At 42.8% G+C, this 144,179-nt stretch overlaps 2 protein-coding genes across 2 annotated transcripts; one reads left to right on the forward strand and one right to left on the reverse strand.

The window, feature by feature from the left end:
• The first annotated feature begins 9,974 nt into the window (after positions 1-9,974).
• Positions 9,975-66,899, forward strand: LOC140485741 (annexin A5-like). Its single transcript, XM_072584222.1, has 13 exons — positions 9,975-10,200; positions 10,478-10,503; positions 24,396-24,480; positions 29,269-29,363; positions 31,098-31,211; positions 45,912-46,002; positions 52,543-52,622; positions 56,485-56,541; positions 59,398-59,491; positions 61,791-61,886; positions 62,235-62,293; positions 63,992-64,114; positions 66,279-66,899. The coding sequence occupies exons 1-13, from the start codon at positions 9,990-9,992 to the stop codon at positions 66,339-66,341; spliced, it is 1,194 nt and encodes a 397-aa protein (XP_072440323.1). The 5' UTR covers positions 9,975-9,989; the 3' UTR covers positions 66,342-66,899.
• A 25,922-nt stretch (positions 66,900-92,821) lies between these two features.
• On the reverse strand, positions 92,822-115,331 carry LOC140485744 (immunoglobulin J chain-like). Its single transcript, XM_072584224.1, has 4 exons — positions 115,182-115,331; positions 109,539-109,665; positions 108,179-108,259; positions 92,822-93,183 (listed from the first exon to the last, which is right to left on the reverse strand). Exons 1-4 carry the CDS (start codon positions 115,243-115,245, stop codon positions 92,964-92,966), a joined length of 492 nt encoding a protein of 163 aa, XP_072440325.1. The 5' UTR covers positions 115,246-115,331; the 3' UTR covers positions 92,822-92,963.
• Positions 115,332-144,179: the final 28,848 nt, after the last annotated feature.

The raw sequence follows: 144,179 nt of genomic DNA on the forward strand, positions 1-144,179 counted from the left end.
GTTCCTTACCTGATGCACCTACCTTGGGAAAATGGGCCCAAATCCAATCTGTGCTATGTCTTAAGGCATGCATGGACAGAGCCACAAAGCCTGCTAAATGGGTTGTTTAAATGGCCTTCATTGTTTATGGGAACAACTGCAATAAATTCTTAGGAAACCAATGGGCTCTCTAGTCCTAACTCATACACTGTCAGTTTCCCTGCCATCAACGCTCCTCAAACATACGTGCCATGTTGTGCCAACCCAAGTCTCCCTCACACTTGGAGCAGCCTCATATTCTCATGCTAAACCATGGCCTTCCCTTGTCCCCAATGAGCACCCACATCCCGCATGCCAACCTGTGTCCTCTACACGTACCCATCTTCCGCTCACACCCTCTACACCAACACACCTCCCACTAATCCCTTAGCCTCTTATAGCTCCCTATACCAACTTCATGCCAAGTCAAGCCACTTCACTCCCCTTTCCCTACCCTTATACTTTCCATGCCAGCTCACCTCATCTAGGCAAACCACAGGTGCCAGTTTAAGATGAAGCAAAATTAAGTTTAAACATAATAGTTCCATGGCTCACTGCATTAAATATAGCTCCATTTGTGAAATATCATTAAGTACATGTAAATTTCCTCAAGTATTTAATGTCTTATAAAACATTTGAAACAGACAAGGACTGAGGTCTGTAAGTAAGGGAAAGAAAGACAAAAAGACTCCATTTTGGGAATGTAGCAGTTAGCAGTTCTAATGGGAAGACAGCTGAACTACACAGATCTCTGCACAGGGGAGAATTTAGTGAGAAGTCAAGAGGAGGTGGCTGGCTCTGTTCTGTTAGTACAAACTCAGCGGAAGTTTTCGCAATTAGTAAGCAACTAAGAGTTGGAGTCAAGACTAAAAGTACTGGGAGAGCTACTGAGAGTGGGGAAATTGTTGAGGTTTTGTTTGGGGAAGATATGAGAACACAGAAGAAGCCTGCAAGTATTAATACTTCAGCAAAACTGAGACAATGGGGGTTGAAGAGCTCACAAGCAGTATTTGCTTGATGTAGCTGCACAAGATTAGAGGTGTGTGTGTGTGTGTGTGCGCGTGTGTCTGTGTGTGTGTGCATGCACGCGTGTCTGTGTGTGTGCGCGCGTGTCCGTCTGTCTCTGTGTGTTTGTATGTGTGTCTGTGTGTGTACGTGGATGAGGACAGTGTCTGGAAAAACCCAGAGCAGACATAGCTTGGTGAGTTGCTAAGGCCTGTGCATCAGTAACAAGTTGCAGCTGTGCCGCTACGGCCTGCAGTTTCATATTCCAGGGATTGTGAACCTCGGAAAACATGGCCATGGACCAGATCAGGGCCGGTCATAGTCATACAGCACAAAAAAAGAAACTCTACCACTAATTTGCTAACTCTGGAGGGACAGCATTTTTAGTGCAACAGAATATGCCCAAGGATGATGGTGGTGATGTCTGGGACATCGGCTGTTGCTTGTCTAATCTGTTGACAGTTTACTGAATATAGGAACGTATCCTCAGATTTTATAGAGTCAGACGATCATAGAGATGTACAGCATGGAAACAGGCTCTTCGATCCAACACATCCATACCGACCAGATATCCCAAGCTAACACCCAGCCATATCCCTCCAAACCCTTCCTATTCAGACACCCATCCAGTTGCCTTTTAAATGTTGCAATTGTACCATCCTCCATCACTTCCTCTGGCAGCTCATTCCATACACGTACCACCCTCTGCATGAAAAAGTTGCCCCTTAGGTCTCTTTTATATCTTTCCCCTCTCACCCAAACCCTATGCCCTCTGGTTCTGGACTCCCCCACCCCAAGGAAAAGACTTTGCCTATTTACCCTATCCATGACCCTCATGATTTTGTAAACCTCTATAAGGTCGCCCCTCAGCCTCCGACGCTCCAGGGAAAACAGCCCCTGCCTATTCAGCCTCTCCCTATAGCTCAAATCCTCCAACCCTGGCAACATTCTTGTAAATCTTTTCTGAACAGTTTCAAGTTTCACGACATCCTTTCGATAGGAAGGAGACCAGAATTGCACGCAATATTCCAACAGTGGCATAACCAATGTCCAATACAGCCGAATCAGTTAGAAAAGATGTTTTAGTTAATAGTTACTTTTGCATCTCTTTTCACAGTACAGGAAGAGGTCAGCATGCCAGAAGTACCAAGGAAATTAATAACCAAACAAAGTCTCAGCAAAATTAGTGTAAGCAAAATAATATTAACAAAGACATTAATGGCATTAAAGAATGTCAATCGCCTAGGATCAGACTGTTTCAATCCCACGGCATAGGTGAGAAAGGTACAAACTCCCAAATTTCTTTTGATTCAAGAATTCTACTTCTAGATTTTAAAACTGTGCATAGTATACTCCTATTTAAAAGGAAGGAGATTAGGGACTGGGACACCAATTAGGCTAAATATCTATTACTGAAACATTTCTAGAATTTATAACAAATGATAGAGTGACAGAACATCTTTCAGCTGATCCCAAAAGGTCAGGAAAAGACTGTAACTGGGTACATCATGCCTGATGAACATAGGTACATTATAGGAGCAGGAGGAAGCTGTTTGGAATCTTACACTTGCCCTACCACTCAACAGGATCTGTCCCAGGCCTCAACTCCTCTTTTATGTCACCTCTTTATAAGCCCAACTCTCTCAAATATTTCAAAAATACATCCACCTTCCCCTTATATATTTGTAGTGAACCCACAACTCTCTGTGATAGGGAACTCCGGACATTTGCTACCCTCTATGAGAGAAAAAATCCTCTGCCTCCCAGTTTTGAGTGTCTACTTGTGTCGCAACTATGGTCCCTATGATGAGATTTACCTATAAGTGGAAATCTACCCTCTAAAGCCCCCTCATAATCTTCTTTGTTTTAATCATGTCTCTCCTTATTCTTAAAAGCACTAATGAAGGCCTAGTCATTCTTGAAAAGTTAACTTCTTCATCCCAGGAGCCAGCTGAGTGAATCTCTGTTAGAACTGCCTCCAATGCCAATATATCCTTTCTTAAATGTGAGAACCAAAACACAATACTCCAGGTGTGGCCAACTAAAACACTATGCAATTGTAACAAGACATCCCTGTTTTAAGCTCCAATTTCCAAGCAATAAAGGCCAACATCCATTTGACTTCTTCATTCCTTGCTGTGCCTGCCTTTCTGTGTTACATGCTGTAAGAGCGACCTTCACACAGGCGGTCACAACTCAGAGGCAGAGGAGCTCGTTAAAGCGAATCGAACGGTTTATTATAAGCGGTGATTGGTAAATGCAGGGAGAGGAGTATAAGATAGACATGCAGGAATAATGAGCTCACTGATTCACGAGCACGAGTTACAACGTTTTCGACAGAAATAAACAACTCGTTTAGCAATGGTCAGCAGCTTGTCACCAACCCCGTTCTACGGTGCTGTCATTTTAGTCTGATAATTTAATCAGCTGTCTACTTTGTCAGCTATCCCTGTCCTATCATCCAGTCTAACCTTGGGTGAGGCAGCATCCGAAGAACAGGAGAATCAGCGTTTCAAGCATAAGCTCTTCCTGGTGAAGAGCTTATGCTCAAAACGTCGACTCTCCTGCTTCTCGGATGCTGCCTGATCGGCACCACACTCTTCGACGTTGATCTCCAGCATTTACAGTACTCATTCTCGCCCAGTCTAATCTTGTCAACCAGCTATCTTATGGTCAGGGTGCATGGGTACTGTGGCCTAACTGAAATATCACAGAGTGTCAGCCATTTCAACATAGTCAGTGGACCACATTGCTCTACTTGAATAAGCGTTATGTAAGCATTCTCAGTCAACTAATTCATATCTATTCTACTACATGTGTATGGGAGATACACACTTATGTGTGTGTGTATGGGAGACTCTTTTCTTATACATGTACAAGAACACCCAGATCCCTTTGTACTGCAGTTTCTTTTTGGTGTCTCTCTTCATTTAAAATAAAAGTCTGCTGTTTATCTTAGATTTTGCTACATTGAACTCCATCTGCCAAAGTTTTTGCTAGCTCACTCAATCTATCTATATCCCTTGAAGACTCCTTATACCCTCATTACAACATGTGTTCACACCTAATGTTGTATCATCAACAAATATGGCTACACTTTACTCTAAGCATTAATACAGATAGTAAATAATTGAGGCTCTAGGATTGGTCCTCGTGACACTCCATTAATTATGCTTTTCCAACTTGAAAAAGACGATTAGTGTAGACCGATCTGCAGTCCATGCGAATACATTACTCCCTTTACCAGGAGCTCCTGTCTTGTGCACCTTTTTGAATGCCTTATGGAAATCTGAATACGGTGCATCTACCAATTCCCCATTACCAACTCTGCTTCTTCTATCCTCAAAGAGCTCTAGCAAATTAGTGTCATCGAGTTTTACAGGACAGAAAGAAACTATTTAGCCCATCTTGCCCATGGTGGTCATCAGGTATCTATCTATTTAAGTCCCATTTTCCAGCACTTGGCCTATAGCCTAGCATGCTGTTGTATTTAAAGTGATTGCCTAAATATTTCTTAAATATTGATGATGGCTGCTGCCTCTACCACCCTTTCTGGCAGTAGTTTCTAGATCCTCATCTCCTTCTAGCTGAAAAATATTCTTCGTTAAATCCCATCAAAACCTACTGCCCTTTACCTTAAATCTATGCCTCCTGGTTATTGACCCCTCTATCAAAGAGAAAAGTTTCTTTTCTGTTCTGAGGAAGGCTCACTCAATCCGATACGTTAATCCTGACTTCTCTCCACAGATGCTGCCAGACCTACTAAGCTTTTCCAGCAATTCCTGTCTCTGTCTCTGATTTATAGCATTCACAGTTCTTTCAGTTTTTAAAAATGTTTCTTCATTTCTATGTCATAGAGTCATAGAGATGTACAGCACAGAAACAGACCCTTCGGTCCAACTCGTCCATGCTGACCAGATATCCCAACCCAATCTGGTCCCACTTGCCAGCACCCAGCCCATAACCCTCCAAACCCTTCCTATTCACATACCCATCCAGATGCCTTTTAAATGTTGCAATCTTACTAGCCTTCACCACTTCCTCTGGCAGCTCATTCCATAAACATACCACCCTCTGCGTGAAAATGTTGTCCGATAGGTCTCTTTTATATCTTTCCCCTCTCACCCTAAACCCATGCCCTCTCGTTCTGAACTCCCCCTTCCCAGGGAAAAGACCTTGTTTATTTATCCTATCCATGCCCCTCATGATTTTATAAACCTCTATAAGGTCACCCCTCAGCCTCCAATGCTCCAGGAAAAACAGTGCCAGCCTGTTCATCGTATCCCTGTAGCTCAAATCCTCCAACCATGTCTCTAGTAACTTTTTACACCTCAGTCAGGTCTCCTCTCAGCATTTCCTGCTCCAAGGAAAACAACCACAGCCTATCTAATCTCTCTTCAGAGCTGAAACCTCCTGCCCAGGCAATATCTTGGGGGATTTCCTCTGCACCCTTTCATTTCCTTCCTGTAGTATAGCAACCAGAATGGCACTCAGTACTCTAACCATGTCCTCACATCTTATACAGCTCCATCATAACCATCCTACTCTTGTATTCAATGTTGCACCTAATAAAAAGAAAGTATGGCCACTTATCATCTTAACCACACTATCCACCTGTCCTGTTGACTTCAAGGATCTGAGGACACGTGCACTAAAGTCCCTCTCATTCTCTGCACTTCCTAGGGTCCTGCTATATATTGTATACTTCCTTGCCTTGTTGGCCTCTCAAAATTCAGCTCTTCACATTTTTCAGAATTGAGTTCCAATGACCATTACTCTGCGTATTTGACCAGTCCATCTACATCATCCTTTAGTCTAAGGCTTTTCTTCTCGCTCTTTATCACACCACCAATTTATGTGTAGTTTGTGAACATACAGATCAAAACTCATACATTCATGACTAGACCATTAATGTACACCACAAGCAAACATTCCACTGGACTCAGGCGTCCAGCTACAGAACACATTCCTGTCTACCTCCTGCCATTCAGCCAATTTTGTATCCAAAGTGCCAAAGTGCCCCAGGTGCCATGAGAGATCTTGTCAAAAACCTTAATGAAGTTCAAATAGAGTACATCCTCTTCACTACCCTCACCTAATAACCTCAGAGTCAAAGAATTATAGAGATGTACAGCATGGAAACAGACCCTTCAGTCCAACTCATCCATGCTGACCGGATATCCTAAATTAACCTAGTCCCATTTGCCATCACTTGGTCCATATCCCTCCAAACCCTTCCTATTCATGTACCCATTCAGATGCCTTTTAAATGTTGTAATTGTACCAGCCTCCACCACTTCCTCTGGCAGTTCATTCCACACACACACCACTCTCTGTGTGAAAACGTTGCTCCTTAGGTCCCCTTTTCAATCTTTCCCTTCTCACCCTAAACCTATGCCCTCTAGTTCTGGATTCCCCCATCCCAGGGAAAAGACCTTGTCTATTTACCCTATCCATGTGGCTAGTTCTCCCTGTATTCCATGTTATCTAACATTATTAACCAATCTACCATGTGGAACTTTATTGAACATCTTACTAAAGTCCATATAAACAATGTCCAACACTCTGCCTTCATGAATTCTCTTTGTCACTTCTTCAGAAAACTCAAGCAAGTTAAAAATCATGACACCAGGTTATAATCCAGCAGGTTTATTTGGAAGCACTAGCTTTCGGAGCACTGCTCCTTCATCAGGTGGTTTCAAAGCAGCGCTCAGAAAGCTAGTAATTCCAAATAAACCTGTTGGATTATAACCTGGTGCTGTGTGATTTTTAACTTTGTACACCCCATTCCAACACCAGAACCTCCAAATCATGTCAATCAAGTTCGTGAGATATGACTTCCCACACACAAAGCAATGTTGACTATCCTTAATCAGAGCTGAAAATGTGTTGCTGGAAAAGCGCAGCAGGTCAGGCAGCATCCAAGGAACAGGAGAATCGACGTTTCGGGCATGAGCCATTCTTCAGGATGAGGAAAGTGTGTCCAGCAGGCTAAGATAAAAGGTAGGGACTTGGGGGAGGGGCGTTGGAAATGTGATAGGTGGAAGGAGGTCAAGGTGAGGGTGATAGGCCAGAGTGGGGGTGGGGGCGGATAGGTCAGGAAGAAGATTGCAGGTTAGGAAGGCGGTGCTGAGTTCGAGGGATTTGACTGAGACAAGGTGGGGGGAGGGGAAATGAGGAAACTGTCTCCTCCCTTCTTGATGAGAGACCGAATGTACTTTTAAATTCAAGTAGTAGTCAGGGGATTATTTATAGATATCATTTTTTTATGTATTTCTATAAGGCATTTGATGAAGTCCCTTATCAGAGCCCTGTTAGATAAAGTTGGACTACATGGAATTGAAGGTAAATTATTGACCTGTTCAGAAGTTTGTTTGAATGGTTGGAGACAGTGGTTGTAATAGGCAGGTAGACCAATTAGCATGACAAGATTAAGGCTGTGCTTCCCGAAACAGTTTTGTTAACAGTTTGGATGGTGGATTAGAAAGTCAGATAAACAAATGTTCTGATAATGGAAAGACTAGCAGCATTGTAATTATATAATTAAACAAAAAAAAACTGCAAATGCTGACAATCTGAAACAAAAAGAGAAATTATTAGAGAAACTCAGCAGGTCTAGAAGCATCTCAAGCAGAGTTCGTGTTTTGAGTCCAGTGATTCTTCTTCAGGACTGATAGTAGCTAGGAAAAGGTAATGTTTATGCTAATAACAGTGGGCAGAGGGTGAGGTGGGGTGAAGAAGGAGTGAGCGGATAGGTGGAGACGGACACAAAGAAAATCAGATAAACAAAGGATGGTTGATAGTAAAACAGGGAAGAAGAAAAGTTGATAATGGAGACAATGAGTGGGTGAAAATGGGTTGGCTGTGCTGAAAAGCAACCCATGGCATAACAGGGCCTGGGGCGGGTAAATGATATGGAAGAAGATATTCAGGATCTAAAATTATTTAACTTGATATTTAACTTAAATTTAACTTACAAATTATTTAACTTGAAGGCTGCAGGGTCCCCAGTGGGAAATTAGATGCTGTTCTTCCAAGCCTGCGCTGACCCTTGCTGGAACACTGCAGTAAGCCTGAGACAGAGATGTTGCCAGGGAACATGATGGTGTGTTGAAGGGGCAGGCAATTGGAAGCTTGGGGTTCTTTCCATGGACAGAACATTGGTGTTCCCACGGTGGTCACCCAGTCTGCACTTCATCTCCCCAATGTAGAGGAGACTACATTGTGAGCAGCAATGAGCAGACTAGATTGAGTGAAGTGCAGGTAAATTGTTGCTTCACTTGGAAGATGTGTCTTGGGGCCTTGCATAGTGAGAAGGAAGGAAATAAATGGGAAACTGTTACACCTTCTACAGTTGCTTGGGGAGGTAGTGTGGGGAGGTTTTTGGAGTGGAGGAGGAGTGGGCCAGGGGTCCTGGAGGAAATGGTCCCTGTGGAATGCTGACAAGAGAGGGGAGTTTGCATCCTGCAGAAAGTGGCGGGAAAGGGCAGCCTATGATCCTTTGGATGCAAATGCTGATGGAGTGGAAAATGAAGACCAAGGGAGGCCCTATTGGCATTGTGGGAGGGAAGGGGGGGGTGTGAAGGCAGAAATGTGGAAGAGGGTCGGACATGGCTAAAGGCACTGCCAACCATGGTGTTGGGATTCAGGAGTCTTGTAGTGGACATTGGTGGCCAGTCTATCCTCAGAAATGGAACCAAATATTGAGGAAGGAAGAGTCAGGTGACGGTGATGGAAATTAGAAGCACAATTGATAAATTTTTCTAATTCTGAATGAGAAAGCGAAGCAGAACCAATAATGTCATCAATGTTTGGAGAAAGAGTTCATAGAATCATAGAATGCCTATATGTGGGAACAGTCCATTAGGCCCAACAAGTCCACACCGACCCTCCGAAGAGTAACCAACCCATTCCCCTACCCTATTACTCTACATTTACACCTGGCTAATGCACCTACACATCCCTGAACACTATGGACAATTTAACATGGCTGATTCACCAAACCTGCACATCCTTGTATTGTGGGAGGAAACAGCACCCAGAGGAAACCCACACAACACAGTGAGAATGTGCAAACTCCACATAGACAGTTGTGAGGCTAGTATCAAACTCACATCCCTGGCGCTGTGAGGCAGCAGTGCTAACCACTGAGCCACCAAGCCAAGAGTTGTGGGGAGAGACCAGAGTTGGACTGGAACAAGGAATGCTCTACGTACCCCACAAAGAGACAGGAATAACGTCCCATGCGGGTAGTGAAAGAAGTAGTTGTTCAAAGTGAGGACAAGGATGGGCAGGCAGAGGACAGTGTTGGTAGATGGGGATGATATAGGCCTTTTTCCCAGGAAGAAGCAGAGAGCCCTGAGACCATTTTTTGGAGGGGGGGGGGGTGGATGTGTAAAGGGATTGCATGTCCATGACGATGAGGAGGGCCCAAAGACAAAAACAGAAATTGCTGGAAAAGCTCATGTCTGGCAGCACCAGAGAAATCAGAGTTAACGTTTTGGGTCCGGTGACCTTCCTTTAGAACTGATAATAGCTAAGAAAGGGTTGATATTTATACAGAAGATGGGGGGAGGACGGAGGAGTAAACAATAGATATAGATAGAGTCCAAAGAGAGAGAAAAATTTAGACAGACAAAGGAGTGATTAAAGTTCAGTCGGGGAATGAATGGGGGCGATTAGCAGCTGACAATAGGCTGTGTGTGATAGCAGTTGTTGAGAGTGTGTTGCTGGAAACGCACAGCAGGTCAGGCAGCATCCGAGGAGCAGGCTGCCTGACTTGCTGTGCTTTTCCAGCAGCACACTCTCAACTCTGATCTGCAGACCTCACTGCCTCTTACGTGTGATAGCAGTCCTCGTGATGTGGCTTAGTGTGTGGGTGGGTGAGAATAAGGACATGGTCTCACGCCCTGAAATTGCTGAACTCGATATCAAGTCCAGGAACCTGCAGAGTTCACAAGTGGAAAATGAGGTGCTCCAGGAAAAGGTTGTCAAATCTTTCATCGAATAGAACTACAATTCCCAGCATTCGAAGCTCTTCATCTTACACTGTTTCCTCAGGCAGGGTGGGGTCTGCTGGAGTTGTACGACTTGGAAAGTATGAGCTCACACTTATAGTGGTTTTCGATATTCAGCTGTGCTTCTGCCTCACAAACCCCGAAGAAGCTCGGCTAAACAGTATGCCTTCATTGTTACTATACCTAATATTTTTTAAAAAACCAAACGTCGGTCTGGGGGAGGAATTGGTAATAGGAGGAAAAGTACAGAATGTCTCTGCTCAGTTTCACAGAATAGATGTAAACTTGTCTAGATTAGAATTGGGTTATATATTTGGATTTTAAAAAGTAAATCATGACCAAGATGAAACTTTGAAGTTACATTTTGTCGACGTGTTTTTATTACCGACGTTCTTGTTGTGATCGCTTCACTAATTTTATTTTTTTGTTTTGATTAGACTGGAAAATGGCATCGAAAGGGAAGGTAGGTCCAATATTTACACCAAGTTGAATGAAAAAGCTGCTGTTCGTTTACTGGCCATGTCAAGGCATAACTTTAACTACTTTTTACGTAGGAAACTATAAGTTATGTTGATAATACGAAACTGAATACTTGAGACCCCATTTTCCCCCACAGCTAATATTGAGCTGAAATGGGGAATTTGTTGAACTAGTTCCAAATATCTGAAAAAGTTCAAGAAAACTTGAATCCAGATAGGATGCGCGCCTCTAGAATTTTTATTTGGTGTTCATTTTTGCTTCGCTGTCTTTCCCAAACCAGCTTTACATTTTTCCAACTGTTAACTTACCACGGTCTGACTCTCTAGTGCTGGAAGTGTTTGGTGAGTATCAGAGGAGCGTTTAATGGAAAAAGGAGCACAAAAAAAACCCTGCTGGAATCTGGTTCAACGAAGATGGATTCCTGTCCTATTTCCCACTTTAGTCGGTTGAATTAAAGCTGGTTAAAATATTGCAATTCCAGATCAGCCCTGCCTGGAGACCGAACCTGAAACCACTATGATCAGCTTGGCTCGGATACTGAGTGGATGCAGCCTGAGCTGGGAGGTTGTGGTCCTGTGAGGGTGGGGCTGTTATATTTTGCTTTTTTTTAAAAAAAAACTCTGGAATTCATTTCTTTTGAGGTTTTGTTTTGATGCGATTACTGATTTCACTTAACTGGTGCCACTTTTTTTTTATTCAGCTGAGCGTTGTGCCTGATGTTTTAACCAGAGCAGCTTGCAGACTTAAGTAGGACCAAGTGTCAATTGGTGTGTGGCAGCTGTAAACTGTTTCAATCTAGCAGCTTGGCTATTGGTCCCAAAATCTCCTCTGGTGTTCAGTGTAGTCCCTCCAAAGCAAGGATTTGTGATAATGAGGTGTCATTTTTCTTGCTTTTATTAAGTAGTGAATCAGTAAAATATAGATCATAAACTTAGGTCATCCCTAATATTTGAGCCAGAGCTTTACTTGTCAATATAATAGCAGGTCAAAGAATACTACATTTGCAGAGTCAAGGGATATTTGTGACATTCTAAACAGAAATCCACTTATTTTCTCCAGCGTTTAATCTCCTTTGAAACGGATTGATAAACTGTCAGTTTAACTGGGCTTGCCATATTGGAACTATGCAGCCTTTCTCAATACTAGGGATTTTGGTTTGAGTTCCTGGCTCAGCCAGATACAGACAGGGGGGACTTTTATAATCATTGGCACTTTAGGACTCTAACTTAGTTAGATGCTGACATAAACCAGCAGCTAAAGTGGGTGCAAGAGTGTCCTCGTGCTTTCTCAACTTGTGTATCCCTCCTTCCTGACTAAAAGGATGGTTCCAACTGCTTCCTGATATTTGGCTCCTGTTCTCTCTCACCTGCATCTGACATCCTTGCTGCTGGCTACAGTGGAGTGAAAATAGCTTGAGCCTTTCACTGAAAACATGGTGCGGACCTCCACTCATCCCACGTTCTATCCACTTTACTCCCCTCTAAAGGGGCTATAATTTTTAAAAACTATTCTACTGGCACCTTTTTCTCTCCAAGATGCTAGATGCAAATTGGTCTGGCAACAGTCCAGTAATTCTCCAAAGAGCCTATCCCTCATATATATTTGACTAAAAAGCTTATACAAGATAGTATAGAAGCCAAACTCTATTTCTACATGAGCAGATCCAATCGAGAAGTAGCCACTGGGAAGTGGTCAGGAGCAGATTTGATGTTCTCCCTTCTAGAAGCCTTAAGGGCTGAGAGCAGTTGTATTGCCATCCTTAGTGGAAATGACCAACCGAGAGTAGATCTGGAAGTGAAAGTAGGAACTGATGTTCTGTGGAGCTCAGAGACTGTGGGACGGGTGGCAGTAAGTGGAGGTTGGATGCGAATATTTGTGGTTTTTATCAGTTTGGTAAATCTTCAAGTCACTGTAACAATGATATTCAGGCCAGTCATTCTATTTTCTAGTAACATTTTGTTTAATAATAACTATGCTCCTATTTCAATGAATTTAAATGTGGACTACAGTTCATATTATAATGCACACATCTAATTTTGTAGCTACAATTTTTTAAAAAGAAGCACGCGATGTTGTCTACCATTAGTGAATTTGCCCCAATCATCAATCACCTGTATAAGTGTATATTGTTATGATCCCAATTGATGATAATACTGAACAAGTCAGATTCATGAATAGAAATTGGTGTGAGAGATCGTATGTTTAATTTTTGCAGTTTGTTTAAAGTGATGGTTAATCATGGAGCCATATTTATGAGAGACAATTCTTAACACTGGTGCCCCGCAAAGCTGTGTACTCAGCCCTGTACAATACTACTTATGCGCAAGTTTGCTGATGACACCGCCATTGTAGTTTAGATTTCAACAATGAGATGGAATATAGGAAGGAGATTGAGTGCTTAACAGCATGGTACAAAGATGACAATCTCGCCATCAACACCAGCAAAATGAAGGAGCTGGTCATTGACTTAAGGAAGCGGAGTGGAGGACATGCCCCCAATCTGCATCAAAGGCGCTGAGGTGGAGATTGTCAAGTTCTTGGGAGTCACAGTCACCAACAATCTGCCCTGGTCCCCCACCCACATTGACACTATAGCTAAGGAAACACAGTATGTCCATAAAGACACTTACAAATTTTTATAAATGCACCGTAGAAAGCATCCTAACTGGATGCATCAGCGTGGTACGGCCACTGCTCTTCCCAAGTCTGAAAGAAACTACAGAGAGTCGTGAACACAGCTCAGTCCATCACACAAACCAGTCTCCCATCCATTGACTTCTTCATAACGAAAGACTCCTCCCACGCAAGTTAGACTCTCTTCCATCTGTCAGAAGATAAAAGTTTGAATGCACGTTTGGAAAGATTCAGGGACAGCTTCTACCCTGCTATTTTCAGACTTCTGAATGGACCTCTTAAATGTTACTGTTGATCTCTCTGCACCATCTTGGCAGCTGTAACCTGTATCTTGCACTCTGTTCTGTTACTCTGATGCACTTGTACAGCATGAATCTGCCTGTAAAGCACATAAGACAACACTTTGCACATTACTCTGTACACGTGACAGTAATCAAACTAATGAAATCAAACACCAAATGTTCTTCAACCTATATTCTGTTGTTGATCACAAAAGAGGAATTAAATGAATGGATGGAATTGTCCAATTTATTCTGGTTATAGCCAAGATACCCCAAATTATTAGGCTCCCGAGAGAGAATACCATCTATATCTGGATTTCTTCTGCCCTGTTCTATTTTTCTCTTTTCTTTCCCCTCGGTACCTACACTGAGATTCTGTGTGTAATTACATTTAATTTCACTGCACTTAATTTGCAAAACTCAGTTATTTATAAATAACTGATAAATTTATAAATTAATGCCAGGCTCACCGACAGAGACTTGTCACAACTACAACATGTTACTATGTTGAAAAAGTATTACTGTATTTGTCCAGGAGTCAATGAATTTCACATAATATAGGAAGCTGGACAGAATTGGGATTTCAAAGTAGATTACTGAGCATAAATAAAAGTACATTTAATATTCTTATTGATCTCAGTCAGCTTTTTTACACACTTCCTGAAAGTATCAGATTAGCTTTCTAGCTTTTTCAGAATTTAAAATACATGAAATTAAGTAGAATCGTGTTTGCTTCTTCAAATTGAATTAACTATTCTATTATTTGAATTAAAAGGAGTCAGAGGGTTGGACAACAAAGAATCTAAATCATGTAGAAATGTACTCTACATACCTTGGCTGTATATCAATTAATTTATATCATTTGGTTTGAAGGTAATAGGCAGAGGATGATGATGGAGAGTTGTTTTGCAGACTGGAGGCCTGTGACCAGTGGTGTGCCATAAGGATAGATGCTGGGTCCACTGCTTTTTGTCACTTCTGTAAATAATTTGGATGTGAATACAGGAGGTATAACTAGTATGTTTGCACATCACACCAAAATTGGTGGTGTAGTGGACAGTCAGGAAGGTTACCTCGGAGTAAAATGGAACCTTGATCTGATGGAGTGGCAAATGGAATTTAATGTAGATAAACATGAGTGTTGAATTTAGGTAAGGCAGATCAGGGCAGGACATATACACTTAATGGTCCTGGGAGTGTTGCTGAACTAAGAAACCTTGGAGTGCAGGTTCATAGCTCCTTGAAAATGGTGTTGCAGGTAGATAGGATAGTGAAGAAGTCATTTGGTATGCTTTCCATTATTGGTCAGTGGATTAAATATAGGTGTTGAGAGGTCATGTTGCAGCTATACAGGACATTGATTAGGCCACTTTTGGAATATTGCATGCAATTCTGGTCTCCTTCCTATCGGAAAGATGTTGTTGAACTTGAAAGGATTCAGATAAGATTTACAAGGATGTTGCCAGCGTTGGAGGGTTTGAGCTACAAGGAGAGGCTGAATAGGCTGGAATGTCAGAAGCTGAGGGCTGACTTTATAGAAGTTTATAATATCTTGAGGGGCATGGATGAAGTGAATAGTGAAGGATTTTTTTCCCTGGGGTGGGGGGAGTTCAAAACTAGAGGGCATAGGTTAAAGGTGAGAGCGGAAAGATTTAAAAGGGACCAGAGGAGCAAATGTTTCACACAGAGGATGGTATGTGTATGGAATGAGCTGCCAGAGGAAATAATGGAGGCTGGTACAATTACAACATTTAAAAAAACATCTGGATGGGTTTATGAGTAGGAAGAGCTTAGATGGATATGGAGCAAATGCTGGCCAATAGGTTTAGATTTGTTTGGGATACCTGGTCAGTGTGGACGAGTTGGACGGAAGGGTCTGTTTCTGTGCTGCACATCTCTATGTCTGTAACGGAGCAATATCCTGATTAGTGCTTCTGATGAACAAGGTATGGTGTTTGGACAGGAAACTACAGAAGATACTAGCCATGTACAGTACTTTTCAGTTGAGTTGTTAATTCCACTAATAATAATTAATAATAATTCTACATCCTTGTTCACCTCTGTTATTGTGCTCTTTCTGTCTCTCTGAACAAATGTAAAAGCCCAATGCTCCATTGTTCTTTGAGGTCATGTGTGTATTCATTGGTAGGAGCAAGTGGAATCTGCCCCTCTCGAATCTTTTTGCCCTGAGTTATAATCTCTTTCCCCTTCCCAGCAGCAGATCATAGGCTGCTTACCATGCCAAACGTAGGGTCTGTTTAGACACCAGAATTAAAACCTTGAGTGTTGCTGGGAAAAAATAGACATTTTGTCAAAGCTTTTTTTTCTTGCATTCATCACAACCGTTTGCAAGAATACGAAGTTAAGAGAAAAACCAGCATTTGTATGGCATGAAGGAGTGCTGGTTTTTCAGCAAGTGGATCCTGATTTGTAAAGGTGTTGCAGTGGAGAATGTGCCAATTAATGATTTGGATCGTTAGCAGCTAAGCTTTGTCTAAGTTTATAAACCAGACAGGTTGACTCTGGTCAGAGTATTGCCTGAGGAAACAAATAAAATACACAAAAAGCTGTTTGTCGAACTGAATCAGAGCCAGTGAGTAAGCACATTCTCTTTCTGTCTGAAAAGATGAGTCTAGCAGCTTTCGGTACATTTCCGGGGCACCACTGCTGAGTCTGATTGATGATCCTAAATTGGTTGTCACTGTAAATGTTAGCACACTTAGTATTATCCAGCAGATGATGTTCAACTGCACAATCTTCTCAAAAGTTGCGCACTGCCTTGTGAGTTGCAGATGTTTGAGCTGTTTGGATATGGCCCATACTTTGCTTGTTGCTCACAGCTGAAGGGTGATGTTGTTTGATAAAATGTGCCAGTCTTTGGGACGTACTGTGCACATTTGTGACATCACACTGGCACTGACATTCACTCGTTTGTCTGGTAAGCAGAATATCTTTGAGGCTTGACAGACGCTTCCTGTTTGTGGTAGACCCCACACTTGTTGCTACTGCATAGTAGTATGATGGCACAGCTGCTGAAATCTTTGAGATACCTTACCTTTCCAGTGTAATTTGAGTTGGAGCTGAAAAAGCGCAGCAGGTCAGGCAGCATCCAGGGAGCAGGAGAATCGACGTTTCGGGCATGAGCCCTTCTTCAGGAATGAGGAGAGTGTGCCAAGCAGGCTAAGATAAAAGGTAGGGAGGAGGGACTTGGGGGAGGGGCGTTGGAAATGCGATAGGTGGAATGAGGTCAAGGTGAGGGTGATAGGCTGGAGTGGGGGTGGGGGCGGAGAGGTCAGGAAGAAGATTGCAGGTTAGGAAAGTGGTGCTGAGTTTGAGGGTTGGGACTGAGACAAGGTGGGGGGAGGAGAAATGAGGAAACTGGAGAAATCTGAGTTCATCCCTTGTGGGTGGAGGGTTCCTAGGCGGAAGATGAGGTGCTCTTCCTCCAGCCGTCGTGTTGCCATGGTCTGGCGATGGAGGGGTCCAAGGACCTGCATGTCCTTGGTGGTGTGGGAGGGGGAGTTGATGTGTTGGGCTACGGGGTGGTTGGGTTGGTTGGTCCGGGTGTCCCAGAGGTGTTCTCTGAAACGTTCCGCAAGTAGGCGGCCTGTCTCCCCGATGTAGAGGAGGCCACATCGGGTGCAGTGGATGCAATAAATGATGTGTGTGGAGGTGCAGGTGAATTTGTGGCGGATATGGAAGGCTCCCTTGGGGCCTTGGAGGGAAGTAAGGGGGGAGGTGTGGGCGCAAGTTTTGCATTTCTTGTGGTTGCAGGGGAAGGTGCCGGGAGTGGAGGTTGGGTTAGTGGGGGGTGTGGACCTGACGAGGGAGTCACGGAGGGAGTGGTCTTTTCGGAATGCTGATAGGGGAGGGGAGGGAAATTTATCCCTGGTGGTGGGGTCCGTTTTGGATGTGGCGGAAATGATGTATATGGAGGTTGGTGGGGTGGTAGGTGAGGACCAGTGGGGTTCTGTCCTGGTGGCGATTGGAGGGGCGGGACTCAAGGGTGAAGGAGCGGGAAGTGGAGGAGATGCGGTGGAGGGCATCATTGATCACGTCTGGGGGGATATTGCGGTCTTTGAAGAAGGAGGCCATCTGGGTGGTACGGTATTGGAACTGGTCCTCCTGGGAGCAGATGTGGTGGAGACAAATTCTCCTAATTTGAGTTGGAACCAAGGTTTCATGAACAAGAGTGACCAACTTTAGGACCTTTCAGGAGTTTGTGTGATAGAAAGAAAGAAATGATCAGATCAGGGTGGCCTTGTTAAGTTTTTGAAGTGCATTATTTCAGCATCAAGTTTGCAGGGTGCACAAATGGCTCAGGCCCTAGTTGTAATGTTTCTGATAAGGTCTTTCTGGCATCATGAGGAATAGTAGGAATCCCAATGTGTGTACTGACCAATGAGGGTACACTGTAATAGAAAATCACCTGTCCAACTCGCAATGAGAACATTGAAGAAAGGTAACTCATTTGACTGTTCCAGTTCAAATGTGAATTTAAGCAGGAGGTGAAGTCCAGTAAGATATGTAAGGAAATTCTTATATTCAGCTACGCATTCAACCAAATATACCACCAACATTTTGGAAGTGGCAAGAGATCCAAGGGTGGCTGCAATTCCACTGAAGGTGTGTTTCTCGTGGAATCTAATTGGGGATCCCATGGCAACAACATGAATGTACATGTTTCTATTAAAACCAATCTGTGTCTCATTATCAAAACATTTGGAAATGAAAACCGGCACAGTTCTGTCTTTTTTCACCACTATGTTATAAAAAACTTAGCTGTGCCTTGAACTGTCTTATTGCTACACTGAAATGTACAAGTTCTGTACTACCAAATGACTGCTTAAAACCTTATTCTGTTTGAAATGAGTTGGATTCAGATTACCTTACTTCAAGTGTTCATGCTAGAGCTGGCTACAACCTAAACCTAAACACTGGCCTCTTTTTATAATATTGCTGATATCTGGAATGAATTATGATGTCTTTGTGTACCTAAATATTGAAAGCCACACGCATTCCTCTCTTTGTGTACTCTTGAAGCTTATTGATTTTAAGCAGCATTAAATATGCTTTGATTGCATTAACAGCTTTATCATAAATTACTGACTACTTTGCCAGACTTGCTACAGTCTTACTGGGTGTGTTGGTAAAATGACAGCAACATGAGTAATCTGAGTTATCCGATATAGCATTAGTGAGAGTCATTCTCTGAATTTTGCAGTTGCTAATAAAAAAAGTAAGAAAGAACTAAATACTGAACTGAGTGTGAGCCATGAAGATCCTCCGCATAGAATTGCACTTTTAAGTAGCTTGCTGTTAAACTAGGAAGATCTTGAAAGAGATCCATCTGCGTGGATCCCTGAAAGTTGCCACCCAAGTTGATAGGGTTGTTAAGAAGGCAAACGGTGTGTTAGTTTTTATTGGTAGTGGGATTGAGTTTCGGAGCCACGACGCCATGCTGCAAACTGTACAAAACTCTGATGCAGCCACACTTTTGGAGTATTGCGTGCAGTTACTGTATTATAGGAACGATGTGGAAGCTTTAGAAAGGGTTCAGAGGAGACTTAGCAGAATGTTGCCTGGTATGGAGGGAATGCCTAATGAGGCTATTTTTTGTGAGAGAACCAGGTTGAGAGGTGACTTAATTGAGATGTATAAGATAATCAGAAAGTTAGATAGGGTGGACAGTGAGAGCCTTTATCCTCAAATGGTGATGGCTAGCATAAGGGGACATAGCTTTAAATTGAGGTGTGATTGATATAAGACAGATGTCAGAGGTAGTTTCTTTACTCAGAGCAGTAGGCGTGGAACACACTGCCTGCAATAGTAGTAGACTTGCCAACTTTAAGGGCATTAAATGGTCATTGAATAAACATATGGATGAAAATGAAATAGTGTAGGTTAGATGGGCTTCAGATTGGTTCCACAGGTCGGCGCAACATCAAGGGCCTATACTGCGCTGGAATGTTCTATGTTCTAACTTGCATATTTTGCATTATAGAAGAATGGGAGGTTGATTCAAGTCTGCCTTTGAATGGAATTTTATCCCATAAGGTCATAAAACAAAGGAGTATAATTAGGCTATTCAGCAAATCGATTGCCATTCAGTCATGTCTGATATGTCTTTCATTCTCTTACCTTCTCCCCATGAGCCTTCATTTCTCGATTGATAAGAGAATCATTTAATATATGTCCTAAATACACTTAATGACTTGGCCTCAATGGGTTGCAGAGATTCATCACCCTCTGGCTGAAGAAATTACTCCTCATCTGAGTTCTAAAGGGTTGTCCCTTCACTCTGAGGCTGTGGCCTTGGGCCCTAGTCTGTCCTACCAATGGAAACATCATTTCCATGTTCAGTCTTTGCATGCCTCTCAGTATTCTGTAAGTTTCCAGATTACCCACCCCACCATCTTTTGAAATACCATCAGGACTACAGAGTACAACAAGCCTTTCATCCATGGCATCATTACTGTAAACTTCCTCTGGGAACTCCCCCCCACCCCCCCATCTCCCCAATGCTAGCAAGTTCTTCCTTCAATTTGGGGCCCAAAATAGGTCAATGCTTTCAATATGGTCTGACTAGAGCTTTGTACGGCCTCAGCAGTGCATCCCTCTCTTGTATTCTAGCCCCCTCAAAATGAATGCTAACATTGTATGTGTCTTCCTAACTGCCAACTGAATCTGCATTGTTAACCTTAAGATAATCCTGAACTCGGAGGCTGAAGGCCTTTTTTGTGCTTCAGGTTTCCGAAGCTTTTCTCCATTTAGAAAATGGTCTCTGCCTCTGTTTTTCCGACCAAAGTGCATAACTTTACACTTCCCCACATTTATATTCCAGAAGAAAGTGAGGACTGCAGATGCTGGAGAGTCAGAGTCAGAAGGTGTGGCATTGGAAAAGTACAGCATCCAAGCAGCAGGAGAGGCGATTGTCCTCCTTTGATACTGCCTGATTTTCTGTGCTTTTCCAACGCCTTGCTTTTTGACCCTGACATTATGGTCCAGCTCCAGGATATCTCTGCAGGGGCTTTTTGGGGTAGTGTCCTAGGCTCCAACCATCTTCAGTTGCTTCATAAATGACCTTCCCTCCGTAATGGGTCAGAAGTGGGGATGTTTACTGATCATTGCAGTGTTCAGTACCATTTGCAACAATTCGGATGCTGAAACGGTTCATATTCAGATGCAACAAGATCTGGACAATATCCAGCCTTGGGCTGGTAAGTGGCAAGTAACATGTATGCTACACAAATGCCAGGCGATGACCATCTCCAATAAGAGCCAATCAAACCACCACCCCTTGATATTCAGAACTCCCCATTATCAACATCCTGGGAGGTTACTGTTGTTCAGAAACTCGACTGGACTTGCCATATTAACACAGTGGCTACAAGAGTAAATCAGAGGCTAGAATACTGTGGCAAGTGACTTTCACCTCCTGACTACTAAAGCCTGTCCAACATCTTCAAGGGCCTAAGGCAGGAGTATGATGGCATACTGCCCACTTGCCTGGATGGATGCAGCACCATCTAGGACAAAACAGCCCACTTTTTTAGGGCCACATCCAGAAGCATTCACTCCTTCCACCACCAATACTCAGCAGCAGCAGTGAGCACTATCTACAAAAGTCACCAATGACAGCACATTCCAAACCTTCCATCTAGAAGGACAAGGGCAGTAGATACATGGGACCATCCCCACTTCAAGATCTTCTCCAAAACCCTGACTTGGAAATATATCAGCGTTCCTTCACAGCTGGGCCAAAATTCTGGAATTCCCTCCCTAAGGCATTGTGGGTCAATCTACACCACATGGATTGCAGCAGTTCAGAAGGCAGCTCACCACCACTTTCTGACAGGCAACTAGGGACAGGCAATAAATGCTGACCAGCCAGTGATGTCAATGTTCCACAAATGATTTGATAAAAAAAACTCTGCCACTTCTTTGCATATTCTCTAGCCTGTCCAAGTCTTTCTACAGCCTCCCCACTTCCTCAACAAGACCTGTCCCTCCACCTATCTTTGTGTCACCCGCAAATTTGACAACCATGTCCTCAATTCCTTGGTCCAGATCATTATATATAGCACAAATAATTTGTCCCTGACACTGACCACTGCGGAACTTCACTCATCACCAGCTGCCATCCTGAAAATGACTCCTTCAATCCTTTCTGCCAGTCAGCCAATCCTCTGTCCATGCCCGTTGTTTGCCCTGAACACCATGGGCTTGTTTAAAATCTTATTTCGCAGCCCCCCCCCCCACCTCATGCAGCACCTTGTCAAAGGCCTTCAGGATATCCAAATAGATCCCATCCACTGGCTCTCCATCAATAACTCCTCAAAGAATTCTAACAAATTTGTCAGGCATGACCTCCCCTTGATGAAGGCATGCTGGCTCCATCCTTGTTTTATCATACTTCACAATCTCATCCTTAATAATTGGACTCTCAAATCTTACCAACAGCACTGGCAGACTAACTGGCCTGTAATTTCCTGTCTTCTGCCTCCCTCCCTCCTTTTTAAACAGGGATGTTACGTTAGCTATTTTTCAGTCCTCAGGCACCCTCCCTGACTGCAGTGATTCCTGAAAAGTCGCCAACAATGCCTGCACAATCTCCTCAATTGCCTCCTTCAGAACAATAGGGTGTAGGCCATCTGGTCCAGGTGATGTACTCACCTTCTTCAAACCTTCCCCAGCATCGTTTCCTCAATGATGGCCACTACACTCACCTGTGCCCCTGAGTCTTTTGACATTCTGCTATGCTGCTAGTGTATTCCATCATGAAGACTGACGCCAAGTGCCTATTCAGCTCCTCAGAAATTTCTTCCTTCCCCATTGCAATTTCTCCAGCCTCTTGCTTTACAGTCCAATGCCCACACTTCCCTCTGTCTTACCATTTCGACATCTAAAAACATTCTTGCTATATCCTTTTATATCATTAGCTACCTTACTCTCATATTTTATCTTCTCATCCTTTATTGGTTTTTTTTAGTTATCCTCTGCTGTTTTTTTGAAAGGATTCCCAAAACTCTGGCTTCCCACTTCAACATGTCAAGTTACCAAAATTTCATTTGGTGAAGAACAACAGTAATAACAGCAGTCAGGAGTAATAATAAGTTTACACCTCTTGTCTTTGTCCAGATGGCCTATAATTTTGAACCTCCATCAAACTCTCTCAACCTCTCCTTAATTAACTAGTAACTGAACTCCCTCATTGCAAGAACCATTCTCAAGAATCTTTTCTGCGCCCTCTTTCCACAGTGTGCCCAGAGTTGAACACACTGCTCCAGGCCAAAGTTTATAAAGTTACAGCTACACAAATCAGAACAATTGGTGCGTTAAACACTAAAATAAGGAATTGCGCATGCTGGAAATCTTTCTCCAGTACTTCAATGACATAGATGCATCCCTCTCTTGGAATTGAAAAATGTTTATCAATTTTACCTCCCAGTTTTCCTCTTCACCTGATCCGTCTCTGACTGCTTCCTTCCCCTCCTCGACATCTCTGGGGATGTTTTCATTTCTGGGGATAAGCTAGCCACCAATATTCACTACGAATCCAGGCCCTCTGTTACCTGGACTGTACATTCTCACCCCCTGAATGAAGGAAAGATTCCATTCCGTTCTCCCAGTTTCTCTAACTCTGTCATATCTGTTCTGATGATGCCCCCTTCCATGGTGGGGGGTGGCCTCGATCCTTTCCAACTTTTTCCTCGATTCAAGGATACCCTACCACCGTAGCTGACACAGCCCTTAACCCCTATTGGACCGTTTCCCGCACATCTGCCCTCCCCCCTTAACTGCCCCCCTCCAATACTGATAGGGTCTCTGGTCCTCACTTTCCACCCATCAACATCCACATCCAAAGGTTTATAAGCCACCATTCCTTCCACCACCAGACATCCATTTTTTTTCACCTCCCTCAATGGTAACTCTGCTTTCTCTCCTCAGAAGCTGCCTGATCTACTGAGTTTTTTGCAATTTCTGATTGTTTTCAGATTTCTAGTATCTGCAGTCCTTTGTTTTTATTACAACTGGTGAGGCAGGTTTATTACTCCAGTGAAAAGCAAACAAAACGTTGGGCTGAACCAGTGTTTTATCAGACTCCAAATCCCAGGTTTTTGTGCATTTTATTAACTGCATTCTCAACCTGTCCTGCCACCTTTTAATGGTTTATGTGCATTTATCCTCCAGCTCCTCTGCTTCTGTTAAAATTTTATCTTTTATATTGTATTACTTCTCCTCATTCTTCCTGCCAAAATGGATCACTTCATCTTTTTCCTTTGTATTAAATTTAATTTATAATTTGTCGAATACTTCAGCAATCTGTTTCTCTCCTCTTCAAGCTAATCACTGTTCTTAGTAGCACCACCTTGAGGGAAATTGGAGATGGTCAATAAATGCTGATCTAACCAATGATGGCCACATCCATGAATGAATTTTTAAACATTTATATTTTTGTGCTAATCTGTTGGCAATAAATTTGCAAAATATACGAGGATTGTTCTTTTGTTGTGGCTGGTCAGAATCGCCGAGAGCATTGACATGACGGACAAATTAGCTACAGTGTCTAATTTGTTTGGTGTGTTTAAAAGGTGGTTGTTGGGGGAGCAGGGTTTGGCGTACTGGCACACGCTTTAATGGAACTATGCAAAGTTAGCCAAAATTCACCACCACAAAGATTAAGCCGTTTGCCCTGTACTAAATATGAATGATATTTAGTACAGGTTGTCTTTTCTAGAACTAAGGGAGTGCATTTCAGTTGGGTGAAGTTATGAGTCTGTCCAGTACTGCTAAGGTGTACACTGAAAAATCAATCTGTAAATAACTCAGCTGCAGTCCTAAAATTTGTAGCGTGTATTACTTTAAAGCTGGTTGTTAGAGGCAAAGAACAAAAAGGGGCTTTGTTTGTAGTCTTCTATATATTAAGAGAAAGTAACTAATTCCTTTTGCTGTCCAGACTACAAGGGGAACCATTAAGGACTATCCAAATTTTGATGCAAACCATGATGCTGAGGTGCTTAGAAAAGCAATGAAAGGACTGGGTAAGTATTCTCTTTATTAATACCAATTTTGGATATGTATGAACCCAAACTATATCCATTTATTTTGTCATCGTTTTTGTGTTTAGAGTTTACCAGCCATCAGCCTCTATTGCCAGTTTGTCACTGCCCTGCTATTGGAGACCAGTTCAGTTGACAATATCCCACAAAGCCCAGATTGTGCACTGGCTTCTGGCATCTTGGGAGTTCAAGGTTATTTGGTAAAGGAACTGTGATCCTTTGGGTTTAAGGTCCTATACTTTAATCTGCAGATGACCTCAAACTATATCCCCCTTTTTGTTGTTTCTGATCTTGATGACAATTATAGTGGATAATTTCCATTTGTATGAGACTTACTTCCATCTTGGCAAGGTCTCCAAATACTTTGCTTGTAATTCATTACTTTTATAAAAAGCAAATGCAAGATGGTATTTAGCACACTCCCCAAACTTCATAAGTTAAACTGTTTGGCTGTAGCTGAGGGAGGAATGTGTTGCTGGAAAAGCGCAGCAGGTCAGGCAGCATCCAAGGAACAGGAGCATTGACGTTTTGGGCATAAGCCCTTCTTCAGGAATGAAGAAGCCCTGAAGAAGGGCTTATGCCCGAAACGTCGATTCTCTTGTTCCTTGGATGCTGCCTGACCTGCTGCGCTTTTCCAGCAACATATTCTCAGCTCTGATCTCCAGCATCTGCAGTTCTCACTTTCTGCTCCCTGAGGGAGGAATGTAAACACCAATACAGCAGAATGGTTTGCTTGTGCTAAGTAGTATGAGAAGATCTTTATAAGTGAACTGAGTCTTTATCCAGGATTTACAGGACTTAGCCATCTCGTTCAAATGGTCCAAAAAGATCTAACAATGCAGCTGGTCCTCCGTGTTAGACCAGATTTTAAATCTAAACTATATGCATATATTCCAGATATAGCTTAAACCACATGATTTCTTCTTGTTTCATTAAGTATTTTATAGCTTAACAGTACAGCTCAGAAGGAGGCCATTCAACCCATTATGTCTGCATTGGCTCTCCAAATGAGCCGTCCTTTAGCGCCATTCCCCATTTTTAGTTTATAATCCTATACGCTCTTTTTTTTTTGTCTAACCATCTTTTGAATACTTTGAACCTGCTTCCACAACAGGCCCATTCCAAAGCTTAACCAGTTGCTATGTAAAAAGGTATTTTTCATATTTTGCTTTTTACCATTTTACCAAATATTTGAAGTCAGCGCCGTCTTGTTTTTAATCCTTTCACAAATGGGAACAATTTCTCTCTTTCCTCCATGAGGTACTAGATCCATTATGATTTTGAACACTTCCATATGACTTCCCCTTGGCTTGCTTCTCTCCAAATAAACCAGCTCTAAGTTCTCCAATCTATCTTCCAAACTGGGGTACCTCAGCCCTGGAGCCGTTCTCGTGACTATTTTCTGCACTCTCTCTCCAATGCCTTCACATCCTTCTTAAAATGTGGCTGCCAAATTAGATGCAATACTCCTGCTGAGACCAAACTAGCATTTTGTATAAGTTCAACACAACCTCTTTGTTCATGAATTCTATGCCTCTGTTAATAAACTGTCCTGCCATCTTCAATGACTAAGAGTAAATATACATCCAGTCTCCGCTCCTGCATCTACTTTAAAATTATTTACTTTTATGTTGTCTCTGTATTGAACTTGCCGTCTATTTGTCCATTCCACCAACTGATCTGTGCCTCTTTGAAGTTCAGCACTACCCTCATAACAGTTCACAATGCTTTCAAATTTTGTCTTGTCCACAAGCATTTTAATGGGGCCCTGTACACCAAGGGCATTAATATATATAAAGGAAAACAAGGTCAGTGCTGACTTCTGGAAGCTCTACGACAAATCTTCCTCCAGCCTGAAAAGAATTCCATTAGCCACCACTCTCCATTTCCAGTCACTCGGCTAATTTTCTATCAATGTCATTACTGTCTGTTTTATTCCAGAGGCTATAAAACCTTACTCATTAAAAAAAAGTTGTGTGGCTCATGTCAAATACATTAACAAAGTTCCTGTGCACCACATCGACACTGTTATCCTCATCAATCCTCACTCTCTTACCTCCATCAAAGAAGCTCCAAATTACTTGGAACAGATTTTCCCCATTTAAAAAAAAATCTGTGCTAGATTTTCTTTAATATATTTGGCCAGGTGACTGTTACTTCTGGCTTGATTTATTGTTTCTAGAAACTTCCCTTTCACTGAAAATAAACTGATAGACCTCTAATTGCTGAACCCATCATTAAACTTTTTCAGGCAAGGGTGTACCATTTGCAATTCTCCACTTCTCTCGCATCACCTCTGAATCTAAGGAAGACTGAATAATCACTGTCAGTGCTTCTGCAAATTTCCACTCTCATTTCTGTTAGTGGGCAGTACAGTGGCTCAGTGGTTAGCACTGCTGCCTCACAGCACCAGGGTTCCAGGTTCAATTCCAGCCTTGGGCAGCTGTCTGTGTGGAGTTTGCCCATTCTCCCCGTGTCTGCGTGGGTTTCCTCTGGGCGCTCCGATTTCCTCCCACAGTCCAAAGATGTGTGGGTCAGGTGAATTGGCCATGTTAAATTGCCCATAGTGTTAGACATTGTGTTAGGTGCATTTTCTAACAGTGTTAGGTGCATTAGTCAGAGGGGGGGTGGGTTGGTCTTCGGAGGGTCGGTGTGGACTTGTTGGGCCAATTCTCTGTAGGGAATCTAATCTATATTTGAGTGCATCATCCCTTGACCTGGTGTGTTATCCACTTTTGAGTCCAGGCAAGCCAATCCAATAGCTCCTCCTGATCAATCTTAATCCTTTCAAGTGTTTGACTTCCTATTCCGCCATAGTTTGAACAGCACTTTCTTTCTTGGAACGGCATGTGCAAAGTATTTATTTCGATACTTCAGCCATGTCTCCTTCTGTAAGTCACCTTTTTGGTCTATGCTTGGCCCTGCTTTTACGTTTTCTATCCTTTTGATGTGCCTGATGAAAGCTTTACATTCTGTTTTATATTGCTTACCAGTCTCTCTTTCATATTCTCTTTTCTATTTTTTCACTTCCCCTAATGAAACTTGTATATTGAGCTTCATTTGCAAAAGAGACAATATGTTTCCTGAACATTGCCTGTTGCACTGTGGTTTCTTCCGAATTACATACCTGAGGCTCCATATATTTTCTAGACTTCTGATGTCCAGATAATTTATCTTGTATTGGTATTTTACTTGCACTAGTCAAACTGTGAATTTGTACCATTATTAGGAAAAAAAAGAATGCTGTTCCTAACTTAATTAATGCCTTCTATGTGTTTTACAGAACAGAGAAGTGGCAAAATAAAAAGTTTCCAGATGTGCCCATTGTAACCAATTAACACCATTTATTTAGTTTTGGGCACTGAATCTTGGGAAAGACAGGTTTTTAGGGTTGAGGACAACAGAAAACGCCAAGGTCTAACAAGTTAATTAAGAAAGAGGTTAAAAATGGAAAGAACTGCAGATGCTAGAAATCAGGAACAAAAACAGGTTGATGGATAGTCTCAGCAGGCCAGCCCGTGTCTGCAGAGAGAAATCAGAGTTAACATTTTCAGGATCAGTGACCTTCCCTCAGAACCCTTAAGAGAGAGGTTGCTTGGCAAACCTAGCCTGTAGGCCCTGTAACTTTAGAAGATTTGAGAGGTGATTGAATCATAGTTTTATCACATGACGAAAGGAATTGGATACATTAAATATGTAGAAACCTTTTCATTGGAAGAACCCAGAACCCAGGGCATAATCTCGCAATTAGAACTAAGCCATCTAGGAGTGAAATTGATAGCTGGTTATTTTGGTTTAATGACTTAGATTAACTTTAATGGCATATAGTCTGAGTGTAATCCTGCAAAGTTTTGGTTCATCTTTTAATTTGTTTTCCCTGGCCATTTCAAAATTGCTGTTGTCACTTCCAACCATAAGCACTGTTTTCATTTGCTTTGTCCATGTAACATAGTGCTCTTTCTTCAGGCTTGCTGTCCTCCTGTCCTTGAATGTGACGCTGCCTCCCAAATCCGTACTTGCATTTCCCAAAATTTAATACTTGAATGCAAACTCCCACATGGTACTCTTCACTGCTGTGTCAGGGTGGATATTCCCTTCTTGACACCATTAAACACAAAGGTCTGCATTTGAAATAGCAATCTTTCATCCAAACTCTCAGATAATGTGCAAGTCTCCTGGCACACCTCTGTCTCCTTTAAGTGCAATGATGTGGAGGTGCTGGTGTTGGACTAGATTAGATTACATTACATTACAGTGTGGAAACAGGCCCTTTGGCCCAACAAGTCCACACCGACCCGCCGAAGCGCAACCCACCCATACCCCTACATTTACCCCTTACCTAACACTACAAACAATTTAGCATGACCAATCACCTGACCTGCACATCTTTGGACTGTGGGAGGAAACCGGAGCACCCGGAGGAAACCTACGCAGACACTGGGAGAACGTGCAAACTCCACACAGTCAGTCGCCTAGGGCGGGAATTGAACCCGGGTCTCAGGCACTGTGAGGCAGCAGTGCTAACCACTGTGCCACTGTGCCGCTCTGGGGAGGACAAAGTCAGAAGTCACGTGACACTGGGTTATAGTCCAACAAGTTTATTTGAAATCATATGCTTTTGGAGCGCTGTTCCTTCCTCTGAAAACTTTTGATTTCAAATAAACCTATTGGACTATAACTTGGTGTCTTGTGACTTCTGACCTTTTTCTTTAAGTGCTACTGACTTCCTTAATTCTTTGAAGTTTTAGATTTTGTTTTCTTGTTCTATAGGTACTGATGAAAGTGCCATTCTTCATGTCCTGACAACTAGAAGCAGTACCCAGCGTATGAAAATCAACCTTCAGTACAAAACTCTGTTTGGCAGGGTAAGAAAACATCAATGTGCATGCTTCATTATAGCATTCAATTTGTTTTTAATGCATTTGCTCAAAACACAAACTTTAGTTGAAAGAAGATCAAGCCCCATCTAGTTTTCTCACCATCGTGATAGTCGTGCTGATTGCATGTAACTCTCAGTTATGCATTCTTCATAATGGTTGGAAATGAGAGCTGTGGAAAAGTCCCAGTGGTGGATACCTTTTAATAAACCAGAGGTCCAAAGTCATTTGATCATTGAGTGTGCTACACGCATGCCTTAAAATGATCGTACTTCATTCCAAATATCCAATTGGCATTTGGAGCAACAGTGGAGCTTCAACACCTTTCTAACTCGCCTGTTTGATGTACTATCTGATCACTGAAATATTGAGGAAATTTTAATCCCCAGGAGTGATGGAAGAGGGACTGACTGGAGCTAGACTACATCTGAGAAAGAGTGACTATTTTCATTAAACCCTGCTCAACTACTGCACCACGCCATTACAGAACAGCTTTACCTCATGTCAACTTTTAATGGGCCAAAGGCTGCAAATCCAACTTCCCTCCCTTTCTTGGTGCTAATGCTGAGTGTCACAGGTGGGAATGAACAAGAATAATGAAAATAATAACATGTTACTTACACCTTCAACCAGAGACACGAGGCTCATGGACAGCCCCAACTGGAAATGGATACCAAGCTGTGGCTCTGGCAACTACAGCATTAGGGCATTGAGCTACAGCTGAGATAACGCCTTTGCCGAACACCAAATGGCATTACTGACAGAAGCAGGAGTGCCTTGATTTCACTGAACAAGAAGCCTATAGCCAGATGGTCTGCATTTTATGACACTGGAGATGAGAGAGGCAGAGAGCCATCCTGATATGTAGTTAGGTCAACTAAAGTCTGTAATGTTCACTCTTGTGTGAGTGTAGACCTAACCTTATCACAACACTTCCAGAAAAAACATCTACAAATTAATTCAGGGTCATGAATATTCCAAGGACATGAAAGGTACCGTGTATAAATGAGTTATTTTTCAACTAATGAAACCAACTTTTCATTATTTACTTTCACACTTCAATTTATAACTTGGAAAAAAACCAGAAATTTTTCAGGCTTTAATCACCCTTCAATCCTGATTAAATTTCCAGTAAATCCTTTATCAGGTCTATAATAATGGTTCTGTAAAATCATATGGAAGGGATAGTAAATATTTCAAATTCATCTTTCCTGTCTTGTATTTGGAGTAAGTCTTGTTGGCCTTTTTCTAACCTTACATAATTTTAAAAGTGGGTGTAAGATATTCTCAACCACTCACATGTAATCAGTTAGCTGTTTTTCATTGCTCTCTTATATTCCACATGAAATCTAGTAAATAAATTGTCAGGATCCTTTTAAAATGTTAAGTTAGTTGGCAATTTCAGCCACAGATTTTCTGAAGTTTCTTTATTCTGGGCTGTAGAGAGGAAGAGAAAGGCATTGCAGTCTTTAACAGTCTTGCTTTGATAATCCTGTCCATTTTTTGTCTCTGAGATGCTTCCTCCCACTTGCATTAGTCATTTCTATTAAGATCTGGCTAATGTCCATTTGGAAAAAATTGTCTCCAAATTCTGCAATTTGATTTTGTGGAAGGGATCTCACTAAGTGAAACCATGTGTCAACTGTATTCATTGTAAAAACTTGGCAGAGCCGTTATTGAAGGAATGTGAAATATTACAGTGATCTTATTTAAATGCAACAGGATCTTGTTGAGGATCTAAAATCTGAATTGGGTGGCAAGTTTGAAAAGCTGATTGTTGGGCTGATGAAGACTCCTCTACAATATGATGTTTTCCAATTGCACAATGCACTGAAGGTAAGTTATCGAATTCTCCTGCTTTTTATGGTAATACCTTGTCTGTATGAAGACCTTTTAGATGCCTTTTAAGGTAAAGTTACCACAATCCTCCTGGACCATAGTGTTGTTCTCTCATTAGAAAGAGATGACTGGCAGATAGAACCGTATAGCACAGGAACAGGCCCTTCGGCCCATGATGTTGTGCTAACCATGATGCCACATTAAACTAATCACTTCTGCCTGTCCTCGGTCCATATCCTTCCACTCTTTGATATTCATATGCTTACCTGGGCTTCTCAGCATTGGGGATTGCCTCTATATAGTCCCAGCAGTGGCCACCACTCCCTGCTATGGCTCAGCTCTCTAAAGGTGGGATGTCCTCCTGGCAAGAATTCCATCCCTTTGTTTTAGAGTGATTCATGACTTCTGAGTTGCAGGGTAGAGGCTACAAGACCCCATAAAATCTAGATAGTTCTTTTAACTGTATTATCTGCAAATGTTGTTCCATTCCAAATCCTCTAAACTGCAGATGATTATCAGTCCTTGTCCTCGTGATTTAATGATCACAGTTATCGTAAGATAAGTTCTGGGAAGCAGGAAGGCTGGCTGAAGGAGGGAATCTGAAGCCAGTAAGCCATTTTGCAAACCACGATGAAGTGTTGCTTCCGCCAATAAGTGTCTCACATTGGACCAGCATGGTGGATCACAACACTAGGGACCCAAGTTTGATTCTACCCTCCAGCCACTGTTTGCGTGGAGTTTGCAAATTCTCCGTGTGCCTGCCTGGGTTTGCCCTCGCAGTCCAAAGATTTTGCAAATTTGGTGGATTGGTCGTGCTTAGTTGCCCTGTAATGTGTAGGCTAGGTGGATTAGCCATGTTAAATGTGGGGTTACAGGATGTGGTAGGGGGCTGAGTCTTGGTGGGATGCTATTTGGAGGGATGGTGTGGACTCGATGGACCAAATGGCCTCCTTCCACTCTGCAGGGATTCTATGAAATTGCTCCCATAGCTAATAGTAATACTGATAACACTCAGTTTGTCATTGTAGCCAATGATAGTACAATTGCTTAGTGACTAATTATTCTACCAATAATTAGTAATATCCTATAATCTGTTGATTTTTGTGCTGACCCTAGAGCTGGAATCACCTGCCCTTCACAAGGGCTTGACAGCCATTGCTTTTCTCTTTGAGCTTTTTGAGAAGTTGATGACTTGCATTGCATTGGGAACCATGGGCAGAGCCGATCTCAAGTGGGCCTTAACTTGTTGAAACTAAGTGGCGTTGGCTTGAGTTAAACAGTGGGCGGAGGCCTTGGCATTTGGGGAGCATCGCCTAAACTCAGTTCAGCATCAACATTTCTAATCTGTTCTTTAACTCTGACTTAATAAAGGTGAATTTTCATAGAATCTTAGGAATTCCAGCACAACCGGTAGCTATAAATCCCTTCCCTTCAGATTCTTTTATATTTCTCCTTTTCAAATAATTAATGTTGCCCCTCTTAAATTATATCTAGCTTTTTTTTACTTCTGCAACTTCAGTTCAACTTCTGGTGAAACATCTCCAGGTTTTGATAACTTTCTACGCAAGAACGTTCATTCTCTTTTCCAGTGTGAATCATCAGACTTTATTCCTCTATTCTCCATTTTTCAATCAGTGAAGATAATCTTTCGTTATTAACTTACGGCACTTCCATCTGCATCTTTGACTGGCCCTTCCTCTCCCAGCTTTGACTGGCCCTTCCTCTCCCAGCTTTGACTGGCCCTTCCTCTCCCAGCTTTGACTGGCCCTTCCTCTCCCAGCTTTGACTGGCCCTTCCTCTCCCAGCTTTGACTGGCCCTTCCTCTCCCAGCTTTGACTGGCCCTTCCTCTCCCAGCTATGACTGGCCCTTCCTCTCCCAGCTTTGACTGGCCCTTCCTCTCCCAGCTTTGACTGGCCCTTCCTCTCCCAGCTTTGACTGGCCCTTCCTCTCCCAGCTTTGACTGGCCCTTCCTCTCCCAGCTTTGCACTTACTCCTCCATGATGCTGGAGCTTCCAGCCATTAGCTAGTACCACCTCATTCCCCAGTTTTCCCTATTTATCCCCCTGAACCTTAATCTACTTTATTTTCCCTTCCTCCTTTTGTCTTTCCCCCTACTTTCCAGTTTCCCTTGTCCTTTTGAGCTTGCTGTTTCTGATTTGTAATTATTTAGCGTTGAATTTTCAGCGCAGCTACTCTGAGTCAATAGAACATGTTAACATGGCTTAATTAGAGAAAATGAAAACCAGTGAGCAATTTGTTAGCTGTCAGCATCCCACAATGAATACTCCATTAAACTGGAGATAATTGAGGTTAGCATAGGGAACCAAATCTCTAAATTATTACTACTTGATTGCAGTAGACTTCAGATGCTTCGTTTCAAGGTTAAAGTTTTTGTTGAAATACCAATTTAATGTTCTGAGCTGTCTTTTTTCATTTTCCTTTCTCAACTAATTCTCCTCCTGGCCCCTGATACTGACACTTCAAATACAGTGTGTGGTGTGCCAAATGGCCTTTCCAATGAGTATTTTTTTTGACATGCGTGCCAAGCTAGCAGATGTTAAATTGGGAAGCCGGTGAATGAATGGCAATGTATGATTGACCCATTGTTAGAAGTCCAGGCATCGCACCACCTTTGTGCTGCTGACTAGCATGTGTTTTGCGTGCACCAGACACTCACCCCATTGATCATTGATTGACTGTATCAGTAGGGAGCCCGAAGGTCTTGTTTCTTAATGTTAGTTAAACTAGTTGACTGTTTAGAGGAGTGGTGCATCATGGCTGGGGCAGATGCTAGGCCGATGTCTGGGTCTAATTACGATGCAGCCTTCACTGAAATTCTAGCTTCCAGTGCTTAATAAGCTTTCACCAAAACTGGTAAGCTCTGCAGCACAAGACCAGCCTGCTGTTTGTTTACATACTTATTTTGCCATCGTACAGGCTGAGACTTTCAGGTAGGCTTTCATTAGTTGCATGTTGGCCACATGTGCAAGGGGTTGTGATTTGGGATCACAGACCATGTAATCAGACTATTGCACACAAATGACCCACCAAGTGTGTGGGCATGACCAAATCTGCAAACTGCACACTAATCAATGCCAAGATCTGTCTGTTCTAACGCCTTCATAATGGGAAATCTGTTTGATTCCAACAGCATAATATCCATATTAATTGGCACCTGTAACATATAACCATTGGGCTCGACTGAACCCAGTTTATGATTCAAGATCTTCAGGTTATTTTCCAATAAGAAACAACAAAGGGGGTGGCATGGTGGCTCAGTGCTTAGCGCTGCTGCCTCATAGCGCCAGGGACCCAGGTTTGATTCCAGCCTTGGGCGACTGTCTGTCTGGAGTTTGCACATTCTCTCTGTGTCTGTGTGGGTTTCCTCCCACAATCCAGAGATGTGCAGGTTAGGTGAATTGGCCATCCTAAATTGCCCATAGTGTTCAAGGATGTGTAAGTTGGGTGCATTAGTGAGGGGTAAATGAAGAGTAATAGGGTAAAGGGGATGGCTTGGGTGGGGTATTCTTTGGAGGGTCAGTGTGGACTTGTTGGGCCAAATGGCCTGTTTCCATACTGTGGGTATTCTTGTTCTCAGAATACCCAATGTCCATCTTTGGACACAGCCAGCAGTTGGAAATCTCAGCTAATTTCTTTTTTTCCTTAAAGCCTCCCCTTAACCCGGGGAACAATGGTCACATTGGCACGAGGGATTGCATCCAGGACTGTCCTGATCTGTAATATTCTGCTTCCACTCCTGCAACGTGTTGAGTCCTCATGAGAGCTCTGAGTTTGTTGAGAAATCTTTGTTAGTGGAACTTTGTGAATAGTGTATCTTGACAGCAGCAAAACAAAACCAAGAACTGCAGGTGTTGGAGATCTGAAACAAGTTCAGCAAGGCTTTTGGCAAAGTTTCCACATGGTAGACTAGTTAGCAAGGTTAGATCAGGGAGAGCTAGCTATTTGGGTACAAAATTGGCTTGACGTAGGAGACAGAGGCTGGTGGTGCAGAGTTTTTCGGACTAGAGGCCTATGACCAGTGGTGTGCCACAAGGATCAGTGTTGGGTCCACTGCTTTTTGTCATTTATATGAATGCTTTGATTGTGAATATAGGATGAAACGTTAGTAAGCTTGTAGATGACACCAGAGTTAATGGTGTAGTAGATAGTGCAGGTAATCTCACAGTACAATGGGGCCTTGACCAGATGGTCCAATAGACTGAGGAATGGCAGATGGAGTTTAGATAAATGTTGCATTTTGGAAAGGCATATCAGGGCAGGACTTCTACACCTTAATGATAGGGTCCTGGTTAGTGTTGCCACATAAAGAGACCCTGGGGTGCAAGTTTCTAGCTCCATGAAGATGGAGTTGCAGGTAGATAGGATCACAAAGGTGTTTGGTGTGCTTGCCTTTATTGGTCAGTACATTAAATATAGGAAATGGGATCAGAGTCAAGATTAGAATGGTGCTGGAGAAGCACAGCAGGTCAGGAGCAGGAAAATAGATGTTTCAGGCAAAAGCCCTTCATCGGGTTTCCTTTTTCCCGAAACGTTGATTTTCCTGCTGCTCCGATGCTGCCTGACCTGCTGTGCTTTTCCAGCACCACTCTAATCTTGACTCGAATCTGTAGTACCCACTTCCAAGTAGGAAATGAGATGTCATGTTGTGTCTGTACAGGACATTGGTTAGGCCACTTTTGAATTGCTGCATTCAGTTCTGGTCTCCCCGCTATAAGAAGGAGGTTAACCTTAAAAGTGTTCAAAAACTATTTGCAAGAATGTTACCAGGGTTGGAGGTCTAGGGAGAGGCTGAATAGGCTGGGGCTATTTTCCTAGGAGCTAAGGAGTGACCTTATAGAGGTTTATAAAATCATGAGGGGTGTGGATAGGGTGAATAGCCAAGTTTTTTTTTGTTCCCCAGGATAGGGTCGCGGTGTCCAAAACTAGAGGGCATATGTTTAAGGTGAGAGGAGAGAGATTCAAAAGGGAAATAAGGGACAACATTTTCGTGCAGAGGGTGGTGCATGTCTGAAATGACCTGCCAGAGGAAGTGATGGAAGCTGGTACATTTGCAACATTTAAAATATAAAAATCACACAATACCAGGTTATAGTCCAATACGTTTATTTGGAAGTACACCCTTTCAGAGCACTGCTGCTTTGTCAGGTTACCTGACTAGTTACCTGACAAAGGAGCAGCACTCCGAAAACTTGTCCTTTCAAATAAACCTGTTGGACTATAACCTGGTGTGGTGATTTTTAACCTTGTCCAGCCTAGTCCAACACCATCACGTCCACATCATAACATTTTAAAAAGCATCTGGATGTGGACATGAATCGGAAGGGTTTAGATTAGATTCCCTACAATATAGAAACGGGGCATTTGCCCCAACAAGTCCACACCGACCCTCCGAAGAGTAACCCATCCAGACCCATTCCCTTACCCTATATTTACCCCTGACTAATGTGCCTAACACTCTGGGCAATTTGGCATGACCACTTCACCTAACCTGCACATCTTTGGACTGTAGGAGGAAACCGGAGCACCCAGAGGAAACCCACACAGACTGGGAGAATGTGCAATCTCCACACACAGTCGCCTGAGGTGGGAATTGAACTGGGTCCCTGGCACTGCGAGGCAGCTTGCTAACCACTGAGCCACCGTGCCGCCCAGCGTTTAGAGGGATATGGGCCAGGTGCTGGCAAAGGGGACTAGATTAATTTAGGATAGTTGGTTGGCATGGATGGGTGGGTGGAAGGGTCTCTTTCCATGATGCTCAATCCTAAAACTCTGTAAGTTGCTAGGGGAGCTCAGCAGGTCTGGCTGCATCTATGGAGAGAAATGGTTAATGCTTCAAGTCCAGTGATTCTTCATCTGAACTGAGAGCAGCTAGGAAAATATGGCATTAATGCTGGTAGGGTTGTGGAGGATGGTTTGGAGGGGGTGGGCGGGGGGTGGGGGGGAGGAATGAGGTGGTGGGCAGGGGGAGGAGGGGAGTGGAATAGGTGGAAATAGAGCTCCAAAAAAGCAGACAGAGGAATTGAAGATGATAAGCCAGGGAAGTAGAGAAGCTCGGTAAATGATAATGGGTGTTATGAGTGGGTGAAAATGGGTTGACTGTGCTGAAAGCACCCCATGTCATGACAAGACAGGACTTGCTGGAATTATGGTTGATGACTGAAGTTATGACATCAGTGTTGGACAGAATCCTGAGGGACAGGGTGTACATGTATTTGGAAAGGCAAGGACTGATTCGGGATAGTCAACATGGCTTTGTGCGTGGGAAATCATGTCCAACAAATTTGATTGAGTTTTTTTGAAGTAATAACAAAGAAGATTGATGAGGGCAGAGCAGTAGATGTGATCTATCTGGACTTCACTGATTAGCAAGGTCCAATCTCATGGAATACAGGGAGAACTAGCCATTCGCGTTACTGGCTCAAAGGTAGAAGACAGAGGGTGGTGGTGGAGGGTTGTTTTTCAGACTGGAGGCCTGTGACCAGTGGAGTGCCACAAGGATCGGTGCTGGGTACACTACTTTTTGTCATTTACATAAATGATTTGGATGCGAGCATAAGAGGTACAGTTAGTAATTTTGCAGATGACACCAAAATTGGAGGTGTTGTGGACAACGAAGAAGGTTACCTCAGATTACAACAGGATCTGGACCAGATGGGCCAATGGGCTGAGAAGTGGCAGATGGAGTTTAATTCAGATAAATGCGAGGTACTGCATTTTGGGAAAGCAAATCTTAGCCGGACTTATTCACTTAGGTAAGGTCCTAGAGAGTGTTGTTGAGTAAAGAGACCATGGAGTGCAGGTTCATAGCTCCTTGAAAGTGGAGTCGCAGGTAGATGGGATAGTGAAGAAGGCGTTTGGTATGCTTTCTTTTATTGGTCAGAGTATTGAGTACAGGAGTTGGGAGGTCATGTTGCGGCTGTACAGGACATTGGTTAGGCCACTGTTGGAATATTGCGTGCAATTCTAGTCTCCTTCCTATTGCAAAGATGTTGTGAAACTTGAAAGGGTTCAGAAATGATTTACAAGGATGTTGCCAGAGTTGGAGGATCTGAGCTACAGGGAGAGGCTGAACAGACTGGGGCTGTTTTCCCTGGAGCGTCGGAGGCGGAGGGGTGACCTTATAGAGGTTTACAAAATTGAGGGGCATGGATAGAATAAATAGACAAAGTCTTTTCCCTGGGGTCGGAGATTGCAGAACTAGAGTACATAGGTTTAGGGTGAGAGGGAAAAGATATAAAAGAGACCTAAGGGGCAACTTTTTCACGCAGAGGGTGGTACGTGTAAGGAATGAGCTGCCAGAGGATGTGGTGGCGGCTGGTACAATTGCAACATTTAAGAGGCATTTGGATGGGTATATGAATAGGAAGGATTTGGAGGGATATGGGCCGGGTGCTGGCGGGTGGGACTAGATTGGGTTGGGATATCTGGTCGGCATGGAGGGTTGGACCGAAGGGTCTGTTTCCATGCTGTACATCTCTATGACTCTATGCTTTGCCGTTAGTGTCGTAGCAATACTTAAAGTACCTCTTAAAGGCTTATGTGCAAATAAATGTTTTTTCTGTAGATTAAGTGGAAAAATATCGCATTAGATTCTTAATGCCCCTGTTGAACATACACAAATTTCCATTTATCTTCTAGTCATCAAGCTCTTGTCTTAAAAATGGGTTCAATGTTTTAACGATTATGGAAAGAATTCCTGTTACTGCTTTCATTTAGAATTCACATCTGTGCAGTTTATGTGGCAGGAAGGAAGTAACTGAGCCCAGAATACTTGAAATGAATCACCAGAGTCATAACTGTTAACCACTCCCTGCTCATTCTGTTCAGTAGGAGTTGGAATTATCGTACAACGTGTTTTCTAAAAACAAGTTTAAAAACTGATTTTACAAGAACAACATGCATATTAACCAGTGATTTTTATCGTCCGCAGACATTACAGTATGCATCACAGGAGTGCTGTCAAATAAAAACTGAAACAAAGCCAGTGAAGTCCCAGAATGGCTGTCCATGAGCTTGGCCAAAGGGATTTTCAGGAACAACTTGCAGGGGGGGAGAGAGTGGGGGATTTGAAGAACTTTAGAACCAGAGATGGAGAGGGTCAGGGCCAGTTTGGAGGGGTTAGAGGAATTTGAAAATGAAGATGGGAATATTCCGCTTTAGTGATGATGGGCTGTGCACAGTAGTGCTCAGTGTGTAAGACTATACAAAGGAGGATATGGATAACTGATTTTGGGACGAACTGAAGTGAACAGAGGTTCATCGGGAAAGGATCGGAATTATTGATTCTGGACGTTAACAAAACCCTCGTTTGGTCTTTTAGAAATTGCATTGAGTTAATGTTGACGTTTTGGGTAGTAATCTAAATCAAGATTAAGGTTTGTCTAATACGATGGCCTGTTTGAATGCCTTGTTTATTGTAAACACTAAAAAATTTGTTCCTTGCATACACATTGAATTATTGATATTAGATCAATAGAATTAGTGGGTCAGAATCTCTTGGCATTTGGTAAGGTCCTAGGGAGTGTTGCTTTACAAAGAGACCTTGGAGTGCAGGTTCATAGCTCCTTGAAAGTGGAGTCACAGGTAGATAGGATAGTGAAGAAGGCGTTTGGTATGCTTTCCTTTATTGGTCAGAGTACTGAGTACAGGAGTTGGGAGGTCATGTTGCGGCTGTACAGGACATTGGTTAGGCCACTGTTGGAATATTGCATGCAATTCTGGTCTCCTTCCTATTGGAAAGATGTTGTGAAACTTGAAAGGGTTCAGAAAAGATTTACAAGGATGTTGCCAGGATTGGAGGATTTGCACTATAGGGAGAGGCTGAACAGGCTGGGGCTGTTTTCCCTGGAGCATCGGAGGCTGAGGGGGTGACCTGATAGAGGTTTATAAAATCATGAGGGCATGGATAGGATAAATAGACAAAGTCTTTTCCCTGGAGTGGAGGAGTCCAGAACTAGAGGGCATAGGTTTAGGGTGAGAGGGGAAAGATATAAAAGAGACCTAAGGGGCACCGTTTTCATGCAGAGGGTGGTACGTGTGTGGAATGAGCTGCCAGAGGAAGTGGTGGAGGCTAGTAAGATTGCAACATTTAAAAGGCATCTGAATGGGTATACGAATAGGAAGGGTTTGGAGGGATATGGGCCGGGTGCTGGCAGGTGGGACTAGATTGGGTTGGGATATCTGGTCAGCATGGATGGGTTGGACCGAAGGGTCTGTTTCCACCCTGTGCATCTCTATGACTCTCTATGTATATCTGAGTAGGCATAGGCTTCATTTAATGTATCGTCCACAAGATGGCAGTCAGACTTGTAATCATTGGGTGGGAAACCAGCCTAGTGGTACAGCCCTGGCAGTAGGAGGCCCAGTTACTACTAACATTTCAGTCTCAAACATACTATCAGCCAACCTTTCTACCAAGGTATCTGGTGAAGTGGTGAAAAATCAGAGATGGACAACATTAAATTTGGGCTGATAGGTGAATACCATGCAAAACAAGAGAGAAGCGCTGAAAATGTGTTGCTGGAAAAGCGCAGCAGGTCAGGCAGCATCCAAAGAACAGGAGAATTGACATTTCGGGCATAAGCCCTTCTTCAGGAAGAAGGGCTTCTGCCCGAAATGTCGATTCTCCTGCTCCTTGGATGCTGCCTGACCTGCTGCGCTTTTCCAGCAGCACATTTTCAGCTCTGATCTCCAGCATCTGCAGTCCTCACTTTCTCCCCAAAACAAGAGAGAATCCAACCATTGGCGTTTAACATTTTAATAGCATTACCATAACTGAATCTCCCATTTCTAATATCCTCAGGGTTGCCATTTATGAAAAACTGAACTGGACCAACCTTATAAGTATAACTGTAGCTTCAAGAGCAGATCAGATGCTGACAAACCTGCAAGCAACTAATATCCAGTCTTCCCAATGCCTGCCCACCATCTGACAAGGCACCAATTCAGGAGGATGAAGGAATATTCTCTATTTGCCTGGATCAATGCAGCTCCAACACCACTCCAGAACCACCTCCTCATCCATGAGGAAAACAGCATGCTTGATTGGCACCCCATCTTCAACATTCACTCCCTCCACTAGGCAGCAGAGTGTACCATCAATGAGATTCACTGCAGCAATTCTCCCAGGCTCCTTACACAGTATTCTTCAAACCTGTGACCTCTACCATATTGAAGGACAAGGGAGGCAGACACATAGAAACATCACCATGAACAAGCTCCCTGTCATGCCCCTCACATCCTGACAAGGAAACATATCACCGTCCCTTCACTGTTGCTGTCAATATCTTGGAGTTCCCTACCTAACAGCATTGTGGGTATGACTGCAGCAATTCTAGAAGGCCACTCATTACCAGTACCTTGAGGGCAATTAGGGATAGCTGGCACAGACACAGTGGGCCAAATGACCTCATTCTGTCCTGTAATAATTCTGTGATGGTAACATGGACTCTCTACTCTCTCTTGCATTTCCCTGCTGTGTTGTGCCAGTGAGCAATACAGAATTTCTGGACAGAGAGCTCTACTGCAAAGTTTTCACTTGCCATCCTTGTGCTATCTCTAGCGAAGGTGACTGGATAGCCCAGGAGACATTGGAGCAGAATACCACAATGTTGCCTGAATCCTTCCAGAATTCCTCATTTTAATTTCAGATTTCCAACTCCTATTGCTTTTATTTAGATGGAATGTGCTGCACTGACTGAGTAAAATCTCTCCCTTCCCAGTGTAAGGATCATTGTAAACTTGAAGTTTGTTGTGCTTAGCTTTCCAGAGCAAATGATGTTCCTGACTGGAGCGAAGCAGTGGGAGAGCTGCTCTCGAGATGTGCAATTAATTTTCTCAATTGCAATTCGGCTTTTGTTGAATAGGGGATAAACATAAAGAACTGCAGATACTAGAAATCTGAAACAAGGAGTGATAGAGAAACAGCAAACTCTGATGGGTCACTGGACTCCACATTCACTCTGTTTTCTGTCTGCAATTGCTATCAGACTTGCTGTATATATCCAGTATGCTCTCTCTCTGTTAGAGGTTGAACAGAGTTGCTAGTACTTTTAATATCTGAACTTCACTTTTTATAGTGACTTTTGTGACCACGAGACCTCACAAGGTGTTTTACTGTCCGTGACATTTTTGAAGTTGTTGTAGTAAACACAGCAGACATTGTGTGCACTGCAAGGTCCTCCAGGCATAAAGAAATGAATGTCAAGATGATGTTTTTTTAGTGATACTGGGTGTGAGATAATTGTTGGCCAACCCACCAAGCAAACTCTTTATTCTTCAAATTGATCCTTTACATCAGATGGGCAGATGGATTCCACGGCCAGTGGTGGCATTAACGGTAATGTGTTCAAGTATTCTGAGGACAGTGTTCAAATCCCACTATGGCATTTCAAACCAATTAATAAATCCAATTAATTAAAAATTAGCCTAAGTAATGGGGCTATGAAGCTATCATTTTTCGCCATTTAGAAATCCAGCTGGTTCATTACCCCCTTTTAAGGGCAGAAATCAGTTGTCCTCCAAGACTCCAGACCCACAGCAATATGGTTAAAACTATGATACACAGGAGCAGAATTTGGCCATTCAATCCATCGAGTCTGTTCTGCCATTCATCATTTGGTAATGTTTCTCAACCCCATTCTCCTGCCTTCTCCCAGTAGCCCTTAATACTCTAGAACCTATCTATCTCTGTCTTAAATACTCTCAATGACTTGGCCGACCCAGGTCTCTGCAGCAATGAGTTCCACAGATTAACCACCCTCTGGCTGAAGAAATTCCTCCTCATCTCCATGTCAAAAGGTTGTCCCTTCACTCTGAGGCTATGCCCTCAGTTTCTTGTCTCTCCTACTGGTGGAAAACATCTTCTCCATGTCACTGTATTCAGGCCTGTACATTTCAGTGAGTCACCCTCATCCTTTTAAACTTCATTGAGTATAGGCCCAGAGTCCTCACCCATTCCTCATGTGACCATCCTTTCGTCCCCAAGATCATTCTCGTAAACCTCCTCTGGACCCCCTTCTCTGCCAGCACATCGTTCCTTAGAAACGGGGTCCAGAGTCCAAAACTGTTCTCAATATTCTACTTGCAGTTTGGCCACTGCCTTATACTTCTTCAGTCGTACATCCTGTTCTTCTACACTAGCTCTCTTGAAATGAATGCTAACATTGGAGTTGCCTTCCAACTGCTAACTGAGCCTACATCTTAACCTTAAGAGAGTCCTGAAATCAGTCCCTTTGTGCTTCAGATTTCTGAAGCCTTTTCCCATTTCGAAAGTCCATCTGCAGTCTCCCCACCTCCTCAATATTACCTGCCCCTCCCCCGCTCCTGTCTTTGTGTCATTTCCAAATGTAGCAGCAATGTCCTTAGCTCCTTCATCCAGATCATTTAACGTGAATAGTAGTGGTTCCAACACTGTCGTCTGCACAACTCCAGTAGACGTCGTCCTGAAAAGATCCCTTTATCTCTACTATTCACATCAGTACCTTGTTCCTAACACCATGGACTGTTAATTATTTAGCAGCCTTCTGTGTGGCACCTTGTCAAAGGCCTTCTGGAAATGCAAATACATCACGCCCACTGGCTCTCCTTTGTCTGATGTACCATTTCTTTGAGGAGGTATTTGAACAGATTTGTCAAACGTGACTTCCTCTTGACAAAGCTGTACTGACTCAGCCCTATTTTACCATGCAGTTCCAAGTACTCCGCAATCTCATCCTTAATGGATGTTCAAATCTTACCAATGACCAAGGTCATGTCAGGTCTTCTGCCTTCCTCCCCCTTTAAACAGGGGTATTATATTAGCCATTTTCCAGTGCTGTGGAACCCTCCCTGACTCCAGTGATTCCTGAACCAATGCCTCTTCTGCCTCCTTAGCTACCTTCTTTTGAACTCGGGTGTGTAATACATCTGGTCCAGGTGATTTATCAGACCTTTCAGCTTCTCCACACCTCCTTAGTGATGGTCATTTTCCTCACCTCTGCCTCTTGACTCTCTTGAAGTTACGAACTGTAAAATGCCATCTGTTCTGTTTAGGGATGGACATTAAATATCATCTTAATTTCCTACAGAATCTTGTGCATTCTAATAAGAATGCCCCACTTCTAAACACTAGATAAAAACCCCAATGTACTCAACCTGTCTGCTTAAAATAAACCTTTCATCCCAGGAGCTTCACACAAGTGGCTGTTCTCTGTACTGCCTGATTTGCATTGATTTAATGGAGTAGTATTAAAGTTCTGAAAGTGTGACATGGACTAGATAAAAAAAATTACTGTTCCCAGGTAGAGAGGTCTGGACAAAGATGGTATTGGTTTAAAGTAAGCAGTGACCTGGGATAGAGAGCTGAGTAAATCATTTTTATGTGGAGGGTTGAGACTGGGGGAAAGCTTATTGATGTTATTGATTTGCAGCAGTGCCATTGCTATCATTTAAACAAAGATATTTAAAGAAAGGGGAAATAGGGAAATGTGGGAGCCTCACAGTGGGTTAGGCCTCATGTTCTTATGGAGGATAAGCGTCAATATGGATGAATTGAGCTGGAAGTTCTGTTTCTCTTTGGTAATTTCTGTGTATCTTTTGTTTTAACTGTTGTATAAACCATTTATGTTTTGTGCCAAACATTCTGACACACTAAAACCCTGTATGTTATGTCTAACTGGTTCCACTGAGTTGAGGAAACATTTAATTTAAATTGCTCAGTGAGGAGGAAAGTTGGTAGAAATGTCTTTCTGTGGAGGAGGGTATACTTTGCCTCAGGGACTGTTTCATGCAGAGAACATTACACCTTTTTAGGGAAAATTCAATATGTGATGCAGATGATGAGCTGGGGTAAGTTGGAGTGATTAGATTTGGATTGCTGCAGAAAAAAAACAATCGATGTGATGAACTTATTTCTGTACAGGACAGTAAACCTTTACAGTTCTGGAGGCCACAAATTTGAAGCTGCAGTAAAGAAAGCTCGGAGTATGTAGAATGAGATTTCTGAAGACTGTGTTTAATTTCGTGTGTAAGTTAAGCGCATTAAAAGGCCTGTACTGTCTAAATATATTTCTTACATTACAACCATGAGTCCACTTCAAAGATAACTGAGATTGATTTCAAAAGGCATTATATCAATCCAATCCTTTTTCATTCTGGTATAAAGTTGGAAGTAAAGCTCTTCATCCTTTTTATTGCTTTGATCAAATTTCTAATCTTTTAATAGCACCGTGAATCCACTGAAATATCTGAATTAAAATGAGAATGACAATCCCTTAACTTGAGCTGTGTTGTATCCTTAACCATAACTTGTTTTGAATTTAAAATATAGTCTTCTAATACTTATCTCTTTCTGACTAAAAATTTCTCGGAATTCACAGAAGTCAGATTTTTTTTCACAGTTTCAGAAACAGAATGAGTTTTCTGAGAAATGTACAATTAAAAATGCATTTTATTTTATAAATCTGCTGTTCACCAGCTTTGAGCTGATCTGATGTGGAAGTGTCAGCTTGATAGAGAAAACACCCAAGTAGCTTTAAAATGTCATTTGTTGCTGAACAGGTTTTTGTTCAATGTGTCTGGAATAAAATTGCTCAGACGGTCTGGAGCTCCCGTGGAAGTCACTGGACAATATGGCGGCATAGCTCTGCCTACATTTGGTTGATCCAACTTGTTGGTTTCTGTTGTATCTTCTGCAGGGCGCAGGAACTGATGAAAAGTGTTTGATCGAAATTCTTGCCTCAAGAACCAACCAGGAACTTAGAGCAATCATCAAAGCATATAAGGAAGGTAATGATTGTAGTCCATTTTGTACCTAATTTACTGTTTAACAACGATGATTGGTAAAGCAGGTGTGAAAGGCCGACACGTTCATTCTGGGGTTAATGATTTATAATCCTAGGATCATGTTAGCCAAGTTGCAAGCTCTTTTTAAAATTCTGATTGCTTCTGTTTGTACCATCCAGACTAGAGAAACATTTATGTAAGAATAGGAATGGGCTATTTGGACCCTCTGCCCTGCCCCTGCCATTCAACAAAATAATGGCTGATTTTGCCCCTGACCTCAATTCCTCTTTACCGCCAGCTCATCATAGCCCTCAACTGTGATACTCCAAAAATCTATCTCCACAACACTTTAGGCCATTCATTTCAGTCTGGGTGAATAAGTTCATTTGAGTCTCCATTTTAAGAGTGCCCCCTGAACTCTGTAACTCTGTCCCATAGGTTGTGATACACCATTACTGGAAACAGCTTGATGTCTAACCTGTCAAGCCCCATTGGAATATTTAAATAAAAACAGGAATTGCTGGAGAAACTCAGCAGGCCTGGGCAGCATCTGTGGAGAGAGGAAACGCAGTTAATATTTTGAGTCCGACTGTGATTTCCCCTCAGAATATTGTATTCTTCAAAAGACCACCCCTCATTCATCGGCCAGGTGAACTGCTTTTTGAACTGCTTCCAGCATGTCCCTTCTCAAATATAGGGGCCAACGCTGCTCACAGGAGTTCCAGTTTGGCCTTCCCAACAACACCCTGTACAGTTGTAACAAGACTTGCGTATTTTCAAACTCCCAGCATCCAAGCAATAAAAGCCGAGATTCCATTTGTCACCTTTATTACCTGTTAGGCACGCGATGCTAATAGTTTGTGTTTTGTGCACATAACCACTCAGACTCCTCTGTGTTACACACTTTTGGAGTGTCTCTCCATTGAAATCATTTTCTGCTTTTTGATTCATCCTACCACAGTGCTTTTCTTTTTAATCCATTTGAGAGATGTGGGCATCACTAGTTGGCCAGTGTTTATTGCCCGTTGAGATCTGAGTTTGCATTATTTTTATAACTTGTATCTTGTTTCTTTTTTTAAAAACAAAAGGTCAGAAAGCTTCATGTAAAGTTTTGTTAGAAATTGCATACAGTGATGAATCAGTCAAATCTAATTGTAGTAACATCATTTTGAGTTCCTTTTGTATAAATTCCGTTTATTTCACTAAAATAAAAAGGGAACTCTTTTTGGCGGTGGGGGCTCAGTTAGTCTGCATCATCCAGTTGGAAAATGTAATGATCTTGGTAATGGGTAAATGACATGCTCAAATGTCATGTGATTCAGCACCACAGTCTTGTGATCGTGTCTTGCGATCAGATCTCCAGGAGCAAGTCAGACCACGGGCTGCAATAACGATGGCATCACCAACACACTTCCTGGTTCTGCGGTATCAGCAACACAATGGAATTTAATGCCCACGTCTGCGACTGGTTTGGAAATTGGGGCATTTAATTGAGTGGGAGGTGCTGCTGTTTTCCTGCCTCTGACCCAATTAAGTCTGAAGTTTTGGGGCACATGCTGCTTCCCTCCCAGTGCTAGGTTCTCTTTCTTGAGATTCTTACACACTTGATACAACTGCAACTTCTGTGAAGAAGCAAATTTGATTAAGCAAGTACAAGCTGTGGAGGAACCCCTAATACTCCTTGCAATGCTTGTGGAGCTGTGTCAAAGATCTCTCTGAACAAAGGAACAGGCCTTCCTTTATACAAAACGTTTACATCACAGTCAGTGATGCCCACAGTCACCCCCCCCCCCCCGCCCCCCCCCACTGACTGTCACATGCCACTCAAGACACAATGCAGTGACCACATTGTTTCCAGAAACAAATCATCCCTTAATGGTTAAATCTGTTGTGAATCTTTTTTTTTAACTGTAGTAAGTAATTAGAATTTGAATTGCAATATTCTTCTTGATTTCTGAATAGGGGACGATAATGTAATTCCTTTACTCTGAATAACTAGGAAATGGCCATGCAAGTGGCTGAATAGCAAGGGATGGGAATGTAAATTCCTTACTTTCTACTTGTAAGACAGAGACCACGACCCTAGCCTCAGGATATCCAATTTCCTGCAGGTCAGCAGAACAAATTAACCCTCTAATGTCTCACCCAGTCTCCCATGGAGGACCTTAAATGGGCAATTAATGTGGGTGAGGCAATCTGAAAAGCATGGTGGCAGCGCTGAGCCACAGATCCGCCAATTGGTCAGCAGCTCTTCCTGGACAGATACACGTCTTTTGTTGTTGTCACGGCCGTCCTTTTTGTCCAATTAGTTGCTTAATCCAGAGGAAAATGTGGCTGGGGTGATCCCTGAAACTGCCGATGCAGGTTCGCCCCGAGTTTCTGATTATCACTGGGATCTCCCACTTGGTGTGTAAAATGCAGCCCAACATTTCAAGTCTGTGATCTTCCATTAGAACCAGCTAGGAACAGCCTGGTAAAACCATTATTTTGGTGATTCCTTGTAATGTCTATGGCAAAAGCCGAAATGTGGTTTGTGCTTTGAGGGTGAAGGATTATTATTCAGATCTCAACTTTTTTTTAGTGTAAGCATCAAGGTCTATTAACTCAATTGATGAAGCAGAGCAATGGACGTGATCTATATGGACTTCAGTAAGGCATTCATCAAGGTACCTCATGGTAGACTGGTTTGGAAGGTTAGATCACGTGGAATATAGGGAGAACTAGCCATTTGGATACAGAACTGGCTCAAAGATTGAGGGTGGTGATGGAGGGTTGTTTATTGGATTGGAGGCCTGTGCTATTGCTTTCTCTCATTTATGTAAGTGATTTGGATGTGAATATAGGAGGTATGGTTAGTAAGTTTGTAGAGACCAAATTTGGGGGTGTATTGGACAGCCAAGGAGATTATCTCCGAGTATAACAGGACCTTGATCAGATAGGGCAAGGAGTGATAGATGGAGTTTAATTTAGATAAATGTGAGGTGCTGCATTTTGGTAAGGCAAATCAGGCCAGGACTTATACACTTATTGGTGGAGTCCTGGGAGTTTGCCAAATAAAGAGACCTTAGGGTGCATGTTCATAGTTCCTTGACCGTAGAGTCAAGGGTAGTGAAGAAGGCATTTTGTATACTTGCCTTGATTGGTCAGTGCATTGATATAGGAGGTCATGTTGCGGCTGTACAGGAAGTTATTTAGACCACTTTAGTAATACTGCATGCAGTTCTGGTCCCCCTGCTTTCAAAAGGATGTTGTGAAACTTTAAAGTTTTCGGAAAAGATTTACAAGGATGTTGCCAGGGTTGAAGGATTTGAGCTGTAGGGAGAGATTAGATTAGATTAGATTACTTACAGTGTGGAAACAGGCCCTTCGGCCCAACAAGTCCACACCGCCCCGCCGAAGCGTAACCCACCCATACCCCTACATCTATATCTACCCCTTACCTAACACTACGGGCAATTTAGCATGGCCAATTCACCTGACCTGCACATCTTTGGAGTGTGGGAGGAAACCGGAGCACCCGGAGGAAACCCACGCAGACACGGGGAGAAACGTGCAAACTCCACACAGTCAGTCGTCTGAGGCGGGAATTGAACCCGGGTCTCTGGCGCTGTGAGGCAGCAGTGCTAACCACTGTGCCACCATGCCGCCCACCAGGCTGAACAGGCTGGGGCTGTTTTCTCTGGTGGCCAAAGGGGGCCTTTATAGAGGTTTATAAAATCATGAGGGGCATGGATAGGGTGAATAGCCAAGATCTTTTCCCCATAGTAGGAGAGTCCAAAACTAGACGGCATAGGTTTAAGGTGAGAAGGAAAGACTTAAAAAAGGACCTAAGGAGCACCTTTTTCACAAAGAGGGTGGTACATGTGTCGAACAAGCTGCCAGGTAGTGATGCAGGCTGCTACAATGCCAGCATTTAAAAGGCATCAGATGGGTATAAGAATAAAAAGGGTTTAGAGAGAGTTGGACCAAATGCTGGCAAATGGGATTAGATTAATTTAGGATATTGGTTAACATGGACAAGTTGGTCTGTTTCCATACTGTATAGATCTATGACTCTAAAACTTCCATAGCTGGTTTTAAAATCTGCCTCTAATTTGTATTTTTTTTCACTCAATCTTGGAATGTGGGCATCATTGCCCACCTCTGTTTTCGGTTGAGGAGGTGGTGGAGACCTGCCTACTTGAACCCCCTGCATTCTTTGCAGTGTAGGTGCTCCCACTCTGTAGGGTTGGAATTTCAAAGGTTTTGAACCAGTAAAGGTAAAGAAAGGAGGATATAATTCCAGCTTGGGATGTGATGTGTCTTGAAGTGATGGTATTGTCATGTGTGTATTGCCCTTGTCCTTCACAACAGCAGAGGCCAGAAATTTAGAAGATGCCGAAGTTGAAAGAGCTCTGGTGCGTTACTGTATTTCATCTTGTAGACGGTACACAATGCACCATGGTACGATGCAATTGAAGGCCATGATGGGTGAGGTAGCTATGAATTGGGCTGTGTTGACCTTGAGACATAGAGGTTTACAGCATAGAAACAGGTCTTTTGACCCAATGTGTCCATGCATCCCAATTTCCACAGTAAATGTAGTCCCATTTGCCTGCATTTGGTCCATATCCATATCTATCCCATCCATGTACTTGTGCAAATGTTTCTGAAATGATGCAGTTGTAGTTCCCTCCACCGTTTAACTCTGGCAATCTGTTCCAGACACTCACCAGCCTCTGTGACAAAGTTGCCTCTCTGGACCCTTTTGTGTCGCTCCTCTCTCATCTTAAACCTATGCCCTATAGTTTTAGACTCCCTTACCATGGGGAAAAGCAGTTGGCTATTTACCTTCTCTATTTTCGCAAGGTTTGTAGCTCAGGTTGAGGTTTAGGGTGTAGGTTTGCTCACTGAGCTGTAGGTTTAATATCCAGACGTTTCATTACCTGGCTAGGTAACATCATCAGTGGTGACCTCCAAGTGAAGCGAAGTTGTTGTTTTCTGTTTTCTATTTATATGTTTGTTCTGGATGGGGTTCCTGGGATTTGTGGTGATGTCATTTCCTGTTCGTTTTCTGAGGGTGTCTAGATCTGTCTGTGTGTGTTTATGGCGTTGTGGTTGGAGTGCCAGACCTCTGGGAATTCTCTGGTATGTCTTTGCTTAGCCTGTCCCAGGATAGATGTGTTGTCCCAGTCGAATGCAAGGACTGCCACAAACACTACGTAGGACAAACCGGAGGAAAGTTAGCCACCAGGATACACGAACACCAGCTAGCCACAAAAAGACACTACCCTCTCTCCCTCGTAGCCCTACACATGGAGGAAAGAAACCACCAATTTGACTGGGACAACACATCTATCCTGGGACAGGCTAAGCAAAGACATGCCAGAGAATTACTAGAGGCCTAGCACTCCAACCACAACACCATAAACAAACACATAGGTCTAGATGCCATCAATTAACCCCTCAGAAAACGAACAGGAAATGACATCACCACAAACCCCAGGAACCCCATCCAGGACAAACATATAAATAGAAAGCAGGAGACAACAGCTTCGTTTCACTTGGAGGTCGCCACTGATGATGTTACCTGGCCAGGTAATGAAACGTCTGGATATCAAACCTACAGCTCAGCGAACAAACCTACACCTCTTACCTTCTCTCTGCCTGTCATAAGATCAGATGCTATAAGATCAGAGTTTGCACATTCTCCCCATGCTTTTCATGGGTTTCCTCCGGGAGCTCTGGTTTCCTCCCACAATCCAAATGATGTGTAAGTTAGGTGAATTGGCACTGTTAAATTGCCCACAGTGTTCAGGGATTGTGTAGGTTAGGTGCACTAGTCAGGGGTAAATGTAGAGTAATAGGTTCGGGAATGGGCCTGGGTGGGTTACTCTTCGGAGGGTCGGTGTGGACTTGTTGGGCCGAAGGGCCTGTTTCCACACTGTAGGGATTCTTATTATATTGCTCACTGTCCAGGGGAAGAGGGTCCCAGCATATGCAGCCGCGCCTTATAACTCGAACTTTCCATTCCAAAGCATTCGAGTAAATCCTCTTTGTATTCTTTCTAGTTTAATAATACCCTGACTATAGTATGGTGACCAGAACCCTCGCTCCAAATGTGGCCTTACCAATGTCTTGTAGTTGACTATGTTCTTTGGTTTTAGAACTGCTAGCATCTAGTAAATGGAGGGAATGCTATCACATGGAGTTATGCCTTGTAGGCTTTGGGAAATTGGATGATGTGTCACCTGCGGCATTCCCAGTATCCAAAGTGTTCTGGTGACCATAGTATTTGTGATTATTCCAGTTATGTTTACGACTGTGACTGTGGTGTAGTGGCTTTGCTGATGGGCGATGACCTTAAGTCAAAAGGAAGAGTTTCTCTTTCACCAGAAATGGCCATTGAATGGCAAGTAACATTTCTACCATACGTCAGCCTAAGTCAGAGTGTTGCCCAGGTCTGACTGTGTGCGGGCACAGGCAGCTTTGTTATCTGAGGAACTGTAAATAGAACTGAACACTGCAATCATCAGCTGACAAACTCATTTATAACTCTTTCAGAATATGGCAAAGATTTGGAAGAAAGTATTGTTAGTGACACTTCTGGTCATTTCCAAAGGATTTTGGTGATTCTTCTCCAGGTAAAACTAATTTCCTAATTAAAGTGCAAACCACCAAAATTATTGCAAATGTTTTGAGGAATATTTATGTAAGTAGCTTCCCCATTGTTTTAATCTATGAAGCAACTTGCATTTAATAATACTCTAAATGCAGTAAGATAACTTAATATTTCATAGAAGCGTTATCAAACAATAACAACCGGACATATTAAGATGGGTGAAAAAAATCTCGTAAAAGAAGCGGGCATGTCTTGAGGGAAAAAAGAGAGCTAGTTAGATGAGGTTGTTTAAGGAGAGCATTACAAAGATAAGGATCGAGACCGCTACAGGCATGGTGACTACTGTAGGTTTTGGGGAGATCTACTGGCCAGGAAAATGTGGTACTGTCAGCAGTCTAGGGGTAACTCATGACATGAATAAGGGTTTTGATGGGAAGTGAACTGAGGCAGAGTTGGACAAAGTTGGAATTATCTCCTGCAGATCAGCTTTGGGACAAAAGGACATTAAAACTGGGAAGAACCTAACTTAGTGGCCAGAGAGAGGAGAGGTGTTCATAGTTTGGGAACAGACTTTGTGTAGGGATTGGAGACAGTAGATTTGACCTTGTCCTAGTACATAATTGGAGAGACTACCTCATCCCATGTTTGGTTATTGGATAACTTGTGTGATTAATCAGTGTGTGAGAAGAGGGTAATAGAGGTGGCGTTGGGGTAGTGGTGTCATTGGTCATACATTTGGAAGCTGAGGATATGATTTTAGATGTTGTCAAGGGGCAGCATTCAGTTCAGAATTTGGAGAGTTACAGAGAGAGATCCTTAGGATCTACAGAATTAACAACTCGGGAGCTGATAAGTAGCCAGCTGGGTAACAGAGGAGGTGTGTTGGAGAAGGATGCTGTGGGCAGCTGGGTGAAGCTGGCCTTCTGACAGGTCAGAAAGGATGTGGAGGAATAGTTTATCATTACCACTGTCAGATAAGGTTCTACTTGTGAAATTGAGGGCTTTATTAAAGTACTCTGACATTCAGAAATCTGATGTGTAAGATTGTATTGATGAGATGCTTTGGGATAATTTTAGTATAATGAAACTCTTGTTATCAGCTCTGGGCTCCAGCGGCCTGGCGATTTATTGAGATTGAGGATATGGGGAAACTTGGATATTAGTTTTGCTTCAGTACCATTCTCTCTAGTGGATCAGTCGGTTGCGTGGACCAAATCTCATTCAGAAATGTGAACAGGTGATGTTCCAGTGCAGTATGGAGGGAATGCTGCATTGCCAAAGGTGTCACCCTTTGGAAAGGGATGCAGAACTGAAGAATGTCTGGAGCTCTGATATGTTCAAAAGATCACAGTGAGCTGTTTTAAGGATAAATGAATTAAGAAGCTAAGAAATAGCAGCTAGAGGAGGCCATAGAACTCCCTTGTCTCTGCTCTACCACTCAATTAGATCATGACTGATCTTTGATCTTAAAATAACTTTTTTCCCCCTGATCTCCATTTACAATGATGTCCAAATATCAATATATCTATCCTTCTTGGTCTTGAATATACTCAATGACCTCGCCTCTGCACCCTTCAAGGGTTGAAAATTCCAAAGATGCAGCATCTGTTGGTGTTCAGTGTCCAGCAGTAACTACATTCATTCAAAGGCCTATTCCAATGCCACTTATGCCTTCTGTCTGCTTCATATGAGCCAATCAATCTTCTATATATGTTAATATACTTCCCAACCAGTTACATCTCTATTTTTTACAATAACTTTTGATCTGTCACCTTACCAAATGCCTTCTCGAAATCTTCTTTCAGTCCATCCATTGGCTCCTCTTTTTCCACAGAATGTGTTCCCTCAAAGAACACCAATAAATTGGTGATTGATTTTTCCTTTTCTAAAAGCATATTGACTTTGAATCCCTTTGACTTATCTACATGTCTCCAGTTGTAACTTCTTTAGTAATAATATCTATCATGGGGAAAATGTTGGAAGTTAAGCCAACTGGCCTATAGTTTCCTGCTTTCGGCATAAAGGAATAACATTAATTTGGGCATTTTTCAGCCCTTGGCTCCAACAGTTTACTTAGTATCACTTCTGTTGTGATTGTGGTTTTTCTTTTCAAATTCCTCCCTTACTTCCATTTCCTGTTTTATCACTGCTTCTGGAATGTTATTTGAATCGTCTATTGCAAAAGACATGATCAATTCATCTGTGTCTGGATTAGAGTGGTGCTGGAAAAGCACACAGGCAGCATCCGATGAGCAGGAAAATCGATGTTCCAGGCAGGAACCCTTCATTTTCTATATTTTCCACTAATTTTTGAGTTTTCACTTTTTGTAAGACTAACACTCACTTTCTATAAATATGGAAAGAAGATTTAACAAATGCTTACTCTCTCTTCATATTTCTGGCAGGTTTTCTTTTGTAATCTAAATGGCCTTTTTTCATTACATTTTATTGGTCACTCCTTGCTGGTTTTTTTTGTATTCTGTTCAACCTTTTGACGTATTACCTGTCATTGCACAATTAATGCTTTCTTGTTTAGTTTGATGCTATCTTTAACCTTTCTATTTAGCCAGGGATGGTGTGTCGATCCCTTTCTACTTGTTGAAATGCGTCCCTTCTGTGTATTCTGAAACATCATCTTAAATTTGTACATTGATTCTGCACCTCAGTTGACGTATCAGTTAACCTGATGTGTACTTCCACTTTTGCTAAATGCAGAAAGAAAGCAAGTTGACCCATGTGATTTCACTGAAGTAGCTAGCTAATTGTTTGAGAAGGTTTCTAAATGTTCTGCTATCCATTCTCGTGTTAGTATCAGAGACAATTTTTACAGTGTAAATGGTTTTGAATTCAACTTTTGAAGAGCAAATTATAAAGATTTCTTCAAAAGTAAATTTTGACACATGATGTTTAAGGAGGAATATTTGGTCATTTCTCACACTTACTACAGAACAACCTCAATTAACTGAATGAGACGGGCAGGGAATATTTTCTTCGGATAACTGATTGTTTGGATAACATTTTTACAGGACCTTGAGTTCTTGTTCAGATAATCGGACATTCGGATAATTGATGGTCGGATAACTGAGGTTGTTCTGTATGCCATTCACTTCATGTACTGGTTAATGATACGTGAGCAATCCTGGGTTGCAATGCCTTTTTTTTTTCTCCTCATTGTTTTTCTTTTGTTTTCTCTCTCTATCTGCTCTCTCTCTCACATACTGTCCCCTTCTCTTTATTTCTCTTTCAGTCTGTTTCTACCTATATAGATTAGATTACTTAGTGTAGAAACGGGCCCTTCGGCCCAACAAGTCCACACCGACCCGCCAAAGCGCAGCCCACCCAGACCTATTCCCCTACCTTTACCCCTTCACCTAACACTACGGGCAACTTAGCATGGCCAATTCACCTAACCTGCACATTTTTGGACTGTGGGAGGAAACCGGAGCACCCAGAGGAAACCCATGCAGACACCGGGAGAATGGGCAAACTCCACAGACAGTTGCTTGAGGCGGGAATTGAATCCGGGTCTCTGGCGCTGTGAGGCAGCAGTGCTAACCACTGTGCCACCGTTTGGCTATAATTCACTTTTTCCTTTTTGTCATTTGCTGTGTTTCTTTCCTTTGGTAAATGAAACAAATTGTTAGAGAGAGAAACAATGTTAGTGAGATCTCAGATGTGAGATTGAAGATGTTGTGTAATAATCAATTGCCAGCGATTTGTAACTTCACAGCATCTGCTGTGGGATGTGCCATTCTGTGCTACTGTTTCAGTTACCATGAGAGATATTTAAATAATCAGTAACTTGTAGCAACGGATTTCAGTTGATGATCAACTATGAGAGTCTTCATTTATAAAAGTTGAAATTTCTCTCTCTTTTTTTTCAGGCCAACAGAGATGAGAGTACAGTATACGATGATGCATCAGTTAAAAAAGATGCACAGGTCAGTTAAAGCATTTATGTTTACATTTTTTAACAATTACAATTTCTCTTTAAATAACTCCCTTTAAACTCTCTTTAAATAACTAAAAAAGTTCTTCACTCTTCCACATTTTTCAAGTGATTTTGAGGCATTTTTGTTACTGGTACACAATCCTTTATCCAAAACCCTCGGGACCAGCTAGTTTTCGGAATTCGGAATTTTTCAGATTTCGGAATAAGTGACAGTTTAACAGTGAAATAAAAATCTTACTGAATAGCAGACGCGCCTGTGAGTGCTGAGACAAAATTGAGGCTTGCCAATGCTGGGCCATGCCATCATGTCACATCTGATTGGCATGCATCGAGTGGGTATGGAGTTGGGTTAAATGTTTGCAAACCAAACAACCTTGATATGGAGAAAAAATCTACAGATTTTAGAGCTTTTAGGATTTTGGATAAAGGATTGTGTACCTGTACTATATGAACTTTATTTCATGATTGGGTAACACTTGGGCAAGACACTATTGTGTCAAAAGGTTTAACTAAGTAATGGAGGAGAATAAGGAACAATATGAAGGAAAGGTTCAAAATTGGGAGAGACAGAATTTTAATGGGATGAGAAGAGTTTTAATTTGGGTTAATGGAGCAAATATTTGACAGGAAGACGCTATAGTGGAACAATGGGTGGCCTTTAAGAATGCCTTGTTTTGGATACGGGTTGAGTTCATTCCAAAAAAGTAGAATAGTCAGGTGTGTACCAAAGCCAAGCTGTCTTGAACGATGAGGGAGATAGGGAATACGGTGAAGCCAAAAACAGAGGGTGAATGATGCACAGTAAATGAATTCTTTGCATGAGAATTAGGTCAAATGTAATAAACTGAGAAGGAAGTGAAAAGGAAAATAAGGTTGTGAAAATCATTGGTATAAAACAGAAGCTTCTGGCAGTAAGAAGTGGAGTGGGGCCAATAAGAGACTGTATGCTTGTAGGTGCAGAACAGGGCTAGAATGGTTAGTAAGTACCTTGTACTAGTGATTGCTAAGACAGAGGATGTTGACAAGGTGTTGATAGAAATGGTGAGGGTAGATGTAATGGCTAAAGTGAAAATTCAAAAGAAAGATGTATATGAAAGGCTATCTGTGCTTAAAGTGGATAAGTCACCTGATCTGGGTGGATTGCATCCCAGCTTGCTGTTGGAATTAGTGGAGCTCATATAGAAGGACTTGCCATAATTTTCCAATCTGTTCTAAATATGGAGAGGTGGCAGAGGATTTCAGAGTGGCAAATGAAAGAGTCTTTCTGAAGTAAGATCTAAAGGACATTCCTGGATAACTATAGGCTGTGTAGTTTAATATCAGTGTTAGGTAAGATTTTAGAAACCATCAGCAAGCATTTGGAGAGGTTTGAGCTAATTAAAAGAATCAGCATGGATTTATAAAATGTTGATCGTGCAGTTGAGTATTCCAGTTGCGTTTTTGTTTGAAGGTGGAGAAGGTTGATGAAATCAAAATGATAGGTGGTGTTTGAATTTTGCAAAATGTATGGTGCAGAAACAGGCCATTTGGCTCAACTAGTCCATGCTGGTAGTGTTGACGTTCTGATTGAACCTCCTCCCTTGAACTTTCCTCATCGAAATCTCTCATTATAACCCTCTGTTCCCTTCTCCCTTAAATGCTTGTCTAGCCTACCTTGAATGCATCTAAACCAATCCTTTAATTATACCCGTTGGTAATGAGTTCCACATTCTCTTACCATTCCTTGTGTAAAGATTTTTTTTTCTGAATTGCCCCAATTGGATTTCTTCATTAATGTTGTATGTTGATATCTACTAGCAATATCTCTCTGTATCCATGCATCAAATTCTTGCAAAATCTGAAAAAATATCTATCGGATTATCCCTTTGCCATATATCAGGAGAAAGAGACCCAGCCCTCCTTCCTCTCCTGATTTGAAAACTGCCACATTTTTGGATTGATCTTTGTAAATCTTCTCTGAACAGTCTCTAGTGCCTCTGTAGGTTCTTCGGGGCCAGACTGCATGCAGTACTCTGGAGTGTGGTCTAATCAGTATTTAATACTAATTTAGCATAACTTCAACTCTTTTCAATTCTATACTATTGCTTGGTTTTTCTAATTCGAGGCACATCTTTCAGTGATTGAAATATTGTGCTCCAGGATCAATTTGATCCTCTACCCATGTGACCACCTGATTCTTCCTCCAACCATGTACTCACTCACAGTTTATTTGTGTTAAACTTACAAATTCTTTGACAGTTCTGCAAATTTGTCAATATCCTCCTATAATTTGTTGCACTCCTCTTCAGTATTGACTATGCCAGCCTTCGCCACTCCAATTTGGTACTAATGTATCATATAAATATGGAAATATTGGAGGAACTGGGATTGTTCTCCTTACTTATGTTATCCTTCAATCAACATTTACCTTTTTTTAAAAATTCTTTTGTGCCATTGCATGGACACCCCCCGTGACCTCTTCCAAAAGTGGAAGTCTATGTGTCTGCAAACATGCACAGACCCTCTATGCGGCTGCGCATCTTGGTGGGAGCATTGTACCTAGTGGAAGTACTCCAAATGATGATGATTTTGATAAAATAAATCGGGAGAAATTATTTCCTCTGGCAAATAGGTCAGTAACAAGACGTAAAATGATTAGCAAAACAAAATAGGTCTGAATTTCTTTGCACAGTTTATTAACCTGACTAAAGCACAACCTGAGAAAAATATATGGAAGCAAAATCTGTAAGAACTTTGAAAAGTTGGGCATGAAGTGGACTGGAATACAGAGAAAGTCAGTTTGTGGGATTGTATTGCACTGAATTACTTCCTCTAGAGCTGAATGAGTAACATCTTTCTACAACAGGAACTGTTTCAAGCTGGAGAATTGAAATGCGGCACTGATGAGTCAACATTCCTCACGATCATCGGGACCAAGAGTTTTGCACACCTTCGGCAAGGTGTGCTGTGCTGGTTTCACGTTCGTTACTGGCAATAAATTATAATTATGATTTAAATGTTGTAGTATTGGTCAAATACTTTAAACTGTAACCTTTTAAAAGAATATTTTGGGAATAATGTAATTAATTTCAAACTAGTATTCTTCTGCTTTCTTTCTCTGTCATCATTTCCTCTTTTTGACTTTGACCTAAGTCACAATGGGTATGCGTTAAACATCCGATTACTTGGTATACTGTGAATGGAACATGTTTTAAATTGAGCGCCAAGGTCCCAATCACATTTAACTGGGAGGTGTTAAACAGTAGAAAGCTTGCATTTGTAGTTCATCAATTGTCGTAATTTTCCCAGAGTGCTAAATAGCATGGATCTCCATTTCTGTCTGTCCCATGCTGCCCTTACACATTTCACAAAATCATCCGTCATCTGTTTTCTCCTCTGCTTCCTTCTCCAATATTTTCCTTTGATCTTCTCCATTGACTGTCTACTGTGACCAAGGTGTTCTCTCTGATACACTAACGTCCTCTCTTCTCCAGCTATTTTCAACACTTCTTCATAAGCATTTCTCTCTGTGTAAATCAGTAGAACATTCTTGAAGATGTCCACATCTCTAATACAGTCAGCTTATCCATATTTCCTTTATTTGTTATGTTTCTGAAGCATTTAAAATGCGTAATAAAATGTAAATATCTCTGTATCCTTATCCTAAGATTTAAGTTCAGTTTCTTTGATGTTAAGACACCCTTCAATTCAGATAAAGTTGGTCCTAGCTATGTCAATTCTTCTTCAAGTCACAATCGCACCTCATCATCTGTGATATCTGCTCAAAGTGCCTGAACCTTTTCACTTCATCCAGGATTCTTTCACTTTTCACTTCTGGGATTAGGTCTTTGTTTAACATTAGCTCTTAAACTCCTTGTTTTCACATGGTTTGCAATTTTAGTTTTGCCTTTTCTAGTAGGACATCCTAAAATGTTCACTGCCTACAGGCCACTTTTGAAGCCAAGACTCTCTTTATATCGGCACATTTAAAACCAATGTCTTGCCAAATAACTGTCCTAATATTATGCAAAACAGTAATAATCTTCATTTTTAAGGTCTGACTGAAAGTTGGCTGAAACTTCATTTTGTCTGAAGTTCACATGTTCGGTGGGAGGAGAGGAGTGCTGTCCATCGTATTATCGCATCACTCCCCAACTCCTCAGTTGTCAATGAAGTTAGTGAAGTTAGTTAATTTCTTCATCCACTGTAGGTTGGGACCAAGTGGGTGTGCCACCAGGAATATAAAGGAAGTCCTGCAGTTACAAGTTCTCTCAATATGGGGAATTTCGATTGCACAGCGGGCAGTGGCATCACCAACAGGTTCCCTACCCAGAAGTCAGTTTGTTGGACAGGTGTAGAAGAATTGGGCTTGGAGCAATGGGAAAGAGACAAAGAGCTGGTGGCCTGGGTCGTAACTGTGTATGTGTTTCAGACAAATGGAGGTGGGTCAGGTTGGCTAAGCTGTTGCAGGGATCTGTAAGAAGGTACGCTGGGTTGTCCTGTCCAGATATAAATTTCTGTGAGTTTGTTTGCTAAATAGTGGAGACTTCTGAGGACCTGAGGAAGCTGTTGTTGTAGCTGCCTTAAGGCTGTGTAGAAATAGCACTAGGCGATCCTGTGGATCGCTTCGTAACTCTCCTGTCTCTGCAGCAGCAATCGTGGGTTAAAATCCCACTCCAGGAGCTGGATTTCATGCCCCCCCCCAGCTGGCAGGTTTGCAGGTGGGAATGGGGATTGCCTGTAAAAATTTCCCAGGAGGTATCCTGTCAGTCCTCCCTTGTGTTAAGGGGCTGTAGCAGCCTGACCTTTTATGATGAGGATGATGGGAGAGGTTCAGGGGCAAAGGATGGTCACCCAGCTTGGGCCAATAGTCAGGAAGGTGGGGATGGGAGTTCCTTTCCACATCGGATGCCACACACCTTCCTGTCCTACGGAAGGAGCGTTTACAACCCAGCCCATCAGGTTATGATCAGCTTCTACATCCGTCCAGTTCTCCATGTCTGTTCCTCACGTATAAAAGAGTGATCCTTGTGAGGATACTAAAAGCACATGTTAACATTACTTGTTGAGAAATCAGTAACCATATTCTTCACAAGAATCTCTGGTCATGTGAGATGCTGAAGAATGTAGAACTTTTATTTGATTGTATAGAAATACATGACTTGAACTTCAGATTTGAAATATCTATGCCCACTGATAGAAAGGAACACAATATTCAATAATGTTTGGAAATAATTTTTAATATGAGCTCTTTTACAGTTTTTTCTGAGTACATGAAAATCTCAGGCTATCAGATTGAAGAAAGCGTTTCTTCTGAGACATCTGGAAATCTGAGGACTGCATTACTAGCAGTTGGTAAGAAACAAGATAGTATTTTGTGACATGATATTATATAGTATTTACAGTATGGAACGATGCCCTTCAGCCCAACTGGAACATGCTAGTAATTATGCTCCCCTCAAAACTTTTACCTTTCTAACCATCAACCTATTCTATTTCTTTCTCCCTCATTTGTTTATTGACTTTTCCTTAAATGCATCTATGCCAGTCGCCTGAGCTAGTGGTTGATTGACTTGCAAATCATTTTCAAATGTTTTGTAATATTAATTGAAACACGGCCTACTAATTTGTTCTGTGAATGCTGCCCTTGGAGCCATCGATGGGATATATGTATAAAATGATGATATTTGTGTTCTGTTTCAGTGAAGTGTATAAGAAGCGTTCCTGAGTATTTTGCTACGACTTTACACAATGCCATGCGGGTATGTCAAAGGTAGCTGGTAGATTTGGTTTAGGTGGTGAACTTAATAAATTTAATACAATTTAATAATACAATTCAATAATTTAAACAGAAACACCCCCAGCACATGAACAGGCCCTTCAGCCCACCAAGCCTGCGCCGATTTACTAATCCTTATTTTGACATGCTACTTCTTGCCCAAGTGTGGGTTCTACCCCTCTGTTTGCCTCCTGGTCATATGTCTATCAAGACATGCCTTAAACATTGCTAACGTGCTTGCTTCCACCCCGTCCACTGGCAGTGCGTTCCCGCACCCACCACTCTCTGGGTGGAAAATCTTTCCCACACTTCTCTCCCAAACTTTCTACCTCTCACCTTGAACCTGTCCCCTCTTGTAGTTGACCGTTTCCCTGGGGGGAGGGGGGGGGGGGGGGAGGGGGAGGGGGAGCCCCTGACTGCCCACCCTAGCTATGCCTTTCATAATTTTGTAGACTGCTATCCGGTCACCCCTCAGTCTCCATCTTTTCAGTGAAAACAACCCAAGTTTATCCAACCTCTCCTTATAACTGAAACCCTCCAGACCTGGCAACATCCTGGTAAATCTTCTGTGCACACCTTCCAAAGCATCCACGTCCTTCTGGAAGTGTGGTGACCAGAACTGCATGCAGTATTCCAAATGTGGCTTAACTCGAGTTTTATACAATTGTAACAGAGCTTGCCAACTTTTATATTCGTTGCCTCAGCCAGTGAAGGACAGCATACTGTATGCCACCTTAACTAGCTTATCCACCTGTGTTGCTACTCCCCGGGGTTCTGTGAACTTGAACACTCCGATCTCTGTGTGTCAACCCTTTTAAGGGTTCTGCCATTTATTGTATAATTCGCACCTGAATTTGATCTTCTGTTTGTCCAGATTAAACTCCATCTGCCATTTCTCTGGCCAAATCTGCAATTTAATCCCACTGTGTCGTTTGACAATCCTCCTCAGTATCTGCAACTGCGCCAATTTTGGTGTCATTCGCGAACTTACTAATCAGACCGTGGTAACTTCTTAATGCTAAAGTGACCAGCCTTTTACATTTGTGTACTTGAATGGCATGCAGGGGCATCATTACAAAACATCTCCTTTTTTTTTAAGGATATGTTATTTCAGGCCAAAAGATGTGAAGTTAAGGCTGGGACATGCCCAGCAGCTGCTTCTGTTCAAACTGGCACCCAGGAGGGCTGGAAGCCTTTGAGGCAGCACTGTTAAAACCGTTTGATGCCATAGTACTTGGTTGAAGAGCCAATGGCCCCAGCGTGTGTGTGTGTGTGTGTACCTAAGTCCTATGCAGCAGAATTCATCTGCTGTCTTTGCTTCTGGGCACTGGTGCGCAAAACCGTCCTTGTTTCAGTCGAAAGGTGCACTTCAGTTGAATAAATTGTAATTCATCAAGTGTGCAATTCTTAAAATGGCAAGGAAGATTATTTTAACTGGTTCGCACTTGAACATTGACTTTACAACTCACTTTTCTGTCCAGTGTTTAAAGAGCTCAGTAGATCAAGCTAAAATTTGTTCACTATTTACCAGATCCATGTAAAATGTAAAACTAAATTGATAGAGGAAACCTTTTTAATGGATATTGAATAAAAGCAGACAGCTACAGTATTGCATTGTCTTTTGAATTGACAGAGTCTGACAACAGGAGTGAAGTATTTTTGCATTTTCTTTTGCAACTAGGGAGCTGGTACCGATGATGATACACTTATCAGGGTAATGATTTCAAGGAGTGAAGTCGATTTGCTAGACATACGGGAGAAGTTCTACGCCAATTATGGAAAAACTCTCTCCAGTATGATCAAGGTATGGCTATGGAACAGAAAGGGCTTCTTTGTGAGAAAGACAAAATTGCAAGCTACTTCGTGGTTGCTACCCAGATGTAATAGTACTAGATATCACCGATAAATAAACAAGCCCCAAAAAAACCAAACATCTTGATCTGAATATTTAAGTATTTGAAATAAGTTACTGTTACTGTCTTAGAGTTTGTACAGCACAGAAACAGATCCTTCGGTCCAAATCGTCAGTGCCGATCAGACATTCTAAATTAATCTAGTCCCATTTGCCAACATTTAGCCCATATCCCTCTTAAACTCTTCCTAAGCATGTATCCATCCAGATGCCTTTTAAATGCTGTAATTGTACCAGCCTCCACTACTTCCTCTGGCAGCTCATTCCATACACACACCACCCTCTGCGTGAAAATGTTGCCCTTAGGACCCCTTTACATGTTTACTCTCTCAACTTAAACCTATGCCCTCTAGTTTTGCACTGCCCAACCTCAGGGAAAAGCCTTGGTCTCTTCACCCTATTTACAAAACCGCTCTCATGGTTTTATAGACCTCTGTATAAGGCCATCCCTCAGCCTCTGGCACTGCAGGGAAAATAGCTCCAGCCTATTCACCCTCTCCCTATGGCTCAAACCTGGAGGGTATAGCTGATGCCAGCAAAATGACAACTTAAAGATTCCCAATTTCATGTCTCACCCTGGAAGATAAGTGGATTAAAAAGGATGGTTAGTAATGAAATACGTGGCAGGATAATCGGGCAACATCCTGTATACAGATACCTTTGAACTCAAATTAGGTTGCCTGTGTTATTACAATGACTCCTCTTTAAAATATTTAATTAGCTGTGAAGTACTTTAAGACATTTTGAGAATGTAGAGTTTTGTAGAAACATAATTTATTCTTAATGTCTTAGAACACAAAACAATAGGCTTGACTTGACTCACATATAATGATGGGATAACAATAGTTTGGGAAAGGGGGTGGGGTAGATTCTCTGAATAAGATAAAAGTAATAGCTAAGGAAGGGTCAGAAGGGCAGTAATGTGATAGAAAAATAACTTCAATCAACTTAATATAAAAAAAGATGCAGTTAAATAGGAAATGCCTTGGCATTTATTAATGTGGTAGAAGATTACTTTTTTTGACCCAGTACTGGAGAAGTCGCTAGGGGTAATACTTTTATCATGAACACCTCCTTGCACGGAATCAGTGCAGCATTCATATTTTAAATAGTATTACAGCCTCTAAATGTTATGAATCACATGATTCAATTTCAGATAATCTGACAATTGCTACAGCCAAGGCTCAAGGGCAAACTCTGACTTTGAAAAGGCAAACTACAAAGAAATAAGAAGGATTAGGAGAAAGTGATTGGCAGGTATTACTGCATCCAAGTTGAGGAGAAATGGTAGTTTCAAAATATCAGGTTGAATATGCAGGATAAAGTCAAATGAATGGCTGATTAAAACAGAATTTTTTTTAAATAGAAAAGATTGGGAACTTTAGGGTTTTATTTTATTAAGAAGCTGAGATACCAAAATCCAAAAAGTCCAAAGGGCTTTTAACAAAGGAAGCTAAACGCTGCTAAGGAAGCATTTGCCAGTATAATGTGTACTATAGTTGATTAGGTAGGTTCATCAGCATAGACATTGAGGATATTCTGAATCCAGTTTGATGTAGCAATCTTGGCACTAAGCAGGACTTGCACTCCTGACTTTGTGTAAACCCCAACCTCTGAGAGAAAATTATTCGTCTACTCTGCAGTTATGAATGATTAAAAACATAATGTATTTGTGTTTGAATTTATGCTTTATCTGTTTGGCTGAGTGTGAATTCTTTCTCCATTTTCTATCAAAATGTTGTAGAACTAACTATTTTTGAGACCTTGAGATGGATTTTCAGTGTATATAGTTTCAGTGGAAATCTACCTTGTATGGTTCCATTTTACTCACTCTCTTTGTATGTGCTGTCATTTAAGCTTGTTCAAGGAATCATTGCTATATAAAACCTCTCGTGCTTCCATGTTTTAATACATAAGAGCTCTAAAATTGTCAAGAGGAGAACTTGTCCCCTTATTAGGATTTAGTCTTTTGTCTTTTTGAACAATATAGCTTAATTCACACAACCATATGTTTCCTTGTGCGATTTATATTAACAAACCTTTTCTTTCTCTGCAGAACGATACATCGGGCGATTACAGGAATGCCCTTCTCAGCATGTGTGGTGGTGAAGATAAATAGTGCCACTTATGATTTAATCAATTCCACATATAGATTTGAGGCTTTGGCCTGTATGATTAATTAAGCAGATATTATTGTAATGCAATTTTTTTAGGAACTAAAGCTTGTAAAGCATGCAAAAGAAATTATTTTTAGCACTTTTGAGGGAGGTCTCTGATAGTTCCTCTTTCTTCATTTGTGATTTATATAATTAATATTGACTACCATGACACAAACCATTGCCTTACCTGGCAGAAGACTGTCACCGAGATGAATAATTCCTCTCTGATCTCAAAGGTGTTCATTCTATTACATTTATTCACTTTGCAATGTAAGCTTGCTATTCACCATAATCAAGTAGTTAATGCAGCTGCTAATTTAACAATTTATTATTGCCATAGCGGTATGTCATTGAAATATAATGAATAATTTGAAAATAAATGTAAATGTCATAAGGTTGAAGTTGGAGCTTTTTGAGATTAACGAAGTACCAGATATTGTCTTTGCTTTGCTCCTCAGGGAGCCAAATAAATGAAGGAGGCCAATCAGTATTAAACATACTCATTTCTGTCATAGCAATAGACCAAGGCGTTGTGTTTTTCTTTGTCCTGATTAAACTTCAGGGTTACTTTATTGTTTAATATGTCGATCAGGTACACTACTGCAGCCTGCAATTAATTAGCATTGGACATTGTAATGCAGTTGCAAGAAGGGGAGTCAACGAGTGGATATTTTTCTTTCCTGTCTAGAGATATTATTACGCACCTCTAGAGCAAGTGGAACTTGAATCCAGGTCTGTGAGCTCAGTGGGGTAGAGAGAATACCAATATGCATCTTGAGCTTAACTTAAAGCAGTTTGCTTCCCTTTAACTGTTCTGAATCAATGTTAAGTTAAACAGTTTAAAGATCTTGTTATTGAGTCTAACACTGGAATTCAATCAGTTGATTGAACATCAAATACATGGTTGCACTTATTTTACAAATAACTTTGGCACAAACATTTGCTGATTTCATGTTGATGTTTTCCTACATATGTACATACTGTTAAATGAACATGAATACCACTGCTGAATAGACCACAGCTTGTAGTAGCTAGAGATTGTAGCGTGGTATGATAATGGTTAGGAGGTTAGGACTACCACAGAGCTGGCGTGGGCCCATGGAATTGCACCAGTGACCTCAGTGAGTGAAACCACCGACAGTTGGTGGATGTAGTGTGAGCCAAGTGCACACGCCCAACTGTTCCTGGCGGATCAGCATCTGAACTGATGTGTTAATGACCAATGGAGAGTAAAAAGCCATTTGATGACTTAAGCGACTATCATCCCCCTACTAATCCCGGTGCGCCAAAGGGGATTCAACTACTGAGTAAGGCTGTTGGGATCAACTGTCTTGCATGTATGTTGGGGGAAGGGTGTTTACAAGAACAACAAAAAATTTACATTAATGCTGTGCCTTTTCCTGTACCACAGGAAAGAAATCAAACAACAATGGCAGACGAAGCTGATGATGAATGATGGAAATGGTTGGAGGGATGACTAAAAGTTTGGTCAGAGGCAGGTTTTAGAAAACACTTTGAAAAAGGAGAGAGACTGAAGGAAGAGACATGATTTAGAGGGAATTTCAGACTTTGGGGTTTTGCAGGACTGCCAATAGGATGAAGAAAGTGAGAGGAGCACAGGGACAAAGTTCGAATAGCCCTAACCATTCAAATTCCAGAGAGTATTATCCTGATTTGTTTAACCTCACTACTTTACATAACTCTCGAAGAAAAGGGCAAAAGAATATTTTCCTAGGATTCCTGAAAATTTCATCTTGGTAACTCCTTCATTAAATGATGTGGTTTGGTATTTGTCTATGTTTTTGTTATTTTAATCTCAAAATTTATCTCACTGTTTTACTTCCAGATTCTAATTAAATTATGATAAATACATCTTTCATTCTCTCAATCCAAATTGAAAATTCTAACTATTGAGCATAAAGCAAATTTATCAGAATTGAGTGTCACATTTGCAGCCCCTTTTATAAAATACAATTACTTTTTTAATTTTAATTATAAGCAAATAACACTCCAGCATTCTTCAGGTTTTGCTCTGCCCATTTCGTTTCCCTGAATATTTCTGTTTAAAAGAATGTTGACAAACACACCAGGATACGACTTCCAAAAGTCTGACTGTGCAACAAGGGGCGTACACAAATTCACATTGCAGCACCAATCTAAGAAGGCCAATAATAATTGGTTTAATTCAAAAACTTTGTTTTTCAGAGACTTTATTTTCCAAGCTAATGCATCTATGCTTTAATAGGTTTTAGACTGGAATTCGTCAGCACAGAAGCTGATCTTTTCTTGGACTTAGCTCCACTTACCCACCTGCTCACCGTAACCCTCAATTCCTTTACCTTTCAGCAATTCTTTGCCTTAGAGACATTAAACAAGGAAGCAGCAACTGCTTCACTGGGCAGGGAATTCCATGGATTCACAACCCTTTTGGGTGAAGAAGTTCCTCCTCAACTCCGTCCTAAATCTGCTCTGTCTTCTTTTGAGGCTGTGGCTCCTAGTTCTCGTTTCATCCGCCAGTGGGAACCGAGAGGTTATCCACTTCGGTAGCAGAGGCAGGAACACAGCTTATGATCTGAATGGTGAGAGATTTGGGAAAGGGGGAGGTGCAACAAGACCTGGGAGTCATTGTGTACCAGTTCTGAAGTCAGCCATAATCTTATTGAATGGTGGGGTAGACTGATTGGGCTGAAGGGACCATTTCTGCTTTCACATTTCATGGTTTTACTGCCTGGGTTTCACACTACAGAGAGGATCTCAGGTGTGCTGAAAGTTTTGGCCAGTGAAATTGTTGTTTTTGGTTTTGTTTTTGATAGCTCAGATTGTATTGACAACAACATTATTCTCTGTACTTTATACAGGTTGCTTCTTGATACAATTATAGCATGTTACCTGCAGATTAATTTAGCAGACAGTGATGTGAAGTTAACATTTAATTCCTTGCCTACTGTGAATGAGCAGAAAATAATTTATGTAATTGTTAACCTTCACATTTGATGAAGGAATGCTGACTCTGCATTAGACAGCATTTCACACTGGATTTCCAAGGAGGCAATCAAAACATGTGACTCTGATTATGCCTTTGCCAAGAGTCCAATCAGTGTCATATACTTTGATTGACTCCTTGTAGTCACTTCCCTATCAAGAATCACGCACTCCATTCACCCAGAATAATGTGAACACTGATTCACTGTTAGACAGTATTGTTAGGCCAGATTTTGGTGTAAAATTAATGGTGACGCTAGCAATGTTCGCTGTTATTTATGTGGCAATTGATCAACAAATTCCTTGCATGCACAAATCATAGATCAAAATTCTCCTTCAAAGTCTTTGTGATAATGGTCACTCTATGAATAATTCACTATTTCCAGAATTTCTATAGCAGCATCTGCATATTTGCAGAAAACTCACTAAAGGATGGTAAGACTTGCCTGATCTGGTGCTTGGTGTAAAACGCATCATTAAAGATGTTGCAAGCAAGAATGTGTGAGAGAGGAGGAGGTGAGAGTCATCCTGTCATCAAACACGGAAATATACCCTGCTGACCATAATCCCAAACTAAACTAGTCCCATATCCTTGGGCCATATCCTTCCAAACCTTTCCTATTCATGTATCTATATAGGTGACTTGTAAACATTGAAACTGTACCTACATCCAGCACTTCCTGTAGAGGTTCATTCCACACATGAACCACTATCTGTGTAAAAAGGTTGCCCCTCAAGTCCTTTTTCAGTCTTTCTCCTCTCACCTTAAATATATGGCCCCTAAGCTTGAACTCCCCCACCCTAGGGAAAAGAGACCTGCCATTCACCTTATCTATTCCCCTCACAATTTTGAAATCTCTATAATAAGGGCATCCCTCAACCTTCTATGCTCTAATGGAAAAAGTCCCAGTCTATCCAGCCAGTCCTGATAACTGAAACCTTGCATTCCTGGCAACATCCTAATAAAGTCTTTTCAGCACCTTCTCCAGCTTGATAATATAACAGTGTGACCAGAATCCCACACAGTACTCCAGAAGAGGATTCACCAGTGTCCTATGCAACCTCAACGTGACTTCCCACCTCTTATACGCAAAGATCTGAACAAGGAAGGCAAGTGTGTGGTATGCCTTTTTAACAACCCTATCTGCATGTGATGCAAACTTCAAAGAATTATGTATCTGAATCCCTAGGGTCTCTTTGTTTTACAGTGCTTTGTATTTTCCTCTAACACCTGCATTAAGGCCTCATCATTCACTCTTGGGATGTGATAGTCATGTCACCCAAGTACCAATCAATGACCATCTTTGACAAGAGAGAATCTAAACATCTTTCTTTGACTTCTCTTGGTGTTACCATCACTCGGCCCCAAAACAGCTTACCGTCCACCAAACTCTTACCTGGACCGGTCACGTAAACACTTAGTGAATCCGGCAATCCTGCAGAGAGTATCTCACTTGCTGGTTTCCCAAAGCCTCTTGTGTCCACTCTGTGAGGGATGAATAAGGAGTGCAATGAAATTCTCTTCACTTGCCTGGCTGGGTATGACTCAAGCAACACTCAAGAAACCAGGATGGGTGGCATGGTGGCTCAGTGGTTAGCATTGTTACCTCACGCCACCAGGGTCTCAGGTTCGATTCCAGCCTCAGGCAAGTGTGTGGAGTTTGCACATTCTCCCCATGTCTGTGTGGGTTTCCTCCCATAGTCCAAAGATGTGCAGGTCAGGTGAATTGGCCTTGATAAATTGCCCATAGTGTTAGTTGCGTTAGTAGAGCCGGGGGGGGGGTGTTACTCTTCGGAGGGTCAGTGTGGACTTGGGCCGAAGGACCTGTAGGGAATCTAATCTAATCTAAAACTTGCAGCATCCAAAACATTGTGGACTGCTTCATTTGTAAGTAATCCATCACTAATGCACTGTGGTAGCAATGTATACTGCCTATCACCAAATATATTAGAAATGGGTGGTCAGGAGCAATGTTGGCACATTAAAGACTCAAAGGGGGATCTTGTCAATGCCTATGGGGAAAATGGCAGACATGTTAAGTAATAACTTTGCCTCAGTACTTAGGATAGAAAAGGAGGATAGTTTGCTGGAGGTCCCGAGGAGATTCCTACTGGATAAGGGGAGGGACTGATTAACATAAGTAGGACATTAGTAAGAAAAAATGAATGGAATCAAAGAGTGAGAGATCTCTGGGAACTGATGGTTTCCATCTGAGAGTGTTAAGGGAAGCACAACAGTTTCCTATACAGGAGACTTGCCTTTGGATTAGAAAATTGCACTTGTCACTCGATTTTTAAGAAGAGTTGCGGCTGGACAGGACATTGGTTAGGCCACGCTTAGAATGTTGTGTGCAATTCTGGTCTCCCTGAATTGGGAATGTTGTGTGCAATTCTGGTCTCCCTGCTATAGGAAGGTTGTTGTGGAACTTGAAAGGGCTCAGAAAAAAATTTACAAGGATGTTGCCAGGGTTTTGAGCTACAAGGAGAAGCTGAATAGGCTGGGGCTGTTTTCCCTGGAGCATCGGAGGCTGAGAGGTGACTTTATAGAGGTGAGGGACATGGATAGGGTAAATAGTCAAGGTCTTTTCCCTGGGGTGGGGGAGTTCAGAACTAGAGGGCATAGGATTAGGGTCAGAGGCAAGAAATTTAAAAGACACCTCCAGGGCAACATTTTCATGCAAAAGGTGATGCATGTATGGAATGAGTTGCCAGAGGAAATGGTGGAGGCTGGTACCATTGTCAGAGGACAGTTTCTTTACTCAGAGTAGTAGGGGCATGGGATAGTCTGACTGCAACAGTAGTAGACTCGCCAACTTTGAGGGCACTTAAGTAGTCATTGGATAGACATACGGATGAAAATGGAGTAGTGTAGGTTAGATGGGCTTCAGACTGGTTTCACAGGTTGGCGCAACATCAAGGGCCGAAGGGCCTGTGCTGCGCTGGAATGTTCTATGTTCTATGATCTAATTATAACATTTAAAAGGCATCTGGATTGGTATTGAATAGGAAGGGTTTAGAGGGATATGGGCCAAGTGCTGGCAAATGGGACTAGAGTAGGTTAGATGTCTGGTCAGCATGGACGAGTTGGACTGTAGGGTCTGTTTCCGTACTGTGCATCTATGACTCTAAGGGCAAAAAAGAAAAAAGCCAGGGAATTAAAGACCAGTTAGCCCATCATCTGTGGTTCGGAAATTGTTGGAGTCTGTGAACAATTGGAGTCTGCACTTTGAAAATTCTCAGTTAATCGGGGAGCCTGATGTTTGGTGGGTCATGACTGACAAACCTCTGAATTATTTGAAGAGGTGACTAAGGTAGTGGACAGGAGAATGTCCATAGATGTTTATATGGACTTCCAGAAGGCATTTGATAAAGTTCCACATAACAGATTGTTAAGTACAATAGAAGCCAATGGAATTGAGGGCAAATTATTGGTCTGGCTTGGAAATTGATTGAGCAGCAAGCAACAGAAGATAGGGATAGTGGATAAGTACTCAAATTGGCAGGATGTGACCAGTGGTGTCTCACAAGAATCTGTGGAGGGGCCTCAATTGTTCATGTTATGTATTAATGACTATTAGTGACATAGCTCAGAAAGTCATATACCTAACTTTGCTGATGACACATGGTTAGACAGCATTGAATACCATGTAGATGATAGCATAAAATTACAAAAGGATATTAATAGACTAAGTGAATGGGCAAAACTGATAGATGAAGTTCAACATTATCAAATGTGAAGTGATCCATTTTGGTGCATAGATCTTCAAAATGTCACAAACAGGTACAGAAAATAATCAATAAAGCTAATGGAATTCTAGCCTTTATATCTAGAGAACTAGAGTACAAGGATGCAGAAGTTATGCTGCAGTTATCCTGGTTACATGTCACTTGGAGTACTGTGAGCAGATCTGAACACCAAACCTTTGGGAGGATATATTGGCCTTAGAGGGAGTACAACGTAGATTTACAATGATGATTTCTGGACTTCAAGACTTAAGTTATGAGGCCAGATTATACAAATTAGGCCTGTTTTGTTGAGAATTTAGAAGGTGAGGGAGTGACCTGATTAAAGTCTTCAAGCTAGTACAGGAAAGGACGGGGCAGGTAAAGGTGAAATATTTGAATTGGTTGTGAATTCTATAATTAGGGGGCAGAATGTATAAATTAAGGCCGCGCCATTCAGAAGCGATGTTAAGAAACACTTGTATACCCAAAGGATGGTAGATGTTTGTTACAAGATAATGCATGGCTTAGAAAGGGTGGATGCTGGGAGTTTGTTTCCATGAGGTGGGGATACAAGGACCCGTGGGCACAGCCTTAGAATTAGAGGCGGTCAATTTAGAACGGAAATGAGGAGACATTTCTTCAACCAGAGAGTGGTGGGCCTGTGGAATTCATTGCCACGGAGTGCAGTGGAGGCTGGGACATTAAATGTCTTCAAGGCAGAGATTGATAAATTCTTAATCTTGCAAGGAATTAAGGGATATGGGGGGAGTGTGGGTATGTGGCGTTGAAATGCCCATCAGCCATGATTGAATGGTGGAGTGGACTTGATGGGCTAAATGGCCTTATTTCCACTCCTATATCTTATGGTCTTATGTTTGGAACTCTCTTACACATTTGCAGTAGATGCTAGATCAGTTGTTAATTTTATCTGCGATAGATAATTTTTTATTAGGCAAAGATATTGAGGGATATGGGCCCAAGGCAGATAGATGGAGTTAGGCCACAGAACAGCATTGAATTATGGGACAGGTTCCAGGGGTTGAATGGACTACTCCATCCGTTCCTAGAATAATGGCTTTGATGGACAGGTCAAGAGGATGGTGCCAAGGTGGAGGCTTCACACTGGGATAGGGTGGAAGAGGGGAAATGAGGAAACTGATGCAATCCATGTTGATCCCGTGTGGTTGCAGGGTCCCAAGGCTGAAAACGAGACTTTCTTCCTCCAAGCGATGGATGGTTAGAGTTTGGTGACGGAGGAGGACCAAATGTCCGGTGGGTAAATTTACCATTGACACAAAGGAAAGGAATTTGTCAAAAAGAGCTGAGGAGTCTCCAGAGCAATATACATAGATTAAGTAACTGGGAAATGAATTGGCAGATGAAACACGGGAAAATGTACATTTATCCAATTTGGCAGGACGAATAGAAAAGCAACATGGAGAGAAATTGTAGAACTTAATGCTGCAGGAAGATCTGGACATACTGCGAAATGAATCGTAAAACATTAGTTTGCAGGTACAGCAAGTGATTAGGAAGGCAAATGGAATGTTAGCACTTATTATAAGCAGAAAGGAATATAAAAGGAGGGTTGGGATGGTATAATTGTACAAGGTCTTGATGAGATCACATGAGGAATAGCATGTACAGGTTTGGTCTCTTTACTTGGGAAAGAATAAATTACATTCTTAACAGTTCACAGAAGGTTAGCTCCCTACTGGGGCGCAAGACATATATTATGAAGACTTGTTGGGCAAGTTAGGTCTATACTCATTCGAATTTAGAACGATCAGAGGTGATCTTATTGGAACGTATAAGATTCCAATAAGAATTGAATAATGTTTACTCTTAATGGGAGAGACTGGAGCTAGCGGACATAGTTAAAAAATAAGAGGCCTCCCACTTTAGACAAAAGGAGAGAGTTCTTCTTCTCTGGAGGTCACCTATGGAACTCTCTGCCCCAAGAACTAATGGAGGCGGGATTATTGAATATGTTCAAGGCTGAGTGAGATAGATCCTTGCTGGATTAAAGAGTCAGATGTTGTGTGGGACAGACAGGAGTGGAGTTGAGACCACAATCAGATTGGCCATGATCGTATAGAATAACAGAACAGGTTCAAAGAGCTGCATGTGGTGCTGGAAAAGAACCAGCTGGTCAGGCAGCATCCGAGGAGCAGGGGAGTCAACGTTTCAGGCATAAGCCCTTCAGGAATGAGACTTGTGGGCCAAGGGGGCTGAGAGGTAAATGGGAGTTGGGGGGGGGGGGGGGGGGAAGACAGCTGGATAGGTAGATAAAGGTGGGGACAAGGTGATAAGTTGGAGAGGAGGAAGGAGCGGATAGGTGGGAAGGAAGATGGACAGGTCAAGAGGATGGTGCCAAGGTGGAGGCTTCACACTGGGATAGGGTGGGAGAGGGGAAATGAGGAAACTGATGCAATCCATGTTGATCCCGTGTGGTTGCAGGGTCCCAAGGCTGAAAACAAGACTTTCTTCCTCCAAGCGATGGATGGTTAGAGTTTGGTGACGGAGGAGGACCAAGACCTGCTAGTGGTTGGTGCATTGGGAGGGGGCATAAAGTGTTCAGCCACAGGATGGTGGGGTTGTTTAGTGCAGATGTCCCAGAGATGTTCTCTGAAATGATCTGCAAGTTGGCGTCCTATCTCCCCAGTGTAGAGGAGACCACATCAGGTGCAGCAGAGACAGTAGATAACATTTGTGGAAGTACAGGTAAATTTCTGTTGATGTGAAAGAATCCTTTGGGGTTTTGGATGGAGGTGAGGGGGAAGGTGTGGGCGCAGGTTTTGTACTTCTTGCATTGGTAAGGGAAGGTGCCAGGAGTGGGGCGTGGGCTGGTGGTGGATGTCGACCTGACAAGGGAGTCACGGAGGGAACGATCTCTCTGAAATGCAGATGGGGTGGGGAGAAAAGTATATCCCTTGTGGTGAAGTCTGTTTGTGGGTGGCAGAAGTGGTGGAGGATGATGCAATGTATCTGGAGGGTGATGGTGTGGAAGGTGAGGACCAAGGGGTTTCTGTCCTTGTTGCGACTGGAGGCGTGGGGTTCAAGGGTGGAGATGATCAGGTACAATGGATACAGTAGAGGACGCATGTTGAAATACAGGTAAATTTCTGTCGGATGTGGAAGGATCCTTTGGGGCCTTGGATAGAGGTGAGGCATCTCTGCCCCTCTGCCCTCGAACCCTACCCATCCAATTGCACCAAGGACAGAAACCTCTTGATCCTCACATTCCATCCCACCACCCTCCAGATACATTGTATCATCCTCTGCCACTTCCGCCACTTATAAACAGTGAATTAGGGTTACGTACAGGTTTATTTTATTTTACAGAAAAAGGAATTAGGTTAGATAGCTCTTTTTCACTGGATGAGACACAGTGGGATGAATGACCTCTTCTGTGCCTTAAATTTTCAGTGTTTCCTGTGTACGTACCCTTACTGCAGCATGATAATCTTGGTTACTGCCAAATAACCTCTCTGGTGTCGAAAATCAACTTATGTAATTGTGGAGTCTCATTCCCTCAGATTTCAATTATTGGAGATTTGAACAAAAAAATTAAATGCCCTTGACTTACTCTTCTGGGTTCAGTGGCATTCTCAATGTATCTTCCTCTTCCTCTTTTTGAGCATACACATTGAATATATTATTCTGACAGCACTTTGTTCAGTCTCTGCTATCCATTACCGATTCCTCAATATAATTGGTTACGATTGCTTAAGGAAGCGCATAGCTGCATGGTGTGTTCACACGCCTCTGCGAGATTTGTAGTTGTCTGACAGCAATTTCTGGTGAAAAATCCCATGAGGTCCTTCATCACCATTCGTTTCCCAATAACCACAAAACCAGGGCAAATTAAAATTGCAGGTCGTACTTGAAGATGTAGACAGGAGATTAATTAGTTCAAATTGAGATGTGAGATTAGAACTTATTTCTGTTGATAAAGTGATGTGGAACTGATGCCACATAATAAAATATTGTGACAATCTAATCGGAAATGATTCTCATCTAAATTGGAGCAAAAGGTACAATGAAGCACAGAAAGGAGATGACTGAATGTTCCTAAATAGACTACTAGTGTACCGACAGAAGCTTTAAATGTATATGTTATGACAGTAATGACCAAGACTTCAGAATGTTTGCTGGAAGATCAAAGATGTGGGTAAAGTGGACACTGAAGCACATTTACATGGTCAGCAAAATAAACCAACTGGATGGATCCAGGATTGCCAATCGATTCCCTTTCAGATTCCTGACAATTTGGACATTAACGAATTGTCATTAAATGCCAATATTTGACTAAAATGTACAATAAATTCTTTGCCAAATGATGATTGCAATAGAGATTTTATTGTTGATAGCATCAAATGATCCAGTAATGATCTGTTCTAATCAGGTGTTAGAATAGGTTTTATTAAATGCTTGCGTCTGACCCGTTTACTTTGATTGATCACATTGTGGTTCTTTTTAAAATGATAGAATGGGTAATTTAACATTGTGTTCATCACTATAGGACTGGGTCAAAATGCCCTTAGGGCTTACCTCCTGTTTAACAACTGAATCAGGAATGTTTATACCCAACCACAGCAAAATAAAACATAACATTACTAAAGCACTTTTAAAGGAATGTAGGTTTTACAAGATATCTTAAAGGAAGAAAAAAGTTGGAAAGGGTCTGTTTCCGTGCTGTACATCTCTATGACTCTATGATTACAATTGGGGCAGCTTCGGGGCCAGATTTAATTAGCAGAGATATTTGTGTGAGGTGGGTTGTGGGGCAGCTGGAGATTACACAGACAGTGAGCGAATTTTTTAAGAGGACATTATTTGATCAATGCAGGTGAACGAACACAGAGATGTAAAGTGAAAGGGCCTTTGTGTGTTAGGACACGAGTAACAGAGTCTAGAGGAAAAGGGTGGTACCATATACAGAATTGACTTCAGAGAAAAAGGGAGACTTATGGCAGATACCAAGGGCTCAAAACTCAATGTAGTAATCGTAATGAGGTCATTACGATCTCATTGGACATCATAGAATGAAATCTCTGATTAGGGTTGTTAATCTGCAGGGAGCCCTGGCTATTGGATATAAACAGGAGTGTCAGAAGTTCTGTTCACTCTGAGAGCTGGCTCTGAGGGAGCTGGGTATGTGTCAAGGACTCTTCATATGTAAATAAAGGGTAACTTGCATCAGTAGAGTTATTTCACCCAAAAGAATATAGAATGTGCGAGAGTGAACTTGAAAGGGAGATTAGGAGTACTAAAATGAGATATGAAAGCATACTGACAGGTAAAATAAAGAAATCCAAAATTGTTTTCCAGGTAGTTAAAGGTAAAAGAATAATGAGAGAAGGAGTAGAGTCCATTAAGGACCACAGTGGTAATTTGTGCATGGAGCCAGAGGATGTGGGTAAGGTTCTAAATGAATATTTTGAGTCAGTGTTCACTAGTGAGAAGGATGATATGGGTATAGAAATCAGGGAGAAGGTCTGTGGTACAATTAGATTAGATTCCCCTACAATGTGGAAACAGGCCCTTCGGCCCAACCAGTCCACACTGACCCTCTGAAGAGTAACCCACCCAGACCCATTTCCCTCTGACTAATGCACCTAACACTATGGGCAATTTAGCATGGCCAATTCACCTGGCCTGCACATCTTTGGACTGTGGGAGGAAACTGGAGCACCCGGAGGAAACCCACGCAGACACTGGGAGAATGTGCAAACTCCACACAGACAGTCGCCCAAGGCTGGAATCGAACCTGGGACCTTGGTGCTGTGAGGCAGCAATGCTAACCACTGAGCCACCATGCAGAAAGTAAGTACTGAGTGGTCTGCAGGCTTAAGAGTAGATATATGTCCAGAGGTGGATGAAATCTATTCCTGGTTGTTGAGTGAGGTAAGGGAGGAAAAATTGGCACTTGGAAAAATGTTCAATTCCTCTCAGGCCACAGGAGAAAATGTGGTACTGCTCTTCCGGAATGCAGAAATGGATAAACCAGGAAACTACATGTTAGTCAGTCTAACCTTGGTGGGGAAACTATTGGGAACAATTCTGACGGACAGAATTAACTTATTTTGGAGGGGCAATGATAAATCAAGAATAGTCAACATTGTTTTATTAAAGGGAGCTCATGTCTGAACCAGCTTTATTGAATTTTTCAAAGCGAAGACCAGGTATATTGATGAGAGTAATGTTTTTGATGTAGTCTACTTTGACTTCAGCAAGGCTTTTAATAAGATCCCACGTGGGATACCGATGGCAAAGGTAAGAGCCCATGAGATCCAAGGAAATTGACAAATTGAATTCAAAATTAGCTGAGTGGCTGGATTCAGAGGGGTGGAGGGGTGATTATTTTTGACTGGAAGTCTGTGTTTAGTGGTGTCCCACAAGGGTCAGTCTTGGGGCCCTTGTTTGTGGTTCATATAGATGATTTAGATTTGAATGTAGGAAGGTTGATCAGTAATGTTTCAACTGATACAAAAGTTGGTGGAGTAGTAAATAGTGAGGAAGAAAAGGAGAAAGGCAGGCTGGTCAGATGGGCTAATTAGTAGCAAATGGAATTCAATCCAGATAAGTGTGAGATGATGCATGTTGGAAGGACAAACAAGGCAAGAGAGTGCATGATAGGACCCTGGGAAACTCCGAGAATCACAGGGATCTTTGTGCTTACATCCACCTAGCCCCCTAAGGTTTCAAAACAGATGGATAAAGGGCATATGGTAGATTTGTCTTTATTAGTTTAGGCATAGTTGACGAGCACGGAGGTTCTCCTGGAACTATATTAAATATTGGTTAATCCATAGTTAGTGCAGTCCTGGAATTCACATTTTAGGAAGGCTATGATAGTACTGCAGCGGGTGCAGAGGAGATTTATCGGAATGTTGCCTGAATTGGAGAGTTTCAGTTTTGAAAAGAGATTGGATAGACTGTACTGGCTCTTGCTTTGGAGCAAAGAAGATTGAGAGGGGACTTGATTGACCTGTATAAAATGATGAGAGGCATTGATAGGTAGATAGGAAGAAACCTTTCCCCTTGATGGAGGGATTAATTTACAGGGGGGCATAGATTTAAGATAAGGAGCAGAAAGTTTGGAGGAAATGTGAGTTTTCACTCAGAGTGGCAGGAATTTGGAACTCACTGTCTATAAGGGTGGTAGAGGCAGAAACACTCATAACACTTTAGAAATATTTAGTTGTAGATTTGCGAGGCATACAAGGCTATAGGCCAAGTGCTGTAAAATGCGGTCAGAATAGTTAGGTGGCTGTTTGTAAGTGGCATGGACATAATGGGCTAAACCACCTTTCTTTACGCTGTAGATATCTGACTCAAATTGGTTTTTACAAGTATCTTAAGGACAAATGGGTAACTAGGGAGAGAATAGGGCCCCTCAAAGATCAGTAAGGCGGCCTTTGTGTGGAGCCACAGAAAATGGGGGAGATACTAAATGAATATTTTGCATCAGTATTTAGTGTGGAAAAGGTATGGAAGATATAGATGTAGGGGAATAGATGGTGACATCTTGAAAAATGTCCAGATTACAGAGGAGGAAGTGCTGGATGTCTTGAAACGATTAAAGGTGGATAAATCCCCAGGACCTGATCGGGTGTACCCGAGAACTCTGTGAGAAGCTAGAGAAGTGATTGTTGGGCCTCTTGCTCAGATATTTATATCATCGATAGTCACAGGTGAGGTGCCGGAAGACTGGAGGTTGGCAAACGTGATGCCACTGTTTAAGAAGGGCGGTAAACACAAGCCAGGGAACTATAGACCGGTGAGCCTGACCTCGGTGGTGGGCAAGTTGTTGGAGGGAATCCTGAGGGACAGGATGTACATGTATTTGGAAAGGCGAGGACTGATTAGGGATAGTCAACATGGCTTTGTGCGTGGGAAATCATGTCTCACAAACTTGATTGAGTTTTTTGAAGAAGTAACAAAGAGGATTGATGAGGGCAAAGCAGTAGATGTGATCTATATGGACTTCAGTAAGGCGTTCGACAAGGTTCCCCATGGGAGACTGATTAGCAAAGTTAGATCTCACGGAATTCAGGGAGAACTAGCCATTTGGATACAGAACTGGCTCAAAGAAAGAAAGGTGGTGGTAGAGGGTTGTTTTTCAGACTGGAGACCTGTGACTGTTGGAGTGCCACAAGGATCGGTGCTGGGTCCTCTACTTTTTGTCATTTACATAAATGATTTGTTAGTAAGTTTGCAGATGACACCAAAATTGGAGGTGTTATAGACAGTGAAGAGGGTTACCTCAGATTACAACAGGATCTGGACCAGATGGGCCAATGGGCTGAGAAGTGGCAGATGGAGTTTAATTCCGATAAATGCGAGGTGCTGCATTTTGGGAAAGCAAATCTTAACAGGACTTATACACTTAATGGTAAGGTCCTAGGGAGTGTTGCTGAACAAAGAGACCTTGGAGTGAAGGTTCATATCTCCTTGAAAGTGGAGTCACATGTAGATAGGATAGTGAAGAAGGCATTTGGTATGCTTTCCTTTCTTGGTCAGAGTATTGAGTACAGGAGTTGGGAGGTCATGTTGCGGCTGTACAGACATTGGTTAGGCCACTGTTGGAATATTGTGTGCAATTCTGGTCTCCTCCTTATCGGAAAGATGTTGTGAAACTTGAAAGGGTTCAGAAAAGATTTACAAGGATGTTGCCAGGGTTGGAGGATTTGAGCTCCAGGGAGAGGCTGAACAGGTTGGGGCTGTTTTCCCTGGAACATCGGAGGCTGAGGGATGACCTTATAGTGATTTACAAAATTATGAGTGGCATAGATAGGATAAATAGACACAGTCTTTTCCCTGGGGTGGGGGAGTACAGAACTAGAAGGCATAGGTTTAGGGTGAGAGGGGAAAGATATAAAAGAGACCTAAGGGGCAACTTTTTCACGCAGTGGGTGGTATGTGTATGGAATGAGCTGCCAGAGGATGTGGTGGAGGCTGGTACAATTGCAACATTTAAAAGGCATTTGGATGGGTATATGAATAGGAAGGGTTTGGAGGGATATGGGCCGGTGCTGGCAGGTGAGACCAGATTGGGTTGGGATATCTTGTCGGCATGGACAGGTTGGACCGAAGGGTCTGTTTCCATGCTGTACATCTCTATGACTCTATGACTCTAGAGTCTTAGATGACCTCAAATTTACCTCAGGAACGTGGGAGTTCAGCCTGCAGTATGTTGAGTAGTCAACCCTAGATGTACAGAAAATAAGAATAAGGAATTCAGCAGCAGATGAGTTGAAACAGGGTGAATTCCAATACTGTTAAGGGAGTAGAGATAGGTAGTCTTCGTAATAATGTGAATGTATTGTCAGTAGATTAACACCTATATCACCAAAGTAATGAACAGTATGGTTTACACTCAAAATGTTGCCAGGAGAAAGGATATTGTCAGTAGCTTGGAATTCAGTGACTGAAAATAATGGTTTCATCTTTTTCCCAGAAATTTAATTGGAAGAAGTTTCTGTTCCTTCAGGACTGTTTGTTCGAGAAGCAGACTGATAATTCAGCAGAAATGGAGGGGTGGACTAACGTGGTAAGTTAGAACTGACGGCCATCAGCACCCATGTGTAAACTATTACTGTGCTTTCAGATGTTGCTGGAGGTCACCATGTAGATGGGAAACAAGAGAGTGACCAGGGTAAATCTTTATAGGACAGCAGAGCTCAGAACAGGGAACAGGAAAAGAGGTCATTGAAAGTGATGTTTTCATATATGACGAGATAAAAGGACCATTTCTGTTGGTCTAACCTTCCTGTCAGCTGAGGTTTTCATAGTCGCCACTAGATGGAAACAAACAATTGGTAAATATAAAAGACAACCTTCTACAAAAATACCATTTGATAATCTTATTACCATTTCATTCCAGTTTAAATATGAGCAAATAATGGATGTAAATATCTGAGTAATTACTCTATACTGGCTAAAATTTACAGTAAAACATAGTAATAGATAATTTCTCCTCCATCATATTAGTAACTATTGTTAATGTTTCTCTTACCTTCATATCGACTTACTCTCTCCTTTAAATCTACCATGTTCACCCCCTTCTCGAAAAACAACTCTTGACTACCATCATTATTATTGCACCCAGCTGCCCATTTCCATCATCCCAATCTTCTCCAATATATTGGCACCATAGTGTCCCTCCGCCATTACAGATGGCTGGTGGTGGTTTAACCCTGTGGGTCACCATACTTCAGGCGAGGGATGAGGTTGAGAAGGTAAGACCTTCATGGTAACCTCAGCCAGTATGGGAACTGAGCCCATACTGTTGGTATCACACTGTGTCACAAACCAGCTGTCCTGCCAACTGAGCTAACTGTCCCAATCATCTATTAGATCGATAAGAATGGAATCCTGCAATTGTAGTCCCACCCAGTTGGACGACAGTAAAGAGGCATTGGTGGGGGATCTTAGAATCCCTACAGTGTGGAAATAGGCCCTTTGGCCCAACCCGCCACCCACCCAGACCCATTCCCCTACACCTAACACTACGGGCAATTTAGCCTGGCTAATACACTTAACCTGCACATTTTTTGGATTGTGGGAGGAAACCCACGCAGTCCCAGGGAGCATGTGCAAACTTCCCCACAGAGAGTCACCTGGGACGGGAATTGAACCCAAGTCTCTGGCGCTGTGAGGCTGCAGTGCTCACCACTGTGCCACCATGAGTTGGTGAAAAATGAAACAGATAATAAACCAGAGTATAGCAAATGGCTTTTTCTCGTCTTTTGTTCCTTTGAATGTTCAGACTTCCCATTTTTGGATGACTAATTAATGCATCAGTCTCAAGGATTATTTGATACCTTGACACAGACACACCAATAATTTGAATGACATTTTGATGAAGGATACTTATGCCCATTTAACCATCCGCACTTGAGCAGTTCAAATCCTATAATGATTTCATGTGAACAGGCACTCTGAAATGCCTGGCACCATTTTGTTATTGCAGACATTTCCTTTATTTGGGCACTTTCCTGACAACTTTGCCAACTTCATTTGGTTTATGCACTTCGTACACACATGCATGCATTTACACAATCATAACAATAATTATGACTCTATGACTATCTCTCCCTTCCCGCCCCTCCCCACACCATGGTGCTACCATGGTACTTCCCCAAGGTGTTACTTTCCATCTTGGGTTCGGTTTAGCTCAGTTAGTTGCAGGGTTGGTTTGCGAAGCAGTGGAATGCCAATCACGTGGGTTCAATTCCCATCATCAGTTGAGGTTCCCATGAAAGACTCTCCTTCTCATCCTCTCCCCTTGCCTGAGGTATGGTGGACCTCAGGTTAATCCACCTCTAATCATCTCATTCAAGAGAGCAGCCCCATGGTCTGGTAAGACTGTGGTGACACAACAACAACTTACCCTCTTCAAAAGGGGAGAAGTAAAAAGCATTTCTCCAGCTCTCATCCCTCACTGTAGTCGGGGAAGTAAACCACTGTTTCTAGGATGAATATGTGAAAAGGACCATTGAGTGAAAGTATTAAAGGTACAGTAATAATCATGATTGATTTTAAATTTACATTTAAACAGGAAACATCAGAGTGTAGATAGCCTGAAGGAAGCATTGACATGCTTTCAAGTTAACTTTTTAAAAGAATATGTTCTGGAAACAGCCAAAGAAAAATTATACCATCATGGTATTGTGTAATGTACAAAGATTCATTAACGATCATATAGTAAAAGTACCCTTAAGTAGCAACAACCATTATATGATTGAGTTTCACTTTCATTTATAGCTGGACGATTAGAAAAATTCAAACCAATTTAAAGAATCAGCATGATTTTGTGAAGGAGAAATTATGTTTAACCAATTTCCTGGAGTTCTTTGTAGGCATAACATGCACGATAGTTAAAGGGAACTCTGTAGATGTAGTGTACTTGGATTCCAGAAGGCACTCAGCAAAATGCAATGTGAATGGTTATTATGAAAAGTAGGAACATGTGTTGTAGAGGTAACATATAAACAGGCATTAAAAATTGGCTGGCTGGCAGAAAGGAGACAACAGCATAATGCCGTCAGTATTCTGCTGCTGTTGATGGCCCACTGTGTCTCATGGATGCCAAATACTGAGTTGCTAGATTTGTTTGAAGTCTGTCCCATTTAACATGGTGATGGTGCCACACGACGCAATGGAGGTTATTCTCAATGTTAAGGTGGGAATTTGTCTCCACAAGGGCTGTGCAGTGGTCACTCTTACTGATACTGTCATGGATGGATGCATCTGCAACTGGCAGATGGGCAATGATGAGGTCAAGTATGTTTTTCCCTCTTATTGGTTCCCTCTCACCTGTTGCAGACTCAGGTGTTAGTGAGGAGGTCTTTGCAGGGTCAACAGGACTGTTTCTGCCACTGTTTTTTTTCTGGGTGCCTGGTCAATGCCAGGTGATCCACCTGGTTTCATTTCTTTGGGACATTGAAGTGATTGGTACTGAATGGCTTGTTAGGCCATTTCAGAGGGCAATTGAAAGTTACCCACATTGCTGTGGGTCTGGAGTCACATGTGGGCCAGAACAGGGGAAGATGGCAGATTTCCGTCCCTGAAGGGGATTCTTGAACAAGATGGGTTTTTCCAACAATCAACAATGATTACAATTCCTGTACATTGTTCTATCGTGTGATGCTTTAGAATTGGTGTATAGATCAATTGAAAACTAGTAAATGTAACAATATAACCAGCACTGCACTTAATGACCGCACTTTAACAAGGTGTGAGCAAGGGCTGACTTGACTGGAAAAGTCATGCTACTTCATAAAGTTTAACTGTTGCCTTTGGAAATGTTGGGATGTTCCTGGTGCCATTTGTCCATCATAAGATACTGTGTGAGTTGGGCAGGACAATACAAATGGTGAGCGCTATAAAGCCTTACTCAAACATCTACGAAGTGCATGCTGTATTTAGTGAAGGATTTTATCAACCACAGCACTAGGTGGAGTTATTGTTTGAAAATGACTCTCAGACATGGATTCTGAAAATGCTTCAAAACTGAAAGGTTCACTGGGGTGATAAGGCAGACCTCTTTGGTCATTATATTTATTTTTCTCTCTCCCAATAGACCAATGTGTTTCTCAGCTACAAGTGAAGCAGGAAGTGTGGAAAAAAAAATACTCTTAAGGTGCAGCTGTAAAGGTTGGATTCCTTCCCAGTAAGATTAGGGAGGGAATGTCCCTTTCAGCTGACTTACATTGATTTCAAGTTACTCCATGTCTAGAACACAAGGGTTTATATCCTTATTCTCAAATCCCTTCATGACTTTGCTCCTCCCTATCGTCATAATGTTTTCTAGCCCAAACCCTCTGCTTCTCCAATACCAACCCTTTATGCATCTTCAATTTTAATTACTTTAACATGACTATCCTTGCCTTCACCTGCTGTGGGCATAACCCCTGGATTCATTCAAAATCTCTTCCACTCTTTCCTACTTTATGACTCTCACAAATATATCCTTTTCTGCCTAAGCTTTTGTTGATCTGCCCTGATATATTACCACATGACCATGCTAGATTCCATTTGATAATGCTCCCATGAGGCTACTTGGGATGTTCTACTACATCTAAGACAAGAACATAATCAGTTGTTATTGTTTTTGTCAAGTGAATTCATCCTGTCAGCATTTTAGGAAGATAAGGAGCAGGTCTTTTTAACACTTTGAGTATACACTACCCTTCATGACAATGTTGCTCTGTGACCTAGCTCCACATACCCCACTTTGACGCATACCCCTCAATATCTTTAGTTAACAAAGAATCATTGTTACAGACCAGACCAGAATGGCTCAAAATATGTTAAGAAGGTAGCCTAGATCCTCACTTTTTCTTATTTTAATGGTAAATGTCAAGTGCTGTGTTCCAGATGCAATTTGATTGGTTAAACTACCTGACGATAAGCAAAACGCAATTTATTCAAATGCTATAGTTAAAATACAACAAAAGAAAGAGGAACTTGGATTAACTTAATTCTACTGGTTGATTTAACAGAATAATTGATAAGTTTACGATCAAATGGTAACTGTTTCAATCTGGTAACAGGCACCTTTATATCCTTTTTGGCCACAGAGAAATGGAGAATAGTCAATGTTGTCCCATTGTTGAAGAAGGGTAACAGGAATAATCCTGGAAATTACAAGCCTGTGACCCTCGTGTCGGTGGTAGGGAAGTTATTGGGAAAGATTCTCAGGGACAAGATGTACACGCATTTAGAAGCAAATGGCCTGGTTAGCAACAGACAGCATGGTCTTGTGTGGAGGAGGTTGTACCTCACTAACTTGATTGAGTTTTATTTGAGGAGGCGATGAAGATGATTAATGAGGGAAAAGCGGTTGATATTGTTTCCGTGGCCTTTGTCAAAGTCCCTCATGGCAGACTGGTACAGAAGGTGAAGTCACATGGTATCTGGGTGAGCTGGCAAGATCGATAGGAACTGGCTGAGTCATAGGAGACAGAGGGTAGATTTTTGGAATGGAGAGTTGTGATTAGTGGTGTTTCACAGGAATCAGTCCTGAGATCTCCGCTGTTTGTGGTTTAGAGGAGAATGTAGCTGGCCTAATTAGTAATTTTGCGGATGATATAAAGATTGGTGGTGTTACGGATAGTGAGGAGGATTGTCAGTGGATACAGCAGCGTATAGATCAGTTGGAGAAGATGGAGTTTAATCTGGACAAGTGTGAGGTGATGCATTTTGGAAGGTCCATTAGAGGTGTAAGTTATACAGTGAATGGCAGAACCCTTAGGAGCATTGTTATGCAGAGGGGTCTGGGTATGCATGTCCACAGATCACTGAAGATGGCAGTGCAGGTTGATAAGGAAGGAAAATAAGGACTGTGGCATGCTAGCCTTCATTGGAATGGGCATTGAGTACAAGGATAGACAAGTCATGCTGCAGTTTTATAGAACTGTAGTTAGGCCACACTTGGAATATTACATACATTTCTGATCACCTCACTATCAGAAGGGTGTGGATACTTTGGAGAAGTATGTGTGGCATTGACAAAAGGTTTACCAGGATGTTCCCTGGTATGGGACATTTTAACTATGAAGAAAGTTTGGATAGACTGGGTTTGTTTTGACTGGGATGCTGGAGGTTGAGGGGCGATCTGATCGAAGTTTATAAGATTGTGAATGGCATAGATAGCATGGAAAGTATGAGGCTTTTACCCAGGGTGGAGGGGTCAATTATTAGGGGACACAGGTTCAAGGTGTGGGAGGGATGTTTTAAAGCGATGTGTGAGGCAGTTTTTTCACACAAAGGCCAGGGATGTGCTGCCAGAGGAGGAGGTGGAAGCAGGCAGGATAACAGCATTCAAGAAACACCTGAACAAATATATGAATAGGAAGGAAGTGGAGTGATACAGATCCTGTAAGTGAAGACAGTTTTAGTATGGAAGGACAAAATATGTCGGTGCAGGCTTGGAAGGTGGAAGGGCCTATTACTGTGCTGTGCTGTTCTTTGTACTTTGTACTTCACAGCCTCCAAGCTCACAGACACCGACCTGGAGTCAATATAGGGGAAGTTAAAATCACCAATCACAACAACCCTGCTGTTTTTCTATCTTTCCAAAATCTGTCTACATATTCTCTCTTCCATGTCCCACTGGCTGTTGGGAGGCCTGTAGCATATCCCCAAGCATTGTGATTTCACAGTCCCTGTTCCTGAGTTATACCCACATTGCCCCCCTACACGAGACCTCAGTACAGCTGTGAGATCTCCTTTACCAGTAATGCAAATCCCCCAACTTTTTTTTAGATTACATACAGTGTGGAAACAGGCCCTTCGGCCCATCAGGTGCACACAAACCCTCTGAAGAGCAAACCACCCAGACCCATTCCCCTACATTTACCCCTTCATCTAACTCTACAGGCAATTTAGCATGGCCAATTCACCTAACCTGCACATTTTTGGATTGTGGGAGGAAACCGGAGCACCCGGAGGAAACCCACGCAGACACGGGGAGAATGTGCAAACTCCAAACACACCGTTGCCTGAGGCAGGAATTGAACCCAGGTCTCTGGCGTTGTGAGGCAGCAGTGCTGCCCATCCCCTTTTGTCAGACATCTAATATCTAAATGCTGGGGCATCCAGTCCCGTCCCTCTTTCAGCCAAATCTCCATAATTGCAATAAATGTCATAGTTACAAGTACTAACCAAACCTCTGAGTTCATTTACCTAGCCTCCTTTACTTCTGGCATCAAAACATATGCATTTCGGGCCATCTCCCCTGTTCAGTAGCGACTCCTTGCCTGTCCTTGTTTGGTAGTGGAGGGAGCTCCCCAGACGAGCTAAGTGACTGTTATGGTTGCGTTGCCTGATATTTGATGGTTGAGTCATAGTCCAGGGAGTGATAATGAGCTCAGTCTCCTCAATGTAAAGCTCATTACACCAGACAACATCAGTGAAATGGGCACAGAGGCGAAGGCAGCACAAGAAGAGTTCAACGTCAAGTCATGCCCAAAATTCATTCTGCTGAGTATAGAACTTTGAGCATCAGTGCGTAGGTCAGAAGGGATAGTAGACAGCTGACAAACGCTGGGGTTAGGAGAAGGGATGGAGACGGAGGGAAGAGAATGGGGTGGGATGTTCCAGAGGGGTGTGGGTATCTCTGAGCTGTTGCAGCTTGCATTCCTTAATGCCTTTATAGGAAGAGAAAAAGCTTATTGTTCGAATCGAATGTTGAATGAGCCGGAGGATGAAGTAGAACTTGGGGGCAGTTTGAGGCAGTGCTGATGGAGAGAGAGGTCGAGAGTATACATATGGCAGTGTGGGTCTCAGCATGCGATGAGGCCAGCTCTCTGAGGATCTTTGTCCGTCACCTGTAATCCTGGGCAGATTCGAAACACGAAGGATGAAACTTCAGTTGGAATCCACGTGGTGTGAGTCTGAGCTGGAAGCAGTCGCTGAGGAATGAGATGTGTCTGTGGAAGCGAGTTTTGGTAAATATGTTGTCAAACACGAGGAGTGGCCAGGAAAGTAATGAAGATGAACGAAAAGAAGGAAGTGGTTCAGACCATGGACAGAACATGGTGGTACTCTTTGACTGGCTGTCCACTCTCATCTTACTAAAGAGTCCTCCCCTTTGACTTTACAATAAGAACTAGGAGCAGGAGTAGGCCATTCGGCCCTTCGAGCAGGCTCCTCCATTCAATAGGATCATGGCCAATCTTTTCATGGCCTGAGCTTCACTAGCCCTCTCTCCATAACCCTTAGTTCCTTTACTGTTCAAAAAAGTAACTATCCTAGCTTTAAAAACATTTACAGAGGAAGCTTCAACTATTCACACATTGCAATTCTATTCAAGCGCTTGCAGTCTGCTTTCCCCATGAGCTGTTGGCATATGCTGTAGCTCGAATGTTGATGCAGCACCCTGCCACACAGCAACCCTGTTAGCATGTACTCATCACTATTGTCGAAAGCCTCAAGCTCCCTGTCTGTCCCTCTGTGTCTAAAACACTGTCCACAGGCCAGAAAGTGCCAGACTCTTTCTCTCTGCTAAAGCAATAGGTAAAAGTCTGAAGATGTAGAGCCCACCATGTCAGCTCATGCTATCTCTACACCAAGAGATTATGCTTCAATCTGTCTGGCAAGATAATTGGAATCCAAGAGATGCTGTCTCAGCCCGGCTAATGGTGTGTTCTGAAGTTTAGGAGTTGCCATTGCCCAGTTGCGTGGATGAACAGTCTAGGCCAGTGACCATGGAAGCACCTCCTCCAGTTGACGCAGTTCCAAATAAATTGACGCAAAAGAAAATGGCTGGCAAAGTCACGAACTTGTCCATTTCAACTCGGAGGGTTGACTTCACTAGGTACTCACTTAGCTTTTGCTGTTGATATTTTGAGCTGTCAGGTTTCTTGATGTGGGAATTAATAGGATGAGTTGGGTAAAAACAATGACTGCAGATGCTGGAAACCAGATTCTGGATTAGTGGTGCTGGAAGAGCACAGCAGTTCAGGCAGCATCCAAGTAGCGAACTGCTGTGCTCTTCCAGCACCACTAATCCATAATTATTGGGTGAGTTGGGTAATTATTGAGATGCAAATGAATACAGATAAGCTTTTCATGACCTGCTCAATCTCACCATCCAAGGAGGGGAAATTTAATTGTAAGAGTTTACATGATGGCAAGAATCTGGTATTTGGTTGCTCACCCAATTAAATCATCACACGAGCCATTATTCTCAACAGCTCATGGAGAAGAAACTCACCCCTGTTTTGATTTTCATCTGTTCCCTTAATACCATCATCAAATTGTCTTAATCTTAAAGATGTCAGGTAATACAACCCTAGTTGTGTTATCTCTCCTTATAATTTAACTCTTGGAGTCCACATATCTTCTCATGAATCTAGGTTGCATTCCCATCAAAGGATCACATATCTCCAAAGTTCACATATCCTTGCTAACATGTGGTGCTCTGAACTGCTCACATCAAAAAAGTGATGTGTGGCATTGACAAAATGTGTCATAATTTCTACTCTCTTGATATCTCTTTGAAACGCAGCTGCCATTTGCCAGCTTTCATGTTTGTATGCCCTCAGATGACAAAGCAGACCAATTATGGAGCCACAGATCAGAAAGGGCAAGGGTTGCCCTGATGAAGAAGCCATTATTCTCCATCCTGCTCACTGACCTTCGTAGCCTCTCGCCCTGACAATGCCTCTCTATTTTAACCAGCTTATCTTATTGTCAAAACTCTCAAAACTTTACCTCTTCCCACTTATGTTGATAAGATCTGATATTACCTCTGTCATGACCCTGGATTGTTTTGCATTATTTGGAACTTGCCTGACATCAAATCTTAAAGGAACCTCATTTTCATCACCCCGACATCGGAAAGGTGCTTTGTTTTTCTGAATCATCAGGGCTGGAGCCAGTGAACAGAGTCCTGTTTGGTCGTGAGCTGAGCTACTATGGTAATGGCTTCTCAGTTACCAAGATCACATACCTCTGACCTTTAATACATTATCAGCATATGACATTTCCACCAGGATTGAAATTCTCAACCAGACCTGTTGCTTCAGTGCTCTCCTCTTTGATTTTCTGTGATTCAACTGAACTTGTCTTTTGAGTACCCACTCATTTATCACTGCTGTTTGTGCTGATCACTGATAGCTTCCTGCCTTCCAAGCTTTGGTGTCAAAATCCTCTACCTCCCTCACTCATTTCTCCATGACCGTGCCCTATGCCTTAGAAACTTTGTCCTTTTGACTCTGGCGTACGCTGTCATCCTTCCCTACATTTTCAGCTGCTGTGGTTTTCTGTCCCTGAACTCTTTTCTTTAAACCTTCCCATGTTGTTGCACCTCTCTCCACCTTCGTCTGACCTAGAAATAAAGTTGAGTGCTTCATGTGTAAGTACAATTGGAGTAAAGCTAATTCTGTGAGGAAAATAGCGCTTCTGACAATTATATGCTTGAACTCCATTGCGGGAAAGGAGACGATTTGCTGACCCAATTATTTCACAACAGTCTCAATAGTTTGGATGAAGGTCTTGTCAGAAAGGATTGCATAGGGTCATGGAGGAAATGTGGTTGTTTGATGAACCAAGTTGTTTAGTTCTTTTCTGAAAACATTCTTTACTATAGTTTTATATGTTTTAATTGTTGTAACATAGTTTTGTAGAAAACAATATTTAGTGCTATCATTTTCGCATTGTCTCAATTTTTTTTTGTTTCTGTGAAACAGACCATGATACATTTATACAGATGTTACATGATACAGAAAGCAGTGTTTATTGTGAAGCCAGAGCTCAAGCTGTTATTTTCTGTTTGATGAAGGCAAAATGTCATTATGGCAAAGGGAGAGCTGTAAAGAAACAGGAGCAGTTATTCGTTACATCTTTAGAACAATTTATGGAGCATCTGAAAAAGAATTTGGATCTACTGTTGCATGAAGAGGCATCTCTGTAGGCTTTTGAGTCCAGCGTTCCTTGAAGTGTTTAACAGCTCCGAAGTGACGCCGATAGTCACTGCATGATTGGTCATCATGGGCATAGCATTCATCTGTGGGCGGACGTTCGGGTTTGCACTGAGGTTTATCTGGAGATTGTTGTTGACTACAATTCTTGCAGCTGCAACAAGATATTTATTAGAGATACAACTGTTATCGAATACATAGTACTGACTGTGCACTATCATTAAATGTTCAAAAAAGACCAAATACGCAGTCAATATTTTTTCGTATTAACATTCCAATTCATTTAGCATGTGCCAATACTCTTATATTAAGGAGGGGAAACATCCACGGCTAAGAGAGGAACTTAGAGATAATATAAAGTCAAAAACTAAAGCATATCCTATTACAAAGGTAAGTGAAAGGCCGGAAGAATAGGAAACTAAAAGATCAACAAAGGGATCCTAAAAAAAATGAGTAAAACAGAAGTAAATTATGATAGAAAACAAGCGCAAAATATGAAAATGGACAGCAAACACTTTTGTATATGTGTAAAAGGGAAGAGAGTAGCTAAAGTCTTTGTTGGTTCCTTGGAGGAGAAGACTGGGGAGTTAATAGTGGGGAACACAAAAGGACAAAGTAACAAAATCAATATTTTTCCTCAGTTTTCATGGTGAAGCCAACCCAATGGTAACAGGTAATACAGAGGTTATACAGAGTGAGACCTTGGAATGATCAGCCTCACTAGGGGAAATGTACTGAGCAATCTATTGCGATTGAAGGTAAACAGATTCCCAAGGCTTGCAGGTTAACATCTTACAGTCTTAAAGGAAGTGGCAGCAGACATAGTGGGTCCATTGGTGATAAAATTCCAAAATTCCCTGGATGCATGAAAGGTTCCGGTGGAGTGGAAAAGTGCTAATATAACACCTTATAGCAGAACATAGGAAACTACACACCAATTGGTCATTAGGAAATTATTAGAATCCATTGCTAACGAAGTAATAACAGCACATTTGGCAAGTCAAAATCCAATCCATTGAAGTCAGTGTGACATTATGAAGGGTAAATCATGCTTGACTAAATTGCTAGAGTTCTTCGAAGATGTAACAAGCAAAGTAGATAATGGGGATCCTGGAGATGTAGCATATTTGGATTTCCAGAAACCATTTGTTAAGGTACTGCACAAGGTAAGATCAAATGGAGTTAGGGGTAATTTATTACCTTGGAAAGAGGAATGGCTAACCAATTAAGTCAGAAGGTTAGGATAAAAGGTTATTTTCTAGTCAACAAGATGTAACTATTGAGGTACCACAGGTTTTGGTCTTTGTGCCCTTAACTGTTTATGATCTATATTAAGGACCCTGGCTGTAGGTTTGCTCGCTGAGCTGGAAGGTTCATTTTCACTAATGACTCAGATGCAGGGATAGAAGATACACTAGGCAATATTACATATGATGCTAAAATAGGTGGGAACATAAACTGCAATAAAGAAATAAGGAATTTACAAATGAATGTGAAGAGGTTAGGTCAATGGGCTTGCAGCTTGCAGCGGGGTGGGTTTCTGTAGTGTAGTGGTTGTCTCATTCGCCTGACACGCGAAAGGTCCCTGGTTCGAAACTGGGCAGAAACAGCCTGGTTCTGTACGGCAGTTTCACGGGTTGGCGTACGCTGTGCTTTCTTTGTGGGTGGCACAGTGGCTCAGTGGCTAGCACTGCTGCCTCACAGTGCCAGAGATCCGGGTTCAATTCCCACCTCAGGCGACTGACCGTGTGGAGTTTGCACATTCTCCCCGTGTCTGCGTGGGTTTCCTCCGGGTGCTCCGGTTTCCTCCCACAGTCCAAAGATGTGCAGGTTAGGTGAATTGGCCATGCTAAATTGCACATAGTGTTAGGTGAAGGGGTAAATGTAGGGGTATGGGTGGGTTGCGCTTCGGAGGATCAGTGTGGACTTGTTGGGCCAAAGGGCCTGTTTCCACACTGTAAGTAATCTAAGTCTAATCTAAGGGCCAAAACCTGTTGGATTATAACCTGGTGCTGTATGATTTTTAACTTTGTCCACCACCGGCATCTCCAAGACATAACACAGAGAGGTTTTTTTTTCAGATTCCCTACAGTGTGGAAACAGGCCCTTCGGCCCATCAAGTCCACACCGACCCTCTGAAGAGCAACCCACCCAGGCCCATTCCCCTACATTCACCCCTGACTAATGCACCTAAGATTACGGGCAATTTAGCATGGCCACTTCACCTGATCTGCACATCTTTGGAGTGTGGGAGGAAACTGGAGCACCCGGAGGAAACCCACGCAGACACGGGGAGAATGTGCAAACTCCACACAGAGAGTTGCCCGAGGCGGGAATTGAATCCGGGTCCCTGGTGCTGTGAGGCAGCCGTGCTAACCACTGAGCCACTGTGCCACCCCAAGAAAAGCTCATTTTTCATTCCCTGGCTGAGATTATCTATTTTGGTAGGAGGCAAATATTAGTTAAATGAAGAGAAACTTCAGAGTGCTTGGGGTGTCCATGTATAAGAACTACAAGAAACGAGTATGTAGGGACAGCAGATAATAAGGAAAGCAAACAGAACTTTGGCATTTCGTGCTGAAAGGAGAGAGTATTTAAGTAGAATCACAGAATTCCTACAGGCCAATCGGTCCTACATGCCCACACTGACCCTCCGAAGAGTAACCCACCCAGATCCATTCCCCTACCCTATTACTCTACATTTACCCCTGACTAATGCACATCCCTGAACACTATGGGCAATGTGGCATGGCCCATTCACCATAACCTGCACATCTTTAGGTTGTGGGAGGGAACCCACACAGACACAGGGAGAACATGCAAACTCCACACAGACAGTCGCCCAAGGCTGGAATTGAACCTGGGTCCCTGGTGCTGTGAGGCTGCAGTGCTAACCACTGAGCCACCGTGCTGCCCTATAAAGTAGGGAAATGTTGCAACAACTGTACAGGGTATTAATGAGACTGCATCTGGAATATTGTGTCCTTTTCCTTGAGGAAGGATGCAGTTATATTGGAGGCAGTTCAGAGGAGATTTGCTAGGTTGATTCCAAAGACGAGAGGGTTTGTCTTATGAAGAGAGAGTGAGCAGTTAATGCTCTCTGGAGCTTAAAGAATGTGAAGAGATGTAACAGAGGTATATAAGATGCTAAAGGGGATTGACAAAGTATGGAAAGGATGTTTCCTCATGTAGGCACTCTACATAAGAACATAAGAAATAGGAGCAGGAGTAGGCCATCTGGCTGCTTGGGCTGTTCCACGATTCAATTAGAGCTGATCTTTTCATTGACTCAGCTCCACTTACCCATCTAGAAAAAGAACAAGATCATCTAGAACAAGAGTTAATAGTTTAATAAGGTGTGGCAGATTTAAAACAGAGATCAAGGCACATTATTTCTCTCAAAGGGAGCTGGAATTCTCTACCCCAGAATTCAGTGATTGCTGGACCATTGAGTAAACTCGAGGAGGAGACAGATAGATTTTTAATTAATAATGGTGAAAATTTGGGTAGAGGAAATGTTGATGTCGAGATGAGATCAGCCATGATCGTATTGAATGGCGGAACAGGCTTGATGGGCTGAATTGCCTGCTCCTGCTCTCAGTTCTTATGTTCTTTGTTATGAATTGAGGAGGGCAATCAGGTTACTGTCATCCACATGGTCCAAGCTAGAAAGTGGCTAACTAATACCAGCTTCCCAATGACAGCCAATGACAATACTGGCAGGAAAGTGATTCGAGAGAATCTATCAACCTCTTTCCATTTGGAGAAGTGGCTGAAAATCCAACTTCCACAGCTCTTTGGGCTCTGGCCAAACTCTCTAAAAATTATTCCATTGCTTTTCAGATCTTTCATTGTTGTCCTTCAGCTGATACACGGCAGATCATGAGGGAACCCAGTTGTGATGGGGATTGAGTGCTGCTACTGCCTTTGAAGGGATCTCTGAGTGATGCAGCTGGGAACGATGAATGAATGGCACAGCAAGGACACCAAGCAAATCGAGTGAAGGAAAGGGGGAGGAGGGGGCAGGAATAACAGGTCGAAAGGAGAGTAACTGATACAGTTATAAGGTAAAATCCAGACAGCCAAAAGGAAATCATCGAGCATTGAACGTTAGCAACTGAAGGCAATGGTGACCAATGGCAGAGTGATTAAAACTAGGGATGGTCGAGGTATCAGAACTAGAGGGGTGCAGGTATATTTGCAAGTTGTAGAGCTGAAGGAGATTGCAGAGATTGGGAAAGACCAGGCCTTAAAGGAAGTCGAGAACAACAAAGAGAATTGTTGCTTATCCAGAGCCAACGCAAGCCAGCGAGCACAGTATTAATGAGTGAACAAGGTCTTAATGAGAGAAAGGTCCCAAGCAGTATAGATTTGAATGATGTTGGATGGTGTGCAGTGTAAGATCAATCAGAAGTGCATTGGAGTAGTGAAGTCTTAAAATAAAGGGATGGATAAAGATTTTTAGCAACAGCTGAGGCAAAGCAGACTGAGCTGATGTTGGAGAGCAAGGGGATAGCATCAGTGTTGGGCAGATAAGATGTCAGAAGCTCATCACAGATTCAAAGTTATGAACAGTTTTATTTAGCTTCAGAGAGGGCTAGGTTTGGAGCTAAAGAATGAAGCGTGTAGTCAGGACTGAAAAGAGCAGCTTTGGTTGCCCGGATTTGGAGGAAATATTTCCTCATTTAGCTCAGGATGTTGGACAAGCAGTTTAGTAACTTCGCAGTAGTGAAGGAGTAGAGTGAGCTGGTGGTGGGATAGAGCTGTATGTTGTCAGTGTACAAGTGAAAACTAACACTGCATAGAAGGGCAACATGCACAGAAAAGGACAGGGGCAAGGATTGATCTTTGGACAACATCAGAGGTATCAGTGTGAAAGCAGTAAGAGAAACCTCTTTAAGTGACGCTCTGGCTCTGATAACATAGGTAAGGCTGGAACCAAGCTGTTGTAATTTCATCCGGCTGTACTACAGCAGAGAGACATTGGAGGAGGGTGGTGTGGTTCATTATATCAAAGCTGCTGAGAAGTTGAGTAAGACCATAAAATGTAGGAGCAGAAGTAGGCCGTTCAGCCCCTCTGGCCCGCTCTGCCATTCAATCATGGCTGATATGTTTTTCAACCCTAATCTCCTGCCTTGTCCTGGAAACCCTTGATCCCCTCACCAATCAAGAATCTATCCATCTCTATCATAAATACACTCAAGGACTTGGCCTTCTGTGTCAATGCATTTCACAGCTTCACAAACCTCAGGCTGCAGAAATTCCTCTTCATCTCAGTTCGAAAAGATCATCCCTTCACTCTGAGGCTGTGCCCTTGGGCCCTCGTCTCTCTCACATTTGGAAACATCTTTTCCACATTCATTCTATTCAGGTCTCTCAGTAATGTTTTGAGTTTCAGTGAAATTAAGGACCCAGAGTCCTCAACCGCACTTCATATCCGGGCCCTTCCTCCCCTGGATCATTACCGTAAAACTGTGCTGGATCCTCTCCAATGCCAGACATCATTCCTTAGATCCCAGGATCCAAAACTGCTCACAATATTCCAAATGTAGTCTGACCAGAGCCTTATGCAGCTTCAGCTGTACATTTTTGCCCTTGTATTTTAACCCTCTTGGTATGAATGCCAACAGAATGCATTTGCCTTTCATCTGCTGACTGAACTTGCACGTTAACTTTAAGAGGATCCTGAACCAGGACAAATCCCTTTGTGCTTCAGATTTATAGAGCCATTCCACATGTAGAAAATAGTATATGCTTCTATTCTTCCTACCAAAGTGCACAACCTCGCTCTTTCCCACACTGTATTTCATCTGCCACTTTTCGCCCACTCTCCAAGTCTGTCCAAGTCCTCCTGCAGCCTCCCTGTTTCCTCAGCTCTCCCTGCCCATCCCCTATCCTTGTGCCATCTGCAGACATAGCAGCTATGCACTCAATTCTTACGTTCAGATCGTTAATTCATAATGTGAATAGTTGTCCCAACACTGATGACTGCGGAACGTCTCTAGTCACTGGTTGCCATTCTGAAAAGACCCCTGTTATCCCTACTTTCTGCCCTCTGCCAGGTAGCCAATCCTCTATCCAGGCCCCTTGCCTCAAAACCATGGGCTCTTCATTTATTTAGCAGCCTCCTGTGCAGAGGCTTGTCCAAGGCTTTCTGGAAATCCAAATAGAGCATGTTTCATTAGCTCACCTTTGTCTAACTTGCTCAACACCAAGACAAGAAGGGAAAGTTTACACTTGCCATTTTTACACAATATACCATTTATGATTTTGATAAGAACCGTCCTGTTAAGGTGGCTCAGGCATAAACCCGATTGGGTGGATTCAACAGGATGTTCTGGAAAAGGTGAGGATAGATTTGGAGGTGATAACATAGGTGCTACGTTCCAGTTTCAGAGGTGGTGGGTTTGGATGTGAGAAGAACACTTAATTAGGTGGATGGTCTCTCAATAGGCATCAGGTTGTGCAACACTGATGGACTGGACCTGGAATAGGATGATTGCAGCTGAGAACCACCCTCTCGCCCTTGTTTCTGACTCTCTCCCTGATTCCCTACCCCAGAAACCACTCCCAAACCTTTCCCTTTGGGATCTTCCATCCTGGGAGTCCAGGAGCTATTTTTTTCTGGTACCAGCTACTGCCTCTGCTGAGTTGTCACTGAGTTCTGGAGTTGGCGGGCTCTGATTGGTCGGCTCCTCCAGTCAGGTGGGACTTCCTGATTCTGGCATAAAGCTTAATGGCAGCCAATCAGCTGCCTGCTTTCTGAAAAAAAAACCATCAGCCTTTGTCACCTTAGTAAGTTATGATCTCCCTCTCGGAAGCACTCCCAGTTTTTAATCTAGTCCAAAAGTACAAACACTTCAGCAAGTGTTCAGGAATTATAGAGCTAACAGGGAGATAAGGTAATCGTTTGGAATGGTGGAGACGCAAAAAGATTGAATTTTTTGGTGAGGGTGGTGATAGGGCGGCACAGTGGCTCAGTGGTTAGCTCTGCTGCCTCACAGCACCAGGGATCTGGGTTCAATTTCAACCTCAGGTGACTGTCTGTGTGGAGTTTGCACATTCTCCCCGTGTCTGCGTGGGTTTCCTCCGGGTGCTCCGGTTTCCTCCCACAGTCCAAAGATGTGCAGGTCAGGTGAATTAGCCATGCTAAATTGCCCGTAGTGTTAGGTGCATTAGTCAGAGGGAAATGGAACTGGGTGGGTTACTCTTCAGAGGGTCGGTGTGGACTTGTTGGGCCGAAGGGCCTGTTTCCACACTGTAGGGAATCTAATCTAATGATGGAGGGTAAAAAGGAGGAACATATAGTACCTGAAGACAGAGAACAGTTAATAAGGACCAAGAGTCATCAGTTTATGAGAATAGGATTGAGGGAACCAGGAGTGGTCTCTTGGCTATAAAAAGTAAAAACTACCAGAAAATAAACATTACATAGCAAATTAGTGATCAAAGTATTGCCATATTGTGTACAAAAGTCAACCAATCACACATGTGCAATCCTTTAGTGTCTGTATTCCATGTACCATTATGTCTTAAAGCCTCCATGCAGTACTAATAGAAGTAACTAGTCTAGTACTATCTAGTCGAAGTTGACAGCCCAACCTTTTGCACAGCAGCAAGAGTATTAGTTGTCACAGATAGATGCTGCATCAGGCTCAGGTCGCCAAGTGTGTGAATAGAATGAGCCATCACTGCCACGCTGGAAAGGATGGCCTCAGAAATCTGTGCAGGACCCTGCAGTTTGCTGGTGTCTGACTCCATGCTCCTTTCAAGGAGGTTTCTTAAATCACCAAATGTTTCGTCGGTCATTCCCAGCAACATTCTCCAACTGAAAGCTCATCTCTTCAGCAGGGCACCTGAGTGCCCTGTCCCTCTGCAGAGCTGCCATCTGTGTTCCCTTTGCCCCCTCACCCACTTACCCCTGGTGTCTCACAACATGCAGTTCCCGCCTCAGGGGTGCTTTCCTCGAAAGGATGTTCTCGGTCACTATCTGAGCTGCGAGTGTGAAATACTGATGCTATGCCTTCACCAGCATTTCTTTCTTGCTCTTTGTCCACCGTCTGCCTTGGTCACATTTTTTGAGTATCAGAGAGAAGAAAAGCAGAAGAGTGAAGTCATAGTCTGGGAGTAAGTAACAGCTACGTCTGGCAGGTTGTCACACAGAAGAAATTGTAGATCGAGGGGCCAGTGAGAAGTATTCAGTGAGGATACTTTCATCTTCAGTGCTTTCAACTCATCCTCTCTCCAGGGTTGTTGCTATGAAGCAGTCAGCTATCACCTCCACGAGAATGAAAACTTGCAGATTTCCATGCTCCTTTCCAGTTAGCTCCTGGTACCTCTGGTTTCACTCCATCTTGTCCTGCTAGAGAGAGGAAGAGTGTTTGTGAGTGTGGTGCAGTTTATTTGGTTGATGTGGTTGTCATGCTTGAACAGTTGGCAGTTTGTGCGAGTTGTGAGATGTATACCTGAGGCTTGCTGCAGTGTTAAATGTATGAGAGTGTGGCACAGTGTATGAATGTCAGGATTGAGCCCTCAATTACAAAGACTGTGTTGGTGGTGTGACAGACCAAACATTATTTGACACAAGTGTGCAGTTCACAGGATAAGTCATTTGAAAATGCATGCATTGACATTGACCGCTTGTGTGAAATTTTGTGGTATTGCATCCATGTCCCTGAAAATGACTATTTAACATTGATCCATGCCCACCTGTTCCCACTTCCTTCTGAGTACAATAGAACTTTGGTTACCCGAACATTAATTATCTGAATTTTGGATTGTCCTAACAAGATCTCAAGGTTGTAAAAATGGCATTAGACAACTCAGCATTCAATTATCAGTTTAAACTGCATTATGGTGTGCACTGCTGGATAACCGAGCAATAGTGGGATAACCTAGAAATGAATAGGATAACTGGCATTAAAATTACTGCTTGTTTCCAGTTACTCAAACGATCAATGATCTGAACAAAATACTCCAAACCCATCTCGTTCAGAGGGTCTACTGTATGTGTCTGGAGGGCACTGTAGGCTAGCGTTAAAAACTGCAGGCTAGCTTTAAGAACTGCAGCCTAGCTTTAAACACTGCAGGCTAACATTAAATACTGGATTAGTAGTGCTGGAAGAGCACAGCAGTTCAGGCAGCATCCAACGAGCAACGAAATCAACGTTTCAGGCAAAAGCCCTTCATCAGGAATAAAGGCAGTGAGCCTGAAGCATGGAGAGATAAGCTAGAGGAGGGTGGGGGTGGGGAGAGAGTAGCATAGAGTACAATGGGTGAGTGGGGGAGGGGATGAAGGTGATAGGTCGGGGAGGAGAGGGTGGAGTGGATAGGTGGAAAAGGAGATAGGCAGGTTCGACAAGTCCGGACAAGTCAAGGAGACAGTGCTGAGCTGGAAGTTTGAAACTAGGATGAGGTGGGGGAAGGGGAAATGAGGAAGCTGTTGAAGTCCACATTGATGCCCTGGGGTTGAAGTGTTCCGAGGCGGAAGATGAGGCGTTCTTCCTCCAGGCATCTGGTGGTGAGGGAGCGGTGGTGAAGGAGGCCCAGGACCTCCATGTCCTCGGCAGAGTGGGAAGGGGAGTTGAAATGTTGGGCCACGGGTTGGTGTGGTTGATTGGTGCGGGTGTCTCGGAGATGTTCCCTAAAGCGCTCTGCTAGGAGGCGCCCAGTCTCCCCAATGTAGAGGAGACCACATCGGGAGCAACGAATACAATAAATGATATTGGTGGATGTGCAGGTGAAACTTTGATGGATGTGGAAGGCTCCTTTAGGGCCTTGGATAGAGGTGAGGGAGGAAGTGTGGGCACAGGTTTTACAGTTCCTGCGGTGGCAGGGGAAAGTGCCAGAATGGGAGGGTGGGTCGTAGGGGGGTGTGCTGCAGACTGGCTTTAAACACTGCAGGCTAGCTTTAAACACTGCAGACTAGCGTTAAACACTGCAAGCTAGCTTTAAACACTGCAGGCTAGTGTTAAACACTGCAGGCTAGCTTTAAACACTGCAGGCTAGTGTTAAACACTGCAGACTAGCATTTAAACACTGCAGACTAGTGTTAAACACTGCAGGCTAGTGTTAAACACTGCAGGCTTACTTTAAACACTGCAGACTAGCATTTAAACACTGCAGACTAGTGTTAAACACTGCAGGCTGGTGTTAAACACTGCAGGTTAGCTTTAAACACTGCAGGCTAGTGTTAAACACTGCAGGCTAGCTTTAAACACTGCAGGCTGGTGTTAAACACTGCAGGCTGGTGTTAAGCACTGCAGACTCGCATTAAACACTGCAGGCTTGTGTTAAACACTGCAAACTAGCTTTAAACACTGCAGACTTGTGTTAAACACTGCAGGCTGGTGTTAAGCACTGCAGGCTAGCTTTAAACACTGCAGGCTAGCTTTAAACACTGCAGACTAGCTTTTAACACTTCAGGCTGGTGTTAAACACTGAAGGCTGGTGTTAAGCACTGCAGGCTAGCGTTAAACACTGCAGGCTAGCGTTAAACACTGCAGGCTGGTGTTAAACACTGCACACTAGCGTTAAACACTGCAGGCTAGCTTTAAGCACTGCAGGCTAGCGTTAAACACTGCAGGCTGGTGTTAAGCACTGCAGGCTAGCTTTAAACACTGCAGGCTAGTTTTAAACACTGCAGGCTAGCTTTAAACACTGCAGGCTAGCTTTAAACACTGCAGGCTGGTGTTAAACACTGCAGGCTAGCTTTAAACACTGCAGGTTAGCGTTAAACACTGCAGGCTGGTGTGAAACACTGCAGGCTAGCTTTAAACACTGCAGGTTAGCGTTAAACACTGCAGGCTGGTGTGAAACACTGCAGGTTAGTGTTAAACACTGCAGGCTGGTGTGAAACACTGCAGGCTGGTGTGAAACACTGCAGGTTAGTGTTAAACACTGCAGGCTAGCTTTAAACACTGCAGGCTGGTGTTAAACACTGCAGGCTGGTGTTAAGCACTGCAGACTAGCGTTAAACACTGCAGGCTAGCGTTAAACACTGCAGGCTGGCGTTAAACACTGCAGGCTGGTGTTAAACACTGCAGGCTGGTGTTAAGCACTGCAGACTCGCATTAAACACTGCAGGCTTGTGTTAAACACTGCAAACTAGCTTTAAACACTGCAGACTTGTGTTAAACACTGCAGGCTGGTGTTAAGCACTGCAGGCTAGCTTTAAACACTGCAGGCTAGCTTTAAACACTGCAGACTAGCTTTTAACACTTCAGGCTGGTGTTAAACACTGAAGGCTGGTGTTAAGCACTGCAGACTATCGTTAAACACTGCAGGCTAGCGTTAAACACTGCAGGCTGGTGTTAAACACTGCACACTAGCGTTAAACACTGCAGGCTAGCTTTAAGCACTGCAGGCTAGCGTTAAACACTGCAGGCTGGTGTTAAGCACTGCAGGCTAGCTTTAAACACTGCAGGCTAGTTTTAAACACTGCAGGCTAGCTTTAAACACTGCAGACTAGCGTTAAACACTGCAGGCTAGCTTTAAACACTGCAGGCTGGTGTTAAACACTGCAGCGTTAAACACTGCAGGCTGGTGTTAAACACTGCACACTAGCGTTAAACACTGCAGGCTAGCTTTAAGCACTGCAGGCTAGCGTTAAACACTGCAGGCTGGTGTTAAGCACTGCAGGCTAGCTTTAAACACTGCAGGCTAGTTTTAAACACTGTAGGCTAGCTTTAAACACTGCAGACTAGCGTTAAACACTGCAGGCTAGCTTTAAACACTGCAGGCTGGTGTTAAACACTGCAGGCTAGCTTTAAACACTGCAGACTAGCGTTAAACACTGCAGGCTGGTGTGAAACACTGCAGGTTAGTGTTAAACACTGCAGGCTGGTGTGAAACACTGCAGGCTGGTGTGAAACACTGCAGGTTAGTGTTAAACACTGCAGGCTAGCTTTAAACACTGCAGGCTGGTGTTAAACACTGCAGGCTGGTGTTAAGCACTGCAGACTAGCGTTAAACACTGCAGGCTAGCGTTAAACACTGCAGGCTGGTGTTAAACACTGCAGGCTAGCTTTAAACACTGCAGGCTGGTGTTAAACACTGCAGGCTGGTGTTAAACACTGCAGGCTAGCTTTAAACACTGCAGGTTAGCGTTAAACACTGCAGGCTGGTGTGAAACACTGCAGGTTAGTGTTAAACACTGCAGGCTAGCTTTAAACACTGCAGACTAGCTTTTAACACTGCAGGCTGGTGTTAAACACTGCAGGCTGGTGTTAAGCACTGCAGACTAGTGTTAAACACCGCAGGCTGGTGTTAAACACTGCAGACTAGCGTTAAACACTGCAGGCTAGCGTTAAACACTGCAGGCTGGTGTTAAACACTGCAGACTAGCGTTAAACACTGCAGGCTAGCTTTAAACACTGCAGGCTAGGTTTAAACACTGCAGGCTGGTGTTAAGCACTGCAGGCTAGCGTTAAACACTGCAGGCTAGCTTTAAACACTGCAGGCTAGCTTTAAACACTGCAGACTAGCGTTAAACACTGCAGGCTAGCTTTAAACACAGCAAGCTGGTGTTAAACACTGCAGGCTAGCTTTAAACACTGCAGGTTAGCGTTAAACACTGCAGGCTGGTGTGAAACACTGCAGGTTAGTGTTAAACACTGCAGGCTGGTGTTAAACACTGCAGGTTAGCGTTAAACACTGCCGGCTAGCTTTAAACACTGAAGGCTAGCTTTAAACACTGCAGGTTAGCTTTAAACACTACAGGCTCGCTTTAAACATTTCAGTCTAGTGTTCAACACTGCAGGCTAGCATTTAAACACTGCAGGCTAGTGTGAAACACTGCAGGCTAGTGTTAAACACTGCAGACTAGTGTTAAACACTGCAGGCTAGCATTTAAACACTGCAGACTAGCGTTAAACACTGCAGGCTAGCGTTAAACACTGCAGGCTAGCGTTAAACACTGCAGGTTACCTTTAAAAACTGCAGGCTAGCTTTAAACACTGCAGGCTAGCGTTAAACACTGCAGACTAGTGTTAAACACTGCAGGCTAGCTTTAAACACTGCAGGCTAGTGTTAAACACTGCAGGCTAGCATTTAAACACTGCAGGCTAGCGTTAAACACTGCAGGCTAGCATTAAACACTGCAGACTAGCGTTAAACACTGCAGGCTAGCTTTAAACACTGCAGGCTAGTGTTAAACACTGCAGGCTGGTGTTAAACACTTCAGACTAGCGTTAAACACTGCAGGTTAGCTTTAAACACTACAGGCTCGCTTTAATCATTTCAGTCTAGTGTTCAACACTGCAGGCTAGCATTTAAACACTGCAGGTTAGTGTTAAACACTGCAGACTAGTGTTAAACACTGCAGGCTAGCGTTAAACACTGCAGGCTAGCGTTAAACACTGCAGGTTACCTTTAAACACTGCAGACTAATGTTAAACACTGCAGACTAGTGTTAAACACTGCAGGCTAGCATTTAAACATTGCAGGTTAATGTTAAACACTGCAGGCTAGCATTTAAACACTGCAGGTTAGTGTTAAACACTGCAGGCTAGTGTTAAACACTGCAGGCTCGCTTTAAACACTACAGGGAAAGATTTAAACATTGCAGACTAGCGTTATACACTGCAGACTAGCTTTAAACACTGCAGACTAGCATTAAACACTGCAGACTAACGTTAAACACTGCAGACTAGCTTTAAACACTGCAGACTAGTGTTAAACACTGCAGGGTAGATTTATACACTGCAGACTAGCTTTAAACACTGCAGACTTGCTTTAAGCACTGCAGGGTAGATTTAAACACTGCAGGCTGGTGTTAAACACTGTAGACTAGCGTTAAATACAGCAGGCTAGTTTTAAACACTGCAAGCTAGCTTTAGGCACTGCAGACTAGCGTTAAACACTGCAGGCCCACTTTAAGCACTGCAGGCTAGCTTTAAGTGGTGTCAGCTTCTCATGTTATTTCCCTTTCTAATGCATCTGATCAATCCATAACATGATAAGCTGGCATGATAATAATGAAACCATTGAACTCGCCAGGCAGTGCAACTTTGATCTGCTACATTGCAATTGACAGGCGTGGGTTCCTCACGCAATCTGATTCCCTCTGGTTGCTCCAGAATGTAGTATCCCTAATGTACTACTCCACCTATAATCGATGCAGTTTTAATTTCTCACTGAACAATCTTGACAAGCTGGGAAAGCCATGATACAATCATACAGCTGCAGGCAGTCGATCTTCAGTCAATAGCTCTGTGGCGGCTGTCAGACACTTGTTGTCTCCCACTTTCTCCCCTGGAATTCTTTTTGAAGTTGCACAGTGGCTGACCTCTTATTTATTATTTCCCAGGTTTCCCAAGTGCTTTTCTTTCTCATTTTCTCCAACGCTTCCATTTTTCAGGCTTTTAAAAGTGAATTTCTTCTGAAAAGTAAAGTCGCTGAAAGTGTCCCAATCCCAGCAGGTGAACAGGATTTCTGCCCCACCTTCAGCAAAGCTGCATCAATCCAGTTACAGTAAAAGCAGGTTTGAGGAGAATCCTGGCATTTTTGTCACCATTACTTCCTCATGTTTCAACCCTATTTCTCCTCTTCAATATTATCAGCTTGGCCCTCCATTAAACCAACATCCGAATATAGTAAATCATGGGCCGAATGGCCTGTGCTATATGAACTTATCACACTCTTTTGAAGTGTTGTCAAATTTCTTCGCCTGGCTCAGTACTTTTTTCTATAACTTTGAAAGTTAAGCTTCTTCAAGGACATGTGCAGTAGTTACTTTTGCTCCTGAGGCATTTGATTCCAGTGCCTTTGTTCAGATCTTAAAACCTTTGTGTGGAGAAATTTCTTCTGATTTCCTCTCTAGTTCTTTCGCAAATGGTTTGAAATCTATGATTTTCGGTTGCACTCTCTGATCAAGGCAGATTCTCTCTATAGGTTCTGTCAAAATACCTTTTCTTTTTGTTTACATTTCATCTCTCCCTAACCTTCCACGAAAAATACCTCATTAGAGGAATCATACAGTTATTTCTGAATGGTCTGACCTATTTGAAACTGGCAAAATTACTCCAAATAGCTATTGGTAGATTTTTGTACACAATATGCATAATGTACAGCAAAGTCTGAATTGTTATGATGATCTCAAGTCCATACAATCACACATTGCAAAAGTCACAAAAAAGAAGCAATCATACAAATCTGAAATCTTGTAGACAAAATGGGTCCGAAGGGGGGATGTTGGATCTGAAATGTTCTGTCTGCTTCTCAAAGGAACTCTGCAATGAAACAGCAATTAACATTCACTAAAGATTACCAGAAACTTTCAGTATATACTCCGAGAACACTAAAGTGTGAACATCTTTGTTTGCTGATGAGATTTTATGCCGGCATTTATTAAAATCAATCTTTCAACATTTCTTAACAGTGAAACACTGAAACAGAGAGGGGGCTGGATAACTAATAAAATAAAAGGTTAATTACAATTATATTACGTTCAAGTAATTTCACATTTCTCAATGAGGCAAGTGTGTAGTGTAACTCAAACTGAACCAAAATCAGTTTGGGCTTTTTCTTTCTGGCAAAGACTACGAAGGTAGTTTCAAACCAACTGGATGACACATCACACAATTGAAACTGATTGACTGTGTAATTCTATGACTCAAAACAGGCATTATTATATTAAAGAAAATTATTATACTTTGAATAACGTATTGAGGGAAAGAACTCTGTGCTGTCATAGGATGGATCAAACAGAGATACACTGAATAGCTATCAACTGCCAGCAGAAGGTATTTCCATGGTCTGGTATGTCTTAGAGTCACTACACCTTCCACACAGTGCTCATGTAGCACCTGGACAATCATTAAATCAGCAAAGGCAACTGCGTACTTGCTTTTTATAGAAAAATTGAATCCTTGCAATGTGGAAAGTGGCCTTTCAGCCCATCTCGTCCACACTAATCCTTTAAAGAGCATCCCCTCCCCACCAGCCCCCTACCCTATCCCCATATTTCAACTATCTAGCCTGCACACTACAGATATTTTACCATCACCAATCCACCTAAACTGCATATCTTTGGAATGTGGGAGGAAACTGGAGTAAACGCGCACAGAAACAGGGAGAATGTGCAAACTCCACCTAGATAGGAACCCGAGGGTGGAATCCAACCGAGGTCCCTCGTGCTGTGAGGTCACTGGTGCTTACCACTTAACCACTTAACCACCAGCCGCTCTATGTTCCAGTTTTTCCAACTGGAACTTTTTAATCAGGCAGTAGGATCGCCCAGGAATTTTAACTTTATTTTTCTATGACTAGAAGTAGAAATATAGGAGTAAATTTGACAGGTTTGTTTTGGTCTGCACATGGAAGGTTTGTGTGAAACAGGCTGGTGGGATAGTTTGTGTCCAATTTCCTATGTCCCTGACGGGAGACGCATTCTCTTCCTGGCATCCAATCTGACTGATGCATACTTCCTACAATCAGTTCCTAATAGTATGTGTTTGCACTTTTTTGACTGTATGGTGAATATAATCACAAATCAACAATAACACTTACATAATTTTTATATCTCTCGCCAGTTGTTCCACCTTTTCACCGTTAGGCAGTTCAGTGATAATCATCTTGGACGACACCTCCAAAAGCTTACATTTCGACGAAACTAGAAGATTCCTTTCTGAATTAGCTGTAATGATAGAGATGGTTACAAACTCTCTAAATCTGAAGTACTAATCATTAAAAATGAGGAACTAGTGTTTCCTGTATTGGCAGCCCAGATGTAAGTTCAGTCAGATGTTCATCGCCAAAAGCTGCAAATATTAATTTGTGAAAATCAGATAGCTCTGGGTTAGCAAATGCACATCACAAACCCCTCGTTATCCACGTGAATCGGGAAGGAATACAACTATTTAATAGCTGCTGGTCTGGGGATAATATCATCAATGCACCAACAAAAGGGTCAGAGAGGAAAAGCAGCTGACCAGTGCTCTGCAAATACCAAACCCCCTTGGTTTTATCAGCATCTGATAACAGGGAATTTGCTTTCGTTGAAGTTGCTGTGGTTCTGGAGTTACCTCACATTATCATCGTGTTACAGGAGAAAAAATATACCAAGCTACATGAGAGTAAAATTATAAACTTGTAACTAACTGATTTATCATTAAATTATTGTGTCCTTCACAATCAAGAAAACTGCAGTGTTGCTTAAGAAGAAGGTTAAAGCCTTAAGAACCAAGGAAGAAGTGAAATATTGGGCTTGCTATTAGCAGCAGCATTTTGAAAGGATGCAATGTAAATTCACGAGGATGTTGTTCGGTTTGAGGAAATACAAATTGTATAAAAGGAACACTTTGATTTTGCCACCTCGTTCTAAAGTGGGTGACATCACTATCGCTCAGTTTGAACTCCATAAGCTTTGTCTACTCATCAATGTCCCTTTTGAACTTCCTATTGCCATCGATGTAACGTGCTGTCTAACTTTCCGTAAACATTTTTTTTAACTCCTTATTTTTTCATCTAAGTTCCTTCTTTATCTGAAATAAGTAATGTTTTGGCTTCAAAATAAGCCCTAATTGAGAACCCTGGGCTATACCATTTGTTACATCCATTTAGAGAATTTTTTTTAATCGCTACTCACTATGAACAACAAGTACACATTTATATGATATTTTATTTCAGTTCTAAAAATGTGCAATTTTCCTCATAATTTCTTCCAGATAGACTAATCAGATGTTTTCTGGAAATTTAACTAAACCATCTCCACGAGTATCCTTCTAACCAGCACGTAGGCTTGCAATGTTCTCAAAAAATAATTAGCTGCTTTGTTCAATATAGCTTACAATTTATTATTGTTCCCCAGTGGCAGGTTTGGTGGTGGGGTTATTTAATCAGGCTGGCAGATCGAGATCACATCACCTTCCCACTTCAACTATGATTATGTCTGCAGCAGGGGGCGCTGTGAACAGTCTTTCCACCTTGTCACCAATTAAGGCCCTTCAGGAGGCAAATAATAGAACATAGAACATAGAAGAATACAGCGCAGTACAGGCCCTTCGGCCCTCGATGTTGCGCCGATCAAAGCCCACCTAACCTACACTAACCCACTATCCTCCATATACCTATCCAATGCCCGCTTAATGCTCCATTGAAGAACCTCATTGCACTGCTCCTGGTATGAACCCAGCACTGCGCTGACCAGACGGAGAGTACATCAAGCTGCCATTGAGGGAAATGGTGTGGAAGTCCTTTGTTTAAAGGAACTCAGTGCTATCAAGGGATTTAGCAGCAGGAAGCTTCTCCGCAGCCAGCAATTCTCTTTGAAGAAACAACATAAATTTATTTTCAAGAACCGATACTTATTTATTCCACAATAAAAGAAAATAAAACGTAGCTTCTCTAAATATGAACTAAAAACAGAAAGTGCTGGAAATACTCAGTAGCTATAGCAACATCTGTTAGAGAGAAACAGAATTAATGTTTCGAGTCGAATACTACCGTTCTTCAGAACTTTCTTATACTTTCTTATGCTCTGGACTTTCATGCTTTGGATTTACTGAATTGTATTTGTTTCCTTAACCTTAGAGAGACAACTTTGTTTTTTTTTACAGTTTTTTTATATGTAGCTTTAAAATCCAGTATTTTAGCTTTGTGCGTTTCACTATAAACTTGTTTTTTTTAAGTATAATTCTGTGCATTTAAACCATTTTACTTATTTTATTATCATTTCCTGATTTCTTCACAAACCTTGATGGGGATTTTGTTGAAAGCCTTTTTTTAAAAATGCTTTCATTTCGGTAAATTTGTATTAACTTTTCACTTCATCATCCTCATTTTAATTGCGACTTGTTAGAAATATTAGTTTGAATAGTTAATCATGAACATTGTGCTTTTATATCTGGAAGTGCTCTTAAACTCAACTGAGTTTTTTTTATTCCATCACCAAATCACCCATGGCATTTTTTAATCTATTAACTACCACCAGTAAGTCACTCATGTGTAAAAATAATTCTATATTTTATCATTAAAATATCTCATCTGTGTAAAAAGAATTAATTCCTGAGCATGTACCTTACTCACGACAACTAGTTATAAAGGCAATTGACTTGCATGGATTGTAAGGAATTATGTTTTGGTCATATTTCTGTTGTCTTACCCTCCCATGTTTTGAGCAAGCCACATAATCATGGTTGATCTTTGAGAATAGAATAGACATTTATTGTCACATGTACTTTTACAGTGAAAAGTTTTACAAGTCATCACACCATCAATGACAGAAGTAAACTTAAGGCAAAGTTCATCGCAGTTCAATTGATGACTCCTGGGTCGGAGGGAAAGCCAATTAAGGAATAATGGAATAGAGACGCTGAAGAGAGACCTGGGATGAGATTGCTGGGCCACGGGAATACAGAGGAGGAAACCACCATCACAGAAGACCATGGGGCCGAGACCATCCCTCTCGTATGAGACCGCCTGCCGGGCTGCTGGAATAGCTGGTCACTGAAGCAAAGGAAACCTTCGCGCTGGAATAAGACTGCACATCTGATCTTCTGCAAAGGCTCCATTTTTTTACCACAATCTTCATGTCTTATCAATCCTGAAGAGATTAAAAATCTATCCCAGCCTTGAATATACCCAATAGTTCCAAACATTCACCACTCTCTGCATTTAGAGATTTCTCCTTATCTAAATCCAAAATGATTGATCCTTTATCTTGAAACCGTATCCTGTGTTCAGGAGTACCCAACCAAGGGACATAAAAATGCCAATGTGTACTTAGTCAAGACCCTTCAAATGCTCTTTCAAAGTCTTGTATGCCTCAATGACATCTCCTCTGCTTCTTTCAGAGATAGGCTTAAATGTACACTGCCTCTCTGACTAATGCACCTAACACTACGGGCAATTTAGCATGGTCAATTCACCTGACCTGCACATCTTTGGACTGTGGGAGGAAACCGGAGCACCCAGAGGAAACCCACACAGACACGGGGAGAATGTGCAAACTCCACACAGACAGCTCTTCTCAGAAATCCTCACATCCCAAGAATCAAACTTTGTTGCATTGCCTTCAGGGCAAGTATATTCTTCCTGTGATTTTGAGACCAAAATGGCAAATGGTGTTCTCCAGATGTGCTCTGACCAAAGTCCGAAGAAATTATAACATGATTTTGTTATTCCTGTACTCCAATCCCATCTTGATAGATGTCAAGAGTGTGGTGCTGGAAAAGCACAGCTAGTCAGGCAGCATCTGAGGAGCAGGAAAACCGATGTTTCAGGCATAAGCCCTTTGAGCCCGAAACGTCGATTCTCCTCCTCCTCGGATGCTGCCTGACTTGCTGTGCTTTTCCAGCTCTGATCTCCAGCATCTGCAGTCTTCACTTCCAAACGTGTTGATAGCTGCCAGAATGCCATTTGTCTTCCTAATTACTTGCTGTTCCTGCGTGCTAATTTTGTGTTTTATGCACAAGTGTACCCAGGTCTCTCAAGAGCAACGTTTAAAAGTTTTTTGCTGAAGTTAAAAGAAAATGTTTTTCCACTTTCAAGGTGCTCTCCACCCAACATCTTGTGCACTCATTAAACCCTGTCCATATCTCTTACATTAAACCCTGTCCATATCTCTTACATTAAACCCTGTCCATATCTCTTACATTAAACCCTGTCCATATCTCTTACATTAAACCCTGTCTTTATCTCTTACTTTAAACCCTGTTTATATTGCTTTGCAGCATCCATTATCTGTTTTGGGCTTTCCCAGACCACTGCCTTTTCTAGCCTGCCTTGAGAACACAAAGAAAGTGAATGACAAGACTATTGGATAAAGTTAAAGTAAAAAGTATCCTGTATGCTGATGAACTTTGCAGATTTGTCTGAGCCTACAAAAGAGATGGATGAATTTGATCACATTTGGCACATTTTGGAACTTAGGTGATTATAAACTACAATAGTTCATCAGGAGCTGTATCTTCTCTAGTTTTAAACTTTATCCAAGGCTTGGATGTACAACTGAATTAGACTATTCAGGACCTGATCTGATCATCCTTCTGGTAATTTTGTGTGATAATCAAGTGGAGGCAACTGCCAGCCAATGTACTGACTTGTTAATGTACTGATGGAGACATTAGATGTATGTTAAACAGTTAAACATTCTTATATGAGCTGATCTGTCCAAAACATGTACTGAGCAAGCTCTCAAAAAGAAACAGCAAGTTGGAGAGTATGTGAACCTGACTAAAGAAGTATACAAATTAATAAATAAAGTTACTAGTTTGTGCAATGTGTTGATGGAAGCAGTCTCTTCACATTGCAATCTTTAACTTCAGTAACTGGAGACATCCAGCAGAAGCTAAGTGCGAACCCAAAAGAGAGAGACTATCACGGAAAAACTGTACAAGCTCAGGACTACTTCTTTCATAATCCTTGTGGGTCTAACTCTAACATACACTCCTTCATTAAGAGAGTTTTAAAATAATTTCAGAACATGCTTTTTGGTGTGACCTACAATATTGTACAAAGAGGTTCCCACTGTCATTTTCTTCTGTTGAACAGAAGTATTCTGCACTAGTTTATGCTCACAGCAGAAAAACAAATTTTTATGAAATTATTCAAAGATGAGCTGGGAGGTTTTCGCAGTGAGAAGATTAATATGTAACATTAATATTAACTAATATCTTTGAAACAGCTCAGATATTAAAAGAATAGCTTCTACTGAAATGATTGTCCTTTTTTCTATTTTGAGATGCACAACGATGTATAGTCACAGGAGCTTCTGCTTAATCTACACTTACTGAGTTGTGATGAAAAACTAAAATTATTTTAACAACTGGGCCAACAGATACATTTGACATGTATGTTTAGACATGGTAGAAATAGCTGTCAGGTAAATTAACAATTTTTCCTTGGTGTTGTCTGCATCTTAATTACATATAAAGGGGTCATTTTCTTTTTGCTTTCAAGAAAACGGTCATTTGATGTGATGCACCACATCGATGTTCATAGTCATTGAAAATTTAATCTGTACTGTTTATGGTGATGAGCTTTGACAAATTCCTGTACAAGTATCCTTACGGCCCAAAGGTATCTTTACGGCTCAAAGATGCTGGGTGTAATTATCATATAGAAGGCTGTCTTCCTGTATCTCTGAGCTAACAAAACAGGAAGTATTTGCTCATCATAATGCCATAATTATAATGATAGTTAAGACCTTACCTGCCGAAAGAGCTGTGTAAAATAGAATTGTTGCAAGTATCCTCAGCATATCCTTATTGTTCATCACGGGACTGTGGACTGCAATGACCTTCCTTGACAGTGGCAGCTGCTCAATTGGCCTCAACAGTAGCTTAAGCAAAATGAAAGAGCAGACTGCTTTTGCCTGCCTTATGAGTTTGTTTCCTTTAATAACTCTGAGCTAGTTTCTGTTCCATTTTAAGAAGTGGCTTCATTGTAGAAACAAGATGCCAGCTAACCTGTTTTTGATTGTGGACATTTTAAAAAACAAAATCCAGTATCATCCTCTCAAGTCTATTTTGTACCTTCATATCTATTTTATAAGATGGAGACCAGGAATGTGCACAGGATTCAGTTAAGTGAGACTTAAATAAGCTTAATATAACTTCTCTGCTTCTCAATTTGAACCCTCAATAAGTGAACTAATCAGAGAGATAACTTACTAATGATTACTAATGAGATAGATAAAGGAAACTCCATGGACCCCTACAAGGTTCTCATTGAGGATCAACAAAGAAAGGACAACAGGCAAAAATGAAAGTATGTGAAACTGGAGGCAGCCTATTAATATGGAATTAGTTCAAAGCTGTGAGGTAGAACTGTGGAGAATGGGAAAGCTGCCTATAGATTGTCAGCAATGGTGCAATGGATCACACTCTTGCCTCTGTGATGGGAAGGTCCTTGGTTCAAGAACCATTTTAAAGGCTTGAGCAGGTAGCCCAGCTAATGTTCCAGTGCAGAGGCAGAGAGGTGCTCTGCTGTGCTGTGGGAGGTACCATCCTTCAGATAGACATTAAACCGAGCTCCTATCTGCCCTTTTGTATGCATATAAAAATTTGCTATGGCAGAAAGGATAGAACTTTCCCTAATGCCCTGCCTCTATCTGCTACTCAGCCAAGAGATTATGACCATATGCCTGCTTGTAGATCTCAGTATGTACAAATTGCTGGTGTGTTTCCTATATTATTTTAGTGACTACACTTCCAAGATTGTTTAGATTAGATTCCCTGCAGTGTGGAAACAGGCCCTTTGGCCCAGCCAGTCCACACCAATCCCCCAAAAAATAACCCACCCAGACCCACTTCCCTCTGAAAGGTGCACTTATGGGCAACTCAGCATGGCCAATTCACCTGACCTGCACATCTTTGGACTGTGGGAAGAAACACAGACAGACCCAAGGAGAAAGTGCAAACTCTACACAGACAGTCACCGAATCGAACCTGAGACCTGGTGCTGTGAGGCAGCAGTCCTAACCACTGAACCACTGTGCTGCCCTGTTTAATTGGCTGCAATCTGCTTTGGGCTGTTGAGAGTTCATTGTGTTATATTAATGAAAACCTTTTCCTTCCTGCTTTCTTCAGAATGTGGTCAGTGCAGTCCCAAACAATTTGTACTGAGTCTTACTTTTTCAATTCCTGCAGCGAGAGTGGTCCTTGCTAAGCAGATTGAGGATCAATGAGGCTCTCTGTACACCCAGCTCCCACCGTGGGGCCTTCCCTTTATGCATTTGGAAAGAGACACAAACAATACGTTACATTCCCGAGGGGTGGTCCTCTTCCTAAATCCATCAACTGTGGAGGTGATTGTTTACCTCTGGGGATTTGAAGTTTACTAAGTAACTACGATTTAAAAGGCTGTGCATTCTGTCAATTGCTTTGCTCCTGCACCCTTTCAGCAATAGTATGCCATCTTTCTCTTCTATGTCTCTGTTATGTGTAGTTAGCTATCTTCTTTCTATGTACCTATCGTGTACCTAATGCCAAAGATTTCAAAGCTATGAGGTGGAACTGTGGAGAATGGGAAAGCTACCTATAGATTGTCAGCAATGGTGCAATGGATCACACTCTTGCCTCTGTGATGGGAAGGTCCTTGGTTCAAGAACCATTTTTAAGGCTTGAGCAGGTAGCCCAGCAATTTGCTAAAGATTTCACCTTCTGGTACATAACTTCCATTATGTGATTAGATTACTTACAGTGTGGAAACAGGCCCTTCGGCCCAACAAGTCCACACCGCACCCGCCGAAGCGTGCCCACCCAAACCCATTCCCCTACGTTTACCCCTTCACCTAACACTACGGGCAATTTAGCACGGCCAATTCACCTAACCTGCACATTTTTGGATTGTGGGAGGAAACCGGAGCACCCGGAGGAAACCCACACAGACACAGGGAGAATGTGCAAACTCCACACAGAGGCAGGAATTGAACCCGGGTCTCTGGCGCTGTGAGGCAGCAGTGCTAACCACTGTGCCACCGTGCCGCCCACACAGCACGGTGATTTCTTTCCAGCTCCACGACTTTATCAGACATCTCATTATACCATTTCTCTTTCGAATTCCTAAAGGCTACGGCAAAGGATGAATGGGCACCGCACAACAATCCACAGACAGGAGGATTCCCTCCCAGTTGGCGAACACTCCAGTGGTCCAGGACATTCGACCTCGGACCTTCGGGTGACCATCCTCCAAGGCGGACTTTGGGACAGGTAACGATGAAAAGTGACCGAGCAGAGGCTGAGAGCTAAGTTCCATACCCATAGGGAGGGCTTCAACTGGGACCTCGGGTTCACGTCACATTACAGATGACCACCATTGCACTATACACACACACACACACACACGCTCCTATACACACACACACACACACACGTGTATACAGACACGCACACAGACACTCACACACACTCCTACAGACATATGCACTCTCTCTCACGGACACAGCCCCCTACCCCAGACACACCCACACACACACACTCCTACAGACACACACAATCCCACACTCACACATGCATCCTCTCACAGACTTAGACTCTTTACACTCACATACACACTCTCTCTCACACTCACAATCCCCTAACACAGACACACACGCACACAAAAACCCACATGCACACATACACAGGTATGTTTGTGGGATGAATTTGTACTTGCAGAGTTACATTGTACTTGCTCAAAAACTGCATGAATCCATGTAAGACCCTGTTAACTCACTTTTTAGATTAGAATCAGTCTAAACATTATGGCACACCTCAAACACACACACACCCACACACACACACACACCCACACACACACACGCGCACACACACACTCCTACAGACACACACATCCCCACAGACACACATGCATCCTCTCACAGACTTAGACACTTTACACTCATCCACACATATACACTCTCTCTCACAGACACTCACAACTCCCCACCTCAGACAAACAGACGCACACACACAAACACAAACAGACAGACACACACACCAAAAAACCCCACATGCACAAATACCCATATTGGTTTGTGGGGTGAATTTGAACTTGCAGAGTTACATTGTACTTTGCTCAAAAACTGCATGAATCCATGTAAGACTCTATTAACTCACTTTTTAGATTAGAATCAGTCTAAACATTATGGCACAGACAGAGAACACAGGGGGCTAACACCTTCAACATCTCAACATCTTATCTGGCTGACCCCAATTGTTACAGTTAACCTGAGAATGTAACTTTTAAAATAAGCTTTGTGATTTACATATGAAAGAAGTGAAACTATCATGGCATTCGAACAGATGAGAGACTCAACAGACAATCAAGGTATTTTTCAATGTATAATTTCAGTTACATCACACTGTAAATTTTTGCTGTAAATTCTGTGTCTTACAATCGTACCCTCCACTATCACCTGATGAAGGAGCAGCGCTCCGAAAGCTAGTGCTTCCAATTAAACCTGTTGGACTATAACCTGGTGTTGTGTGATTTTTAACTTTGTACACCCCAGTCCAACACCGGCACCTTCAAATCATGATATTTATATTTGTCATTCTCTTTTCGATTTCATCGTACTCAGCAAATTGTGCAATGATTCAAATGGAGAGGGTCCTCAAGATATTTGAAGAGAATTAAGGTCCAAATATTATGTAATCAAAGGTAAGTAATGCTTTGAAACTGATGAGTATGATAAAAACTCCAGGCTAAATGGATGAAATAAGAGCAGAACGTCGAAAAGCACTTAGAGAGAAAAGAATTAGAAATGAGAACAGAAATTTGTGATTAAATATGTACCAAAGAATTTATTCCAAGTAACCTTGAAATATTCACTATCTATTAATTATTTCAGAAACACGGAGTTTAGAACTGAAAGCTTATTGAAGTCAATAAGCTTTCAAGCCACCTCATTGAAGTGAGCTTGAAAATGATAATAGTGAGAAGTATGAATAATAATAAGAAGGGATTTGAAGCAGAAAATAATAAAACACAGCCTGGGTTTGGACCTGGAGTGAAAATAAGAAGGAGGGTCTTTAATCTCAGAACAATCTTCAATGACTACCCAGAAGTAAACAAGAATCGTTATATATCCTTCATAGATCATGAAAAAGCATTTGATTTTGTTTGTCATTACAAGTTATAAGACATGTTACTGAAATGTGACAATGATAGGTGTGTGTTTTATCCAGAGCCTACGTTCAGACTAAGTAGCAGCGTCAGACTAGAAGAGGAAATATCAGATACATTTCAAACAAAGAGTTCATTCGATCTTCTAGTACCATTCAAGAAGAGAAGAGAGCATTCCAGCCCAACATTAACTCCTCAGCAGTTAGTTACACTCACCTCTTACTTATAGGGTCCTCGTTTGGAACTATATAAAATGATAGACAGATCACAACTACAGTAATGCAGGAAGATCTGAAATTCATATTATAGGAGGGATGTGCTGGCACATGAGAAGGTGAAGAAAAGATTTACCAGGATGTTGCCTGGGTTGAAGAGTTTTAATTATGAAGGAAGATTGGACAGGCTGATGTTGCTTTCCTTGGAGCAGAGGAAACTGAGTCACCTAAAATTCTGAAAAGTCATAGATAGGGTAGAGAGGAAGAATCGTTTACCCTTGGTGGAGTGAGCAATGATCAGGGAGTATAAATTTAAGGAGAAGATGTGAGGGGGAGAAAAATTCACTGAGGGTGATAAGAATCTGGAACTCAATGAGGCAGAAACTCTCAAAGCATTTAAGAAATGGTTAGATATGAACGTTCAATGCCAAGACATACAAGGCTATGAACCAAGTGCTGGGAAACGGGATAAGAATAATTACATGTTTATTTTTGACAAAGTTTGGAGATGCCGATGTTGGAGTGAAGTTAACACCATTAAAAATCACACAACACCAGATTATAGCCCAACAGGTTTATTTGGAAGCACTAGCTTTCAGAGCGACGCTCCTCCACCTGTTGAAGGAGCAGCTCTTCGAAAGCTAGTGCTTCCAATTAAACCTGTTGGACTATAATCTGGTGTTGTGTGATTCTTAACTTTATTTTGGACAAATGCAGACTTGATAGGCTGAGGGACTTTTATCTTTCCTCTTTTGACTCAAGGTTCAAATCCCTCTTTGGGTGTCAACCTGGAAATTCAGGGTAACCCTCTAGAGCAACACTGAGAGTCTGTTAAAGATGTTGCCTTTTGGATGAACTGTTAAATTGAGATTCCATCTGCAAACTTGACTGGGTGAAAAATATTGTATTTTTCTACATCATTTTCAGAGTTTGCTGCATTCAAATTAGCTGTCAAGTTTCCTGCATTACAATGGTGGTTGCAAAAAACTTTGAAAAGTACTTCATTCTCAAGTAAAGTGTTTAAAAATGTCCAGTAGTCATGAAAAGTGCTGTACAAATGTAGTTCTTTTTTTAAAAATAGCTTGTTATTATCTCCAGGCATGATAAATTGCGGTTAAACATATTTATGAAGAGTTTAGCGATTTCCAAATGTTTTCTTCTCTCTTCTTTCTTCTCAGCTTTGGATGCTTGGCCTCAACATTGACTCGGGTTCGATTCCAGCCTCAGGCGACTGTCTGTGTGGAGTTTGCACATTCTCCCTGTGTCTGTGTGGGTTTCCTCCGGGTGCTCCCGTTTCCTCCCACAATCCAAAGATGTGCAGGTTAGGTGAATTGGCCATGCTAAATTGCTCATAGCGTTCAGAGATGTGCATTGGTCATAGGATAATAGTATAAGAGAATGAGGCTGGATGGGTTACTCTTTGGAAGGTCGGTGTGGACTTGTTGGGCTGAAGGGCCTGTTTCCACACTGTAGGGATTCTATGATTCTATGACCCAGCGAAGCATCCTCTCAGCCTGGCATGGCCATCTCCCAGCCTGGCATGGCTATCTCTCCTATCCTGGCATGGCCATCTCTCTTCCTGGTGTGTCCATCTCCCAGCCTGGCATGGCCATCTCTCTTCCTGGTGTGGCCATCTCCCAGCCTGGCATGGCCATCTCCCAGCCTGGCTTGGCCATCTCCAAGCCTGGCCTGGCCATCTCTCAGCCTGGTGTGGCCATCTCCCAGCCTGGTGTGGCCATCTCTCAGCCTGGTGTGGCCATCTCTCAGCCTGGTGTGGCTATCTCTCAGTCTGGTGTGGCTATCTCTCAGTCTGGTGTGGCCATCTCCCAGCTTGGCCTGGCTATCTCTCTGCCTGGTGTGGCCATCTCTCTGCCTGGGGTGGCCATCTCTCTGCCTGGGGTGGTACACTGCCATCCTGGTGTGGTGGACTTTTGGGCCAGCATGGCAGTCTCCTGGCCCGGTGCAGTGGTTGTTCTGTAACTCGTGGCGGTCTCTTGATATGGATCTCTGGCCTCAACGTGTTCCCAGAGCGAGCTCCAGGCTTTGAGGGCATCGAGGTGAGCTCTGACCGTCTGGGGTCAAGGCCTGAAGTAGGTGCTGTTAAGGACTATCGGAAGGACTGTTATTCCAAACTTTTTATTTCTCTATTTTCTAATTTATTCCTATAATCTGCAATGCCAGACTCTGTCTTTCTTTATTTTCCTAATATTTCTTTCGTTGTACTGAAGATTCTGTGTTTTGGTACTTTGTACCTAAGATGGCGCCATAAGTGAAGACTTGTAAACTTTTCACTGTAGTCATTTGTGTACATGTAACAATAGAACTAATTCAATTCAATTATTGCCTTTGTGGTTTTTTTTCTACTGAGTTTATGCCAGTGACTCATTGAATAAGGAAGAAGACAGAAGAAAATTAATATGGCACTAACTTTGAGTTTATGGGAGCTCATTTTATTTCACTTTCAATCTCTGTCCCCTACTTTCCCAATGCTCTAGAGATAAATTGGCCAGGGAGCAGCTTGGAAGGAATAAAAAAGTGTAATCTGCACCCTCCTCCCCTTCTCGTCAGTTATGACCCATCTTACATGAGAAACTTGGAAACGTTCAATCTAAAGTTATGAGATACTGGCAGATACCTTCTCACAAATATACTTTATTTAAGAGTGAACATGAAGCACAGGAAGACAAGAGCCCAGTGATATTACCACTGGACTATTAATCCAGAGACCCAGCCAATGTTCTGGGGACTCAGTGGAATCCCATCATGGCAGATCATGGAATTTGAATTCAGTACAAAGTTAAATTAATGGTTTCATAGTCGTCATTAAACTTCATTGATATTGTAAAAACTAGCTGGTTCACTAATGCCTACTGGGGAAGGAAATCTGACATCCTTATTTGGATCTAGGTGACTCCAATGTGGTTGACTATTAACTGCCCTTTGAAATGGCCGAGCAAGCCTCTCAGTTGTGTACCATTCTGGTCTCCTTCCTAACAGAAGGATGTTGAGAAACCTGAAAGGGTGCAGAAAAGATTTACAAGGATGTTGCCAGGGTTGGAGGGTTTGAGCTATAGGGAGAGGCTAAATAGCCCGGGGCTGTTTTCCCTGGAGCATCAGAGGCTGAGGTTTATAAAATCATAAGGGGCATGGATAGGGATAATCATGATTTGGAGATGCCGGTGTTGGACTGGGGTGTACAAAGTTATAAATCACACAGCACCAGGTTATAGTCCAAAAGGTTTAATTGGACGCAGTATCTTTCGGAATGCTGCTCCTTCATCAGGTTAAAAATCACACAACACCGGGTTATAGTCCAACAGGTTTAATTGGAAGCACTAGCTTTCAGAGTGACACTCCTTCATCAGGTGATAGTGGAGGGTACAATTGTAAGGCACAGAATTTATAGCAAAAATTTACAGTGTGATGTAACTGAAATTATACATTGGAAAATACCTTGATTGTCTGTTGAGTCTCTCATCTGTTTGAATACCATGATAGTTTCACTTCTTTCATGTGTAAATCACAAAACCTTTTTTTAAAAGTTACATTCTCAGGTTAGCTGTAACAATGAGTGTTAGCTAGACAATATGTTGAAGGTGTTAGCTCCCTGTGTTCTCTGTCTATGCCATGATGTTTAGATTTATTCTAATCTAAAAAGTGAGATAACAGAATTTTACATGGATTCATGCAGTTTTTGAGCAAAGTACAATGTAACTCTGCAAGTACAAATTCACCCCACAAAATATATGTGTGCATGTGGGTCTTTATGTCTGTCTGTGTGTGTGTGTCTGGGGTGGGGGTTGTGAGTGTGAGAGAGAGTTTATATGTGTGTGTAGTGAGTGTAGAGTGTCTTACGTCTGTGAGGGGGTGCATGTGAGAGTGTGGGAGTGTGTGTGCGTGTCTGGGGTGGGGGCTTGCGAGTGTCTGTGAGAGAGAGTGCATATGTGCGTGCATGAATGTAGAGTGGTCTAAGTCTCTGAGAGGATACATGTGTGAGTGTGGGAGCGTGTGTGTCTGTATGGGTGTGTGTGGGTGTCTGTGTGCGTGTCTGTGTATATGTGTGTCAGTGTGTATGTGTGTGTTTCAGAGTATCTGTGTGTGTGTACAGAGCAATAGTGGTCACCTGTAATGTGACATGAACCCAAGGTCCCAGTTGAGGCCCTCCCTATGGGTACCGAACTTAGCTCTCAGCCTCTGCTCGGCCACTTTTCGCTGTTGCCTGTCCCGAAATCCGCCTTGGAGGATGGTCACCCGAAGGTCCGAGGTCGAAATGTTCTGGACCACTGAAGTGTTCCCCAACTGGGAGGGAACCCTCTTGTCTGTTGATTGTTGTGTGGTGCCCATTCATCCGTTGTCGTAGCCTTTGCTCGGTTTCCCCAATGTACCATGCCTCCAGGCATCCTTGCCTGCAACGTCCAGTCAAGCAACAGCCCAATATAATCATACTCACAGAATCATACCCTATAGACAATGTGCCAGACAGCACCATTACCATCCCTGGATATATCCTAGCTCACTGGCAGACCAGACCCAACAAAGGTGGTGGCAGAGTTGGGGAGGAGTTACTCTAGGAGTCCTTAACAATGACTCCAAACCACATGCAGTCTAATGGCATCAGATTAGGCGTTAATTTTAAAACTAAGATAAATAATGTTTTGTTCACCAATGGTATGGATATGGACGAAAAAGTATATGGAGCTTGGCCACAGATCAGCCAGGATCTCATTGAATGGTTAAAGAGCCTCAAAGGGCTGAATGGTCTACTGTTGCTCCTATCTTCCTAACAGGTCAAATAGGGCAGGGAATGTGCTGCTGACTACTAGATAAGCCCCTCCCCCCAGCTGATGAAGCAGTACTCCGACATACTCCTGCAGGTCATCACTTGGAGAAAGCACTGGGGATAGCAAAACCTGCTCTGGGTTGGAGATTTCAAAGTCGATCACCAGGATTGTCTAGTCAGCAGATAACTACTGACAAAGGTGGCCAAATCCTGAAAAACATAGCTGCCAGACTGGGTCTGCAGTACCACCAAGAGAGACCTCATCCTCACTGATCTGCCTGCCACAGACACATCTGTCCAAGACAGTATCGGTAAGAATGACCACCACACAGTCCTTGATGCCCAGTGTGGATCCCACAAGGGCCACTCTTCTCTTGATCTCATTACAGCCTGAGTCCTAATGAAAAGACCTGAGTTCCAGAAATGAGGCGAGAGTGACAGTCTTTGCTATCGAGGCCACAAGTGTGGCATCAAGGAACCCTAGCAAAACCAGAATCAATGGGAATCGGTGGAAAGGTCTCAGCTGGTTGGAGTTATACCTCGCACAAAAACAAATGGGTTGTATTTATTGGAGGTCAGGATATCTCTGCAGGAGTTCCTCAGGGTAGCGAACTCGGCCTGAACATCTTCAGCTGCTTCATCAAAGACCTTCCCCATTTCTCTTGTTTCCCCCCCCCCCCCATTATAAGGTCAGATAGTAAGGCTAATAATTACACAATGTTCAGCCCCATTCATGACTTCTCAGATACTGAAGCAATCCATGTGTAAACACAACAAGGCTTGGACAATAGCCTAGCTTGGGCTGAAGATTGACAATGGTGCAAATGCCAGGCAATGACCATCTCCAATAAGAAACAATCTAACCACTGCTTCTTGACATTCAGTGGCATTATCATGACTCAATCCTCCACTATCATCATCCTGGGAGTTACCATTGACCAGAAACTGGACTCCCCTGATAAACACAAGGGCAGATTGGAGGTGAGGAATACTGCAGAGAGTAAATCATCTCTAAAGCCTGTCCCCTACCTACAGATCAGGAATACCTGGATGGGTGCAGCTCCAACAACATGAGAGGTTTGACACCATCCAAGACAAAGCCGCTGCTTGTTTGGTACATATGTTCGAATCAATCTCTCTCCACCATTGAAACTCGATAGCACCATTTACAAGATGTACTGCAGAACTTCACCAAGAGTCCTCATACAACACCTTCCAAAAGCAGTTGAAATATATTAGATCCTGAGGGATCTTGACTGAGTGAATATTGAAAGGTTTCCTCTTTTAGGAGAGCCTAGAACTAGGACTTACTATTTAAAGATAAGTGGCCACCCACTTAACACATAGATGAGCAGAACGTTTCTCACTGTACCTCAAGGTGGTGGACAAGGCATCTTTGAATATTTTTAAAGCACAGATGGATAGATTCATGGTAATTAAGGTGTGAAATGTTATTGGGGTATAGAATTATATACTAGTGGAAACAGAATATCTTTCTTTACCCTGTCAAAACTGTTCATAATTTTGAACACCTCAATAAGGTCACCCTTTAATCTTCTCCGCTCCAAGGAGAATAATCCCAACTTTTCCCATCTTTCCTTGGATCTAAAATCCCTCATTCCTGGTATTATTCTAGTAAATCTCTCTAGGGCTTAAACATCCTTCCCTTCCATAAGGTGCCCAGAACTGAAACCAATGCTCCAACTCAGGTCTGATCAATGATTTGGAGAGGTATAACATCACTTCCTGGTTTTTGTACTCTATGCCTTTACGTACAAACCCAAGGATGTTATAAGCCTTCTTAAGAACTGTTTCAACTTGCCTGGCCACCTTTAAAGAATTATGCATGTGAACACCAGGGTGTCTCTGCTCCTGTACTCCCCCTCACAGTTGTGTCATTGAGCCTGTACAGTCACTCTGTGTTACTTCTACCAAAATGTATCGCCTCCCATTTCTCTGCACTGAAATCCATCTGCCAGGTGTCTGCCCATTTGGCCAACTTGTCAATGTCACTCTGAAGTTGCCTAGCATCATCCCCACAATTCACTGTCCTCTTCTAGCTTGGTATCATTTGCAAATTGAGAGATTTTGCCCTCAACACCAATCTCCAAATCATGTATGTAAATGTGAAAAAGCAAGGGTTCCTTCCCTGGGGAACACCACTTCCAATTCGTCGGGAATGTGAGAAATGCCCATCTATACCTACCTTCTGTTTCCTTTGTTTCAAACATCTTCTAGCTCATGCTGCCAAGGACCCATCAATCTCAAACATTTCCAATTTACTAACCAACGTGCACTATATTGAATGCTCTCTACAGATCCAAACGTAGAACACCCACATCATTACCCTCACCCACTGCCTGTGTCACCTCATCAAAGAACTCAAGACTGGTTCAACCCTGGTTTGAATCCCACCATGACAGATGGTGAAATTTGAAATTCAATAAAAATCTGGAATTAGGAGTCTAATAATAACCATGAATCTATTGTCGACTTTTGGAAGACACAGTCTGTTCACTACTGTACTTTAGGGCATTCTTACCCAGTTTGGCCTACATGTGACTCCAGACCCACAGCAATGTGGCTGACTTTTAATTTCCCTTGAGGCAATCATAAATGATGGCCTAGCCAGTGATGCCCACATCCCATGAATGAACAAAAAATACCAAATTTGTCAGGCATATCCCGCCCTTGATAAAGCCATGTTGACTGTCTACTATTAAACTAATCTTCTCTAAGTGTAAATTGACTTTAATCTGTATTATAGCCTCCTTGAAGTTGCCCACTATTGATGTCAAATGGATATTTTTGCAGTTTCTTGAGTTATCCTTTACCCCGTTCTGAAACAGCAGTGTCGCAAGTGCAATCCCCCGGTCCCTGGGACTAATTCTCTGTTCAGAAAGGTCTAGAAAGTTTCTGTCAACAGCTTTGCGATTTGCTGCCTTTCCTCTCTCAGCAATCTAGGCTGTAACCCATGCCTGCCTGGAGACTTTTCTACTTGGAGTGCTGCCAGTCTTTTTGGGCCTCTTCATTATCTATCACTACATGATCTTGGCTGTAAACTAGACTGTTTGTCCCTTGAACTATTGAGTTGCCCAGAACTATACCTCGGCTAATCTGCCTACCAGTCTCTCTCACATATCACCTTTTGCTCATTGAGCAGCTTGCTCTGCTTATTCCCTCATGAATGTATTACTTTTAAATGTTTGTTTTAATGCAGCCTGCCATCCTTTCCTCATGCTTCCTCATAGCCGTCCTTATTCCAGTCTGAGCCTGTCTTAGAATTATAGAATCCCTATAGTGAAGAAAGAGGCCATTTGGCCCATTGAGTCTGTACCAACCCTCCGAAGAGCATCCCACTCAGACCCTTCTCCCCAGTCTACCCTAGGGTAATTGAAATCACCGACTCTCACAACCCTATTTGTCCTGCAGATTTCCATCTGCCTACGAATGCTCTCTTCTGCTCCCTCCCCATAATTTGGAGGGTTATAATGAACACCCGACAAAATCACTGCTCCAACCTCTAAGCTCCAAGCTCCAACCATTTAGATTCGCTTTCAGGAAATGTATCTCATTCAAGGGCAGTGATACTCTCTTTGACCAAGACTGCTACAGTTCCTCCCTTTTTATCCACCTGGTTTCTACCAAAGGCCTTAGAACCCGGTCCCGCGCTGGCTTGAGCCACATTCCTGTCAATGCTGCAATGTCATGTACCTCTGGAGAAATTTCTGCTTCCAGAGCCCCAGTTCTTTTCACAATACTCTGTGCATTTACATACATACGATTTAACTTCACCTTTATCTCTTTCTTGTCCATTGTGAGGCAATCATTTCTTTCTTCACTGCCAGCGCTCGAACTTTCCTTCATTTCTTTTTCCCTGTTCCCCGTCTTCTGTCTTTTGCAGTCTTTGGTACTTCCAAATCTAGGCCTAATTGTCAACCTACCCCCCCTGCCTTACAAGTTTCAATCCATCCTCACTGCACTATTTATTTTCTCAGCTAGGAGCTTCGTTCCATTTTTACTCAGGTGACCAGCTTTCTCCTTTCCCAAAAATGATCCCAATGTCCCCAAAAATGTAAACCCTTCCCTTCTACACCATCCCTCAAGCCACACATTCATCATTCTGATCTGCCTGTGCTTAAATTGTGAAGCACATAGCACAGGTAGTATTTCTGAGATTGCTACCCTTGTGGTCCTGCGTTTCAAACTACTGCCTGACTCGTGAAACTGATCCAGCAAGTCCTCCAAGCCGTCCCTATGAATGCTGTTAGTTCCCACATGAGTCACAGCCATTGGTTGTTCATCCTCCCTTTCTGGACGTTTATCCAGTCATTTCATTAAATCCTGAACCCTTGCACTGGAGAGACAAAAGGGATTCAGGATCTCAGCTGCAAACTAGACTGTCTATTCCTTGAACTATTGAGTCACCCACAACTACTACATTAACTAATCTGCTACCAGTCTCTCTATCTTTCCCCAGAGTAGCCTTGGCCACCATAGTACTGTGGTCTTCCCTCGAGTCATCCAGCCCCAACTCAGTTACGTTGCTCACTAAATCCGCAACTAAAACTTTGTAGGAGAGGATGCGAGGTTGACTTGGCAATCAACAATATTAAATAGCAGAATAGGTTTGAGGGGCTAAGTGATCGACTGTTGCTCCTAACGTGTATGTTCATACACTCACAGGCCAAGCCAGGTGAGGTTAGCACATCTGAGGGAGAATGTTTATTTCAAAATACTCTTTCTCAAGTGCACAAATAAAGCTGCTTTGACGAATGTAAGAAGGAAATGGTATTCCCCAACTGGTACTGAAAGTATCACAGCACAGCTGTCTGGACAGCTGTAAGATTCATTGACATTGGCTCAGAAGGTGTTGCAAATCACTTACTGTGGTCAACCACATTTCCAGTTGGTTTGACTTATCAAGCGATTGGGAACAGATGTGTGAGACTGAGAGAGTGGGGTTGGTGAAGTTCAATCCATCCCCACTGTAATCATCTCACGCACAAGGCATTTCTTGTGTGTACACTTTACTGGGTTCCTCACGCACATCTCCACTCTCCCCTGAAATGCACTCCTTTAGCATTTACCCATGCACCACAGGATACCGTGAGTGAGACAAATCGTGAAGAGGGAACTCCATGTGACTTTGTGGAGTGTGCAAAATCTATTTGACAAAGACAAGAGCTCCTCAGTCCAGCATTGAAGCTTTCAGGAGGTATCACAATACTGTTTCATGTGAAACCCAACTAACAGAGAAGGCCCTCTTTAATCAAGTTAGCAGTGGCTCCCTGTTCTCTGGACAGGCAACACAAACTGTGAGGTCTGAGAAGCCGGTGTTGGGTTTGCTATCATAGATTCATACAGCACGGAAACAAACTCTTCCGTCCAACTCGTCCATGTCAACCAGATCTCCTAAATTAATCACGTCCTTTTTGCCAGCACTCGGCCCATATCCCTCCAAACCCTTCCTCTTCATCTACCCAACCAGATGCCTTTTAAATGTTGTAATTGTACCAGCCTCCACTGCTTCCTCTGGCAGCTCATTCCACAGACACACCACCCTCTGTGTGAAAAAGTTACCCCTTAGGTCCATTTTAAGTCTTTCCCCTCTCACCTAAACCTATGACTCTAGTTTTGGACTGCCCCTACCCTGGGGAAAAATATGCACCCTATCTATGCCCCTTTGATTTTATAAATTTCTTTAAGGTCACCTCTCAGCCTCCCAGGGAAAACAGACTCCGCCTACCCAGCCTCCACTGGTAGTTCAACCCCTCCAACCCTGGTAACGTCCTTACAAATCTTTTCTGAATCTTTTTAACTTTAACAACATCCTTCCTGTATCAGGGAGACCAGAATTGAAAGCAGAATTCCAAAAGTGGCCTAACCAACGCCCTGTACAGCTGCAACATGACCTCCCAACCCCTATATTCAATGCACTGGCAAGTTGATATTTCAAGAAGTTGGGATATAACTCTGCCATCTGTGAAAAAGTATACAACGAGGGTCAGTGAAAATGTCCCAGTAATCATTAAACCTTGTGATATTGAAGGCCTATTCTATGAGGACCTGGTCAAACTCTTGTGATGGGGCACTTGCAGGGGTAGGAGCTTATTTATCATTTATCTCAAGAGGTTTGGAATATAAAAGCAATGATGTGCTTCTGAGACTTTATAAAGTTCTAGTTAGGCCCCATTTAGAATACTGAGTCCAATTTTGGGCCCCACACCTGAGGAAGGACACACTGGCACTGGAACGTGTCCAGCGGAGATTCACACGGATGATCCCTGGAATGGTAGGCCTAACATACGATGAACGGCTGAGGATCCTGGGATTGTATTCATTGGAGTTTAGAAGATTAAGGGGAGATCTAATAGAAACTTACAAGATAATGCATGGCTTAGAAAGGGTGGATGCTGGGAATTTGTTTCCGTTAGGCGGGGTGACTAGGATGTTGTGGGCTTAGCCTTAAAATTAGAAGGGGTCAATTTAGAACAGAAATGAGGAGACATTAGAGAGTGACGGGCCTGTGGAATTCATTGCCACGGAGCGCAGTGGAGGCCGGGGAGTTAAATGACTTCAAGGCAGAGATTGATAAATTCTTTATCATGCAAGGAATTAAGGGCTACAGGGAGAGTGCGGGTAAGTGGCGTTGAAATGTCCATCAGCCATGATTAAATGGTGGAGTGGACTCAATGGGCCGAATAGCCTTGCTTCCATTCCTATGTCTTATGGTGTTATGGCCTTACTACCAGGCCTGGGATGGTGCTTTCGGGTATCAGGGTGCGTGGTAATGTAATGGCAATGTATTTCTTGTCCTAAGTCTTTGAAGCCACTGGAATAATGTCAATCCCAGCATAAACAGAAAGCCAAAGAACAAAAACACTTGCTTGCTCCCAAGGTCTAATCAGAGGCACCAAATTTCCTTTATCTTTACCCAGCAGAGCAACGTCAAAGATGTTATGATCACCTCATTAAAAGAGTGGAGTGCTCTACATGCCATGGTCCCTGTGGACCTCTACATCACGATGACATTTACTATTGCACCAAAATGAAGACCAAGGTGCACTTGATCCCAAACATTTAAATGTGCAGAAACTGGGATCTGTACAGTGCTGGGACCAATTCAGGTTCAGACATGAGGAATTATTGGGACTGAAGGAAACCCAAGTGTTAATGTTGAAGTGGCACAGTCAGCTGTCAGATCCACAATGCTGGAAGCTGGTAATGAAGTCCTGAGATCACAGACTAGATCGTTTTGATGAAAATGAGATCAAATTAAAGACCTGCTACAGAAAGCAGCAAGCATGGCTAGGAACTAAGACACTGCTAAGAAATCGCTCCCAAGAGGGCAAAAGGCTGGAACAAAGGACCCCAGATAGACGTAGCCCAAGAGAGCCGCACAGTTATGGTGACCATCACAGCTGGATCATATAGCGCTGTAGGCTGTGTATGGCTGTCTTTCTCTCATGCTGTGGCTCTTCTGTACTCAACATAGCTGGGAATCCCGCCTGATGGACAGGGGAGTTATCAAAGAGCACTTGGCTGAGTACTTCAGGGACAGACGTGCTTAACTGCCTCTCTTCTAGACAATTCCAAATGTGAAAACCTGGACAGCAAACCCTGTTACTGAGCTTGACAAAGCTATCATGTCCTGATTCTCAAGGAATGCTTCATACTTGGATGGGATCCCAGGATTAATGTACAAATTAAGGGCGGCCTGGTGACACAGTGGTTAGCACTGCTGCCTCATAGCACCAGGGACTTGGGTTCGATTCCAGCCTTGGGTGACTGTCTGGCTGAAGTTTACACATTCTCACCATGTCTATGTGGGTTTCCTTCGGGTGCTATGGTTTCCTCCCACAGTCCAAAGATATGCAGGTTAGGTGGCTTAACCATGGGAAATGTGGGTTACAGGGGTAGGGTTGGGATCTGGGTCTGGATGGGATGCCCTTTAGAGGGTTAATGCAGGACTCGATGGGCCGAATGACCTCGTTCTGCACTGGCTGGGTTTCATGAAATTTGGAAAATTCCTTGGAAATCTGTGAAAGGAATGCAAACACATGTTCTCAAGCAGATTCTTGAGAAGGAAGGAGCAGGGAGCCTGTTATGTGGAAGTGAAAAGTCAGCTTGGAGAGATCACTGAGGCATAAGACAGAGGCCTAGCAATATATGACAGTCTAAGCTCCTGGCAAGCAAGACCATAGCTGTACATAGGAATAAGCTATCAGCACCCTCAACTGACTGCATTTTCATATGATGGCACTGAAGGGGATAGATGTAGATGAGAAAGAAGAGGTGACTGAGGATAGATACTCAGGAACATCACAGCAGCAGGAAAGAAGCTGGTGACTGTCTGACTAGGACTAACCAGATAAACATGGGAGCAGTAGGAGGAAGTCCACTCCTGATAGGAGGGTGATGCCTCCAGATCTGTCCATGATTTCATCTCTTCTGGAGGTCTACCCTCCATGGCTTCCATCACCATAGTGTTCCAACTCTGTTTCTAACTCCTTCTCAAAATCTTCAACTTAGACTGCCTGGTAAACTCATTGTTTTTCATGTCCCTGCCCAATGAACTGATAAACTCCTGTCTTAACTCTTATTTCTTTCTCATTTGTCCAGTCTCTTCTCACCACTAGCTTCAGTTACTCCAATACTTTCCAATTTCCTGGGCCTAGCCATGTCTCTTTCACCATGGACATCCAATCCCTCTGTACGTCCAACCAGCACCAGGATAGTCTGGGCCTCTGCACTCCTTGGATAGATCTTCAACCAATTTCCAACACAAGTTCTGGTAGAACCCTTTCTTACACTGAACAACTTTTCCTTTAACTTCAATCCTCCCTCCAAATAAATGGTGCTGTTATGGTTGCTCACATAGGTTGTGGATATGCCTATGTTTTTTTGGTGGGATATGTGGACTCTTCTTTGATTTAGTGATATTTGGCTACACCTCAATGCTTTTTCTAAGATATTGATAGTATGTTGGTTCTATTTCCTGACTGTACCTGACCCGAACTGGAAATTGTATTAAATTTGCCTCCAATTTACACTCTTCACATGGTTTACCCCCTTTCTCTCAATTTCCCCAGAATTAAGGAAAAGCTGACCAACAAATCTACCAACTTCCTTGGCTACACTTGCTTATACACTGCTTCCTGTCAAGGTTCTATTGCATTCTCCTAGTTTCAGCAAGCGTTTCTGGTTTGTAATTCCAACTCCCTGGAAGAAAGTGCAGATGCGGGAGATCAGAGCTGAAAAATGTGTGGCTGGAAAAGCACAGCAGGTCAGGCAGCATCCAAGGAGCAGGAGAATCGACATTTCGGGCATGAGCCCTTCTTCAGGAATGAGTGAGGAAACTCCCTAACTGGTTGACAAGGTCCTCAACTGTGTCCATATGATTCCTGCACTTCCAATCTCATGCCACCCTCTCCCTTCCAGAACCACAGTAGGGTTGACCTTGCTCCCACGTTCAACTCCATCAGTATCTACATTGAAGGGAAGCCTCTACACACTATCGTTCCTCTTGCCTCCCCTTTCAGCATTCCCCATGTTCCAATCTTCAATCACCTGCCTCCCCTTCCCCAGGGACCTTTCCATGGAAGCAAAGGAGGGTGTTCACTTACTCGTTAATCTCCTTTTTCTCCACATAGTCCAAGGCCGAATGTATTGCCCATTCCTAATTGCTTTGAAGAAGCTGCCTTCTTGAACCACTGTGGCCCATAGTGTAATCGGTCACCTACAATGCTATTACCAATGGAATTCCAGAACTTGGATTCATAGAACATAGAACATAGCAAAGTACAGCACAGAACAGGTCCTTTGACCCACGATGTTGTGCCAAGGATTAATCCTAATGTAAAATAAAATAACTTAACCAACACACCTCTCAATTCACTGCTATCCATGTGCATGTTGAGCAGTGCATGACTCAGTGACAGTGAGGGAACAGTTTCCAAGTCAGAATGGTATGTGGCTTGGAGGGGAACTACAGGTGATGGTGTTCCACGTATCAGCTTGCCCTTGGCATTCTAGGTGGTAGAGGCTCTGGGTTTTGAAGGTGCTGTCTAAGGACAGTGGCAGAATTGCTGTATTGTATCTTGAAGATTGTACACACGTCACCCCCACTGTGTGTTGGTGGTGAAATGACGAAGGTGGTGAAAGAGGTTCCAATCAAGCAGACTGCTTTGTTCTGTTTGTTGAGTGTTGTTGGAACTATGGTTACGCAGGGAAGTGGAGAACAGTCCACCAAAGTCCTGATTTGGTCCTTGTAGATGGTGGACAGGCACCGGGAAGACCAAAGATGAGATACTTTCTCCCGACTTCCTGGCGTCTAACCTGTTCTTGTTGTCACAACATATACAAGAATGTTCCAGTTCAATTTCTGGTCAAGAGTGATCCCCAAGATATTGATTGTGTGGGATCCAATCATGGTAATGCAATTACTTGGTTAGATTTACTTTTAGCGGTGAAGGTGATTGTCTACGTGTATGGCTCAAATGTTACTTGTCATTTATTATCCCAAACCTAAATGTTGTCTGGGTTTAATATATGTAGATATGGACTGCCTCAGAATCTGAGGAGTCACAAATATTGCTGAGCATTGTACAGTCACCAACTGGACATCTACTCTACTCGGAGAAACACCTGCAGTAATGTCATTGGACTAAGATGATTGACATCTAACAATCACGACCATCTCTCTTTGTACCAGGTATGACTCCAATTACCAGAGTGGTTTCCCCTGATTCCCATTGACAGTAGTTTTGTTGTGGCTCCTTGATACCCCACTTTGTCAAATGCAGCACTGATGTCAAGGGCAGGGGCTCTCACTTCATCTCTCAAGTTCATTTGTTTTGGACAAAGGCTGTAATGAAGTCAGGAGCTGTATGGTTTGGCAGAACCCAACCTGAGCATCACTGAACAGGTTATCCCTTTGCAAGTGTTGTTTAATAGCATTGTTAATGACCCTATCCATCACTTTGCTGTGGCAGACAGTAGGCTGATAGGATGGTAGGTGGGCCAGTTATATTTGTCCTGCTTTTTTGAGGATAAGACATGCCTGGGCAACTCTCCACATCATCAGGTAGATGCCAATGTTGTAGCTGTACTTGAATAGCTTGACTAAGGGCATGGCTAGTTCTGGAACACAAAGACTTCGACACTATTGCTGGTAAGACCTCTTCAGGAGTACTGTGTGCAGTTCTGGTTGCCCTGCTAGCAAAAGGATATTATTAAGATGGAGAGTGCTCAGAAAAATATTTACCAGGATGTTGGTGGGAATGGGAGGTTTGTATTACAAAAATAGACTGGAAAGACTGATACTTTTCTCACCCAAGTGTAGGAGATTGACGCGGTGACCTTACTGAGGTTTATAAGGTTGTGAGGACCATAGATAAGGTGAATGACAAGGGTATTTTCCCTCAGGAGGGGAAGTTCAAAACTACGGGGCATATTTTTAAGGTGAGAGGAGAAAGATTTGAAAAGAACTTGAGGGGTAACCTTTTTTGCACAGAGCGTGATTCATGTTTGGAATGAACTGCCAGAGAAAATGATTGATGTAGGTATGATTACAACATTTAAAAGACAGTTGTATAAGTTTGTGAGTAGGAATGGTTTGGTGGGTTATGGGACTAGTTTAGTTTGGGAACATGGTCTCCATGGACTGGTTGGACTGAAGGGTCTGTTTCCATGCTATATGATTCTATAACTCTATGTCTGTCTCTTTTTGTGGGACATCTCTCCTAATTTTGGCAAGAGTCTCCTCCCCTGATGTTGACAGGACTGAGACTGCTGTTGTTGTTTCTCATGCCCATGTCAATGCCAGGTGGATTGCCCGGATTCATTCCTTTCATTGGACTTTGTGCTAGTTTTGATGCAACTGAGTGACTTTTTAGGGCCATTTCAGAGGGCAATTAAGACTCAGCCATATATTACGGTGGGACTGGAGCCATATGTACTGGGTAGAGGATGGGTAATGATGTTGGATTCCCTAGTCTAAATGGAAATAATGAACAAACCAGAATTTTACAAAAAGGTTTATATGGTCACCATTAGCCTAGTGTTTAATTCCAGATTTAGTTGAATTCAAATTTCACCATTTGCCATGGGCAAGACTTGAAGTCATGATCCCCAGAACATTACCCTGCAGCTCAAATCACGACCCCAGTGTGTTGCTGTTGTAAAATTCCAATAGGTTTGAGGGACAGCCATCCAATCTCAGCACTGAGTTCAACAATTTTAGATCATAACATTCGCCCCCATTTTGTTTCCGTTCACTTTGCAGCTTTCAGTTTGACTCTCATTTTTCTCTTGTTTTTGCTTTCAGCCAACAGCTGTTCACCGTTCAGCCACTCAGCTTCGAGACACACATGTTTCATCGTTTGTTCCCATAATGTCACACTTTGGCCTTTCAGCACCAACTCTTTGATCATTAACTCTCCCTTGTCTTCTGCTCTATTACAGCGATTCTCATTTTGATCTTTTTCCATCTTCACCTCCACTTCCATTTTCACTTCTTCAAAACCTACAAGTTTTCAACGTTTTCTAGTTCTGATGAAAGGTCATTGACCTGCAATGTTGGAACATGGAGGGTAGCTCAGCTCATACACTTTCCAGACTCACCTCAGTGGAAAGATCCCTAAACATTGCATTCTCCACTCCGTTATGTTCCATTCTACATGGGTGGCACAGTGGCTCAGTGGTTTAGCACTGCTGCCTCATGGAGCCAGGCACCTGGGTTTGCTTCCTGCCTTGGGTGACTGCCGAGTTGGAGTTTGCACGTTCTCCCCGTGTCTGCATGGGTTTCCTCCAGATGCTCCAGTTACCTCCCATAATTCAAAAATCTGCGGATTAGGTAGATTGACCACGATAAACTGCCCATAGTGTCCAGGGATTTGCAGGCTAGGTGAATTAGCCATGGGAAATGCAGGGTTACAGGGATAGGATTGGGAGGTGAGTCGGGGTGGGATGCTGTTTGGGGGGCGAGGGGGGTGTCAGTGTGGGCTCAACGCGCCGAATGGCCTTCTTCCACACTGTAGGGATTCTATGATCCTACAACTATGTGGGAGTGGGGAAGCAGTGACCAACACCAGAAGCAGAGCATAAATTACCATAGTGGCGGTGTCAGAGTCCTTGCAAGGGCTGGTAGGAAGGCCTGACCCTGTTCTCTGGATGTAGTAAAGCCTGTTGAGCCTTCTATCCCTCATTCTTCATGGATGATCCCACGGTGTCATTAAAATTGCATTCAATTGTGTGACCAGATGTGTTAGTAAGTCCAATGAATACCGATTGGCACATTGATGGCAAATTGGGATTACTATAACATGAGTACTGTGAATATCGATAGCTATCTTAAGTGGGCCATTGGTGAGTAGGCCAGCGATGTCAAATTTGCAATATTCCAAAGGACCTGTCTGATTTGAAAATGCAACGCAATTTTCGGGGCAGTGTCGTGAAGCCTCAAGGCCAGCTTGGATTTATGGGACTGTAAACCCACCAAAGGGCAGGATTAGTCATCCTTAACAAAGACGACCATATGTGTGACATTCTTAATGATGATCCAAATTCCTATCTGTTGATCCTACTGCCCTCCATGACCAGACAGCCATGCTCAGAAAGGAACTGCTGGGAAATATATTTGATAGGGCTCATCTTACTGTGCCTGTGGGTTGGGAAGCCACACAAAAATGATTCCCACACTTACTTGTGCCTGGGCCTGCACAACATGAATTGCCCAAAATGTTGAGTGATTTGCTGCAATCAGTTTTATGCAAGTTTTCCATGCACATAGTGAAGGTTTTGTTTTCAAAGACTGTACTTGATTTGTATATCAATAGAAAGACTGCGCTCATTTAGCAGTGCTAGCCTATTCAGCAATGTACCACATGAGGCCATTATAGACATCAGCCCCGCAGCACTACATCATATCAATCCAGACCCACCACTACTGTACGAAGCAGTATCCATTGAGCTGTGAACTCAGCAACCATACAATTGAGTTTAGTGATATGGGGAATGGTGATGGAATTATCGCTAGACTATTGATCCAAAAACTCTGGAGCTGAGTTCCAATTCATGCCACGCCAGATGGTCGATTTTGAGTTCAATAAAACAAAATCTGGAATTAAGAACCTATTGATAACCGAGAAACCATTGTCGATTGTCGGAAAGACTCATTTGGTTCAATATTGGCATTCAGGGAAAGAAATCTTCCACCCTCACCAAAATGTGACTCCAGACACACAGCTATGTTGTCATCTCTCAATTGCCCTCTGAAATGGCCTAGCAAGCCACTCAGTTTGTACCAATCATTACAAAGTCACAAAGAAATGAAACTGGACGGGTCACCTGGCATCTCCCCAGCCACTGGAAAATCCAACAATATAAACGGCTCGGTCATCCCTGCAAGGACCTCCTTACTAACTTCTGGGGGTGAGTGCTAAAATTTGGACAGCTATCTCACAGACTAGTCAAGCATGGTGATACTCACAGAGTCATATCTCATAGGCTAAGACCCAGACACCACAGTCACCATTCCCTGAATGTACCCCGTCCAATCGGCAGGACAGATTCAGCAAAGGTGGCAGCACAGTGGGACACAGACCAGAGGGAGTTGCCCTGAGAGTCCTCAACACTGACTCCAGACCCCATGAAGTCTCATGGCCTCAGGTTAAACTTGGGCAAGGAAATCTCCTGCTGATTACCATGTACCATCCTCCCTCAGCTGATAAATCAGTACTCCTCCATGTTGAACAACACTTGGAGGAAGCATTGAGGATAGCAAGGGCACAAAATGTAGTCTGGGTGGGGGATTTCAATGTCCACCACCAACAGTGGCTACTGATCGAGCTGGTCAGTAGCAATTCTACTGGTTGAGCTGGTCAGATCCTCAAGGATATTTCTGTTAGGGTCTGCAGCAGGTGGTAAGGGAACCAACAAGAAAAACATACTTGACCTCATCTTTCCCAAGTTGCAGATGCATTCATCCATGACAGTCTCAGTAAGAGTGACCAACAAACAGTCCTTGTGGAGTCAAAGTCCCGCCTTCACATAGTATTGTATGACACTATCACTGTGCTAAATGGGACAGACTTCAAACAGAACTAGAAACTCAAGACTGAGCAATCATGAGGCACTGTAGTTCATCAACAACAGCAGAATTGTACTCCAGCACAATCTGTAACCTCATGGCCCAGTATATCCCTCACTCAACCATTACCATCAAGCCAGGGGATCAACCCTGGTTTAATGGAGGTTACAGAACGGTATCCAGGGGCAGCACAAAGTATACCTGAAAATGAGGTACCAACCTGGTGAAGCTACCAAACAGGACTACTTGCATGAAACAGCATAAGCAGCAAGAGATAGACAGAATTAAGTGATTCCACAAGCAACTGATTAGATCTAAGCTCTGCAGTCCTGCCACACCCAGTTGTGAATGGTGGTAGACAATTAAACAATTCACTGGAGAAGGAGGCACCACAAACATCCCCGTCCTCAATGATGGAAAAACCCAACACATCAGTGCAAAAGATAAGGCTGAAGCCTTTTCAGCAAACTTCAGCTGGAAGTGCTGAGTGGATGATCCATCTCGGCCTCTCCGTGGTCCCGAGCATCACAGATACTGGTCTTCAGCCAATTCCATTCACTCCATGTGCTATCAAGGAGTCACTGGACACTGCAAAGGCTATGGCCCCTGACAACACTCTGGCAATAGTACTGAAGACTTGTGGTCCAGAAATTGCTGCTCCCCTAGCCAAGATGTTCCGATACAGTCACAACACTGGCATCTTCCTGACAATGTGGAAAATTGCCCAGGTACGCCCTGTACATAAAAACGCAGGACAAATCCAACCGGGCCAATTTCCACCCCATTCCGCCTGGACTCTCGATTGTCAATAAAGTATTGGAAGGGGGTCATCAACAGGGCTATCAAGCAGCATCTGCTCAGCAATAACCTGCTCAGTGATGCCCAGTTTGGGTTCTGCCAGGGCCACTCTGCTCCTGATCTCAATACCGCCTTGGTTCAAACATGGACAAAAGAGCTGAATTCCAGAGGTGAGGTGACAGTGACAGCCCTTGACCAAAAGGCTGCATTTGATCGAGTGTAATATCATGGAGCCCTAGCAAAACTGGAATCAATGGATATCCGGGGAAAATTCTCCATAGGTTAGAGTCACTGATGATTACAGAGTGTTCAGTGCCATCATGACTCCTCAGGTACTGAAGCAGTCCATGTCTGAATGCAACAAGATCTGGACAATATCCAGGCTTGGACTGATAAGTGGCAAGTCGCATTTGGGCTACACAAATGCCAGGCCATGACAATCACAAATAAGAGATAATCTAAAAACCACCCTTTGACATTCACTGTCAATATCCTGGAGGTTACCATTGACCAGAAACTCAACTGGACTTGCCACATAAACACAAGAGCAGGTCAGAAGCGAGTAACTCACCTTCTGACTCCCAAAGCCCATCCATCATCTACAAGGAATAATCCAGGATAGAATACTCCCCATTTGCCTGGATGGCTGCAGTTCAAACAACACTCAATAAACTTGATATCATCAAGGTCAAAGCAGTCTGTTTGATTGGCATTATCTCCACAAGAATTAGCTCCCTCCACCACCAAATCTCCATAGCAGCAGAATGTACTGTCTACAACATGCACTGCAGAAATTCACCAAAGATCCTCAGATTGCATTTTCCAAACCCATGACCACTTTCATCTAGAAAGACAAGGGCACAGATATATGGGAACACCACCACCTTCAAGTTTCCCTCCAAGCCACGCTCCATCCTGACTTCGAAATATGTTGCCACTGTCACTGGATCAAAATCCTGGAATTCCTTCCCTAGTGGAATTGTGGGTCAACCCACAGCAGGTGGACTGCAGCAGTTCAAGAAGGCAGATTACCACCACCTTCATGAGGGCAACTAGGGACGGGCAATAAATGTGGGCCAGCTGGCAATGCCTACATCCCATAAATGAATATAAAATACCATTTTTGCCCAAATAGATGGCATTGACAGGGGTTCCCTTCTGGTCTCAATCCCAGAAACCCTTTTGTTGAGTTCCTTGAGAGACTTGTCTTCAAGGAAATGACACCTAATCTTCTAGCCCTCACATATTTACAATAAGAAGATGACACTTTTGCTCTCTTTGAATCTACAGCAACATATATGAACTTCCTTGTATGTCTTAATGATTTCCCTCCTATAGTCAAATCCAAATTTGAAATGGAGCAGTCAATTAAACTCCCTTTCCCAGATGTGTCAGTAAATAATATTCCAGTAGGTGTTTGTGACTGCCTTGTGTAAACATCCTTTTACTACTATGCTTTCATGACTTTAGATCTATTTTTGGGAAGTTTTATGTATCTTCTGCAGTGAAGGCCACAACGTGTAGGGATTCCTATAGACCTACACACTATAAGATTGTCTGTATTGATTAGAGTCCCTAAGTGTGAAAACAGGCCCTTTGACCCAGCAAGTCCACACCAACCCTCTGAAGACCAACCCACCCAGACCCATTTCCCTCTGACTAATGCACCTAACACTATGGGCAATTTAGCATGGCCCAGCCACCTGACCTGCACATCTTTGGATTGTGGGAGAAAACCAGAGCACCCAGAGGAAACCCACACAGACACAGGGAGAATGTGCAAACTCCACACAGACAGTCGCCTGAGGCTGGAATTGAACCCAGGTCCCTGGCACTGTGAGGCATCAATGCTAACCACTGAGCCACCGTGCCGCAATTGACAACTTTGTAAATAGGCTGGAGCCATTTACTCACTCTGCAAGCTTGGTGTTGAAATGAGGTGCATCAAAACCATCCTATGAGGTAATGGCTACCCTGATAAAGTCATGTCTCACTGTTCATTGCACAAACTCATGAACTGGCCTATGGCGCTACTTTCTGCCTCACTGGGTACTAACATGAACCAACCAGCTTACACTTGCAAAACTCAAAGCACAGTGTCAAACATTAAATGTGATTCTGTGATTAAACAACATTTGCTACATAATTTATCGGTCTTTTTAATTATTCATTCACAGGATATCGTCATCGCTGGCTAGACGAGCGTTTATTGTCCATCTCTACTTGCTGAGAAGGCAGTTAGGAGTCAACACATAGCCGTAGGCTCCGGAGTCACGTGTGAAGAATTATGATGATAGCCAATTTAAGATTGTATTTCAGGTTCATGGTGTGATGCACTAATGTGTGCTAAAAGCTAGATATATTAAAACATGTGGCCTGCTGTTCTTTACAGACAGAATGAACATGTGCACCTTTGTGTATGGTTCAGCTCATCCAAATAACTAACAGCCATTCTCTAGATCATTCCTCAGGGAAATGCCTTGATCAATAAGAATCAATCTGCCTGGTTTAAATTTAAATAAAGTTTGGTAAATATTTGTCAGTCATCATCAAACTGGTACATTTTCTAAGAGTAGTGCCTCTTTCAGAGACTATTTCTGACCAATCAGTATGCTCTTCTGATACAGTCTCGAACTAATGCTTGGTTTTCCGATGGTATTTCTGTTACTGTCCTGTCCCTATGAGGGCAAGGTGTAAAGTTTCGATGAAATGGGAATCCCATTGGGTCTGAGAGACGTAGTCTGTGGTGAGCTGTGTGGAGGAATTGGGTGACAGGTGTGGCAAGGTCTGAGAGTCTCGCACTCCTCAGGGATACGATCGCCTATGTGCAGGACAGAGGGTTGGACACCTGCCTGATCAGCCTGGACCAGGAGAAAGCCTTTGACAGGATATCGCACACATATATGAGAGATGTTCCCTCCAAAATGGGCTTTGGGGAGGGAATCTGCAATTGGATCAGACTGCTCTACACCAACATTGTCAGTGCAGTCTCAATCAATGGGTGGGAATCAGATAGCTTCCCAGTCAGATCTGGAGTCAGGCAGGGCTGCCCTCTCTCTCCTGCCTTGTTTGTGTGCTGCATAGAGCCATTTGCTGAGTCCATCAGGAAGGATGCGAGCCTGAGAGGGGTGACTATTCCTGGCAGCGGGGGCCTGCAGGTTAAGGCCTCCCTGTACATGGATGACGTCGCCGTTTTCTGCTCGGATCCGCTGTCCGTGCGCAGACTCATGTGCATATGTGACCAGTTCGAACGGGCCTCGGGGGCCAAGGTAAACCGAGGCAAGAGCGAGGCCATGCTCTTTAGGAACTGGGCCGACCAATCCTCGACCCCCTTCACCGTCAGGACCGACAACCTGAAGGTGCTGGGTATTTGGTTCGGGGGGGCTGGGCGTGCGCCAAGTCTTAGGAGGAGCGGATCAGCAAAGTGAGGCAGAAACTGGGCAGATGGAAGCTACGGTCGCTCTCCATCACGGGAAAAAACCTGGTCATCAGGTGTGAGGCACTGTCATTGCTATTATATGTGGCACAGGTCTGGCCTAGTCCCAGAACCTGTGCCGCTGCAGTCACCTGGGCCATCTTCCAGTTTATATGGAGATCAAAGATGGACCGGGTCCGAAGGGACTCGCTGTACAAAGATCTGGGCAACAGGGGAAAAAATACACCCAATGCCACCCTCACCCTGATGGCCACCTTTGTGTGTGGCTGCATCAAGC

This window comes from Chiloscyllium punctatum, chromosome 14 (assembly GCF_047496795.1).
Source record: "Chiloscyllium punctatum isolate Juve2018m chromosome 14, sChiPun1.3, whole genome shotgun sequence".
NCBI lineage: Eukaryota > Metazoa > Chordata > Chondrichthyes > Orectolobiformes > Hemiscylliidae > Chiloscyllium > Chiloscyllium punctatum.

Bases quoted from the DNA above. Each gene is read 5' to 3' on its own strand.
- LOC140485741 (XM_072584222.1), top strand. From the start codon at position 9,990: ATGAGGTGCTCCAGGAAAAGGTTGTCAAATCTTTCATCGAATAGAACT. The intron at 46,003-52,542 runs GTAATGATTGTA...TAACTCTTTCAG, and splicing joins CATCAAAGCATATAAGGAAG to AATATGGCAAAGATTTGGAA. The intron at 56,542-59,397 runs GTCAGTTAAAGC...TTTCTACAACAG, and splicing joins CAGTTAAAAAAGATGCACAG to GAACTGTTTCAAGCTGGAGA.
- LOC140485744 (XM_072584224.1), bottom strand. From the start codon at position 115,245: ATGAACAATAAGGATATGCTGAGGATACTTGCAACAATTCTATTTTAC. The intron at 108,260-109,538 runs GTAAGTGTTATT...GTTTCATTGCAG, and splicing joins GCGAGAGATATAAAAATTAT to AGTTCCTTTGAGAAGCAGAC. The intron at 93,184-108,178 runs GTATGATTGCTT...ATCTTGTTGCAG, and splicing joins GTCTACAAGATTTCAGATTT to CTGCAAGAATTGTAGTCAAC.